General features: G+C 42.8%; 1 protein-coding gene across 4 annotated transcripts; it reads right to left on the bottom strand.

Moving 5' to 3' along the window:
* Positions 1–31678: 31678 nt before the first annotated feature.
* On the bottom strand, positions 31679–134845 carry GDA (guanine deaminase). 4 transcript variants are annotated; one of them, XM_056523095.1, is made up of 15 exons: positions 134156–134170; positions 96806–96894; positions 95858–95934; positions 91979–92150; positions 88158–88245; positions 82205–82310; positions 76297–76324; positions 74536–74643; positions 73835–73942; positions 70203–70300; positions 63521–63588; positions 61461–61706; positions 50540–50658; positions 47013–47040; positions 31679–32063 (listed from the first exon to the last, which is right to left on the bottom strand). In XM_056523095.1, exons 3-15 carry the CDS (start codon positions 95908–95910, stop codon positions 31993–31995), a joined length of 1293 nt encoding a protein of 430 aa, XP_056379070.1. In that variant the 5' UTR covers positions 95911–95934; positions 96806–96894; positions 134156–134170; the 3' UTR covers positions 31679–31992. The 4 variants fall into 4 exon arrangements, with proteins under 4 accessions (XP_056379070.1, XP_056379069.1, XP_056379071.1 ...); XM_056523094.1 differs by lacking the exons at positions 95858–95934; positions 134156–134170 and adding an exon at positions 134632–134845; XM_056523096.1 differs by lacking the exon at positions 95858–95934 and having other exon boundaries at positions 134156–134182.
* Between the last annotated feature and the right edge of the window lie 9334 nt (positions 134846–144179).

Here is a 144179-nt window from a genome sequence, read left to right as displayed (position 1 = left end):
TTTCCTGGCTGACCTGGTGGGGCTTTGTGGTTGTGCGGCTCCCCTCCAGGTACTTGCTCCAGCTTGTGCAGCTCCACGCTTTGCTGCTGGCGCCCGGTTGTTGGCAAAGTCATCTTCTAGTTCTGCTGCTTCCATTGCTGTCTTGGGCTTGCGGTCCAAAATCCACTCTCTGGCTTCAAAGCTCCGTGTTTGGAGAAACTGATCCAGGATCATCAAGTCCTCCAGGGCCTCATAGGTAGTGACTTGTAGGCCCCCAGTCCATTGTCTGAATGCAGTCCTTAGCTGACCTGCATGTTCAGTGCAGCTTTCTGTGGCGCTTTGCTGCAAAGTCCTAAATCTTTTCCGATAAGCCTCTGGAGTCAGATTAAAACTTTTTAGCAGGGCAGATTTTATTGCCTCATAGTCCTGGTCACTTTCAGAGGGAAGCTAAGCAAACACATCCAGAGCTTTCCCTCGCAGCCGTGGGGTTAGATATCATCCCCACTGTTCCTTAGGTAGATGGAACTGCCGGCAAACCTTTTCAAATCCCCTCAGGAACACATATGGATCACCATCTTTCTCCAACATGGGGAAATGTTCCAAGCGGGGTTTGTGGTCTCCTTGATCCTGCACATCACTCCGTGCGGATGAAGCATCCTTTCTCAGCCTCAGAACCTCCAGTTCATGCCTTCGCTGGGCCTCTCTTTCTGCGGCTCGTGCCTGGGCCTCTCTTTCTGCGGCTCGTGCCTGGGCCTCTCTCTCTGCAGTTTGGTACTGGAGAAGCAGTTGGAGTTTCATATTGGCATCCACATTCCCAAGGTGTTGTAAGGCAGTCCGCATATAAGAGTCCAAGGCCTCATGGGGAGTAATGTTATATTCCCCAGGAGATATCAGTCCTTGGATGGCAGTTCCAGCTGTAGGACTTTGACTCATGTCACTCAGCTGTTCTGCACGGGCATCATACTCCACAAGATCAGCAATAAGTTGTTCCTTGTTCTTTCCTGCAGTAGGGATGTCCTTTTCTTGGCACATTAGCTCCAGTGCAGGCTTGGACTACTTGCGATATGCCTCCATATTTCCGAGATGAGACAGAGGAGGTAAAACAGGGAATGGGGAGGACTGAACTGTCTTGCACTCTTTTTGCATGTCTTTTAAACCAGCACTGAGCTCTGTCTTTGGAATTTACACACAAGTATATGTATGCAATTTTTTTTTTAGTGCTAAGATTTCCCTACAGGTAAAATCCAGCAAGCACTAAAAATCTCTAAATATATCCCGACCCTGCCACCAGTTGCCACGATCACACCCTATTGGTCCAGCCAAGACATTAGAGAGAGGATGATAGTGCAAGGGTAAAGGCCACCAGACCTCTGGGTATACACTACTGGTCCCAGCAAGTCACCAAATTAACCCTTAGATAAACATGTTTTACCAGAGCCTCCTGCAGAAAGGTGAGCTCATATATTTAGAGATCAAAGACCAGAGCTGATTAATTAAACATTTAATCTGATAAAATGTATCACAGTGCTAAATATATAAAAATACAGGAACAAATTACATACAGGTACAAAAATATATAAAAGAGTTTTGCAAGACAAGTTCAGAAAACAAAAATGAAGTTCTTACAGCATGATGGTATAGCTGTCCTTTGTGAGTGAGAGTCCAGCTCTTGTCAGCCTTGGGCACAGCCTTGAACACCCTGAGTATAGCATTGTTAAGTATTATATATCTGCCTTTTTGGAGGGACTCCATTCCCCCCTCCCCTCTGATCCCACCAGGGGGGCACCTCTGTTCCTGGCCCTCTTATCTGGTTGATTATATGATGGGACCAGAGTGCCCTTACATCCTGCTGCTTCAAAAGGGGCCTTTGACTTCAAAGGAGATACAAAAAAACAGCCAGACCCCCAATAAAATGCAATACACAAAAAGGATACACCGTCTGAATGACCTCTCACCCATGTCTTGGATAATACATCACACACATATAATATTTACATCACACACACATAATTATAATACACATATAGGATTTTAATAATCAGGCCTTGGGCCTGACAAGCAGTATTATAGATGGCACATAGAAAGTGATGGGGCAACTGCTATGTGGTCAGTGGCAGCTATAGACTTTGTGAGGCCTTAGGCGAAACTCAAACAAGAGGCCCTCACTGACAAGATGCAGTAATGTAGTGAGGGTTGGCAGCACCCGGGGCAAGGCAAAGTATTTGTGCACCTTTCTGAATACAGGTATCACTGGGGCCAAATCACAAAGCAGGTCACTACAGTGCCTCCAGATTTAAAGTTTTTGCTTTATTTTTAACCCCTTTTTGCACCCAATGGAAAACTCTTTTGTAGACTTTTGTACCTGCACATGAAATTTTGCAAAATCCCAGAATCAATTAAATCTTTTATACTGATGACAAATGGCTAAGATGTCACCCTGGTGCAGGGTGCTGTGAGATGCAGCAGAAACAAGATCAAAAGAGACCTCATTGTCACGATTCCGGCTGGCAGGTAGTGGATCCTCTGTGTCAGCGAGGGATAGGCGGGGACCGTGCTAGTGGACCGGTTCTAAGAGGCTACTGGTTTTCACCAGAGCCCGCCGCAAAGCGGGATGGTCTTGCTGCGGCAGTAGCAACCAGGTCGTATCCACTAGCAACGGCTCTACCTCGCTGACTGCTGAGAAGGCGTGGGACAGAAGGACTAGGCAGAGGCAAGGTCAGACGTAGCAGAAGGTCGGGGGCAGGCGGCAAGGTTCGTAGTCAGGATGGGTAGCAGAAGTTCAGGACACAGGCTTTGGACACACTAAACGCTTTCACTGGCACAAGGCAACAAGATCCGGCAAGGGAGTGCAAGGGAGGAGACTAGATATAGCCAGGGAACAGGTGGGAGCCAATTAAGCTAATTGGGCCAGGCACCAATCATTGGTGCACTGGCCCTTTAAGTCTCAGAGAGCTGGCGCGCGCGCGCCCTAGAGAGCGGAGCCGCGCGCGCCAGCACATGACAGCAGGGGACCGGGACGGGTAAGTGACCTGGGATGCGATTCGCGAGCGGGCGCGTCCCGCTGTGCGAATCGCATCCCCAACGGCCATGACAGTGCGGCGCTCCCGGTCAGCGGGACCGACCGGAGCGCTGCAGGGAGAAAGGCGCCGTGAGCGCTCCGGGGAGGAGCGGGGACCCGGAGCGCTAGGCGTAACAGTACCCCCCCCCTTAGGTCTCCCCTTTTCTTTGACCGGCAACTGCCTCCCCTGGGATGAGGACACCGGGAAAAAATGGAGGGTTTCCTCAACGGCAGGCAGTACAGCAGGAGTGGGAATGGGGAGGGAGGGCAGAGGGCGAAGCCTGGCACGGGGCAGTGTGACACCAGGACGGGGGCCATGAGGAGGCACAGAGGTTTGCCTGACGGGACTGGGAGGGGGGGAGAGGCACTTCCTATGGCAGGCAGAGTCCCAGTTCTTTATCTCCCCGGTGGTCCAATCAAGGGTGGGGGAATGAAGCCGGAGCCATGGCAGACCGAGGAGGACCTCAGAGGTACAACTGGGGAGAATGAAGAACTCAATCCTTTCGTGGTGGGGTCCGATAGACATCAGGAGGGGTTCTGTGCGGTAACGCACGGTGCAGTCCAATCTGGCTCCGTTGACCGCGGAAATGTAGAGCGGTTTGGCGAGACGGGACACCGGGATGCTGAATTTATTAACAAAGGACTCCACAATAAAATTCCCGGAGGCACCAGAGTCCAAGCAGGCCACGGCTGAGAGGGAGGAGTTGGCTGTAGGAGAAATCCGCACGGGCACCGTGAGACGTGGAGAAGAAGACTTAGAACCAAGAGATGCCACACCCACGTGAGCTGGGTGTGTGCGTGCGTTTCCCAGGCGTGGAGGACGGATAGGGCAATCCACCAAGAAATGCTCGGTACTGGCACAGTACAGACAGAGATTTTCTTCTCTACGGCGATTCCTCTCTTCCTGGGTCAGGCGAGACCGATCCACTTGCATGGCCTCCTCGGCGGGAGGCCCAGGCATAGACTGCAAAGGATGCTGTGGGAGAGGTGCCCAGAGATCTAAGTCTTTTTCCTGGCGGAGCTCTTGGTGTCGCTCAGAAAAACGCATGTCAATGCGGGTAGCTAGATGGATGAGTTCTTGGAGGTTGGCAGGAACCTCTCGTGCGGCCAGCACATCCTTGATGCGACTGGATAGGCCTTTTTTAAAGGTCGCGCAGAGAGCCTCATTATTCCAGGATAGTTCAGAAGCAAAAGTACGGAATTGTATGGCGTACTCGCCAACGGAAGAATTACCCTGGACCAGGTTCAGCAGGGCAGTCTCGGCAGAAGAAGCTCGGGCAGGTTCCTCAAAGACACTTCGGACTTCAGCAAAGAAGGACTGGACTGTGGCTGTGGCAGGATCATTGCGGTCCCAGAGCGGTGTGGCCCAAGACAAGGCCTTTCCTGAAAGAAGGCTCACTACGAACGCCACCTTAGACCGTTCTGTAGGAAACAAGTCTGACAACATCTCCATATGCAGGGAACACTGAGACAAAAATCCACGGCAGAGTCTGGAGTCCCCATCAAATTTGTCCGGCAGGGACAAGCGGAGGTTAGGAGCGGCCACTCGCTGCGGAGGAGGTGCAGGAGCTGGCGGAGGAGATGGTTGCTGCTGTAGCAGAGGCAGAATTTGCTGTAACATGGCGGTCAACTGCGACAGCTGCTGTCCTTGTTGGGCAATCTGCTGCGATTGCTGAGCGACCACCGTGGGAAGATCAGCGAGACTTGGCAGCGGCACCTCAGCGGGATCCATGGCCGGATCTACTGGCACGATTCCGGCTGGCAGGTAGTGGATCCTCTGTGTCAGCGAGGGATAGGCGGGGACCGTGCTAGTGGACCGGTTCTAAGAGGCTACTGGTTTTCACCAGAGCCCGCCGCAAAGCGGGATGGTCTTGCTGCGGCAGTAGCAACCAGGTCGTATCCACTAGCAACGGCTCTACCTCGCTGACTGCTGAGAAGGCGTGGGACAGAAGGACTAGGCAGAGGCAAGGTCAGACGTAGCAGAAGGTCGGGGGCAGGCGGCAAGGTTCGTAGTCAGGATGGGTAGCAGAAGTTCAGGACACAGGCTTTGGACACACTAAACGCTTTCACTGGCACAAGGCAACAAGATCTGGCAAGGGAGTGCAAGGGAGGAGACTAGATATAGCCAGGGAACAGGTGGGAGCCAATTAAGCTAATTGGGCCAGGCACCAATCATTGGTGCACTGGCCCTTTAAGTCTCAGAGAGCTGGCGCGCGCGCGCCCTAGAGAGCGGAGCCGCGCGCGCCAGCACATGACAGCAGGGGACCGGGACGGGTAAGTGACCTGGGATGCGATTCGCGAGCGGGCGCGTCCCGCTGTGCGAATCGCATCCCCAACGGCCATGACAGTGCGGCGCTCCCGGTCAGCGGGACCGACCGGAGCGCTGCAGGGAGAAAGGCGCCGTGAGCGCTCCGGGGAGGAGCGGGGACCCGGAGCGCTAGGCGTAACACTCATAGTGACAGACAGGGTGCCCCCTAAGGCTCCTTTGCCCTGTTTGTCCTCCCTGACACTCCCCTGAAGAACCTTCCCCTGTCCTGTAGCTCTTCACCTGCGATCTCTCTAAATATTTGGTCACCCACCCACCAGAGAGTTCCCATTCTCCCCTCTGTATGGATGCCTCCTCCTGATCCTCCCCTAATAGGTGCCATCCCTGAACCCATCATAGACTCTCCTTTGCCCCATTATAAATGTGCTCCTCCCCTTCTGCCCCCTCCTCATACACAGTCTTCTTACCTTGTTTTTCCCCTTATAAATGCCCTCCCCCCTCCACTCCTCCTGTTCCCCTAAAAGACCCATCTTCTTCTGTCCCCTTTTAAATACCCCTCCTTTCCTCCTGTATACCCTTATATAGAGCCCTTTGCCCCATTAATTAAATGTCCTCCTCTCCCCACTAATAGACTGCTCATATCCCCCACCCCTTTCCCCTTAGTGACCCTGCTCCCCTTTAATATGCCCCATTGTCTTTTGCTTCCCCGTCTTAATGCCCCACTGTTATTGCTGCCTCCTCCCCTCGTTCTTCTAAAAATAGTCCCCTTGCTCTGTGTTGCCCCATTGCCTGCTGTCTGTCTGTTGCAGCAGCGGTCAGTGTGAGCTCCGGTGTTGCCGCATCTCCTCTTCTCCTCCTCCCGGGCCTGTGTCTGTCCCTCTGGTGCGGCGTGCTGTGCAGGACTTCTGATGCAGGTCGGCCACTTGCACCATAAGTGCCACAGAGCTCTGGTAAAGTACAGGAGCAGGGATTCCTGTTCCCTGTTCCTGTAGAATAATGAGTGGCGATGCATACATTGTACTCATCGCCACTCATTTTACTTCCTTAGGTGCTAGAGTTATGCAGCCACGAAGCCCCCTTGAATGCGAGGCCTTAGGCAGATGCCAAACTCGCCTAATGGTAGAGCCGCCTCTGTATGTGGTGTCTCAGCACCAAGGGCTGTCCTGTGGGCTGCAGATCTCCTTGAGCAGACTTGCGGCACAGGTGTCGGGCCCACTAAGAGACTGTGCACTGTAAAATATTTTATTTATGTGTGATGCACCTTTAAGAGCAGAGGAGCAGTGTAGGCCATGTGACCTTGCCTGCCCAATGGGAACCCCTGAATTCGGTAGTATATAGTGTAGTGGGGGGAGGAGTTGCCCCAGACCTGTTTCTGCTGAGCACAAGTGCAGTAAAGAAGTGAAGTGGCGTGTGGAAAATCCAAGAACAAATCTCTTCTCAAATCCTATCCAGCCATTCTGCAAGTGATCCTGTACAGTGGAAAGTCAAGCCCTGGTGGAGAAAGTAACAGGACCTTGTCAGATCCCTAGTGGCCTGGAAAGTATCAAGTCAGTAATAATTCAGTGGGTGAAAAGCACCATAAGTCCCAGCAAGGCAACTGGGCTCCCAAGGGGTTACACTGCATCCCCTCCACTCTGCACCATACTGTCTGCCTGTATTAACATCTGCAATCTGCTCAGTAAAAGGCATTTATCCGTAACCCGACATCACTGTGTTTCTTTACTCCCTGTGTCTGGCCCAGGAGAAACTGTCTCCAACCTCGTACTGTGTATAGGCTAACGGGGCCCTGGAATCACAAAGTGATCAGGTATTCCTTGCACCCCCATAGCACCATAGCTATGTAAATTTGTTTATTAAAGGAAAACTTTCAGTCTGTTCACCCACACTAAACCCAATACACTGTATTTTAGTGTGGGTGAACAGGAGTCCAACGAAGGGGTTACTTACTTAAATATGTCTAGTAGGTCCTGAGATATGTCCCCCAGAAGATCCTCTGCTAAATTCAGTGAATCGCGCACAGGGGTGGGGATTTGCAGGGGGCGGGGCTTCGTGACTTCACTAGGATGTGGAGTCACAGACAATAAATATGTAAATTGACCAGCTAAGTCCGCTCCCTGCGCACAATTCACTGAATTTAGCAGAGGATCTTCTAGGGGACATATCTCAGACCTACTGGATATATACCGTATTTATCGGGGTATACCACGCATCGGCCTATAACACGCACCCTCATTTTACCAAGGATATTTGGGTAAAAAAAGTTTTTTACCCAAATATCCATGGTAAAATGAGGGTGCGTGTGTGTGCATGTATACCCCGATACACCCCCAGGAAAGGCAGGGGGAGAGAGGCCGTCGCTGCCCGCTTCTCTCCCCCTGCCTTTCCTGGGGTCTAGAGCCCTGCTGCCGGCCCTTCTCTCCCCCTGGCTATCGGCACCGCTGCCCGTTCTGTCCCCCTGACTATCGGTGCCGGGTCGGGTCCGCGCTGCTGCAGGCCTCCGGCGCGTGTCCCCTGCGTCGCTGCTATGCACGGCAGACGTCAGTGCGCCGCGCCGTGCAGCGCATAGCAACGACGCTGGGGACGCACGCCGGAGGCCTGGAGCAGCGCGGACCCGACCCAGGTAATTATGCCACCGGGGATGGGGGGAGGCAACGGGGCAGCGGCGCCGGCAATGGGTGCCGCTGCCCTTTCTCTCCCCCTGGCTGTCGGCGACGCTTCTCTCCCCCTGGCTATCGGCGCCGGCAATGGGGCGCCGGCACCGATAGTAAGGGGGACAGAACGGGCAGCGGCGCCGATAGCCAGGGGGTGAGAAGGGCCGGCAGCAGCGCTCTAGACCCCAGGAAAGGCAGGGGGAGAGAAGCGGGCAGCGACGGCCTCTCTCCCCCTGCCTTTCCTGGGGGTGTATCGGCTTATAACACGCACACAGACTTTAGGCTAAAAATTTTAGCCTAAAAAGTGCGTGTTATACGCCGATAAATACGGTATATATATATATATTTATATGTAAGTGACCCCTCGCTGGACTCCTGTTCACCCACACTATAAGCCAGTGTATTGGGTTTAGTGTGGGTGAACAGGCTGATAGTTTTCCTTTTAGTGTGAAATGTTATACAAGTACTATACAAATGATTTGGAGAATGTTAACATTTTGTTCTTTTTACAATATTATTAACCAGATGATTTTCTGTGTGAAATGTCCACATATTAGACATCACCATATGCGTGACTGTAAGGAAACCTAGAATAAAGCAATATTTCCTTACCAAGCACAGGAACAGGAAGTGTTGTAGTTATGGGTACACGAGTTATGGAGTGTGAGTTACAACACATGATCTAGGAAAAGTGACATTACTATTTATAACTTGCTTTACTTTGTATTAAAAGTAGGTTTTCACGGCTACTGAAAACAGACAACACACTAATATAAATATTTTTTTTTTACTGGAATAAAAGGATTTCTATAATTTATTCTCTATTGCTAGTATGTAAGTCAGGGCCACACTGCTCACTTAGCATATTTTTGAGGGGGGGCAGTGACCCCCTTTAGATAGTAATAGCAGTCCCCTTTAGTAACCCCCCCCCATAGAAAGCAATAGCAGTCCCCTTTAGTAACCCCCTTTAGGTAGTAACAGCAGTGCCCTTTAGTAACCCCCCCATAGAAAGCAAAAGCAGTCCCCTTTAGTAACCCACTTTAGGTAGTAACAGCAGTGCCCTTTAGTAACCCCCCCCATAGAAAGCAATAGCAGTCCCCTTTAGTAACCCCCTTTAGAAAGTGATAGCAGCTCCCTTTAGTGACCCCCTTTAGGTAGTAACAGCAGTCCACTTTAGGTAGTAATAGCACCCCTCATTTAGTGACCCCCTTTAGGTAGTGATATCAGCCCTCTTTAGTAACCCCCTTTAGGAAGTAATAACAGCCCCTTTAGTGTCCCCCTTTAGTTAGTAACAGCAGTCCCTTTTAGTAACCCCTTTTAGGTAGCAATAGCAGTCCCATTAGTAACCCCTTTTAGGAAGTGATAGCAGCCCCTTTAGTGACCCCCCCCCCCTTTGGTAGTAATAGTAGTCCCCTTTTAGAGACCCCCTTTAGGTAGTAATAGGAGTCCCCTTTAGTAACCCCTTTAGGTAGTAATAGCAGTCCTCTTTGGTAACTCCTTTTAGCAACTAATAGTAGCCCCTTTTAGTGATCCTTTTAGATACTAAGGGCAGTTTCTTTTATTGACCCCCTTTAGGTAGTTACAGCAGTGCCCTTTAGTAATCCCCTTTAGGCAGTAATAGCATCCCCCTTTAGTGACCCCCTTTAGGTAGTAATAGCAGACCACATTAGTGACCCTCTTTAAGTAGTAACAGCAGTTTCCGTTAGTGACCACCTTTAGGTAGTAATAACAGTCTCCTTTGTAACCCCCCATTGAAAGTAACAGCAGTCCCCTTTAGTGATCCCCTTTAGGAAGTAATAGCACCCCTCATTTAGTGACCCCCTTTAGGTAGTGATATCAGCCCTCTTTAGTAACCCCCTTTAGGAAGTAATAACAGCCCCTTTAGTGTCCCCCTTTAGTTAGTAACAGCAGTCCCTTTTAGTAACCCCCTTTAGGTAGCAATAGCAGTCCCATTAATAACCCCTTTTAGGAAGTAATAGCAGCCCCTTTAGTGACCCCCCCCTTTGGTAGTAATAGTAGTCCCCTTTTAGAGACCCCCTTTAGGTAGTAATAGCAGTCCCCTTTAGTAACCCCTTTAGATAGTAATAGCAGTCCTCTTTAGTAACTCCTTTTAGCAACTAATCGTAGCCCCTTTTAGTGATCCTTTTAGATACTAAGGGCAGTTCCTTTTAGTGACCCCCTTTAGGTAGTAATAGCAGCCCCCTTCAGTAACCCCATTTAGGCAGTAATAGCAGCCCCCTTTAGTGACCACCTTTAGATAGTAATAGCAGACCACATTAGTGACCCTCTTTAAGTAGTAACAGCAGTTCCCGTTAGTGACCACCTTTAGGTAGTAATAACAGTCCCCTTTGTAACCCCCCATAGAAAGTAATAGCAGTCCCCTTTAGTAACCCCCTTTAGAAAATAATAGCAGTCCCCTTTAGTAACCCCCTTTAGAAAATAATAGCAGTCCCCTTTAGTGACCCCCTTTAGGTAGTTATAGCAGTCCTCTTTAGTAACTCCTTTTAGGAACTAATAGCAGCCCCCTTTAGTGACCCCTTTTAGATACTAAGGGCAGTCCCTTTAGGTAGTAATGGCAGACACATTAGTGACCCTCTTTAAGTAGTAACAGCAGTCCCCTTTAGTGACCACCTTTAGGTAGTAATAGCAGTCCCCTTTCGTAACCCCCCATGGAAAGTAATAGCAGTCCCCTTTAGTAACCCCCTTTAGAAAATAATAGCAGTCCCCTTCAGTGACCCCTTTAGGTAGTAACAGCAGTGCCCTTTAGTAACCCCCCCCCCCATAGAAAGCAATAGTCGTCCCCTTTAGTAACCCCCTTTAGAAAGAAATAGCAGCTCCCTTTAGTGACCCCCTTTAGGTAGTAACAGCAGTCCCCTTTAGGTAGTAATAGCACCCCTCATTTAGTAATCCCCTTTAGGAAGTAATAACAGCCCCTTTAGTGTCCCCCTTTAGTTAGTAACAGCAGTCCCTTTTAGTAACCCCCTTTAGGTAGCAATAGCAGTCCAATTAGTAACCCCTTTTAGGAAGTAATAGCAGCCCCTTTAGTGACCCCCCTTAAGTAGTAATAGTAGTTCCCTTTAGTGACCTTCTTTAGGTAGCAATAGCAGTCCTCTTTAGTACCTCCTTTTAGGAACTAATAGCAGACCCCTTTAGTGACCCCTTTTTGATACTAAGGGCAGTCCCTTTTAGTGACCCCCTTTAGGTAGTTACAGCAGCCCCTTAAGTAACCCCCCTTTAGGTAGTAATAGCAGCCCCCTTTTGTAACCCCTTTAGATAGTAATAGCAGCCCCCTTCAGTGGCCCCCCTTAGGTAGTAACAGCAGTCCCCTTTAGGGACACCCTTTAGGTAGTTACAGCAGTCCCCTTTAGTAACCCCCTTTAGGCAGTAATAGCAGCCCCCTTTAGTGAGACCCCCTTTAGGTAGTAATAGCAGACCACATTAGTGACCCTCTTTAAGTAGTAACAGCAGTCCCCTTTAGTCACCACCTTTAGGAAGTAATAGCAGTCCCCTTTCGTAACTCCCCCCCCATAGAAAGTAATAGCAGTCCCCTTTAGTAACCCCCTTTAGAAAGTAATAGCAGCTCCCTTTAGTGACCCCCTTTAGGTAGTAACAGCAGTCCCCTTTAGTGATTTCCTCTACGAAGTAATAGCACCCCTCATTTAGTGACCCCCTTTAGGTAGTGATATCAGCCCTCTTTAGTAACCCCCTTTAGTGTCCCCCTTTAGTTAGTAACAGCAGTCCCCTTCAGTAACCCCCTTTAGGTAGCAATAGCAGTCCCTTTAGTAACCCCCTTTTAGTAAGTAATAGCAGCCCCTTTAGTGACCCCCTTTAGGTAGTAATAGCAGTCTCCTATAGTGACTGCCTATAGGTAGATATAGCAGTCCCATTAGTAACCCCTTTTAGGAAGTAATAGCAGCCCCTTTAGTGACCCCCCCCCCCTTTGGTAGTAATAGTAGTCCCCTTTTAGAGACCCCCTTTAGGTAGTAATAGCAGTCCCCTTTAGTAACCCCTTTAGGTAGTAATAGCAGTCCTCTTTAGTAACTCCTTTTAGCAACTAATCGTAGCCCCTTTTAGTGATCCTTTTAGATACTAAGGGCAGTTCCTTTTAGTGACCCCCTTTAGGTAGTTACAGCAGTCCCCTTTAGTAACCCCCTTTAGGTAGTAATAGCAGCCCCCTTCAGTAACCCCATTTAGGCAGTAATAGCAGCCCCCTTTAGTGACCACCTTTAGATAGTAAGAGCAGACCACATTAGTGACCCTCTTTAAGTAGTAACAGCAGTTCCCGTTAGTGACCACCTTTAGGTAGTAATAACAGTCCCCTTTGTAACCCCCCATAGAAAGTAATAGCAGTCCCCTTTAGTAACCCCCTTTAGAAAATAATAGCAGTCCCCTTTAGTAACCCCCTTTAGAAAATAATAGCAGTCCCCTTTAGTAACCCCCTTTAGAAAATAATAACAGTCCCCTTTAGTGACCCCCTTTAGGTAGTTATAGCAGTCCTCTTTAGTAACTCCTTTTAGGAACTAATAGCAGCCCCCTTTAGTGACCCCTTTTAGATACTAAGGGCAGTCCCTTTTAGTAACCCCTTTAGGTAGTAATGGCAGACACATTAGTGACCCTCTTTAAGTAGTAACAGCAGTCCCCTTTAGTGACCACCTTTAGGTAGTAATAGCAGTCCCCTTTCGTAACCCCCCATGGAAAGTAATAGCAGTCCCCTTTAGTAACCCCCTTTAGAAAATAATAGCAGTCCCCTTCAGTGACCCCTTTAGGTAGTAACAGCAGTGCCCTTTAGTAACCCCCCCCCCCATAGAAAGCAATAGCCGTCCCCTTTAGTAACCCCCTTTAGAAAGAAATAGCAGCTCCCTTTAGTGACCCCCTTTAGGTAGTAACAGCAGTCCCCTTTAGGTAGTAATAGCACCCCTCATTTAGTAATCCCCTTTAGGAAGTAATAACAGCCCCTTTAGTGTCCCCCTTTAGTTAGTAACAGCAGTCCCTTTTAGTAACCCCCTTTAGGTAGCAATAGCAGTCCCATTAGTAACCCCTTTTAGGAAGTAATAGCAGCCCCTTTAGTGACCCCCCTTAAGTAGTAATAGTAGTTCCCTTTAGTAACCTTCTTTAGGTAGTAATAGCAGTCCTCTTTAGTACCTCCTTTTAGGAACTAATAGCAGACCCCTTTAGTGACCCCTTTTTGATACTAAGGGCAGTCCCTTTTAGTGACCCCCTTTAGGTAGTTACAGCAGCCCCTTAAGTAACCCCCCTTTAGGTAGTAATAGCAGCCCCCTTTTGTAACCCCTTTAGATAGTAATAGCAGCCCCCTTCAGTGGCCCCCCTTAGGTAGTAACAGCAGTCCCCTTTAGGGACACCCTTTAGGTAGTTTCAGCAGTCCTCTTTAGTAACCCCCTTTAGGCAGTAATAGCAGCCCCCTTTAGTGAGACCCCCTTTAGGTAGTAATAGCAGACCACATTAGTGACCCTCTTTAAGTAGTAACAGCAGTCCCCTTTAGTAACCACCTTTAGGAAGTAATAGCAGTCCCCTTTCGTAACTCCCCCCCCCATAGAAAGTAATAGCAGTCCCCTTTAGTAACCCCCTTTAGAAAGTAATAGCAGCTCCCTTTAGTGACCCCCTTTAGGTAGTAACAGCAGTCCCCTTTAGTGATTTCCTTTACGAAGTAATAGCACCCCTCATTTAGTGACCCCCTTTAGGTAGTGATATCAGCCCTCTTTAGTAACCCCCTTTAGTGTCCCCCTTTAGTTAGTAACAGCAGTCCCCTTCAGTAACCCCCTTTAGGTAGCAATAGCAGTCCCTTTAGTAACCCCCTTTTAGTAAGTAATAGCAGCCCCTTTAGTGACCCCCTTTAGGTAGTAATAGCAGTCCCTTTAACTGACCCCCTTTAGGTAGTAATAGCAGTCCCCTTTAGTGACCTCCTTTAGGTAGCAATAGCAGTCCCCTTTAATAACCCCCTTTAGGTAATAATAGCAGTCTCCTATAGTGACTGCCTATAGGTAGATATAGCAGTCCCATTAGTAACCCCTTTTAGGAAGTAATAGCAGCCCCTTTAGTGACCCCCCCCCCCTTTGGTAGTAATAGTAGTCCCCTTTTAGAGACCCCCTTTAGGTAGTAATAGCAGTCCCCTTTAGTAACCCCTTTAGGTAGTAATAGCAGTCCTCTTTAGTAATTCCTTTTAGCAACTAATCGTAGCCCCTTTTAGTGATCCTTTTAGATACTAAGGGCAGTTCCTTTTAGTGACCCCCTTTAGGTAGTTACAGCAGTCCCCTTTAGTAACCCCCTTTAGGTAGTAATAGCAGCCCCCTTCAGTAACCCCATTTAGGCAGTAATAGCAGCCCCCTTTAGTGACCACCTTTAGATAGTAATAGCAGACCACATTAGTGACCCTCTTTAAGTAGTAACAGCAGTTCCCGTTAGTGACCACCTTTAGGTAGTAATAACAGTCCCCTTTGTAACCCCCCATAGAAAGTAATAGCAGTCCCCTTTAGTAACCCCCTTTAGAAAATAATAGCAGTCCCCTTTAGTAACCCCCTTTAGAAAATAATAGCAGTCCCCTTTAGTGACCCCCTTTAGGTAGTTATAGCAGTCCTCTTTAGTAACTCCTTTTAGGAACTAATAGCAGCCCCCTTTAGTGACCCCTTTTAGATACTAAGGGCAGTCCCTTTTAGTAACCCCTTTAGGTAGTAATGGCAGACACATTAGTGACCCTCTTTAACCCCTTAAGGACTCAGGATTTTTCAGTTTTTGCACTTTCGTTTTTTCCTCCTTACCTTTTAAAAATCATAACCCTTTCAATTTTCCACCTAAAAATCCATATTATGGCTTATTTTTTGCGTCGCCAATTCTACTTTGCAGTGACATTAGTCATTTTACCCAAAAATGCACGGCGAAACGGAAAAAAAAATCATTGTGCGACAAAATCGAAAAAAAAACGCCATTTTGTAACTTTTGGGGGCTTTCGTTTCTACGCAGTGCATATTTCGGTAAAAATTACACCTTATCATTATTCTGTAGGTCCATACGGTTAAAATGATACCCTACTTATATAGGTTTGATTTTGTCGCACTTCTGGAAAAAATCATAACTACATGCAGGAAAATTTATACGTTTAAAAATGTCATCTTCTGACCCCTATAACTTTTTTATTTTTCCACGTATGGGGTGGTATGAGGACTCATTTTTTGCGCCGTGATCTGAAGTTTTTATCGGTATGATTTTTGTTTTGATCGGACTTTTTGATCACTTTTTATTAATTTTTTAATGATATAAAAAGTGACCAAAATACGCTTTTTTGGACTTTGGAATTTTTTTGCGCGTACGCCATTGACCGTACGGCTTAATTAATGATATATTTTTATAGTTCGGACATTTACGCACGCGGCGATACCACATATGTTTATTTTTTATTTTTTTTACACTGTTTTATTTTTTTTATGGGAAAAGGGGGGTGATTCAAACTTTTATTAGGGAAGGGGTTAAATGACCTTTATTAACACTTTTTTTTTACATTTTTTTTGCAGTGTTATAGGTCCCATAGGGACCTATAACACTGCACACACTGATCTCTAATGCTGATCACTGGCGTGCATTAACACGCCTGTGATCAGCATTATCGGCGCTTGACTGCTCCTGCCTGGATCTCAGGCACGGAGCAGTCATTCGTCGATCGGACACCGGGGAGGCAGGTAAGAGCCCTCCCGGTGTCCGATCAGCTGTTCGGGACGCCGCAATTTCACCGCGGCGGTCCCGAACAGCCCGACTGAGCAGCCGGGTCACTTTCACTTTCACTTTAGAAGCGGCGGTCAGCTTTGACCGCCGCTTCTAAAGGGTTAATACCGCACATCGCCACGATCGGCGATGTGTGGTATTAGCCGCGGGTCCCGGCCGTTGATTAGCGCCGGGACCGACGCGATATGATGCGGGATCGCGGCGCGATCCCGCTTCATATCCCGGGAGCCGGCGCAGGACGTAAATATACGTCCTGCGTCGTTAAGGGGTTAAGTAGTAACAGCAGTCCCCTTTAGTGACCACCTTTAGGTAGTAATAGCAGTCCCCTTTCGTAACCCCCCATGGAAAGTAATAGCAGTCCCCTTTAGTAACCCCCTTTAGAAAATAATAGCAGTCCCCTTCAGTGACCCCTTTAGGTAGTAACAGCAGTGCCCTTTAGTAACCCCCCCCCCATAGAAAGCAATAGCCGTCCCTTTTAGTAACCCCCTTTAGAAAGAAATAGCAGCTCCCTTTAGTGACCCCCTTTAGGTAGTAACAGCAGTCCCCTTTAGGTAGTAATAGCACCCCTCATTTAGTAATCCCCTTTAGGAAGTAATAACAGCCCCTTTAGTGTCCCCCTTTAGTTAGTAACAGCAGTCCCTTTTAGTAACCCCCTTTAGGTAGCAATAGCAGTCCCATTAGTAACCCCTTTTAGGAAGTAATAGCAGCCCCTTTAGTGACCCCCCTTAAGTAGTTATAGTAGTTCCCTTTAGTGACCTTCTTTAGGTAGTAATAGCAGTCCTCTTTAGTACCTCCTTTTAGGAACTAATAGCAGACCCCTTTAGTGACCCCTTTTTGATACTAAGGGCAGTCCCTTTTAGTGACCCCCTTTAGGTAGTTACAGCAGCCCCTTAAGTAACCCCCCTTTAGGTAGTAATAGCAGCCCCCTTTGGTAACCCCTTTAGATAGTAATAGCAGCCCCCTTCAGTGGCCCCCCTTAGGTAGTAACAGCAGTCCCCTTTAGGGACACCCTTTAGGTAGTTACAGCAGTCCCCTTTAGTAACCCCCTTTAGGCAGTAATAGCAGCCCCCTTTAGTGAGACCCCCTTTAGGTAGTAATAGCAGACCACATTAGTGACCCTCTTTAAGTAGTAACAGCAGTCCCCTTTAGTCACCACTTTTAGGAAGTAATAGCAGTCCCCTTTCGTAACTCCCCCCCCCCATAGAAAGTAATAGCAGTCCCCTTTAGTAACCCCCTTTAGAAAGTAATAGCAGCTCCCTTTAGTGACCCCCTTTAGGTAGTAACAGCAGTCCCCTTTAGTGATTTCCTTTACGAAGTAATAGCACCCCTCATTTAGTGACCCCCTTTAGGTAGTGATATCAGCCCTCTTTAGTAACCCCCTTTAGTGTCCCCCCTTTAGTTAGTAACAGCAGTCCCCTTCAGTAACCCCCTTTAGGTAGCAATAGCAGTCCCTTTAGTAACCCCCTTTTAGGAAGTAATAGCAGCCCCTTTAGTGACCCCCTTTAGGTAGTAATAGCAGTCCCCTTAACTGACCCCCTTTAGGTAGTAATAGCAGTCCCCTTTAGTGACCTCCTTTAGGTAGCAATAGCAGTCTCCTTTAATAACCCCCTTTAGGTAATAATAGCAGTCTCCTATAGTGACTGCCTATAGGTAGATATAGCAGTCACCTTTAGTAAACCCATTTAGATAGTAATCACAGTCCTTTTAAGTAACTCCCTTTAGGTAGTAATAGCAGCCCCCTTTAGGTAATAACAGCAGTCCTCTTTAGTGATCCCCTTTAGGTAAAAATATTTACTAGGCTCCCGCGTAGTGTGTGCTCTCTTCGGCTTGTCTTTCCATCGGTCTGTGCTCCGGCACGTGATGATGTCATTCATCCGCCCGAGCACAGAGGAAGGATGCTAGGGCCTCTAGTGGCTGCCTGCATATTGCAAGGAGCCACAAGAGTCATTGGCAGGGTGAGGAGCCAATAGCTCTTCACTTTGTCAATCAGCCGAGCGATGGCCATTGGAAAAATTTCAGCCGTTGCATTGCCAGTATTTTTAATATAAGAATACTGGCAGGACATCCGAAATACCTTCTGTCCTGGTAAAATACTGGCCAGGTGGCAACCCTAAACACACACACCAGAACTGGAGCATGGGAGTGACTTCATCTTTAGAACCTGAGACACTCCCAAAACCTGGACCCAAACTTAAGTCTTATGTCACTGGGGCAAGAAGCCTCTGTGATACATAACTCCCATCCATCCATCAGATTATCAGCTGCTTGCTTACAATACACTTCTTTATGTGAATTATCCAAGCCAAAGCAGAATATGTGGAACAAACTTCAAGATAGTATTCATCTAAGAACAAGAATATGTGTGTGTGGATAAAATATCAGATAGAATACCTAAAAATCTAATGCCAGCATAAGTGGGTGTAGAGTGGTGCCACTGATCCGAAGGGGGAAAGTTAGTATCTACCCTGACTCACTCAGACACTAGCCCTTAGGAAACCCTGCCTTGCCTGTCCCATCATATATACATGTGTACATTATACTAACCATTTGTGTATTCACCTCACTAAGGTGTTGCTTGTTTTTGCTTTGTGTTGGGCCACTTACTTATATGTTTGCCGAGTACCTTTTCTTTTAACTTATGGAAAAAAACATTAAGTTTTAGCAAACATATCCTCAATAATATCCTGCAATTGTTTGAGTGGCTCCAGCAGATCCTCAGGTGGTCAGCTGCACAAATTTGTTACTACACCAATCACTGCAAAAATGCTGCAGGAAATGTGTCCACTGTCTCCCTTCCCTTAGAGTTAGTATATCCAGAAACAAAAGCTAATGTCCAATGTAGGCTTCTGTAGACAGCATTGTGTGTTCAGAACAAACTCTCAGCACTGCTGCCCTAGCTGCTACCTGACTGTTTTTGGTGACCTCCAGCTCATTCTCCAGCAGTTATAAACTCAGAAACCTGCAACTACAAAGAATCTCACCTGCTCAGACCGAGCATACCAGTGGCTTCTCTGCATATGCTGGGAGGGTACAGTGTGCTTAGGATGGCATCCTGTTGAGCTGAGCTGGTAGTTCTTAGAGACATGAAACTGCAATAAATGTTATCTTAAAGAGTGCCTGTCACCAAATAAAACTTTTAATATAAGGTTCCTTGTGTAATTAGCAGACACTTTCCCATTCACTTGCTTTTAAAATTATCAACATAAATATGTTTTAGATGTAATAAAATTAATATAGTGAGTGCAAACTCAGGAAGTGCTTCTCTGCACTGAGCTTGATTGACAGCTGCACAGAGCCTCATTGAAAGCTGCAAAGAGCCTGAGGTCTTCTATTTATCACAGCACTGCAACGATGTGAGGGCGGAAGTGGTCCCCCAGCAGGCTTCAGTGATGTCATGCCTGTTGGGAAACTCCCACTTTCTCCTGCTGGGAGACTGCACTATGTGAGCAAGAATAAATGTATGATACACAGCTTTTTAAAGCTCTGAAATTTTTTTTAAGGGTGGGAGGAGTGTTAGGAGTAGATAGGGAACATAGCCTGAGTTAGTTTAGAAAAGTTTATTTGGTGACAGGTACTTTTTAAAGTCAGAAACATGTAATGTTACAGGTACAATCTTATCACCAGTGGCTTACTGGGCAGTTTCCATTGTAGGACTGGGTGAAAACTATATTTACGTGAGTGACGTGGTGGGGGAGGGTAAAAGGTGTGGGTGACTCCCAATAATGAGGAAAGCTTGCATGTCTTCATTGAGACTCCAGAATCTGAATCAAACTATTCTGAATAGTTAGCACAGGCAATACTCACTGTTTCTGTGCTAATGTGTAATCCATGAAGCCATCAGTTTTATTGCATCAGTTGTTTATAATTCACTTATAGCTGGTATAACTACTGTTGCAACAGTAGTTACTGAACACATTTGCTCATACATGGATATGTGAATAAAAATAACAATTTGCTGCCTGTCCACTTGTTCAGTAGATGTTAATTGCTAAATGCCACGCCATGTACATACTGATAAACCACTACTTACAGTGCAGTAGGAATATGTTACTCTTGCGTAATCTGGTTTGTTCAAGTTTCTTTGTAAACCAGTGATAACCTGAGTTAACTTTTATCTTTGCTTCTGAAGCCAGAGATCAAAAGTCAGTGTACCTTTTAAGCAACTGTTTCATAAGTTCATTATGCATTTTTTATTTTTTTATTTTTTTATTTATTAGTTTTTTTTTTTTTGCTATTTTCTGCCACTATCTCATTGTTTACAATGAAAGGTCTAATATTCTATTGGAGATCCATTTTTATGGAGACAGAGCTGAAAATTAATCTTCCATGGTAAAAGGATACAATGGCCTGCAGCCTCTACTAGAGGAATGAATATTGTTTTGCTACTAAAGAGGACCCGTGGCCTCTCCTGACCTGTGTAAAATAACAATTTTGGGACATATTTCTAGCTATGCATTGTGCCATTCTTCTGTTATTCTTACTAGAAATATATGACTAATCAGCCAGTGGGTGTTACAAACAAGGGACATGTGCCTGCACTGCCAAAGATGACAGTGCCAGGCAGCTGATTCTTCCCAGATGTTTTGTGTCTAAATAAGGTTAACATGCAATCCCATGACCCCTATTTTGCCAGGCATAGTTTCAGAGATTTTGAGTTAGGTAAATGGGCATGGTTTGTATCACATGGTCTTTTTGGTATAATCAAAGTAAATTTCTACCCAAGATACAAGCTAATTTTAAAGAAATGCATTTCCTCTGATGTCATGACCACAGTGCTCTCTGCTGAGCTCTGCTGTCCATTTTAGGAACTGTCCAGAGCAGGAGAAAATCCCCATAGCAAACATATGCTGCTCTGGACAGTTCCTAAAATGGACAGCAGAGGTCAGCAGAGAGCACTGTGGTCATGACATTAGAGGAAATGCATTTCTATTTTGGATTTCTCTTTCTTATACAGCCCCTAAAACGTACTGGAAGGATTAAGATTTTTTTAATAGAAGTGATTTACAAATCTGTTTAACTTTCTGGCACCAGTTGATTTAAAAAAAAAAAAGTTTTCCAAGGGAGTACCCCTTTAAATTCATATGCTTTATCAACTGTAGTTGAGTAAAGGGCCTGGGTAGAGTCTTAGTACAGTGAGCTCCGAGTGCCTAATGAGAAGAGCCCACTTCTTGGGTACTTGCTATGGCAGCAACCAGGAAATGAAATGTTTTTCTCAGTCATGCAGATTGTATGACTTGGACAAAAGGTGTCATGGCACTCCTCTCCCAATCTTCTGCATAGCACTGCCAGCAGTTTCCAGGGCTTAAATCTGATACCAGATTCCATATAACTGGAGATGAGCAAGCTTTCTGAAAGTTTGGCTCACCAGGCTCGCCAAATTTTCGGAAAGTGTTCAGTTACGCAGCGCAACTTTACTCTTTTGTCGAATACTCTGGTTTACTATAACATCTTGCTGGGCTGAGTGCTATATGTATCAAGTTCCAGGGGTCCGGGCCTCTTCTTCTGTAGTCCCGCCTCTAAGGATGATGTTTCCAGAGGGGGAACTACAGAAGAACAACATCAAGAACAAGGTTGGTAAGTATGGGTCTGTTCACATTATGCGCTTTTAGCGTGCCTTTTAGTTTTAAAAAGGCATATTAAACATGTATAATGTGAACAGGACCTTTCTGCCAGTGCATTCTGAAGCAGGGAGCCTCCAGTTGTTGCTAAAGCACAACCCCCATAATTCCCAGACAGCCAAGGGCTGTCTGGGAAGGATGGGAGTAGTAGTTTAGGAACAGCGAGCCTCCAGCTACAACCCCCATTAATTCCAGAGAGCCAAACACTGTCTGGGATTGATAGGAGTTGTAGTCTACCAACAGTAAACAGGAGAGCGCCCTAAATATACGTATTTTTTTTATTCTCAGTTTAGATCCGTGTATGACTACGTCGATGACCAGCGTTTTTTTTGTGTTTGTTTTTTTAACAAGTGCTTGTGGAGGAGTGTTTTTTTGGAATGAAAATTTTGAACACGTGTTATGTTTTTTGAAAAGTGACTTTACAGGCTTAGTATACATTAGTGTGGTGTGCCACTGTGGTGAGTGGCAGGGCCACGGATGTTGCGGTGATGAGTGTTGGGATCAGTTGTTATTAACCCCGGGGGTTGAATGGTATTAACCCCTACGTGTTTGTGACACCAGTGTGGTTTTCGGGTTCCTGAACACCACATGCCCGGATTCTCTGCTATCCCACTGGCTAGTAGTGAATAAAGAGTCCACATCGAGTTGAGGGTAAACAGAGGCTTTACTGAGTAGAAGATAGGAGTAATTATCTTCACAGCTATGGCCAGAATTCCCAGAGAGATGACCAGTACCCAGAGGACCTCACAGCTTGCTGGACCAATACTTATAATAAACTTGACTTGTAATTAGACTTGACTTGTACTATGTGCAGGACTTGACTAACTTCAATGACAGCAGACATAGACTTGCAAACTTACTGGATAGTTGTAGCTTTTTGGTACTCCAGATGCTGAACACTTGTCTCTAAGGCCTCTGGTAGCTGCTTCAGCAAATACTTTTTCTCAGCAGCAGGTGGTAAAGCTAAGAGAGCTAATTAAAGATGGCAACCCCTTTATATAGTAGGGGCTGGGCTAAAGCCCATTGGTCAAGCTGTGGGTCATAGGTTAAAGCTGGTGCTCTCTGGGAGTACATATTACAAAAAATCATATAACTGCATAATATAACATGGGACAGGCTTACTCACACAGGTCCCTGAGTCCTCCACAGGCCCTGTATACTATCTAGACATAAGAATCCTGTCTATGCTCTTAAAGTTGGTGTATGTACCTTTACAGAATTAACAGGAGAACAAGGGGAGTCCCTGCAGGGGAGCCCCCAGGTCACTGAGGGACTAAACCTGACAGGACTTACAGGTAGTACAGGAACATGTACCTGTACTGGGACATCACATTAGCACTAGCCCCCCAAATAGGTAGCGCTAATTCCCAATTATTACCTCGGTACCCACCACTACAGGGGTACTGGGAAGAGCTGGTACAAACCGGCCTGGAGCATCAAAATGGTGCTCCAGGGCCTAGGCAGTAATAGGTTGATGTTATTTAGGCTGGGGAGGGCCAGTAACAATGGTCCTCGCCCACCCTGCTAACGTCAGAATGTTGCTGCTTGGTTGTTATCTGGCGGAAAAAAAAATACAGGGAACCCCACATGTATTAATATATTTATGAAAAAAATGTGGGGTTCCCTGTATTTTCATACATAACCAAGCTGCATAGCCAGACGTTACCAGGGTGAGCAAGGTCTATAAGACAGTTTTCACTACTAAGCATGTAAAATTGATTAAAAAATAAATAAACACTTGTTAAACCTTGTTAACAATTTTGTTGAAATAAAAAAGAAACGGTGGTCATCCGCGTGGACTTTGAATCGGATGTAGTTCTCTGCATATAAGGATATGAAACGAGAAGAAAAGAAAAACACGAAAAATAGGTTAGAACATTTAGGGAGCTTTCCCTGGGTGACTGGTAGTTTACCTGGAGGTTTGCTGTTCCTAAGCTACAACCCCCAGCCGTGGGCTGTCTGGAAATGATGAGGCTTGTACTTTAGCAATAGCTGGAGGCTCCCTGTTTGGGAAGACATTGCCAGAAAGGGTCTGTTTACATTATACAGTTTGACATGCTTTTAACCCCTTCAGGACGGAGCCCATTTTGGCCTTAAGGACCGGAGCGTTTTTTGCACATCTGACCACTGTCACTTTAAACATTAATAACTCTGGAATGCTTTTAGTTATCATTCCGATTCCGAGATTGTTTTTTCGTGACATATTCTACTTTAACATAGTGGTAAATTTTTGTCGATACTTGCATCCTTTCTTGGTGAAAAATCCGTAAATTTGATGAAAAATTTGAAAATTTTGCATTTTTCTAGCTTTGAAGTGCTCTGCTTGTAAGGAAAATGGATATTACGAATACATTTTTTTTTTGTTCACATATACAATATGTCTACTTTATGTTTGCATCATAAAATTGACGTGTTTTTACTTTTGGAAGACACCAGAGGGCTTCAACGGTCAGCAGCAATTTTCCGATTTTTCACAAAATTTTCAAACTCAGTATTTTTCAGGGACCAGTTCAGGTTTGAAGTGGATTTGAAGGGTCTTCATATTAGAAATACCCCATAAATGACCCCATTATAAAAACTACACCCCCCAAAGTATTCAAAATGACATTCAGTCAGCGTTTTAACCCTTTAGGTGTTTCACAGGAAAAGCAGCAAAGTGAAGGAGAAAATTCACAATCTTCATTTTTTACACTCGCATGTTTTTGTAGACCCAATTTTTGAATTTTTACAAGGGGTAAAAGGACAAAATTTTTACTTGTTTTTGTAGCCCAATTTCTCTCGAGTAAGCACATACCTCATATGTCTATGTAAAGTGTTCGGCGGGCGCAGTAGAGGGCTCAGAAGGGAAGGAGCGACAAGGGGATTTTGGAGAGTACGTTTTTCTGAAATGGTTTTTGGGGGGCATGTTACCTTTAGGAAGCCCTTATGGTGCCAGAACAGCAAAAAAAAAACACATGGCATACCATTTTGGAAACTAGACCCCTCGGGGAATGTAACATGGGATAAAGTGAACCTTAATACCCCACAGGTGTTTCACGACTTTTGCAAATGTAAAAAAAAAAATGCTTGTTTTCCCAAAAAATTTTTATTTTTAAAAAGGGTAATAGCAGAAAATACCCCTAAAAATTTGAAGCCCAATTTCTCCCGATTCAGAAAACACCCCATAGGGGGGGTGAAAAGTGCTCTCCTGGCGCACTACAGGTCTCGGAAGAGAAGGAGTCACATTTCCATAGAGACGGCCCCGAACAGCCAGTAATTCCGGGTCATCGGGTCACTGGAGACCCGATTGACCCCGAATCGCCACAGATCGCTGGACTGAATTGTCCAGCGATCTGCGGTGATCGCCGACATGGGGGGGCATAATGACCCCCCTGGGCGATATGCCGGGATGCCTGCTGAACGATTTCAGCAGGCATCCGGCTCCGGTCCCCAACCGGCTAGCGGTGGGGGCCGGAATTCCCACGGGCGTATGGATACACCCTATGTCCTGAAGAGGTTAAATAAAAAAATAAAATAAAAAGCATGCTAACATGCACAATGTGAAAATGTGATGGTCTTCTAGTGAACATGTGATGGTGGACCTGAAGAAACGTCTGTCAGTGTGAAACTGTGCAGTCGTCCAGGTGAATAGCTCCTGCCGCTCCAGCTCTGTTTGGTCTAGGGGTGTCGGGATGTTCGATCAGAATCTACTGAAATAAACCACTTCAAGCAAGTCAAACAGGTGTGCGCTCAAATTTTTTCTTGTTTTTTTTCTGCACATTTGAAGATTACTGCAATTGCTATATGTGAGCACCACGCTGTACCCTGCTTCATGTTTCATCCCACCGCCATATATACACCTGTGTTGGCTATATCCACTTACCTTCCTTACCTGCAGTGCCCAGCCGCTTCTTATGTCTAGTTCTACATAAGAAGAGGCCTGTACCCCAGGAAGGAGGTTGGTAAGTAGATACCTGTCAGGCCTGGAAACAGAGCTCTTGCTGCTGCGAAGATCCTGACAAAAAGAATAGAGAGTAGCTGTAATCTCTGGGACACTCACGTCCCTATTGAAATCGATAGGTTGATTGTAATGAAGGGACTTGCCAGGTCCTCCAAAGCAGGAGCCAATTAGGCTCTGACTAATGGATGAAGATCCTGAAAAGGGAATCTTTCTTTATTAACTCAGAATTTTGTATTTACATATAGGTTTTCTGAACCACCCCTTTTGAAACAGAGGATCATCTGAATCAACAGTCTCCTCTGATTCCATATGGGGAAATGTATTTAAAGGGGTACCCTGGTGGAATTTTTTTTTTTAAATCAACTGGTGCCAGAAAGTTAAACAGATTTGTAAAATACTTCTGTTTCAAAATCTTAATCCTTCCAGTACTTATCATCTGCTGTATGCTACAGAGGAAGTTCTTTTATTTTTTAATTTCTTTTCTTTCTGACCACAGTGCTCTCTGCTGACACCTCGGTCCATGTCAGGAACAGTCCAGAGTAGGAGCAAATCCCCATAGCAAACCTGGACAGTTCCTGACATGGACAGAGGTGTCAGCAGTGAGCACTGACAGAAAAAAATAAATAAATAAAGGACATCCTGTGGAGCATACAGCTACTGATAAGTACTGGAGATTAAGATTTTAAATTTACAAATCTGTTTAACTTTCTGGCACCAGTTGATTCAAAATTGTTTTCCACCGGAGTACACAATAGATGTGCATCATACTGGAAGCAACGTAACAAGATGGCATTATATCCCCCTTAAACTATCTTTTATCCATCCAAATTTGTCTCTTCTTTGCTCATCAACGGCCGGGACCCGCGGCTAATACCACTCATCGCCGATCGCGGCGATGTGCGGTATTAACCCTTTAGAAGCGGCGGTCAAAGCTGACCGCCACTTTTAAAGTGAAAGTGAAAGTATCCCGGCTAGTCAGTCGGGCTGTTCGGGATCGCCGCAGTGAAATCGCGGCATCCCGAACAGCTTACAGGACACCGGGAGGGCCCTTACCTGCCTCCTTGGTGTCCGATCGACGAATGACTGCTCTGTGCCTGAGATCCAGGCAGTAGCAATCAAGCGCCGATAACGCTGATCACAGGCGTGTTAATACACGCCAGTGATCAGCATAGGAGATCAGTGTGTGCAGTGTTAAAGGTTCCTATGGGACCTATAACACTGCAAAAAAAAAAAGTAAAAAAAAGTGTTAATAAAGGTCATTTAACCTTTTCCCATAAAAAAAAATAAAACAGTGTAAATAAAAATAAACATATGTGGTATCGCCGTGTGCATAAATGTCCAAACTATAAAAATATATCATTAATTAAACCGCACGGTCAATGGCGTTCGCGCAAAAAAATTCCGAAGTCCAAAAAAGCGTATTTTGGTCACTTTTTATACCATTAAAAAATTTATAAAAAGTGATCAAAAAGTCTGATCAAAACAAAAATCATACCGATAAAAACTTCAGATTACGGTGCAAAAAATATGCCCTCATACCGCCCTGTACGTGGAAGAGTAAAAAAGTTATAGGGGTCAGAAGAGGACATTTTTAAATGTATACATTTTCCTGCATGTAATTATGATTTTTTCCAGAAGTACGACAAAATCAAACCTATATAAGTAGGGTACCATTTTAATCGTATGGACCTACAGAATAATGATAAGGTGTCATTTTTACCTAAATATGCACTGCGTAGAAACGGAAGCCCCCAAAATTTACAAAATGGCGTTTTTCTTCAATTTTGTCGCACAATGATTTTTTTTCCATTTCGTCGTGAATTTTTGGGTAAAATGACTGATGTCACTGCAAAGTAAAATTGGTGGCGCAAAAAATAAGCCATAATATGGATTTTTAGGTGGAAAATTGAAAGGGTTATGATTTTTAAAAGGTAAGGAGGAAAAAACGAAAGTGCAAAAAAGGAAAAACCCTGAGTCCTTAAGGGGTTAACTCATTCTTACCATCTTTTTGTACTTTGAACCCAGCTTTTGCTTTATCTTTTATAGACATAGATGGTTTTCTTCTATCCATCAAAATCCCACCATGTCACATTTTACACATTGCAAAGCTACTGATTGGTAAATCATGGAAAACCAAAGAATGGCCAAAATATGAAAAATGTAGTTGCAAACTTTCAAAAACCTTTTTCTTTAAACAATCATTAGCCAATTAGGTTGGTAAAGGAGATGATTGCAGGAAAAATAGCACAGCTGACACAAAGGTTTCCTATGGATTAAATTGTTTAACAATGCTCTTAGCTTTTGTTGCAGCCTTTTACAAAATATTTGCATGACAGGTATTTTTTTTTAGTATACGTGCCACCCCGATATGAGACCTCAAGTTATCCTAATTGCCCCCCCATCTGTCCCTGATTCTTCCTGACTCCAATACTACTTTTTTTTCTAAAACCCTGTTTCTTACCTTTATTAGCCCCTTCTTCCTTACTCATTTCCTTGGCGTCTGTTGGAGAGGAAGGGGGAGTGGCCTGGCAGGCGGGACATCTGCTGAAGCCTACCTGGGCTCACTTCTTCCGTCCTTCTTCCACACTGCGGGCTGGCTTCTAATCAGGTAATTGGGGTGCCGTAGGAAGCTGCAATGTAATGTAATGTAATTTAATCACTGGGGTGCTGCGGGCCGGCATGTAATGTAATCACTGGGGCACTGCGGGCCGGCATGTAATGTAATCACTGGGGCACTGCGGGTCAGCATGTAATGTAATCACTGGGGTGCTGCAGGCCGGCATGTAATGTAATCATTGGGGCGCTGCGGACCAGCATGTAATGCAATCACTGGGGTGCTGTGGGCCGGCATGTAATGTAATCACTGGGGTGCTGCGGGCCGGCATGTAACCACAGGGGCCTTTTAACGATGGGGGGAGGTGGGGAGCTGTGGGCTGACATGTAATCACTGGGTCACTGCGGGCAGGCTTGTAATTTGCGGTGGCCTGCCGCGCACATCTCTTGCTGTCTGATTGACAGGCAGGGAGCTGCGTTGTTCTTTTCAGTGTCATGGCTGTTCTGAGAGTTCGGGCTCATGCTGCCAGCCCGGCATGAGTTTGAATTCAATGAGCCAGGACATGTAGGGAATGTACAAAAAAGAAAGTTGCAACAGCACTCTTTAGCTGTGCACCCCGCCCCTCTCAGACTGGAGGTGGTTTAGTCAATGGCTGATCCAACATGTCACACAGTCAGAGGCTATATGCACAGCAGAGGTGAGTTATCATGTTAGGGTCCCATCCGATATGAGGCCACCTCCGCGTGGTGGATGGGGGGGGACACATTTTGATCAAAAAGTGCGCTAAGAGCCTCAATTTTTTGACCTAGAGTGCTGTTGCAACTTTCTTTTTTGTACATTTTGTATTTGCCACAGCAGTGGGCACCTGTGTATTAGGTTGTTGTGCTGGCTATTTTTCCCTTTTTTTTACTTTGTAAGTTGGGGGGTGTGGCACCCTCTTTAGCCATGCACCCCACCCCTCTCAGACTGGAGGTGGTTTAGTCAATGGCTGATCCAACATGTCACACAGTCAGAGGCTATATGCACAGCAGAGGTGAGTTATCATGTTAGGCCCCCATCCGATATGAGGCCACCTCCGTGTGGTGGATGGGGGGGACACATTTTGAGCCTCCTTTTTTTGACCTAGAGTGCTGTTGCAACTTTCTTTTTTGTACATTTTGTATTTGCCACAGCAGCGGGCACCTGTGTATTAGGTTGTTGTGCTGGCTATTTTTGGTGGCTAGTGGTCAGTTTGTAAAAGTAAAAAAAAAATAATATATATATATATATATATATATATAAAGATACATTTTTGGTAATCACATGTTATTAGAAAGTTTTTTCTAAGACATTGATTAACAAAATATAAAAAAGTTTTTTTGGGTGACAGGCACTCTTTAAATTGATAGTGGATCCTGCATGTCACTCAGTCAAAGGCCATATGCCCAGCAGAGGCGAGTGAAATGAGTGTTAGGGTCCCATCCGAAGTGAGGCCACCTCCGCGTGGTGGATGGGGGACACTTTTTGATCAAAAAATGCGCTGAAAGCCTCCATTTTTTAACCAAGAGTGCTGCTGTAACCTTCTTTTTCATATAATAAGTTCTTTAAGGGGATACGTTTGGCTTTTTCATCTAATCATATATATTATTAAATCCTTCTTGTATTTTTCTTTATTTCTCTGATTGACATTTTAATACAAATTATTAAAAAGAAAAAGGAGGACTTATTCAATCTGCACTGAAACAGAGAGGAGTTTCCCATATCCACAAATAGACACATATACAATTAATAAAGCACAGAAACACAAATAATATCATAATTTAAATTTATTTAGAATTTGCACATTGTTGACATGGTTTCTGGTGGAAAGATTATAACATGTTTTAATAAAAAAAATAAAAATATTTAAACTTTGTTACTATTTTAATTCAAAACATTACATCAGACAGTTGGGAATTTTTGCATGCTCCCAATTTAGGCACAGAATGTATAGGAACTGAGGGAACCCAGCCCTCAGTATAACTCACTAGCATACAAAGTAAGGCAGAATGAATGTCCTCTTGGCCATCATATTATTTGAGCAGGATGGAGATGATATAAATGTGGAAAAACTGAGATTTCCTATTGTGAGATATAATAACTTCATATCTTGGTGGCTTCTGCCTGCCCCAGTTTTGACTTATAGACCTCTCCCTAAACCCAATCATGGTTGGTGGTGAGGAAGAGAAAAGGAGGAGAAAAGTCGAAATACAGAGTGTTTTTTGTAGCATTTTTGGGTTCAGTTGCCCTGGGTTTGACAGTTTTACTGGCATTTTATTATATATGACTTCAGAAATACCAGAAAAAAAGAATATACAATATGTTACAAGCCCTAAAGAGGGGTTATGTAAACAAAAACACATGCCTGCTTTCTTCCAAAAACAGATACCACTCTTGCCCATGGGTTGTGTCTGGTATGGCAGCTCAGCACCATTCACTTGAAATCAGCCTTGTTTCAGAAGCCTTTAAAGGGGTATTCCTTTGTATAGGGGATAAGATGTCTTTGGCCGTAATACTTATTTAATAACTAATGACTAAGAATGCAATCTGAATATACAGGGTGGGCCATTTATATGGATACACCTTAATAAAATGGGAATGGTTGGTGATATTAACTTCCTGTTTGTGGCACATTAGTATATGTAAGGGGGGGAACTTTTCAAGATGGGTGGTGACCATGGCGGCCATTTTCAAGTCGGCCATTTTGAATCCAACTTTTGTTTTTTTCAATAGGAAGAGGGTCATGTGACACATCAAACTTATTGGGAATTTCACAAGAAAAACAATGATGTGCTTGGTTTTAACGTAACTTTATTCTTTCATGAGTTATTTACAAGTTTCTGACCACTTATAAAATGGGTTCAATGTGCTGCCCATTGTGTTGGATTGTCAATGCAACCCTCTTCTCCCACTCTTCACACACTGATAGCAACACCGCAGGAGAAATGCTAGCACAGGCTTCCAGTATCCGTAGTTTCAGGTGCTGCAGAATGGGCAAAACAAAAATTGGAACAGGACCCTCAGTTTACGCAGAAGATTTTGTTCAGTGATGAGGCAAACTTTCATGTGAATGGTGAAGTTAACAAACAAAACCACCACTATTGGTCTGACACTAACCCACATTGGATAGATCCCTCCAAGACTGTTGGTACACAAAAATTGATGATATGGTGTGGTATATGGGGTACAAAGATAGTGGGGCCATTCTTCATCAATGGAAATGATGATGTGTTTCCCTCGTTATGCACTGAAGCTGGCACTTTCCCTGAGTTTTTCCAGCAAGATGGTGCACCACCACATTATGGGTGCCAGGTCCGAGCATTCCTAGATGAACAGTTTCCTGGAAAGTGGATTGGTCGTCCTGGGCCAGTTGAATGGCCCGCAAGGTCTCCCGATCTGACCCCTTTAGACTTTTATCTTTGGGGTTATCTGAAGGCAATTGTCTATGCTGTGAAAATAAATATGAGATGTGCAGCACCTGAAACTACGGATACTGGAAGCCTGTGCTAGCATTTCTCCTGCGGTGTTGCTATCAGTGTGCGAAGAGTGGGAGAAGAGGGCGGCATTGACAATCCAACACAATGGGCAGCACATTGAACACATTTAATAAGTGGTCAGAAACTTGGAAATAACTCACGAAAGAATAAAGTTACGTTAAAACCAAGCACATCATTGTTTTTCTTGTGAAATTCCCAATAAGCTTGATGTGTCACATGACCCTCTTCCTATTGAAAAAAAAAAGTTGGATTCAAAATGGCTGACTTCAAAATGGCCGCCATGGTCACCACCCATCTTGAAAAGTTTCCTCCCTCACATATACTAATGTGCCACAAACAGGAAGTTAATATCACCAACCATTCCCATTTTATTAAGGTGTATCCATATAAATTGCCCACCCTGTACTTTTAATGCTGGTACTGTTTTTATTGACAAAAAGTCTATATTCTATCTATATGTTAAAATATTAAAATAGTTCTTAGAATTTACCAGCCAAAAATATATCATAAAACTCTAATCTGTAACTAGTTCCTTTTATAAATGTATTCATAAGTAGATATGTATTTATAAGTAGATATCTAATCAAGTGTAATGTTGTTAACTTAGTTAGTAATGCCTATGTTAAAAGTAAATGTACATTCAAGTACATGTATATGTAAAATATCAGTTACTAACTAGCTTAGGCATTGCTAGGGAATGGAACCACACATCTTCCAGCCACATAAACAGCTCTGATGTTCCTGTCGTCACCTAAAGTATTTTAAAGACAGACAATTGATGAGAAAAATAGTGCATTCAACATATATCAGTCATAGGATCAATGGCATTACTGTAGTGGACCATGTTTAAAGTTAAATAGCATTCACCTGCCATCCATAACATCAATTCTGATACTAAAAGAAAGGGACAGAAGAACTAAGCTAGTTGAGACAGGGGTGTACAGACTCCATAGACTGTCTACGAGTAATCACAAAGCATAGCGCTCAGCTGAATTGGTTTGCCCCTTCTCGTTCTAATGACCGGTGGGGGTCTGAATACCCAGACCCTGACGCATCTTTGTGACAAGTCAACAGTTGTTTTTTATGACAGTAAGGATTTCATTTATCTACAACATATGTGGATGGAGTTATTAAAACCTGTCCACATATAAAGAATCTACACCTATTTATTCAATTTTTATAGATATTGTTTTTAGTGCAGGCTTGTTTTTAACCGTTTGCAATCTATATGGTGAAATCCGTGGAAAGCCCATAGCACAATTGGCAATTTAGATTACACCAAGGAATTATCACAGATCTGTGATGAAACTTGTAGCTAAAAAAAAAAACACCACTAGTAGTAACTGTATATTACGATATCATAGCGGTTTAAGACTATGTTCCTGTTAGTGTTGTGGCTTCTATTCAGATTGAAAGCCACAATCTTATACCAGATCCAGATCAGATTGTATGACTGGCCTCCATTAGCCTAATAATGGGGTCTATCAGGCAAGGTGTCTGTCATTCTTTAATACAAATGTGAATGAAGCCTGTGCATAAAGTAATAAATGCAGGACTGGGCCAGTGAGGTATGTATTTACCTTCAGGCAGCGATCATCTTTGCCTGACGGTAGAATGGTGGGGGTGGAGTATTGTACTCCCTAAACTGGCCTGGTGAAAATAAAGTATGCAGCAATGCATGATGCTCTCACATCCAGCCTGTTGAATGTGAAGTCAATGCAGTGATCCTTACACTGTCCCTGTTCAATTTAAATGGGCACTGTCAGATACAAAAACATTTAATATGTTACCAAACCTACAAATCCTAGCAGTTACACAACCCAAAACATAAGTGTCGGTAAAAATGCAATGCTAAACCTATAATCCAACACTATAGTAATGAAAAAAATACCAGGACATCAATAATGTCTAAAGAATACAAAACCTTTATTATGATCACATATATACAAAAACGACAGGACCCACCCACTAAAAACAACCCAACTATAAAATACACACAACCCACAAAAAAGGTGAGGAACAGCCGACCATTACAGTCCTAGCCAGATTCACAGTGTCAATAGGTATGCATACAGTATGATCACAAATAACTTGGTCACATGATATTACCTAAAGTAGTCATGGTTAGCTGCCCCCCACCACGGCCTCGACACTTGTTTCGCTGTCTTCCTCAGGAGGTCAAGACAACGAAACACGTGTCGAGGCAGTGGTGGGGAGCAGTCCTGCATGACTACTTCAGTTAATGTCATGTGACCAAATTTTTGTGATCATGCTGTATGTATACCTATTGGCACTGTGAATCTGGCTAGGACTGTAATGGTTAGCTGTTCCTCACCTTTTTAGTGGGCTGTGTGTATTTTATAGTTGGGTTGTTTTTAGTGGGTGGGTCCTGTCGTTTTTGTATATATGTGATCATAATAAAGGTATTGTCCTGTTGTCCTGGTATTTTTTGATTACTATATAGTTGGATTATAGGTTTAACATTTAATATGTTTTACATCTTGGCAAAACATTAACCTTTCTTATATACTGTACTTCATAAGAAAAATGTATTTTCATTTTATAGAAATCATGGCTTATAAATTCAAGGTTTCGTCCAAGCTGAAGCACAGGCATGGACAAAGTCCAGTAAGTGAGGGTGGGCTAGCACTCCTCTGTGCTCTCTCCTGTCTGATAGTACTCCTCTGTGCTCTCTCCTGTCTGATAGTACTCCTCTGTGCTCTCTCCTGTCTGATAGTACTCCTCTGTGCTCTCTTCTGTCTGATGGCACTCCTCTGTGCTCTCTCCTGTCTGACAGCACTCCTCTGTGCTCTCTCCTGTCTAATAGTACTCCTCTGTGCTCTTTGCTGTCTAAAAGCACTCCTCTGTGCTCTCTCCTGTCTGACAGTACTCATCTGTACTCTCTCCTGTCTGATAGAACTCCTCTGTCCTATCTCCTGTCTGATAGTACTCCTCTGTGCTCTCTCCTGTCTGATAGCACTCCTCTGTGCTCTCTCCTGTCTGACAGTACTTGTCAGGCCCAAGGCCTGATTATTAACCCCTTAAGGACACATGACGTTCTCATACGTCTCCATTTCCGAGTCCTTAAGGACACATGACGTATGAGAACGTCATGTGTTTTACCGGCCCCCCGCAACCATCTGGAGCGGAGCCGGTCCCCGATGCCTGCTGAAATCGTTCAGCAGGCATTGGGGCATATCGCCCAGGGGGGTCATTATGACCCCCCATGTCGGCGATGGCCGCAGATCGCTGGACAATTCAGTCCAGTGATCTGCGGCGGATTCCGGGTCAATCGGGTCTCCAGTCTCCGGGAATTATTGGCTGATCGGGGCCGTCAGAGACGGCCCCGAACAGCCAGAGCCAGCAGGGGTACCTCACCACTGGGGTACCTCACCACAGGGCCACCTCGGCACTGGTGCCACCTCACGATCGCCCTGATTCGTCGGCCGGATTACCGGCCGACCAATCAGGGCGCCTGCTGCGGGTGTCACTCCCGCAACCCGCTCCGCCCCTCTTCCGGTGGACGTGAGCGGGTGCGGGACGTGCACCCCGGGTGCTGGGGACCCCGATCCCCGGCGCCCCTGTTGGGATCGGGGCCCCAGGAGCAGCGGCGGCGGCGGAGACGACGAGGGACTGACCTGGTGCAGCGAGGATCGTTGGAGGTGAGTGACAGCCTCCTGCTGTTGCTTAGCAACAGCTCCCAGCATGCAAAAAGGGCATGCTGGGAGCTGTAGTTATGCAACAGCAGGAGGCAGACCACCACAACTCCCAGCATGCCCTTATGGGCATGCTGGGACTTGTAGTTTTGCAACAGCTGGAGGCACATTCTTTCTATGGAAAAGTGTACCTTCAGCTGTTGTGTAACTACAACTCCCAGCTTGCACAATCAGCTAAAGTGCATGCTGGGAGTTGTAGTGGTGCATCTGGTGGTTGCATAACTACAACTCCCAGCATGCCCGTTGGCTGTCGGTGACTGCTGAGAGTTGTAGTTTTGCAACAGCTGAAGGCACACTGAGTTAAGTAGCAAACCAGTGTGTCTCCAGCTGTTGCATAACTACAATCCCCAGCATCCCCAGCCAAAGTAGTATGCCTCCAGCTGTTGCATAACTACAAGACCCAGCATGCCCTTCCACTGTCCGTACATGCTGGGGGTTGTAGCTTTTGCAACAGCTGAAGGCACACTGGTTGCAAAACACTGAGTTTGTTACCAAACTCGGTGTTTCACAACCAGTGTGCCTCCAGCTGTTGCAAAACTACAACTCCCAGCATGCACTAATAGACCGTACATGCTGGGAGTTGTAGTTTAGCAACAGCTGGATGTTCCCCCCCCCCAATGTGAACGTACAGGGTACACTCACATGGGCGGAGAATTACAGTAAGTATCCGGCTGCAAGTTTGAGGTGCGGCAAAATTTCTGCCGCAGCTCAAACTGCCAGCGAGAAACTACTGTGAACCCCCACCCGTGCGACTGTACCCTAAAAACACTACACTACACTAACACGCAATAAAATAAAAAGTAAAAAACACTACATATACACATACCCCTACACAGCCCCCCTCCCCTCCCCAATAAAAATTAAAAACGTCTGGTACGCCACTGTTTCCAAAACGGAGCCTCCAGCGGTTGCAAAACTACAACTCCCAGCATGCACTGATAGACCGTACATGCTGGGAGTTGTAGTTTTGCAACAGCTGGATTTCCCCCCCCCCCCCAATGTGAACGTACAGGGTACACTCACATGGGCGGAGGATTACAGTAAGTATCCGGCTGCAAGTTTGAGCTGCGTCAAATTTTCTGCCGTAGCTCAAACTGCCAGCGAGAAACTACTGTGAACCCCCGCCCGTGCGACTGTACCCTAAAAACACTACACTACACTAACACAAAATAAAATAAAAAGTAAAAAACACTACATATACACATACCCCTATACAACCCCCCTCCCCAATAAAAATGAAAAACGTCTGGTACGCCACTGTTTCCAAAACGGAGCCTCCAGCTGTTGCAAAACAACTACTCCCAGTATTGCCAGATAGCCGTTGACTGTCCAGGCATGCTGGGAGTTTTATAACAGCTGGAGGCACCCTGTTTGGGAATCACTGGCAAAGAATACCCCTATGTCCACCCCTATGCAAGTCCCTAATTTAGGCCTCAAATGCGCATGGCGCTCTCACTTTGGAGCCCTGTCGTATTTCAAGGCAACAGTTTAGGGCCACATATGGGGTATCGCCGTACTCGGGAGAAATTGTGCTTCAAATTTTGGGGGGTATTTTCTGCTATTACCCTTTTAAAAAATGTAAAATTTTTGGGAAAACAAGCATTTTAGGTAAAAAAAATATATATTTTTTTACATATGCAAAAGTCGTGAAACACCTGTAGGGTATTAAGGTTCAAATTACCCCTTGTTACGTTCCCCGAGGGGTCTAGTTTCCAAAATGGTATGCCATGTGTTTTTTTTTTTGCTGTCCTGGCACCATAGGGGCTTCCTAAATGCGGCATGCCCCCAGAGCAAAATTCGCTTTCAAAAAGCCAAATGTGACTCCTTCTCTTCTGAGACCTGTAGTGCGCCAGCAGAGCGCTTTTCACACCCATATGGGGTGTTTTCTGAATCGGGAGAAATTGGGCTTCAAATTTTGGGGGGTATTTTCTGCAATTACCCTTTTTAAAATTGTAAAAATTTTGGGAAACCAAGCATTTTAGGTAAAAAAAAATATATATTTTTTTACATATGCAAAAGTCGTGAAACACCTGTAGGGTATTAAGGTTCACATTACCCCTTGTTACGTTCCCCGAGGGGTCTAGTTTCCAAAATGGTATGCCATGTGTTTTTTTTTTTTTTTGCTGTTCTGGCACCATAGGGGCTTCCTAAATGCGGCATGCCCCCCAGAGCAAAATTTGCTTTCAAAAAGCCAAATGTTACTCCTTCTCTTCTGAGACCTGTAGTGCGCCAGCAGAGCACTTTTCACCCCCATATGGGGTGTTTTCTGAATCGGGAGAAATTGGGCTTCAAATTTTGGGGGGTATTTTCTGCTATTACCCTTTTAAAAAATGTAAACATTTTGGGAAAACAAGCATTTTAGGTAAAAAAATATATATTTTTTTACATATGCAAAAGTCGTGAAACACCTGTAGGGCATTAAGGTTCACGTTACCCCTTGTTACGTTCCCCGAGGGGTCTAGTTTCCAAAATGGTATGCCATGTGGTTTTTTTTGCTGTTCTGGCACCATAGGGGCTTCCTAAATGCGGCATGCCCCCAGAGCAAAATTTGCTTTCAAAAAGCCAAATGTGACTCCTTCTCTTCTGAGACCTGTAGTGCACCAGCAGAGCACTTTTCACCCCCATGCGAGGTGTTTTCTGTATCGGGAGAAATTGGGCTTCAAATTTTGGGGGGTATTTTCTGCTATTACCCTTTTTAAAAATGTAAAATTTTTGGGAAACCAAGCATTTTAGGTAAAAAAAATATATATTTTTTTTACATATGCAAAAGTCGTGAATCACCTGTAGGGTATTAAGGTTCACTTTACCCCTTGTTACGTTCCCTGAGGGGTCTAGTTTCCAAAATGGTATGCCATGTGTTTTCTTTTTGCTGTCCTGGCACCATAGGGGCTTCCTAAATGCGGCATGCCCCCCAAAAACCATTTGTCGCTCCTTCCCTTCTGAGCCATCTACTGCGCCCGCCGAACAATTAACATAGACATATGAGGTATGTGCTTACTCAAGAGAAATTGGGTTTCAAATACAAGTAAAAATTTTCTCCTTTTTATCCCTTGCAAAAATTCAAAAATTGGGTCTACAAGAACATGCGAGTGTAAAAAATGAAGATTTTGAATTTTCTCCTTCACTTTGCTGCTATTCCTGTGAAACACCTAAAGGGTTAATACACTTACTGAATGTTTTTTTGAATACTTTAGGGGGTGTAGTTTTTATAATGGGGTATTTTATGGGGTATTTCTAATATGAAGACCCTTCAAATCCACTTCAAAACTGAACTGGTCCCTGAAAAATAGTGAGTTTGAAAATTTTGTGAAAAATTTCAAAATTGCTACTGAACTTTGAAGCCCTATGGTGTCTTCCAAAAGTAAAAACTCATAAATTTTATGATGCAAACATAAAGTAGACATATTGTATATGTGAACCCAAAAAAAAAATATTTTGAATATCCATTTTCCTTACAAGCAGAGAGCTTCAAAGTTAGAAAAATGCAAAATTTTCATTTTTTTCATAAAATTTTGGGATTTTTCACCAAGAAAGGATGCAAGTTACCATAAAATCTTACCACTAAGTTAAAGTAGAATATGTCACGAAAAAACAATCTCGGAATCAGAATGATAACTAAAAGCATTCCAGAGTTATTAATGTTTAAAGTGACAGTGGTCAGAATTGCAAAAAACGCTCCGGTCCTTAAGGTATAAAATGGCCTGGTCCTTAAGGGGTTAAAATCCTATAGGTGTATTATAATTATAACTGTGTGATGTATTATCCAAGCCATGGGTGAGAGGTAATTCAGACTGTGGGTTTGTGTATTGCATTTTATTGGGGGTCTGGCTGTTTGTTTACATCTCCTTTGAAGTCAAAGGCTTTTTTGAAGCAGCAGGATGTAAGGTGTACTCTGGTCCCATCATATAATCACACAGATAAGGGGAACAGGGAGAGAGAAGACCCCCTGGTGGGATCAGAGGGGAGGGGGGGGGATGGAGTCTCCCTCCCAAGAAAGCAGATATGATATTTAAACAATGCTAGACTAAAAGTTGGTTGTTCAATGCTGTGCAACAAGCTGACAAGACCATCCTAAGAACAACTGGAACTCGCTCTCATGGACTGCTATATCATCATGCTGTAAGAACTTCATCTTTTGTTTTCTGAACTTTTCTTGCAAAACTCTTTTATATATTTTTGTACCTGTATGTCATTTGTTTCTGTATTTTTATATAGTCAGCACTGTGATACCTTTTATCAGATTAAATGTTTAATTAATCAGCTCTGGTCTTTGATCTCTAAATATATGAGCTCACCTTTCTGAAGGTAGCTCTGGTGGAAACACGTTTATCTAAGGGTTAATTTGGTGACTTGCTGGGACTAGTAGTGTATACCCAGAGGTCTAGTGGCCTTAACCCTTGCACCATCACACTCTCTCTAATGTCTTGGCTGGACCAATAGGGTGTGATCGTGACAACTGGTGGCAGCGTCGGGATATATTTAGAGATTTTTAGTGCTTGCTGGATTTTACTCGTAAGGAAATCTTAGCACTAAAAAGAAATTGCATACATATTCTTGTGTGTAAATTCCAAAGACAGAGCTCAGTGCTGGTTTAAAAGACATACAAAAAGAGTGCAAGACAGTTCTGTCCTCCCCATCTCCTGTTTTACCTACTCTGTCTCATCTCGGAAATATGGAGGCATATCGCAAGCAGTCCAAGCCTGCACTGGAGCTAATGTGCCAAGAAAAGGACATCCCTACTGCAGGAAAGAACAAGGAACAACTTATTGCTGATCTTGTGGAGTATGATGCCCGTGCAGAACAGCTGAGTGACATGAGGCAAAGTCCTACAGCTGGAACTGCCATCCAAGGACTGATATCTCCTGGGGAATATAACATTACTCCCCATCAGGACAGTACTACACATGAGGCCTTGGACTCTTATATGCGGACTGCCTTACAACACCTTGGGAATGTGGATGCCAATATGAAACTCCAACTGCTTCTCCAGTACCAAACTGCTGAGAGAGAGGCTCAGGCACGAGCCGCAGAAAGAGAGGCCCAGGCACGAGCCGCAGAAAGAGAGGCCCAGGCACGAGCCACAGAAAGAGAGGCCCAGGCACAAGCCGCAGAAAGAGAGGCCCAGCGAAGGCATGAACTGGAGGTTCTGAGGCTTAGAGGGGATGCTTTATCTGCACGCAGTGATGTGCAGGATCAAGGAGACCACAAACCCCGCTTGGAACATTTCCCCATATTGGAGAAAGATGGTGATCTGGATGTGTTCCCGAAGGGATTTGAAAAGGTTTGCCGGCAGTTCCATCTACCTAAGGAACAGTGGGGACGATTTCTAACCCCACGGCTGCGAGGGAAAGCTCTGGATGTGTTTGCTTTGCTTCCCTCTGAGAGTAACCAGGACTATGAGGCAATAAAATCTGCCCTGCTAAAAAGTTTTTATCTGACTCCAGAGACTTATCAGAAAAAGTTTCGGACTTTGCAACAAAGTGCCACAGAAAGCTGCACTCAACATGCAGGTCAGCTAAGGATTGCATTCAGGCTATGGACTGGGGGCCTACAAGTCACTACCTATGAGGCCCTGGAGGACTTGATGGTCCTGGATCAGTTTCTCCAAACACGGAGCTTTGAAGCCAGAGAGTGGATTTTGGACCACAAGCCCAAGACAGCCATGGAAGCAGCAGAACTAGGAGATGACTTTGCCAACAACCGGGCGCCAGCAGCAAAGCGTGGATCTGCACAAACTGGAGCAAGTACCTGGAGGGGAGCCACACAACCACAAAGCACCACCAGGTCAGCCGGGAAATTCTTGCCATCATTCCCAAAAGCAACAGGAGCCACATTGGGTCAGGGGGACACCCGCCGATGTTACAGATGCAACAATATTGGGCACCTGAGTGCCACTTGCCCCAACAAAAAGAATTCTCCACCAGTAGCTGGAGGACACACAGCCGTTCTTCTGGTGTCCGGAGCGGTGGAGAAAAGAGCGGATAACCTGCAGAGTGTAACTGTGGGTGACCGGGTGACATTGGGTTTGCGAGATTCTGGAGCCTCCTTTACCTTGGTGCGGCCTGAAGTGGTGGATACAGAGGACATCATCCCTGGAAGAACCATGGCTTTAAAAGGAATTGGAGGTGTGCGGCCTGTTGTGCCCATGGCCCGTGTGTACCTGGATTGGGGTACAGGCAAGGATTTGCGGGAGGTGGGGGTCTCTGAGGACATCCCCGTTAATGTTCTGCTGGGGAATGATTTGGGTCGGATGCTCTGTCATTATGCTCCAGAGGACACTACCTGCACACCGGATGGGCTAGGAGAGAGCCCTGTTCATTCTGAGGTACTGTGCAAGACTTTGGGAGACACTGCGAGATGTGGAAACTGGGAGGGAGTGCAGGGGATTGATAATTGTTTACCTGTGACTGAACCAGTAATGTTTTCCAAAAGTGGAATGGGGTGTATTGTAAAATGTGGTGACAATGAATTGCCAATGCCAAAACCTAGTGGAGATGGGCTAGGGGGAGGGGTTGGTGTGCCCCTGGTGACATGTAAGGATGAGGGACCAGCAGTGAGTGATATGTCCCAATCCTGTGAGCCTAAGGAGGAGGAGGGAAGGAGTAAGAGCCCTGTGTATGATGCCTGTAACATTGTTATGTCTGGAACTGAGGGAGAGGAAGGTGCAGATGCTAGTTCACCTGGGGGAAATGTGCTCCCTGATGCCCAAAGATGGGGGGAGGGAAATGAGCATTTCCGGGAAGCTCTGCGCCATGACCCTTCCCTTGAAGGACTGAGACAACGTGCTGAACATACAGGTGTTGACACAGATGGGCATCGGGTATATTGGGAAAATTATATCTTGTACTGGGAGTCCCTTTCCAAAAGCATGCTAGGGGCCCAGGAGGGAGAAAGGCAGTTAGTGGTTCCTAGGCAGTACAGGAAAGAGCTGCTGAGGTTGGCCAATGAGACCCTCCTGGCAGGACATTTGGGAGTGGCCTATGCGGTCATAGAGAAGGAATGTCTAGCTGTGGTCTGGGCTTTGCAAAAATTACAGCCATACCTGTATGGCAGGGATTTTACTGTCATAACTGATCACAACCCTCTACTTTGGTTGGACAGAGTGTCCGGTAACAATGGCACCTTGAAACAAATGCTAAAAACATATGTAGAATCGGAGGGTAGAGACTGGGAAAAGTATTTACCCCATCTGTTATTTGCTTACAGGGAGGTACCCCAAGAGCCTACAGGTTTCTCGCCCTTTGAGTTATTATATGGTCACAAAGTGCGGGGACCCCGAGATTTAGTTAGGGAAGAATGGGAAGGGGGGCTACCTGCCCCTGAGACTTCTGTGGTGAAGTATGTTCTGAGATTCAGGGACAGGATGCAGGCATTGACTGGGCTGGTACAGGACAACCTCATAGCAGCACAGTCCAGGCATAAGTACTGGTATGATCACAATGCAAGGGACCGGGTCTATGAAGTGGGACAGAAGGTAATGGTTCTGAACCCCATCAGGCAGAATAAGTTGCAGGGTGCCTGGGAGGGTCCCTTCCCCATTTTGCAGTGCCTGGAACCCACCACATATGTAGTTGCCCTTGATGAGAAAGGTCAGAGGCAGAGACAGTACCACATTAATATGGCATACTATGACCCTGAGAAGGTGGTACTCAGTGTATGCAGTGCACCAGAGGAAGGGCTGGGTAGTGATCCCCTACTAGACCTAGTGGAGGAAGCTAAGAGCCAGGGATTCCTTCAGGATGTGGAGATCAATCCACAGCTCTCAGATGAAAGGAGGAGGCAGCTTAATCAGGTACTAGGCCCCTTCAGTGCCATCTTTGCCTGGGAATGCAGGGCCTGTGGTGTCAAGAAAAGAAATAGATGGTTAAGGGAGACAGATCTATCAGCCTGGACAGGCAAGATCTCTCTGTCCCCATCTTAAGAGGGAGGTGTCAGGTCCAAGGCCTAATTATTAAAATCCTATAGGTGTATTATAATTATAACTGTGTGATGTATTATCCAAGCCATGGATGAGAGGTCATTCAGACTGTGGGTTTGGGTATTGCATTTTATTGGGGGTCTGGCTGTTTGTTTACATCTCCTTTGAAGTCAAAGGCTTTTTTGAAGCAGCAGAATGTAAGGTGCACTCTGGTCCCATCATATAATCACACAGAAAAGGGGGCCAGGAAGAGAGAAGACCCCCTGTTGGGATCAGAGGGGAGGGGGGAATGGAGTCTCCCTCCCAAGAAAGCAGATATGATATTTAAACAACGCTAGACTAAAAGTTGGTTGTTCAATGCTGTGCAACAAGCTGACAAGACCATCCTAAGAACAGCTGGAACTCGCTCTCATGGACTGCTATATCATCATGCTGTAAGAACTTCATCTTTTGTTTTCTGAACTTTTCTTGCAAAACTCTTTTATATATTTTTGTACCTGTATGTCATTTGTTTCTGTATTTTTATATAGTCAGCACTGTGATACCTTTTATCAGATTAAATGTTTAATTAATCAGCTCTGGTCTTTGATCTCTAAATATATGAGCTCACCTTTCTGAAGGTAGCTCTGGTGGAAACACGTTTATCTAAGGGTTAATTTGGTGACTTGCTGGGACTAGTAGTGTATACCCAGAGGTCTAGTGGCCTTAACCCTTGCACCATCACACTCTCTCTAATGTCTTGGCTGGACCGATAGGATGTGATTATGACAGTACTCCTCTGTATTCTATCCTGTCTGACAGTACTCCTCTGTATTCTCTCCTGTCTGATAGTACTCCTCTGTGCCCTCTCCTGTCTGATAGTACTCCTCTGTGCTCTCTCCTGTCTGATAGCACTTCTCTGTGCTCTTTCCTGTCTCATCGCATTCCTCTGTGCTCTCTCCTGTCTGATAGTACTCCTCTGTACTCTCCCCTCTCCGATAGTACTCCTCTGTGCTCTCTCCTGTCTGATAGTATTCCTCTGTGCTCTCTCATGTCTGATAGGACTCCTCTGCGCTCTCTCCTGTCTGATAGTACTCCTCTGTGCTCTCTTCTGTCTGATAGTACTCCTCTGGGCTCTTTCCTGTCTGATAGTATTCCTCTGTCCTCTCTCCTGTCTGATAGGACTCCTCTGTACTCTCTCCTGTCTGATAGCACTCCTCTGTGCTCTCTCCTGTCTGATAGTACTCCTCTGTGCTCTCTGTCTGATAGTACTCCTCTGTGCTCTTTCCTTTATGATAGCACTCCTCTGTTCTATCTCCTGTCTGACAGTACTCCTCTGAGCTCTCTCCTGTCTGATAGTACTCCTCTGTACTCTCTGCTGTCTGATAATACTCCTCTGTGCTCTCTTCTGTCTGATAGCACCCCGCTGTGCTCTCTCCTGTCTGATAGTACTCCTCTGTGCTCTCTCATGTCTGATAGCACTCCTCTGTGCTCTCTCCTGTCTGATGAGAGGACTTGATTCTGTTGAAGGGCTCACCGGAGGAGAAAGAATGGGTTTTGATGGGCGTACAACGCTACGGTACAGGTAAACAACCGCAGACACCATATAAAATACGGTGTCTGCGGTTGTTTACCTGTACTGTAGTGTTATGCGCCCATCAAACCCGTTCGTTCTCCTCCGGTGAGCTTTTCAACTGAATCAAGTCCTCTCTGCAACCTCCGTGTTCTGACGGATCCGGGTGTCTTCTGCTGTGCAAATTTCAACTAAAACATGCGTTAATAGGTGTTGAGCTCTAAGCCGAACACATTCAGGTACGTGGGCATTTAGCAAAGTAAAAGAACCTACTTGTGTTGCCCGTGGTAATGGCACAAGGCGGTGCCACCACTGTCTGTTTTTCTCTCCTTATCTGCTCTCCTGTCTGATAGCACTCCTTTGTGCTCTCTCTTGTCTGAAAGTACTCCTCTGTGCTCTTTCCCGTCTGATAGTACTCCTCTGTGCTCTCTCCTGTCTGATAGGACTCCTCTGTGCTCTCTCCTGTCTGATAGTACTGCTCTGTGCTCTCCCCTGTCTGATAGCACTCCTCTGTGCTCTCTCCTGTCTGATAGTACTCCTCCGTGCTCTCTCCTGTCTGATAGTACTCCTCTGTGCTCTCTCGTGTCTGATACTACTCCTCTGTGCTCTCTCCTGTCTGATAGTACTCCTCTGTGATGTCTCCTGTCTGATAGTACTCCTCTGTGCTCTCTCCTGTCTGATAGTATTCCTCTGTGCTCTTTCCTGTCTGATAGTACTCCTCTGTGCTCTCTCTTGTCTGATAGTACTCCTCGGTGCCCTCTCCTGTCCTATCAGACACACAGAGGAGTGCTAGCCCACCCTCACTTACTGGACTCAGTCCATGACTGTGCGTCAGCTTGGACAAAGCCATGATTTTATAAGCCAAGATTTCTATAAAAAGGAAATAACATTTTCTTATACAGTATATTAGAAAGGCTAATGTTTTGCCGGGATATACAGCATATAAAAAGTTTTTGAATCAGACAGTGCCCATTTAAGAATAAAATTGGTGATGTTTACTTTACTCTGTTTCCATGGTGCATTACTATTAGATGGAGTGGCCGCCAAACATTACTGGTATTATGCTAATCTGTTTCTGTAACCCGCCAAACTATTGATGTAGTATGTCACGGAATGTACATACAGGAGAAGACACCCCCTCTATTACTGGACTCCTTGCTCATGTACAGTACTGAGCATCACACTGTATGCATAACCGCTTACTTCACATTCATTGGGCAATGCGTGCATGGCCCTGGGCACTGGCAAGCCATTCTATGCTTTATGATATCCCTTTATGTAATAAGTATAAATATTTAATAAATAAAAATTTAAAGGGAATTTGTATGCTCTTTACCAGGTACAAAGTTACAGACATGGACAGATGGGCCATATGGCTATAAAGCCAACCATACTTTTTTTTCTTCAGTAAAGCCATAAAATCCCTGTTATCCTTTTGTAGCTGAAGTGTCATAGAGCTGGAACCATACCCCTCCTCCACCCCCCTCTCACCCTGCTTTCACTGATTGAAGCACAGCAGTGAAGGGTGAGAGGGGTAGGGGAGTGAGGAGACATGCCTCCTGTGGCTTAGTGCCACCTCTATGTAACTTCATCTGAAGGAAATAATGATTTTATAACTTTACAAAGGGTCAACAGAACAAAGAAAAAAGAATATGGTTAGTTTTATCTCCCTGTGACCTTTCTGTCAGGATCTGGAACTCAATATATCTGTCACGATGCCGGCTGGCAGGTAGTGGATCCTCTGTGCCAGAGAGGGATTGGCGTGGACCGTGCTAGTGGATCGGTTCTAAGTCACTACTGGTTTTCACCAGAGCCCGCCGCAAAGCGGGATGGTCTTGCTGCGGCGGTAGTGACCAGGTCGTATCCACTAGCAACGGCTCAACCTCTCTGGCTGCTGAAGATAGGCGCGGTACAAGGGAGTAGACAGAAGCAAGGTCGGACGTAGCAGAAGGTCGGGGCAGGCAGCAAGGATCGTAGTCAGGGGCAACGGCAGGAGGTCTGGAACACAGGCTAGGAACACACAAGGAAACGCTTTCACTGGCACGATGGCAACAAGATCCGGCGAGGGAGTGAAGGGGAAGTGAGGTGATATAGGGAAGTGCACAGGTGATAACACTAATTGGAACCACTGCGCCAATCAGCGGCGCAGTGGCCCTTTAAATCGCAAAGACCCGGCGCGCGCGCGCCCTAGGGAGCGGGGCCGCGCGCGCCGGGACAGGACTGACGGAGAGCGAGTCAGGTACGGGAGCCGGGGTGCGCATCGCGAGCGGGCGCTACCCGCATCGCGAATCGCATCCCGGCTGGAGGCGGTATCGCAGCGCCCCGGGTCAGTGGATCTGACCGGAGCGCTGCAGTGAGGAGAGTGCAGCGAGCGCTCCGGGGAGGAGCGGGGACCCGGAGCGCTCGGCGTAACAATATCCTTACGCAGCTGACAGAATCCCTTTAAAATTAAGTATGAAGTATTTTCGGTTATATTTTACGTAAGTTGAGTGGAAAATATATTTACATACTTACCAAGATAAAGGAACCTCTGCAGCAATTCCTGAACAAAAAGAGTGAAAAATTAAAAGAAAATCCCACAGTTGTAAAGTTTTTGGTACCTTTTAGAAAAATGTATTTTACTTATACTGACTTTGTGATACATTATTTTATCTGTTCACATTTAAAGGCTATGGACACCCATGAATTTAAAACATTCGTTAGTGGTTAGCTTATACATTTTCTAAAATGATAACCAATTTAAAGGTGTAGGATAGGGGATAAGATGTCTGATCACGGTGGTCCCGCCGCTGGGACCCCCTGCGATCTCCAAGCAGTACCTATTTAGAACGCTGGATTCGTGACGTCACACAACGCCCCTCCCATGACATGAATGGACGGGGTGTGGTGTGATGTCACGAGTATGTGTGGTGTGACACCACAACCCTTGCCGCGCGGACCCAGCATTCTAAACATGCTGTTTAGAATATTGGGTGCTGCATGTAGATTGCGGGGAGTCCCAGTGGCAGGACCCACATGATCAGACATCTTATCCCTTAGGGATATCTAGGGGCAGAGTACCCCTTTAAGTCTCCTTTAAACTACTAAGAAAGAAATTTACTCCATTTTTTTTTTCATCTCTTGAGGACACAGCGATTTTTTCCTTTTTGTGCTTTCATTTTCCCTCCCTGCCTTTTTTTCCACCTACAGACCCACATGAGGGCATGTTTTAGGCTGGTATTCCACTGAGGAATTTTTTGCAAAAATGCCGTAAAAAATGCCAATTTTCCCACACAGCGTTTTTTCAGTGAAAAAATGCTGCGTCCAGATGTTAGCTGCAAGTCAATAGTAAACTGCAAAATGCCAGATTCACTTGCCGTTTTTCAGTTTGGCGTTTTTTTTTTATCCTTTTGGCATTTTTCAGCAATTTTGGGCTCAGAGGCTGGATTTTCAAAACGCCCAACAAAACCTAGTTTCGCGTTTTTTGCCCTGAAATCGTGGTGTTTTCCTCCTATAGAAGTCTATGGGAGAGCAAAAACGCTAAGAAAAACGCCATGTTGGTTTTAAATTTTGCGTTTTTGCAAGCGGTTTTTATTATTTTTTGGACTTTAGAGATCCCAAAAAATTATGGAGATACCTTTTTTATAAAAATTTCACAGGGTACCATAAAAAAAAAAAATTAAGAAAAAAAGATACAGTAGTGATGGAAAAAATTGTATCTAACGAAATTTATCTTTTTTATTACGAAATGTTTATTAATTTTAGCAAAAACGCTAAGAAAAACGCCATGTTGGTTTTAAATTTTGCGTTTTTGCAAGCGGTTTTTATTATTTTTTGGACTTTAGAGATCCCAAAAAATTATGGAGATACCTTTTTTATTAAAATTTCGCAGGGTACCATAAAAAAAAAATTAAGAAAAAAAGATACAGTAGTGATTGAAAAAATTGTATCTAACGAAATTTATCTTTTTTATTACGAAATGTTTATTAATTTTTAAACAGGGATCAATTTATGTGGGCAGGTAAAGCACTAAAAATGTAGCCGACAATAATAAAAATGTAGAGTGTGTGTGTGTTCCATGATGGGAGTAGCAGTACCTGTACTAATTGACAGATCGCCTGTTGTGATCCTCTTGCATAATGTATAGATGCTGCGGCCGCTCTTCTATGGTCCCCTGCACTGACGTATATATACACATATTCATTAAAAGAGCAAACAAAGAACAAAATCACACCTGCACTCCCCGCATATTACACATATACACATATTCATATTTCCCACAGAGAGCTGTGATTGGCCAGATGGTTCCAGCCAATCACAGCTCTCTGTGAGAAATCGGAATGTGTATATATACGTCAGTGCAGGGGACCATAGGAGAGCGCCGGCCGCATCCATACATTATACCGGAGGATCACAGTGGGTGTCAGGAGTGATACCTGCTGTGATCTTTCCTACTACTACTCCCAACATGGAGGACACTCTGCTCCATGCTGGGAGCTGTAGTACCTGCATTAATAGACAGATCGCAGCAGGTGTCAGAAATTACACTCGCTGCGATCTGTCTATTAATGCTGGTACTACAGCTCCCAGCATGGAGCAGAGTGTGCTCCATGTTGGGAGTAGTAGTACCTGCAGTTAAGGACACATCACAGCGGGTGTCACTACTGACACACGCTGTGATTGTCCTGTCTATAGCAGAGATGGAGCTGCTGTATACATTGCTCACATCCCTGGTCTGCTCTGTACTCCGGGCCGGCCACTCATTCATTCATATTTTCCTCAGAGCTGTGATTGGCTGCAACCATCCGGCCAATCACAGCTCTGGGCGGAAAATATGAACGGCCAGTGATGAGAGCGCTGTATAGAGCCGGTCCATCTCTGCTATATAATGGATGATCGCATCGGGTGTCAGACTGACTATAGTCTATAGTATAGGTACTACTATTCCCAGCATGGAACAGTGTGTTACATGCTGGGAGTAGTAGTACTACATAAAAAATGTAAAAAAAAAAAAGTCAAACACACACACTTTATAAAAAATGTTATAAAAATGTTGCTATAAAAAATAAACATTTAGTTAAATACATTTTTAAAAACGCCAAAGTGGCCAAAAACGGCAAATTCCACACAAAAGTAGAAACGCAAGAAAAAAACGTCAGAAAAAACGCAGGGAAAAACTGTGGCAGTTTTTTTGGCGTTTTTAAGCAAAAAAGAATCGCAGGGCAAAAATCTCTGTGGAATTCTAGCCTTATGCGGCAATTGTACTTTGTAATCACATTACTCATTTTACCACATCATTTAGTGCAGTGTACTTTAAAGTTAACATTACATATTATATTTATTATTTTGGTCAATAAGATACCCAATTGATATAGGGTTTGTGTTTTTGTACTACTTTTAAAAAATTATATCTTTTTGTAAGAAAGTTAGTATGCTTAAAATTGTCTTTTGACCGCTGTAACACTTTTATTTTTCTTATACAGAGCTGTATGAGGGCTAATTTTTTGCACAGTAATTTTTAGTTTTCATTGTTACCTTTTTATTTTGGAGGGACATATTGAGCATTTTTATTCAATTTTTCTGGTATATGAAGTGACCAAAAAGAGTCAATTCCAAACTTTGGTATTGACGCTCTGCTTCTCTAGCCTGCCGAAGTAAAAAATAGACAGGAGGCAGGTGAGGACCCTCCGGCCATCAGATCAGCTGATCGGGACCATGTGATCACACCACGGTCCTGATCAGCTCCCCAAACCCAGCAGCAATTGTAAATTACTGTTATTTCATAACCACTAAGTCTTTGGATCCTTCGATCAAATTCAATTGCTGGATCTAAAGGGTTAATACTAGATATTGGTATGATTGTCGATGTCCAGCATTAGGGGTGAGTCCTGGCTGCTGATAGCAGCCATTTCCCACTGGCATTAAAGCAAGCCCAGCTCCTGTGTCCTTTGGGGGTTATAAAGATTTCAATTATGTTAATGAAAGGTCAAATATGTGGCAAAAGGTCCTGTCAGCACTTTCTTCTTCTTATATTAGACATAGACATTTCAAATGAATACTACCTCTTTAGAGATATCAGAAAAAACTTCAAAAGGGCTGTCAATGGCGTCAGGGTTAATCAGCAATGCATCAAATTCTTTTCCAACTTCAAAGTTCCCAGTTAAGTGGTCAATGCTCAAAGCTGTGAAAAAATAGGAGACATATATAAGATAAGATATAATAAATCTATTTAAATATGCTGACAGGAAACATCCAAGTTTTAAGATATTCTTTTCAAAGCAATACCGGAGTGCAACACATCTAGTGCACTGTGCTCCGATTTGCCTCATGGGAAAAGTACTGACAGAATGGGGTTTCTATGGATGTTTATATATTTAACTATATAAACAGCAACACTGTTCAATCTAACTATGATGTATAGCATGTCTGCACATTTGCTAGCCACTGATTTACTTATTAGAGAATATCTTCCCTTGAACACCACTAGTGAATGCCCACCTTTAAATCCCCTTAGTGAATTTCCACTCTTGAATACCATAAGTGAATGTCCACTCCTGAATACCATTAGTGAATGTTCACGCTTGAACACCGCTAGTGAATGCCACTCTTGAATGTCATTAGTGAATGTCCACCCTTGAATACCACTAGTGAAATGTCAACTCTAGAATAGCACTAGTGAATGTCCACTGTAGAATACAATAAGTTAATGTCCACCCTTGAATACCACTAGTGAATGTCTACTCTAGAATACCATTAGTAAATGTCCACCCTTGAATACCACTAGTGAATGTCCACCCTTGAATACCACTAGTGAATGTCTACTCTAGAATACCATTAGTAACATGTCCACCCTTGAATACCACTAGTGAATGTCTACTCTAGAATACAATAAGTTAATGTCCCCCCTTGAATACCCCTAGTGAATGTCTACTCTAGAATACCATTAGTAACATGTCCACCCTTGAATACCACTAGTGAATGTCCACCCTTGAATACCCCTAGTAAATGTCTACTCTAGAATACCATTGTTACGCCGAGCGCTCCGGGTCCCCGCTCCTCCCCGGAGCGCTCGCAGCATCCTCGAATTTGCAGCGCCCCGGTCAGACCTGCTGACCGGGTGCGCTGCAATATCCCTCTCAGCCGGGATGCGATTCGTGATGCGGGAGGCGCCCGCTCGCGATGCGCATCCCGGCTCCCGTACCTGACTCGTTCCCCGTCTGTCTTGTCCCGGCGCGCGCGGCCACGCTCCTTAGGGCGCGCGCGCGCCGGGTCTCTGCAATTTAAAGGGCCACTGCGCCACTGATTGGCGCAGCAGGCTTAATCAGTGTGTTCACCTGTGCACTCCCTACTTATACCTCACTTCCCCTGCACTCCCTCGCCGGATCTTGTTGCCATTGTGCCAGTGAAAGCGTTTCCTTGTGTGTTCCTAGCCTGTGTTCCAGACCTCCTGCCGTTGCCCCTGACTACGATCCTTGCTGCCTGCCCTGACCTTCTGCTACGTCCGACCTTGCTCTTGTCTACTCCCTTGTACCGCGCCTATCTTCAGCAGTCAGAGAGGTTGAGCCGTTGCTGGTGGATACGACCTGGTTGCTACCGCCGCTGCAAGACCATCCCGCTTTGCGGCGGGCTCTGGTGAATACCAGTAGCTACTTAGAACCGGTCCACCAACACGGTCCACGCCAATCCCTCTCTGGCACAGAGGATCCAACTCCAGCCAGCCGAATCGTGACAACCATTAGTAACATGTCCACCCTTGAATACCACTAGTGAATGTCTACTCTAGAATACAATAAGTTAATGTCCCCCCTTGAATACCCCTAGTGAATGTCTACTCTAGAATACCATTAGTATATGTCCACCCTTGAATACCACTAGTGAATGTCTACTCTAGAATACCATTAATATATGTCCACCCTTGAATACCACTAGTGAATGTCTACTCTAGAATACCATTAGTATATGTCCACCCTTGAATACCACCAGTGAATGTCTACTCTAGAATACAATAAGTTAATGTCCCCCCTTGAATACCCCTAGTGAATGTCTACTCTAGAATACCATTAGTAACATGTCCACCCTTGAATACCATGTTACATTTTTTAATAGATTCAGAATTCTAGATTGATTTACTTCTTCATATATCTTCATAACAATAAAGATCCTATTTGCTGATACAAAAGCCCAATTCTCCTGCATAGATGGATGACACAATTGTAGCTGCCTGCAACCACCACTAGAGGAAATTTCAGTATTTACTACTTAGCAAATGAATATTAAAGGGATACTCTGGGGGAAAACTTTTTTTTTTTTAAACCAACTGGCGCCAGAAAGTTAAACAGATTTGTAAATTACTTCTATTAAAATTTTTTTTAATTCTTCTAGTACTTATTAGCTGCTGAATACTGCAGTGGAAATTCTTTTTTTTATAGAACACAGAGCTCCCTGCTGACATCTCTGTCCATTTTAGGAACTGTCCAGAGCAGCATATGTTTGCTATGGGGATTTTCTCCTACTCTGGACAGTTCTTAAAATGGACAGAGATGTCAGCAGAGAGCACTGTGGTCCTGATGTCAGCAGAGCTCTTTGTTCCAAAAAAAAAAATTCCTCTGTAGTATTCAGCAGCTAATAAGTACTAGAAGGATTAAGATTTTTTTAATAGAAGTAATTTACAAATCTGTATAACTTTCTGGCACCAGTTGATTTAAAAAAAAAAAAAAAAAAAGTTTTCCACCGGAGTACTCCTTTAAGCCAGAAGACAGTCATTTCCTAAATCTCTCTTAGTGAAATTGGAACTTTATATTAAAAAAATGCTACTTCCTTTATAAAGTTATGCTGTATTGATAAATCATTCATTTTTCACAAATCTTAGCTTTGCATTAGGCAAGTCAAATTTATTCCTAAAAAATTGGCCAGTCCATCTTGACTAAATGGCATAAGGGAATTTTCCATTTTATCAATGGAGAGAAAAACACAGCTTGGTATATACTTTTCTTTATGCCACCTTTTGGTTGACTTACTTTATGCTAATGTTTTATGGCAAAATTTTCACCAGAGAATGTTTGATAAGTTTTCAGGAACAGAAATCTCTGATCAGTGCCAATAGCAACTGAATATTCTAGTTCTTTTTATTGTGGACTTCACTAGACATCTCCTTTATAAAGATCGGTCACTAGGTGTGCACTGTAAAACAACATTTATGACACTGGAGCACCTCTTCACTCTTAAAACAGTGCCCAGAGGTTTATGTTTTGGTCCTTTTCAGGCCCTATATCCAAACAACAGCATAAATGTAAAGTTGCCGTCATATCTGTCTCACAGGCTTGTTATGCACCATTTTTATAACTCCCATTGACTTCACGTAATGTAATGCAATCTCAATGTAGGGAAGACATGAAACACAATTACGAAAGATAAAATGTTGTTTCATCCCTGTGGTTATTTTCCTATAAAAAAAAAAATTACTTGAGGGAAAACTGACAGCGGGTTCACCCTTAAATAAACCCAATACACAGTGCCAGTGAACTGGATTAAAATGATGTACCACATACCTGGATTGGTGCCATCGCTTAATGTAAATTGCCTGCTTTGTACGATAGAGGCAAGACTCAGCATACCCAGCATCCCTGTGTCCCAGCATACCCAGGGATTGCGCAAAGCAGGCCATTTACATATTAGTAATAGAGGCTAATACAACGTGTATCCCAAACCAGCAGCAAAGATGTGGGAAACTGATACATTATTTTAATCTGGTTCATCGGCACTATAACCCTGTGTATTGGGTTTATTATTACCAGCTGTCAGTTATCCTTTAAGGACATCTTATTGTAGGTATATGCAAATGTGTATAGGATGTATATATATATATATATATATATATATATATATATATACTGTGTGGAATGATGGACCGCAGTATGCTGTGGTGTCATTATGCACTTGAGGAGTCGCAGGTTAGCACAAATGGTAGTATTGTAGGCTACGAGACTACAACCGTAGAGGCCAGTGTGAGCATAGACGAGCCTGATGCTGCATATGTGTTGGTATTATGTCACTAAGACACTGCAACACAACACTGCATTGCAATTAGCAAACTAGGAGGGGGCTACAGTTTGACTAATTAGTTCAATGGCTTGTTATCTGAAGAGGAATGTGCAGCCTGTATAGTGAAAAAAGAGTGGTAGAGAGGCTCCTATTGACCTGGCAACCTGAGACTCGTTCTGCCCAAATAACACCTATACCCACAGTGCCAAAAAATGTGAAATATAATACAGAAATTGGGGCTCAGAGTCGTGAATATTAAGATAACGTATGTTTATTTTAGTATATAATGTATAAAGTTAGTATACTTGTGAACTGAGAAAAAGAATAGAGGATAGGATCCGGCTCCTGGGTAGAAGTATCCAATAAAACTTAACCTTTAATGGCAAATAAAAATACCAGTATATAGGAAGGAATATTATGACCATAATATTACCATTATACTGTCACTGACCAAATCCTGTATAATGAACAATATTTCCAATAATACTGGTATACAAGGAGGAATATTATCACTATACATATTACCATCATACTATTACTGATCAAATCCTTCATACTAAGACCAATGTTATCAATAATACCAGTAGGTATTGATAATAACCTCTTTAGGTGGTGATAGTAGCCTCTCTTTAGGTAGTGATAGTAGCCTCTCTTTAGGTATTGATAGTAGCCTCTCTTCTGCTTTTTTCTCCTCTGGTCTGTGCTCAGGCGCGTGATGACGTCACTCATGTGCTGGAGCACAAACTGGATCACAGAGGAAGAATGCTCAGGCCTCATGTAGCCCCTGCATATTGCGGGTGCACACAAGAATGATTAACAGGGCAAGGAGCCAATGGCTTTTCGCTCTGTCAATCAGCTGAGCACTGCATTTAACTCTAGGTGCATCTAAGTCATGCTTAAAGTTAAATGAGGTCCTGAAAGCAGGTGAAGCAGGACTTCTTCTGTGCTGGGGCTGCTGCAGGGGGGTGCAGCGGGGGCCCAGACCGCTTGGGAGACCGGGCCTCTTACTGGGGTATAGGCTGTTCTCCCCTGATGGCGGCCCTGAAGTTGGGTATGGATTGTCAATATCGAGCTGGAGTGTCATGACCATAGTGGCACTGTGGAACAGTCAAAACGTTTCTGACTCTCAGTGGACAAGTGAAGCATCCTCTTTTCCCAATCTTACCAAGAACCACTGATGAAAAGAATTGTTAATTTGAGTATGGTTATACTTAAGTTCCTGTGCCACGTTTTGTGTTTGTACCTAGAGATGAGCGAATTTTTAGAAAAATTCGATTCAGCTGATTTGCCGAATTTTCCGAAAAAATTTGGTTCAGTCCGAATTTATTTGCAGCAAATCGCTATTAAAAACGGCTATTTCTGGCCTACAGAGAGGCTCAATAGGGGTGTAGAACACTTTGCCTTGTCGTAAGACGCATAGGGAGTGAAATAATACTGTTATTCAGTATTACATGCAGATTATAGACATCCAATTAGAACCACTGCCGCAGAGTGTCTGAATGTGGCAGCAGGGTCGGGAGACCATATGGCGTCACAATTGAAGGGATTAACCCCTTAAGGAGCGCGGGGTTTTCTGTTTTTGCATTTTCGTTTTTTGCTCCTTGCTTTTAAAAAATCATAACTCTTTCAATTTTGCACCTAAAAATCCATATGATGGCTTATTTTGTGCGCCACTAATTCTACTTTGTAATGATGTCAGTCATTGTGCCCAAAAATCTACGGTGAAACGGAAAAAAAAAATCATTGTGAGACAAAATTGAAAAAAAAACGCAGTTTTGTAACTTTTGGGGGCTTCCGTAGTACTTTTTTCGGTAAAAATGACACCTGATATTTATTCTGTAGGGCGATACGGTTAAAATGATTTCATAATTATATAGGTTTGATTTTGTCGTACTTCTGGAAAAAATCATAACTTCATGCAGGAAAATTAATAAGTTTAAAATTGTCATTTCTGACCCCTATAACTTTTTTATTTTTCCGTGTACAGGGCGGTATGAGGGCTAATTTTTTGCGCCGTGATCTGAAGTTTTTAACGGTATAATTTTTGCACAAAAGTGACCAAAAATGCACTGTTTTGGACTTTGGAATTTTTTTGCGCGCACGCCATTGACCGTGCGGTTTAATTAATGATATATTTTTATAATTTGGACATTTCCGCACGCGGAGATACCATATATGTTTATTTTTATTTACACTGTGTTTTTTATGGGAAAAGGGGGGTGATTCAAACTTTTAATAGGGAAGGGGTTAAATGATATTTATTCACTTTTTTTTTCCACTTTTATTTTGCAGTGTTATAGGTCCCATAGGGACCTATAACACTGCACACACTGATCTTCATCATTGATCACTGGTTTCTCATAGGAAACGAGTGATCGATGATTCTGCCGCTTGACTGCTCATGCCTGGATCTCAGGCACTGAGCAGTCATTCGGCGATCGGACAGCGACGAAGCAGGTAGGGACCCTCCCGCTGTCCTGTAAGCTGTTCAGGATGCCGCGATTTCGCTGCGGCTATCCCGAACAGCACACTGAGCTAACCGGCATGGTTTCAGTTTCACTTTAGAAGCGGCATTCAACTTTGAACGCCGCGTCTAAAAGGTTAATAGCGCGCGGCACAGCGATCAATGCCGCGCTCTCTTAGCCACGGGTCCCGGGCCCGACCTGCTATGACGCGGGGCCACGCTGTGGCCCCGCGTTATAGATCGGGGGCGGACACATGACGTTTTTAATACTTTTTATTTTATTCAATTTTAATTTATTTTCATTTTTTAAAATCCTTTTTGAGGACCCATTCTGGTAAGCATCGAGCTGGCGGTCGTCCACAAGGCGAGCTACCACCTGTTCCAGCCCCTGCCTCTCAGCATCCAAAGACTGTGAAACTGCAAATGTTTAATTTAATCAGTTATGGTTCATTGTTATTGCTCTAACATAGGGGTCCTCAAACTTTTTAAACAGGGGGCCAGTTCACTGTCCCTCAGACCATTAGAGGGCCGGACTATAGTTAAAAAAAAAAAAAAACTATGAACAAATTCCTATGCACACTTAAAATATCTAATTAGTGGACTACCCCTTTAAGTATGTAAGTACGCAGCACAGTTCCCTTCACATTAGGTAGGCAGCATAGTTCCCCCCACATTAGGTTGTCAGTATAGATCCCCCCCACATTAGGTTGTAGTTCCCCCACATTAGGTTGGCAGTATAGTTCCCCCACATTAGGTTGGCAGTATAGTTCCCTCCAAATTAAGTTGGCAGTATAGTTCCCCCCACATTAGGTTGGCAGTATAATTTCCCCCACATTAGGTTGTAGTTCCCCCACATAAGGTTGGCAGTATAGTTCCCCCACATTAGTTTGTAGTTCCCCCACATTAGGATGGCAGTATAGTTCCCCCCACATAAGGTTGGCAGTATAGTTCCCCCCACATTTGGTTGGCAGTATAGTTCCCCCCACATTTAGTTGGCAGTATAGTTTCCCCACATTAGGTGCAGTATAGTTCCCCCACATTAGGTGCAGTATAGTTCCCCCACATTAGGTGCAGTATAGTTCCCCCACATTAGGTGCAGTATAGTTCCCCACATTAGGTGCAGTATAGTTCCCCACATTAAGTGCAATATAGTTCCCCACATTAAGTGCAATATAGTTCCCCACATTAGGTGCAGTATAGTTCCCCACATTAGGTGCAGTATAGTGCCCACATTAGGTTGGCAGCATAGTTCCCCACATTAGGTTGGCAGCATAGTTCTCCACATTAGGTGCAGTATAGTTCGCCCACATTAGGTTGGCAGTATAGTTCCCCCATATCAGGTTGGCAGTATAGTTCTCCACATTAGGTACAGTATAGTTCCCCCACATTAGGTGCTGTATAGTTCCCCCACATTAGGTGCAGTATAATCCTCACATTAGGTTGGCAGCATAGTTCCCCACATTAGGTGCAGTATAGTTCCCCCCACATTAGGTGCAGTATAGTTCCCCCCAAATTAGGTGCAGTACAGTTCCCCCCACATTAGGTGCAGTATAGTTCCCCACATTAGGTGCAGCATAGTTCCCCACATTAGGTGCAGCATAGTTCCCCATATTAGGTGCAGTACAGTTCCCCCCACATTAGGTGCAGTATAGTTCCCGACATTAGGTGCAGTATAGTTCCCCATATTAGGTGCAGTACAGTTCCCCCCCACATTAGGTGCATTATAGTTCCCCACATTAGGTGCAGTATGTTCCCCCACAGACATACAGCCTCCAGCCATATAGTGTATGGCTGGAGGCTGTATGCCTGTGTACTGCCCCACTTCAGTGCTCCGTCCACCACTCCTCCGGAGCGGTAGTCGGAGCACCAAAGCTGACGTGCCGCTGGTAACACCTACCAAGCTGGCCATCGCTGGTCCTGCTCACTGCTCCGCGCGTTGCTATGGGCGCATACATGGGAAGTCAGTGACGTCCCTGCGTGCGCTACCTCCCGGCGGCCCCTGCGTTTTTAAAGTAAATGCGGGGCCGCAGAGAAGTAAACGGGGCATCACTGTGTCCCAAAAACATATTTCGGGACACAGGGATGTCCTTATGCAGCGGCGGCAGTCGGGCCGGATAAATGTCCTCGGCGGGTCGCATGTGGCCCCGCAGGCCGTAGTTTGAGGACCCCTGTTCTAACCCGTTTCATTGGATTCTTGTGGTCATTCCAGAGGTAATATATGACGATGACCATAGGGCCTCAGTCTTGAAAAGATTACATAGATTTTTCTTTTCATTTAAATTGAACATTTTTAAGACATTCACAAGTTTAATGTCCCGGGTGCCCGAAGCGTTTACTTTGAACTAAAACTGTATGACCACAAAACCCAATATAACAAGGAGTCACAAAGCGGCACAATGACAGAACCTAGAGGTGTCAGCAGCCTGACGAGACCCTAGGGCCTCACAATTGAAGAATTGTAAAATTTAAGAGTTTATATAGATTAAAATTTAAAAATTTTAATGTGCCTAGAGCATGAGGAGACCATATGGTGGCACAATGACACAGCCACGAGGTGGCAGCAGCTTGAGGAGACCATACTGTGGCAGAATGACACAGCCTGGAATTGGTGGCAGCAAGAGGAGACCATATAGTGGCAGAATGACCCAGCCTGGAGGTGGCAACAGCCTGACGAGACCATAGGGCCTTACAATTGAAAAGATTAAAGATATATTTTTTTTATTTAAATTGAAGATTTCAAATAGATGAACCTAAAAAGTTTCATTCAATGCAGCAGCATGAGGAGACCATATGGCGGCACAATGACAGAGCCTGGAGGTGACAGCAGCAGCATGAGGGCCATGCCAACTGAAGGTTGAGTCTAAGGAACCCACCCACTGTTGACTGGGGGTGTCGGATGTCACTTGGGATGAAGTGGATGACCGAGTGAACCAATCAATCATGGCTGCTGGGTTGCTGGTCGAGACACGACTGCTAGCTGACACCGGGAGCTCAGACCTCTCGCTGCGACTCCTGCTGCCACATGCCCCTACTCTGCTGCGACCTCTGCCTGCACCTGATGAGTTTAGGCCTCTGCCACTCCTCTGTGCACGTCCTGGCACTTCTCTCCCTGACATACTTATACACCAGCTGAGTGTGTATATGTTACACTTATGAGAGGGGGACAATGCGCTCCACTACGCTTAAAACTGTATTAGACTACAGAAACAAGTGTGTAGCTTTGGCTGGCCTTTCACAGTAACTAGGCCCAAATTAGTTTTACAGGAAAAAAAAAAAGTACACCACCTATGTATGCACTCGTTACACATATGAGAGGACAATACGTTCCGCTCCACAGCCTGTATTAGGCACTGTAATCAGGTAACTATGGCTTTTCATGCTCACCCTAACTGTCCCCTGTTAGCTTTAGAGTTGTTGTACACCCAAGTTCAGCAGTACAGAATCGCTGTGTAGTAGAACCCAGTACAGTATTATTAAGCACTAATGACAGGTGACAATGGTTTTTAGTGCTCAGCCTAACTGGCTCCTATAAGCTTTAGAGTTGCTGTACACCCCACTGCAGCAGTACAGAGTCGCTGTATAGTAGAGCCCAGTACAGTATTATTATGCACTAATGGCAGGTGACAATGACTTTTCGTGCTCAGCCTAATTGGCCCCTATAAGCTTTAGAGTTGCTGTACACCCCACTGCAGCAGTAGAGAATCACTGCGTAGTACAGCCCAGTACAGTATTATTATGCACTAATGGCAGGTGACAATGGATTTTCGTGCTCAGCCTAACTGGCCCCTGTTAGCTTTAGAGTTGCTGTACACCACACTGCAGCAGTAGAGTTGCTGTGTATTGCACCCAAAAGTGTACTTTCTTTCTCTCGCAGTGCTTTTATGCAGTGAAGCTGTTTTTCTGTGCAATGCACAAACTGCTCTATCTCTCCCTGCAATGAAACGCTGTCTCTGAAATAAAATGCTGGAATGGCTGGCAGCAAGATGGCTGCCGATTATATAGGGCTGTGACATCACGGTGGTGACTGGCTGCTGATGCTGCATGTGGTTCAGGGTCATCCCAACAACCTGCCTTCCCAGAGTTCCTTGCCCCATGTCTTCACATGTGGATCCGCCATTTTAGATGCCCTGGTGTCGGGACCGCACTAAATTAAGTTTAATAAAACGATTCGTTTAATCCATTCGTGGCGATATTCGGATTCATTATGAATCAAATTTTTCCTGAAATTTGTAACGAATTTGGATTCATCAGATTAGATTCGTTCATCCCTATTTGTACCCACTAAGCATGCTATGCCTTTGAGATTATTATGCCTATGTAACGGTCAATCTTAATGTGCCAATCTTTGCTAATGCGACCATCAAAAATTTGGACTACTCTTTTATGTAAAAGAAAAATTAATAAAGTAATTTGTTCGGTTATCTGGTCTGCGAATCATTTCCAATGCAAGACACTGTAACCACATCTAACAAACTTACCTTCACTTCCTCCCATGGTTGCTAGTCGGAATGCCTCCTTGTAACTTAATACTTTTTTTTCAAATTGTAGTATTCCATTTTGATCATCTGCATTTATTCCCTCTGGCATCACATTTTTTTTCTGTTCCTTTTCTGTTTCATTATTGTACCGTTCACTTTTTGATCTTTCCATGAAAATAATTTTTGAAGCTTCTATCGCTTTCCGGATAGTATCAAGTAATGACATGGAATATCCACCAGCAACATCTAATGAAAATATTATATTATTTTATGTATGCGTTACTAAAATATATATAGATTACAGTATCAGTCTGTGACCATGTAACTATCACCTACATCATCTAGAGGCCTAGATCAGCGGTACTCAACTGGGGGATCTCGTTCCAGATCTGGATCGCAGCCGCCAGTCATCCGGACCCCCAGCCGCTTCTCCCCTCATTCATTTGTATCGGTGTCTCTAAGACACCGATACAAATGAATAGCCGTGGCCCGGAGCAAGGGAACATTTTGCTCCCTGCCCGGGGCTTCTGTGATGCAGGCGGTGCGATTAACATTGCCTGCATCATCTGCTCTGGCCAGGCCTGATTAGAAGAGGCCAGAGCAGCGGAAGGAACTGGGACGGGGCTCTCAGGAAAATATTTGTGCTCCGCCACCTGTGACTCTCCAGTTGTTACAGAACTACAACTCCCAACATGACTGTGTGTGCATGATGGGAGTTGTAGTTTGCAGCAGCTGAAGAGTCACAGTAGCACAGTTTATGTGGTGGCACAGTGGCATGAAAAATTGTGGTGGCACGGTGGCATCAATAATTGTGGGGGCACAGTGGCATTGATAATTGTGGGGGCACGGTGGCATAAATAATTGTGGGGGCAAGGGGGCATCAATAATTGTGGGAGCACGGTGGTATCAATAATTGTGGGGGCACGTGGCATCAATCATTGTGGGGGCACGTGGCATCAATAATTGTGGGGGCATGGTGGCATCAGTAATTGTGGGGGCACGGTGGCATCATTCATTGTCGGGGGCACTTTGGAATCATTCATTGTGGGGGCACGGTGGCATCATTCATTGTGGAGGAACGGTGGCATCATTCATTGTGGGGGCACAGTGGAATCATTCATTGTGGGGGCACAGTGGCATCATTCATTGTGGTGGCACGGTGGAATCATTCATTGTGGGGATACAGTGGAATCATTCATTGTGGGGGCACGGTGGCATCATTCATTGTGGGGGGCACGGTGGCATCATTCATTGTGGGGGCACGGTGGCATCATTTATTGTGGGGGCACAGTAGCATCATTCATTGTCAAGGCACAGTGGCATAATTTATTGTTTGGGCACGGTGGCATCATTCAATGTTTTATGGTACAGTAGTGTTTGTCAGAATTATATTTGGGGACACATTGTGTGGCAGTAATATACCAGGGATATAGCGTGCGGCAGTAATATATTCAGGGGTATAGCATGTGGCAGTAATGTACAAGGGGCACAGCGTGTGGCAGTATTATATTCAGGGGCACAGCGTGTGGCAGTATTATATTCAGGGGCATAGCGTGTGGCAGTAATATACCAGGTGCACAGCTTTTGGGAGTATCATATTCAGGGGCATAGTGTGTGGCAGCAATATACCAGGGGCACAGCGTTTGGCAGTATTATATTAAGGAGTACAGCATGTGGCAGTATTGTGTATCCCCGAATATAATACTGCCACATGCTCTGCTGCTGAATATAAATTCAGCAGCAGAGCATGTGGCAGTATTATATTCGGGGATACACAATGCGGCAGTATTATTTTCAGGGGTACACTCTCTGGCAGTATTCAGAAAATACAGGTAACTGTAGGTTTACATCCTCCAGACTTTAGTCATTTTGCCTATTACCTTTACGGCACTGCAGCCACTAGGTGTGAACCAGGCCTCAGCGTTTTGCTTGGACCTTTACCAGTGGCGTACCCCTGGCCTAGATGATGTGGGTCATAGTTTTATTTACTACCAGTAACCCCCCCCCCCCCCCCCCCCAACAAGTCAGCCTCCCCGAAAGATCTATATAAAATAGCTTACCAGTCCCAAGCCCCATTTTAACTCTGTGATTTAGAGCATTTTGTACATCAAGGTGCCCACTGCACAATCTGAAAGTAAATGAATGGATACATCAATTATATTTTAAAGTGTACCTGTCAGATCCCACAAAAAAAATTCTTACCTTGTAGATCTAATTATTTGCCTCCATCACCTATATGTATTATTATATTTATTATTATCTTTTTATTAGCTCACAGTTGTATAAATTCTCTCAGGGGAAGGGGGCATGTCCCTCCCTTGTGGTGGTGGGAGGTGATTGACGCATCTGCTCATGTAGCCTTATCCTTGAGCCATTTCTTGTCCATGATTCATGGACAAGCCAGATGCTGCTGCAGGACTGGTTAGTGTCCCAGTAGGTATGGGGACCCCTAGTGGGGAGATTTTCAGGATCCTTTTTCTTTATCAAATATTCAAAAATGTTTAAATAGTAATATTACAAAAGTTCTTTAACTTTTATCAGAAACAACATATAAAAAGTTTTTGGATATGACAGTGCCCATTTAAATGATCAAACAGCTTCCCTTAATTTGCTAGCCTATGTGATACCTAGCATATTTGTAAAGCACTTCATTAACCAAAAATAAACCCTTACCCCAGAAAAGCTTTTCTTGTACTTTTCTGCAATCTGCTGCCCACTGCCTGCTGTCAGGGAATTTCACCCCTAGTAACTAGACACAGCTAGAATAGGACAAAACAACAAAATACAGGAAGTGGCGACAGGGCATAGTATGTGTGTGCTTTGTGCAGCAGAGAGAGAAAGCCTAGGCTGTGTACCTACAATCTGAGCCAGTCTGCCTGCGGAAAATGATTAACACTGTATCTTAAACGTAAATCAAATTGTAATTGCCGATACCGATAATCACGATTTTGGGCATTATCGGTATCGGCAATTACCTTGCCGACAATGCCCCGTCCCCCCCACCGCACCGAGACCGCCTCCGACCCACCGCACCGCGACCGCCCCCCCGACCCACTGCACCGCGTCGCACCCCCCACCGTAGTGCTGGGCGGTATACCGGTATGGATTTTTGCCCATACCGCTATACCAGTCGGGCCCCTCCCCCACCCTCCGAGTCAATAAAAAAATGTAAACTTACACGTAATGGGGGTGCTCCGGGCCATCCATCCTTCCTGTAGTGTCCGGCGGCATTACAGGTGGAGGGTGAACCAGTCCGGGCTGTCCTTCTCCGGGGGTCATCTTCTCCACTCCGGGCAGGCTCCGGCCTAGTACGCTGCATAGACGCCGCTACGCCGTAACGTCAGGTGTGTCGCTGCGCACGGGCGTCACTGCGCAGCGGCGTCTATGCTGCGTTACTAGGCCAGAGCCTGCCCGGAGTGGAGAAGATAACCCCCGGAGAAGAAGGACAGCCCGGACCGGTTCACCCTCCACCCGGAATGCCGCCGGACAGTGCAGGAAGGAAGGATGGCCCGGACCACCCTGACAGGTAGGGGGAGAGAAGCGGGTGGTGGCGGCGGCGGCCTATGGCACCGCAAAAGCCACTGCAGTGCATTGATTTAAAGCGCCCGCTTTAAATCAATGATCTGCAGCGGTGTCGCGGGGGGATAAGTAGCTGATAACTTAAACCGGAATATCGGTATAAGTTATCGGCTATGTGCCCTAACCTCCCCCGATTATCGGTATCGGCCCTAAAAAAACGATATCGGTCGATCCCTAGTAAATACCATTGTATCTACTGCTAAGTGTCCACAGTGTTAGTGCTGCAGTGTACCTGTTGTGGTGGTAGGGTGTGTGGTGCAGGGCAGATGTTGTTACCCTAGGGGCAGATAGCATTAAACCCTTGTATTCATGATGCCAGGGCGGGGTTTAGCCTAAAACTACCTGAAGGTATACCGCTGGATCCTGGGCTAGGCTGATGGTGACCACCATTTGCACTGCAGTAGCTTGTGCCACTGAAGGAACAACGCTTGGTGCCTGTTGGTGCACTTCAGTTAGTGCCCGCTGGTTAGGCCAAACCTCCTCGACCACAGGAGTAGGCCTGGGAACATTCACAGATGACTGTGGTAGATACTTTGGTGCCATGATAGGCATTTCGGGCATGTAGACCTCCTCCTCCCAGACGGTACCTCTGACTTTAGGCGGCAGCAACCGAAAGGGATCGGCGTCCCAGTCGTCCAATGGGAAGTAGGCCAACGAAATCTGGGTTGGATTCTTCGGATGGGTCACTGCAGCCACCCACTCTCCTCTCAAGCTCTGTACAGGAGTATACTCCATGATCTGCCTGCTCTCTAGAGAATGCATGGACGGGGGAAGATAGTCTCTTTGCACTGCCCGACGATTGACCAGGATGGTCCATCCATGACAACAGTCCATGAGGTTGCCAAACCCCTGAACTTTGTCGAATTTCACCCCCGTAGCGCTGTGGCGTTCCAGAGGTGGCTCTCCCTCTCGGGGATGTTCCAATTTTCTGATGTACAGGGCCTCTAATGCTTTGGTGTCCTGTTGCTGTGCCTGTTGCACCTCATATGGCAGCAGCTTCTGCCCATATCTCTCCACTCTCTGTTCCCTCAGTCCCTCTACAATCTCAGCCACCTGAACTTCTCTTCTGGCACTCTCGGACTCGGCCGGAGGGACTGGGGGATGGGATTTTCCTGGCAGGGGAAGAACGTGCTCCCTCATGTATCGAATCAGTCCGGGCTCATCACCAAACAACCACTTACGTAATGGTGGTGACTGGGGACGGGTGACAGACTTCTGGGCCTGGGGGGTTTGCTCTGGGTTAGGGGTAGAAAGAGGGGTAGAGAACGTGGCCTCAGCCGGGGTACTCACTTCTGACTCCTTGGTGTGAATTTCGGCCCAGGACCCCCAGGTCCGGTGGTGAGGGGACACTGGCAATGAGGCCTCACTGGCAATGATGCACTAGAAGATGCTGGTGTTCCCTCCTCCAGGGTTGGTGGCCAGTCTCCATTGTCCTTGGGCATCTCCTGAAACATTTGCGCTGCAGCAACTTTTCAGGCCACCGGCACCATCTTTGGACTCTCTGCACGTGTGCTTGCCTGTTCCGCCATGCTGCTCCTCTTACTGACTTCCGGCAAACTGAGAGGTTCAGGCGGCGCTGCTCCTTTAATGCAGTTCTTTGGGAAGATGGCCGCCGGCTGGAAGTGCGTCAGCGGCGCAGCGCAGGAAACAAGGGGCAGATCTTCAAAGTTCCACTTAGGCATTGATACAGGAGCGTGGGACATTTTTGTGCGCTTCTCCTCCACATCTTAAGCCCTTGCAGGTACAGGCAATACTTGGCAACATAACAGTTTCTGATCTGATCTTGCACATGGTTTTCTTGACTTCCATACTGTTCCAAATAGCAGGCAACAAAGTTTTCTTCACCTCCCCCTCTATTTAACAAGTGCCTCGGGTAAAACACATTTCATAGACAAAGTCCCGTACAGTTTTTTGCGCAGACTGAAATCTCATCGGCATGCGGTTTTTGCAGACAATATTGGACACAGTTCAGACTAGGGGGGAGGATTAGTGGGGAGGCCGTATCCTGTTTGTGACGCAAAAAGTTGTGGTGGCAGGGTGTGTGGCGCTGGGCAGATGGTGTTACCTTAAGGGCAGGTTGCAATAATCCCCTTGTATTCATGATGCCAGGGTGTGGTTAAGCCTATAACCACCCAAAGGTATACCGTTGGATCCTGGGCTAGGCACGGGGTAAATAAAGACTCCAACAGTCGGTTACAGACAATGGTAGCTTTACTGAGGGTACACAGTTGGAAAAGTCTATACAGTTCAGCCAGGGCCCAAGGAGGTAACCAGTGACACAGAGACCTTAAGAGCTTGCTGGGACTTGTAGTAGGACTGGACAATTGAATGCAGACCACGCTGACTTGACAGATAACAGCGACTGACTTGACTCATAAAGCTGTGACTTTAGCTTACTTGAATTGATGGTGACTGGAGGACTTGACTTTGAGGCCTCCTATACTCTCGACACACACACTAGGCACGACTGCACTGGTCTTCAGCTTGGCAGAAGAGCAGAGCTGAAAGAGAAAGAAGCTAGCTTCCTCCAGGGCTTATATGGGGGAGATTAGCAGGGAGCCCATAGGTCACTCTTGGGATCACCTGGTCACTGGTACCTCCTGGGTAACAATCACATGACATATAACATGGTATAACTCTTAAAGCAACATTACATTTTATGACATTTCACATGGTAAAACATATTTTACAGGGGGCCTTGGGGACACTGAAGGAGGCGGCCTGACAGGGCAGCAGGAGCACGGGGTAACACCTCCCGTTCAGGGCCACCACACTGTCAACAGGGAGCCTGGTTTGAAGTACCAAGAAAGGGAACCTGTCATCAGTTTAATGCTGCCAAACCGGTGGGCAGCATACAACTGGGGCAGGAATCACAATTCCAGGACACTATGAATTACTCTAATACACATGGGTGTTTCAGAGTACTCATAGTTTAAAAATGCTGCCAGGACCCGTGTAACTAGTCATGGGAGCGGGTCCTGGCTCTCCACCCAGCCAGTATACACAAATAGCCAGAGACGTGTCATTCAGGCCGACCAGGCAGAAAGCAGCCACTGGGACCCACCCCCGTGACTAGTTAGCCAGGTCCAAACAGCATTTTTAAAGTATGATAACACAAAATGGCCTGAGCATATGAAAGTATTTTATAGTGTCCCAGTATTGTGCTGCCTGCAGTTTGGCCAGCATGCAACTGATGATAGGTGCCCTTTAACCCAGACCGCTTACAGATTTACCAGAGTTTGCAATTAGCATGAGACACTTTAATAATTTTGTCACATGTGACGTCTGACCATCAAAGTTTGCACTGTGAAAAGGATGAGACAGTTTTAGAAAACCAGGACCTTTATGTTTTCCAGCTAATGTTGGTAGGATACCAAATCTGAGCTCTTCATATACCTTCCCTAACAGAATAGAAAAAAGCTGGGACCAACAAATGATAAACATGTGCAGTGCATTTGGAATGTTTTCAGACTCTTTCACTTTTTTCACATTTTGTTATGATGTGTATTTGTGCTAAAAAATAAATAAAAAAGTTTTTCCCACTTAATTCTGCACTCAATACCCCATGACGACAAAGTGAAAACAGAATGTTAGAAATCTTTGTTAATTTATTAAAAAGGAAAAGCTAAAATATTACATTGACATAAGTATTCAGACCCTTTACTCAGTACTTAGTTGAAGCACCTTTGACAGTGATAACAGCATCTAGTTTTCTTGGGTTTGATGCCACAAGTTGTTTGACTGGGTTTAAGTGAGGGCTCTGGCTGGACCACTCAAGGACATTCACAGTTATCCCTAAGCCATTCCTGTGTTGTCTCAGCTGTGTGCTTAGGGTCACTGTCTCGTTAAAAGGTCAACCTGGGTCAGGTTTTCATTAAGAATATTTTTGTACTTTTTTTTTAGCTTTCCCTTAACCCTGACAATTCTTCTTGTCCCTGCCACTAAAAACACCCCACAGCATGATGCTGCCACCACCATGCTTTACTGTAGGGATGGTATTGTGCAGGTGATCAGCAGTGCTTTGTTTTTGCCAGATTTTAAACAAGATTCTCTAGTATGAAACAAAGATTGAATTTTCTGGCCTCAATTCTCAGTTTTGAGTTTTCAGATGTTTGTTTGTTTTTTACAATCTCTAGATGGGCTTCCATGTGCCATGTTACTAAAAAGAGGCTTCTTTCTGGCCACTCTGCAATAAAGCAAAGATTGGTAGGGTGCTGCATTGATGGTTACTGCACACAGAACCTATGGCGTTCCGCTAGAGTGACCATTGGGTCCTTGGTCACCTTTTTTTTACCTTTCTTAATCTTTAAATTCCATTGTTAGAATTACAGAAGCCTTTAAAAAAAAAAAATAGGGTGTGCTCTGACAGCTAACTTTTTATTTTTCATTTTGAACATTATAAGATTTAAATTTAGACCTTTTTTATTTCTATTTTACAGATGTATTTTGCTATTCATTTTTATGATGTGTGAACAACTTGACGATTTTACAATAAAGGGGTATTCCAGGAATTTTTTTATTTGACTATGCTAAAGGGGCTGTAAAATTAGTTAAGTTCATAATATAGTGTCTGTACCTGTGTGTGATGATTTTCTTCCAATTCTTCTGTGATTTTCACTCCAATATTTATTTTTACCAGCATACAAAATGACTGTCTCAGATTTTTCCCAGGTTGCAATGCGGCCGAGACCTGACTCACTAGTCAGCTGATGACAGGGAGCCTGTCTGTTTCAATGGTTGGAGGGATTAATCTGCAACTAATGCAACAGCCTACAGCCTACAGCTGATTGAAAACCACAGGTCTTTTGAATGGATGCAGCACATTTATGTTTCAATGGGTGGGGTGGCTGATGGGTGGGAGGGAGGAAAATGGGATTTGTAGTCAAAAATAGAAAAGTCAAGCAGGAAATACCAGTTCACAAAAAGCTAGCCACCGTGTTATGGTAATCTCACAACATCGCCATTTAGCCGACAAGCACAGATCCTTCCTAAGCATGTCCATTACTGTCTGCCAGGTATGTACTAAAATCCCCTTATGGTGGATAACCCCTTTAAGTTCTAAGCTGCTATATCCTGGCAGTCCTCCCAAAGAAAAAAACCTGGTCATAATAAACTTTTAGTTCATATGTTGCATGTCATTTCCATATACTTAATTTAACTTACGATATATTAGAATTAGGACAATGTGATATTGCAGCACCCCTTTCTCTGAATACATGTAGTTCCTCATTAGTTAGGTAACATCCATGAGCCATCACTGTCTAAAATAACAAATGAAAAAGCAAATGTATCATTAAAATATTGAAAAACTAATACGCTATTTCAATAGAACAGAACAACATTACCCAACAGGGAAAAACATTTAACAAAGCATTTAGCTTTCAACATTTTAAATAAAGCAAAACCACAATGGCCTACATTTCCAAAGACATTTTGACATTTAGACTGGCAGGTCTAAATTTGCATCTTTTAAATTTTATTAATTTACTAAATTACTTTTCTGATCAATTTTCAAATCTAACAAGTTACAAAAGAGGAACACATTTTAATGCAAATTTGTCATTCATTACATTTGTATCTTTTTTTGGTGTAATTTAAAGCAAAAGCTGGTGTAAACTGTTTACTAAATGCCTGCACCCTTGCTCAAGCGTCTGCATAAGCACCATATGATGTTTTGCACCTATTGAAGGGGAACTCCGGTGCTTAAAGGGGTACTCTGGTGGAAAACATTTTTTTTTAAATCAACTTGTGCCAGAAAGTCAAAGAGATTTGTAAATGAATGAATGTGCAAAGAGTGAGCTAGCTAGGCTACTGCAGATGTAAGCGGATAGTCAGCACTGATGGGGAGTGACTCCTACGATCCTAACCAAGGTGGTGCTAAACGTCTAGAGTCTTTCAGGTAATGTGTACAATTTCTATAGAAGAAAAGACGTAGCAACTCACCGATCGCTTGAATGTCTTTATTGTGGTAACTTCAGGTAAATCACAACAGACAGCGGGATCGTGTGGGTGCTGGTGTGGGTGAGGGAGCGGGTGGGTGTGGCTAGATGACAGCTCTGTTTCACGTCAATTGACGCTTCATCCGGTCACGGACCGGATGAAACGTCAGTTGACGTGAAACAGAGCTGTTGTCTAGCCACACCCACCCGCTCCCTCACCCACGCCAGCACCCCCACGATCCCGCTGTCTGTTGTGATTTACCTGAAGTTACCACAATAAAGACATTCAAGCGATCGGTGAGTTGCTACATCTTTTCTTCTATAGAAATTGTACAAATTTGTAAATGACTTCTATTAAATAATCTTTACCCTTTCAGTACTTTTTAGCAACTGTATGCTACAGAGGAAATTCTTTTCTTTTTTAATTTATTTTTGCCTTGTCCACAGTGCTCTCTGCTGACACCTGATGCCCATATCAGGAACTGTCCAGAGCAGGAGAAAATCCCCATTGCAAACCTATGCTGCTCTGGACAGTTGCTGACATGGACAGAGGTGTCAGCAGAGAGCAATGTAGACAGGACAAAAAAATTCAAAAAGAAAAGAATTTCCTCTGTAGCATAAAGCTGCTAAAAAGTACTGGAAAGGTGAAGATTTTTTTTTTATAGAAGTCATTCACAAATCTGTTTAACTTTCTGGCACCGGTTGAATAAAAAAAAAATGTTTTCCACCAGAGTAACTCTTTAACAACTTTTCCCCTTTCCATTGTGCTCGGACTCCCCGCAATCTGCCGTGCGCGCCCCAGTTCTCCTCATGCAGAGAGCAACAACGGCTCCAATCACAGAGCTGTGTCAACCACCGCACGAACTGTGGCAAACAAGCCCCCTCCTTGCATCTCCATGGGAGAGCTAGAGATACTCGAGTGCTGTATCTCCGGCTCTCTTGTAGAGATAAATGAAGGGGGGTTGTCAACCATTACTTTGTGCGGTGGTCAACACAGCTCTGTCCATGGAGCGTTGGCCACTTAGTGCATGAGGAAAGTCGGAGCCCCGCGATCAGACACTTATCCCCGATCTTGTGGATAGAGGATAAGTTGCTAAGTATGGGAGCTCACAGTATGATCCAGCAGTAAAAGCTTAGATATGCATATAGCCAGGGCCATGTTTGAATATACTGTATGGGCAAATAAGGGCAAATAAGGCTCATAAACCTCAATCTTTTACCCTATATGTATATTTGGTGGGAATCTGTGGAAGACTGTTAGGCTAGGTTTAAACTACAGAATTTCCAAGCAAAGTTCTGCTTAGGAATTTTGGCCAGAAATTCTGGTGCAGCAGAATCTCTGGTGCACAGCGCACACTACGGAATTTTAGAAAAAAGAATCGTCTTGTCCATTCTTTAGGCGGAATCCGCGCCGCAGACATTGCCATCTATGAGGATGGCAATGTCCACACGGTCCTAGTGGAAATGCTGCCTTAGGCTAAGTTTCCACTTGTTTGTTTTTTTGGGGCAAAAATGGCCATTCTGCTGCATGGTGTTTTTTTTTGTTTAAAAAAACGCTGCGGCCAGATGTTAGCTGTAGGTCAGCTATTTTGGGCTTCCTGGGCGCTTTTCAAAAACAACCTCTTGTTGAAACTTTGGCATTATTTCAGGAAAAACACCATGTAGGTTATAACTTTGGTGTTTTTTGCAGGCGGTTTTTATACTTTTTTGGACTTTAGCGATCCAAAAAAGGGATAGAGATACCTTTTTAATTCAATTTTGTAGGGTATCATAAAATATATATATATATATATATATATATATATATATATATATATATATATATATATATATCCATACAGTAGGGATGGAAAATTTGTATTTAACAAAATTTATAATTTTAAAGAATCAAATGTTTATATATTTTTAACCAATTTATGTAGGCAGGCAGGGATATAAAAATGTAGCCAGCAATATTAAAAATGTATAAAGGGGCCATATTAAAAATGTATGAAGGGGCCATTTAATTGTAAAAATAATATACTTTTTATACTTAATTTTGTCAAACTTTTTATTAGTAATGTGTTTTAATTATGTGTTTAATTATGTGTTTTAGTGTGTGTGTGTGTGTGTGTGTGTTTTTCACTTTTTTTTCTTATTTTTTTCCACACATTTTTTAGGTACTACTACTACTCCCAGCATGGAACAGACTGTTCCATGCTGGGAGTAGTAGTACCTGGACTAATAGACAGATCGCCCCGGGTGTCACTTCTGACACCCTTTGCGATCCTCCTGTATAATCTATAGAAGCGCACTTCTCCGATGCCCTGCCCAGCACTATACTTCTCTGTGATGTGAAATTTTAGAGGAAGTTCTTTTATTTTTTAATTTATTTTCTGTCTGCCCATAGTGCTCTCTGCTGCCAAATCTGTCTTTGTCAGGAACTGTCAAGAGCAGGAGCAAATCCCCATAGCAAACATCCTGCTCTGGACAGTTCCTGACATGGACAGAGGTGTCAGCAGAGAGCACTGTGGACAGAAAGAAAATAAATAATAAAATAAAATAGCTTCCTCTGGAGCATACAGCAGCTGGTAAGTACTGGAAGGATTAAGATTTTTTAATAGAAGTAATTTACAAATCTGTATATCTTTCTGGCACCATTTGATTTTAAAAAATAGTTTTCCACCGGAGAAACCTTTAACATATGAGTTTTATTAAGGGCAAATGACACCCAATTTTGTCCCCAGTGGATTGATAAATGTGGGTCATTGGTTTGTTTACATGTTATTGAATGTTGCACAACTAAATCTGAAAATCCACAACCAGGCCAGTAAGAATGGCAAAGAGGAGACTCTAGACGATAATATTACCACTCACCTTGTTTGTTAGAAGTTTGTTTCTATTATATACTTCAGTATAATTTTTGTAACCTGGAAACAATCTTAAGACTTCTTTGATTTCTGCAGGCGATTCACTGATGTGACTCTAAAAAATGGAATTAAGAAATGACTCATTTATTAATTTAGCAAAAGTATTCTAAATCTGTTAAACTAGATACAAAAGCATACATAATTTAATATTATTTATGGTATACATTATCATGTACGGTATTGTCTAGGTACGTCTACCAGTTTCTCTAATTTCCTTTGACCTTACAAAGAATGAGTTATCTTGAAAAGATAAATAGTTAGAAGCAATCATATGGTTAAAGAGGTTGTCCTAAGATCAGTGCTAAGCAATTGTAGGAAGCCCCACTGAAAATACATGGAGCATTGGCCATGCATGCACACTCCCGATCCTTTCCTGTTGGGAAACATTGACTGTTCCAGCTTTGATGGCCGATCCCGAGCCCTACCAATAGTAAGTCATAAAAGTTAGTAATAATAACTTTTAATCTTGGGATTTTTAAGGTGTGAAAAGTAAGACATGTGGAATTGTCTTCACACACATTCATATGAAACTTCCGAGAATTCCATCTAGAATTCCATCCAAACCAGGAAACCAATTAATAATATTTTACTATGATCACATTCTCCTACTATTCATTTATAATATCATGTGGTATACCATACTCATACCTGTATATGTAGGTCATGCTCATTAGCAAGTTTGCCTAGCTCATTCAGCAACCGCTCACTGCAGGATATTGCAAACCGAGGAGTTATAATGGGCTTTACTCTGTCATACTAAAAAAGTTACAAAGGTAACATTATTGAAATGGTCACATGAGGTAAGTTAATCAGAAAGAACATCACAATCATATCATAAAGTCATGTCTACTACTTAACCCCTTAAGGACCAGGCCGATTTTTTGTTGTTGCATTTTTGCATTTTTATTTTTTCCTCCTCTCCTTTTAAAATCTATAACTTGTTTATTTTTCACCTACAGACCCTAATGACATCTTTTATTTTACCATATGATGTTCCATGAAACCAAAAAATAATATAAGAAAACTGCAATTTTGCAACTTTTGGTGGTTTCGTTTATTACGCTTTTTACGGTAAAAATTATACATTATTTTTATTCTGTAGGTCAATTCGATTAAAACGATGCCCAATTTATATAGTTTTTCTATTATTGTACTATTTTTAACTTTTTTTTAAACAAAAATCATATGCATAAAATTGTCCTTTTCCGACCCTATAACTTTTTAATTTTTTCATATACGGGGATGTATGAGGGCTCCATGAGCTGTATTTTTGCACCATGAGCTGTAGTTTTTATCGGTACCATTTTTGCTTTAATGGGATTTTTACCCATCAGGCTGTCAGGCCCCCTACCATACACTTGCATGGAGGGGGTGGGGCGTGGCGTCAGGATACTCCTGTCCCATGGAGAGCTCGCAAAGGTGGGTGCTGAATGACAGATTTCGGGGATAGGGGATAAAATGCATTAGGGCCGGAGTACCCCTTTAAAGCCGCTTAAAGATTCAGGGCATGCAAGCACACCCTTGGTCCTTAAGTACCTTATAAGTTTAAGCTGCCAGGAGAGATCTGATAGGTGATGATGTAGTTCACATGAAGTCTGGTAACAAAGAACAGAACACTTCCTCTGATATATTAAGCACTCTAAATTTCTGGTTGTTAGACTGTTCATCACATGACCCATCTGCAATACTGAAATATATGGCTAAAGCAGAGCTGCGAGGAAACAGATGCCATTACAAGAATACTGGTGGTGAGTGTGCATTTTATGGGCAAGAAAAAAAACCTGACTGCTTCTTTAAAGGGGTATTCCGCCCCTAGACATCTTATCCCCTATCCAAAGGATAGGGGATAAGATGTCAGATCGCCGCGGTCCCGCTGCTGGGGACCCCTGGGATCCCCGCTGCGGCACCGCGCTATCATTACAGCACAGAGCGAGTTCGCTCTGCACGTAATGATGGGCGGTACAGGGGCCGGAGCATCGGTACGTCACGGCTCCGCCCCTCGTGATGTCACGGCCCGCCCCTTTCAATACAAGTCTATGGGAGGGGGCCTGGCGGTCGTCACGCCCCCTCCCATAGACTTGCATTAAGGGGACGGACCGTGATGTCACGAGGGGCGGCGCCATGACGTCACGCTGCTCCGTCCCCCGTATCGCCCGTCATTACGCACAGAGCGAACTCGCTCTGTGCTGTAATGATAGCGCGGTGCCGCAGCGGGGATCCCAGGGGTCCCCAGCAGCGGGACCGTGGCGATCTGACATCTTTTCCCCTATCCTTTGGATAGGGGATAAGATGTCTAGGGGCGGAATACCCCTTTAAGTGTAGAATTTAGACAAGATAAATTAAGAAAACTGCTGAATACATCAAACAGTAGTCAATATTATTCAAATATGCTTTAGGTTGTATACTTACTTTTTTCTTTTTTAGAGCCTCAACAAACCTGGTAAAAATAGAACATAATATATTGACTTAGAATTCATATAGTAATCATGAAAATGATCCCTGATTATAATTCTGTCCAAAACATACGAGGCTATGAATACCTTTTGGGTATTTTTTTTTTTTTTTTTTACTAAAATACATTTATTATACAAAATCATTTTTGCTAGTTTTTTTTTATATATATATTTTTGGGGTTCTACAACTTCATTACTGTACCCAGGAAGTGGCTGAATCCTGCTCATTGTGAAATCTGTCAAAGATCTCATCTAAGCTCAGGCTGGGTCCACACTACGTTTTGTCCCATACGGGAGCGCATACGGCAGGAGGGAGCTAAAAGCTCGCGCTCCCGTATGTGACCGTATGTCATTCATTTCAATGAGCCGACCGGAGTGAAACGTTCGGTCCGGTCGGCTCATTTTTGCGCCGTATGCGCTTTTACAACCGGACCTAAAACCGTGGTTGACCACGGTTTTAGGTCCGGTTGTAAAAGCGCATACGGCGCAAAAATGAGCCGACCGGACCGAACGTTTCACTCCGGTCGGCTCATTGAAGTGAATGACATACGGGAGCGCATACGGTCACATACGGGAGCGCGAGGTTTTTGCTCCCTCCTGCCGTATGCGCTCCCGTATGGGACAAAACGTAGTGTGGACCCAGCCTCAGTCATGAAGAGGACTTGTTGGATTCTAAGCCAGTAGACAAAGATCAAACAGATTCCACTTTGAACAGGATTCTGCAGCTTGCTATGTACAGTAATACATTAGGATTGCAAAAGGGGAATAATTGAATTATGACATCAAGAGAGCATACCAGGTGGGACAAGTATTCAGCTACATAAAAGGATAATGTATGCTATAAATTATAGTAAAATGGAAGAAGTAAACACGTAAACTGATTAAATCTCTTAACCACCACTATACAGCTGCTGACCATAGGTGGCAGAAGTTCACTCCATTCTGACCAGCACAAATTGGGATTATTTTGATACACAAGTGACATACAGTTTCAAAGTGATGGAATACATCCCTAAATTTTACAGAGCAATAGCAAAACTTTTTATGATCACATTCATTCCTTTCAAGTAAACTATCTGTACAGTTTGCAGCTTTCATGTTTGTGATCATGTTTGTCTATAATTTCTCCAAATTGGTGGCTTTAATAAATATATTAGATGCTGTTTGTCATGAAAATTAATTGTAGAACCATGAGAATCCTATGTAGTCAGGTGGTCAATAGAAATGTTAAAGGGGTACTCCACTGGAAAAAAAAATTAATCAACTGGTGCCAGAAAGTTAAACAGATTTGTAAATTACTTCTATTAAAAAAATCTTAATCCATCCAGTGCTTATCAACTGCTGTAATGATCCACAGGAAGTTCTTTTCTTTTTGAATTTTCGTTCTGCCTGACCACAGTGCTCTCTGCTGACACCTCTGTCCATGTCAGGAACTGTCCAGAGCAGGAGAGGTTTGCTATGGGGATTTGTTCCTGCTCTGGACAGTTCCTGACACAGGCAGAGGTGTCAGCAGAGAGCACTGTGGTCAGACAGAAAATACATTTTAAAAAGAAAAGAACTTCCTGTGGAGCATACGGCAGCTGATAAGTACTGTAAGGATTAAGATTATTTAATAGAAGTAATTTACAAATATGTTTAACTTTCTGTCACCAGTAGATTTAAAAAAAAAATGTTTTCCAGTGGAGTACCCCTTTAATCTAAACTATAGCAGTGTATATGATCAACTATAGTTGTCTAAATTTTAGATATTGACTATTGGCATTAGAGGATGTATGAAGTAGTGATCCATGGAAAACATGTAATGCATTTAAAGGGATTATCCACCATAAGGTGATTTTAGTACGTACCTGCCAGGCAGTAATGGACATGCTTAGGAAGGATCCGTGCTTGTCTTGAAGCTAAAGAGCTATGTTGTGAGATTATCTTTTTGTGAACTGGCTATTTCCTGTTGGAGTTCATTCCCTTAAAATACAAGTCCCATGATTCCTTGTTTGTAAGTGTGAGGTCACTTTTCTTCCTCTCACACATTAGCCACCCCACCCATTAAAACACACCTGTGCTCCCTTCAACGCAATAGATCAGTAGTTTATAACCAGTAGAGATATATAGAAAGAGAAAAAAAAGGGGACAAGCAGGCGCACCCTGTGCCAAGTTGCCCGGTGGAAGAAGGAAGTTATAGTATAACTAAACTTGCTCACCTTAAGGTGTTGCGCTCACCTCGTATGTGGGCATGCAATGGAATCCAGCCGCAGCCCGTGTCAATCCGTCCCCAGAGCCCTGGGGTTATGTGTAGCAGTGCTGGTTCTCACATGGTCCGTGTGAGGAAGAGAAAGAAGACACTCCTGTGGCACTTGCTGGAGAGTAGTGGTAGGAAGTATCAGTTAACCGACAGACAGACAGTAAAATAATAAAGAATATTGGCTTTATTGACCAAAATAAGGACAACGCGTTTCGAGGGGACCTGCTCCCCTCTTCCTCAGGTCCATGGTGTGTACATACAAGAAGTGGTCTATTTATATCCAAAAAGACCGCAAAACACACAATGACCCAGCCCAGGTGACGTCACAATTCCACATGGCTATGTAAACAAATCTCACACAACATAAACACATGTTCAAAATCATAAATGCAGTGATATATAGTGCATATTAATCATTTTTAATAATTTTATTTATATAGCGCCTACAGATTCCGCAGCGCTTATATTGATATTGGGATATATGCACTGTTTATAAAGTTCAAATATTTGGGAGACACAGTCAGGCAGCGTTTGTGCTAGTGCACGGCTCGTGTAGTTCAGTTCGGTGGTGGTTATATGAGTTCTCCGGGGTTGCACAGGGCTCCGGGTCTACGTATGCACAGCACTAACGGTTAGTGCGTACTGCTGCCTGTCATTCCCTGAAGTAGGCACGCACACACAGCAACAAGCTCTTGCGCTCGGCCGACTACTATACAAGCACCGTCCCGGCTCTGCTGGAATGGGGAGCTGGAGCATACAAAGTACATTAGGTTTCTGAGTAAGAGCAATATTAAGAGTAAAATGGCATTTTGTTATAAGTATCAGATCTAAAAACCCTGGTTATAATGGAAGTGCTAAAAGATATTGATCCCAAGTGGAAAGTAATGTAATATATGGTCCTACCAAGATGGAGCTAAACCAGAGAAATATGTATTAGTTCTTAACATGTACTGAACTACAGGATAATGTACATAGGGATAGGTGTAACCTATGTATACATATCGTACATAATAATTTATATGTGAGGGTAGAGTTCTTTTCTTATTTGCCCTCAACGTAAGAAAGTATGTGGGGGAGGGGGCCTAAGGGCTGGTATTGGGCATGGGGCATTCCTAGTCTACACTTATTCATACTATGGCAAGGCAGCACAGAAAACATAGATCTACTGGTGACAGAAATTAACAGCAATAATTGGGGCATCACCCTTACCTCCAATTACTCCATAGACAAGACCGAATTCCTGGACCTGGAAATCTCACATTCGGGGAAAGAGATACAGACGGACACTTTTTTCAAAACTGAACAGCTATATCCCCTTTTCAAGTGGCCATTACAAGAAATAGCGTGAGAACATACCATTCGGACAATATAAAAGGGTGAGAAAAAATTGTACGGATCAGAAAACCTTCATCAAGCAGGCTAAGACCCTTGAAGAGCGGTTTACCACCAAAGGATGCCCCAAAACTCTGATAAACAATGCATATTCAAGAAAAAAAATCTCACCCAAGAAGAGTGTTTGGACAAAGAATGCGAAGTAAGACAAGAGGAAAAACAAGTAGCACCACCATACAAGAAAACAGAAGACAAATTCGGCCTAAACTTCATAACCACCTACTAAGCCGGCCAAAGAAAAGTAAAGACCATTCTACAAAAACACTGGCATATATTACTGTCAGATCCTTACCTGAGGGAAGTTCTCCTGAAGGTCCCCCGGATGACCTTCCGACGTGCACCTAATCTTCGGGGGATGATTGCCCCAAGCAGATAGAAAAGACACACCTTAAGACGAGGAACACATGACAAAAAAAGGGGGCCTAGATGTAATAAATCTAGGTACCTCTGCTGCAACACCATCCAACACAGGAAAACATCTTTCATGAGCATGAAGACAGGTGACATATTCCTAATTAAAAAAACATCTGACCTGCCAGTCAAGCTATGTGATATACCTGATTGAATGCGGAGGTAGGAAACAATGCATTGGACATTCAACCCAACCACTTCACAACAGGCTAAACCAGCATCGCATGAATATAAGAAGACAATACCAACTACATGGGCTATCACGCCATTGCAGTAAACAACATCAGGGACATGCGGACCCTATCTCTATCATCCCGATTGATCAGATAACAGTCTATGCAAGCAACAGATTCGAGTCACTTGCAAAGAAAGAGATGTTTTGGATCTACAGTTTAGAATCCTTACAATCTCATGGACTGAATGAGATTACAAAATTAATCTATTAATGATATCAGGAGGTCAATTCCTTACATGAACAATTACCCCTACATTCCACAAACTAGGAATGCCCCATGCCCAATACCAGCCCTTAGGCCCCCTCCCCACATACTTTCTTATGTTGAGGGCAAATAATAAAAGGACTCTACCCTCATATATACATTTTTATGTACCATATACAGTATGTATACATAGGTTACACCTATCCCTATGTACATTATCCTGTAGTTAAGTATATGTTAAGAACTAATACATATTCCTCTGGTTTAGCTCCATCTCGGTTGGACCTTATATTACATTACTTGCCGCTTGGGATCAATATCTTTTACCACTACCATTATAACCAGGGTTTTTAGACCTGATAACAAAATGCCATTTTACTCTTAATATTGCCCTTACTCAGAAATCTAATGTACTTTGTGTGCTCCAGCTACCCATTCCAGCCGAGCCAGGACGATGCCTGTATAGACTTCAGCAGAACGCAAGAGCTTGTTGCTCTATGTGCACGCCTACTTCGGGGAATGACAGGAAGCAGTACGCACTGACCCTTAGTGCTGTGCACGCGCAGACCCGAAGCCCTGCGCAACCTCAGAGAACTCATCACCGCCCCAAACTGAACTAAGCAAGCCGTCCACTAGCACAAATGCTGCCAGACTATGTCACCCAAATATTTGAACTTTATAAGCCGTGCATATATCCTAATATCAATAAACTCAGGCTACATCACTGCATTTATGATTTTGAACATGTGTTTATGTTATGTGAGGTTTGTTTACATAACGAGGTGGAGTTGTGATGTCACCTGACCATCAGTATTTATTTCCCGGTCTTTTTGGATATAAATACACCACTTCTTGTATGTACACAACACGGACCTGAGGAAGAGGGGAGCAGGTCCCCTCGAAATGCATTGTCCTTATTTTGGTCAATAAAGCCAATATTCTTTAATATTTTACTGTCCATCTGTCAGTTAATTGATACTTCCTACCAAACTCTCCAGCAAGTGGCACATGAGTGTCTTCTTTCTATTCCTCACATGGACCATGTGAGAACCAGCACTAGTTTCTAACCAGGGTGCCTTCAGCTGTTGCAAAACTACAATTCTTGCAGAATGATCTCCCACCCATCGGTCACCCATTGAAGAAAAAACAGGCTCCCTCTGAACACCTGACTATTGATGTATTGTCTCGGGCCGCACCGCAACCTCCAAAACCTGAGACAACACTCATTTTGTCTGCTGTTAAAAATAAACACTAAAATAACAGACTTGCAAGACCACCATGAAACACAGGTACAGACACCATATAATGAACTACACTAATTTTACAGCCCTTGTAGCATAGTCAAATAAAAAAAAAAAACTGGAATACCACTTTAATAGTACCTTTCGGTTTCCCTAATAGATTCTTCAGAAGTTTCACAATACTTTTCATATACATCATTATGATCCATGCAAACTTTTCCAATAAATGCTCTTTGACCATACTGACCTGTGGGAAAACAGAGATACAATGATTAACTTGTTTTTCAAAAATCACAGCACTGTTTGGCTAGAAGGACCTCCCACCCTTGCATGACTCTCTATACTGTAAACTATGGGTGGCACGATGATTTGGTGAGGTACTGCAAAATCCCCTGACAATCCTCCAAGTATCACAAAACCCACCTCACTAGGCCACCAGGGATTACAAGGCTTCTACTGGACCATTAATGTATGTCAAAATGATGACCAGTTAAAGGTTGTGAAATCTACATTTGGTCTTTTCTGAATAGTGAATATTCTAAGAACTATTATGTATATGGATGACAATTATACAAATAATCACCAAGTACTAGATAATATCACTAAACATCCGGTGGTTAGTAAATGATTGGTAAATGCCTGTACCATTAAAGGGGTGTTTCAGCATTCTAAACGCTCAGAGCCCGAGGCTGTGATCATGACATCACAACCACACCCCTCGTGACGTCACCCCACACCCCCTCCATTCACGTCTATGGAAGGAGGGGTGTTGGCTGACACGCCCCCTCCCTTAGACATGAATGGAGGGGCGTGGCATGACATCATGAGAGGGCATAGCTATGATGTCATAACCACTGCCACAGGAACCCGGCGTTTGTTTAGAACATTGGGTGCTGCGGGAGATCGCAGGGGGCCCCAGCAGTGGGACTTCCACGATCAGACATCTTATCTCCTAACCTTTGGATAGGGGATAAGATGTCTAGCAGTGAAGTACCCCTTTAACCTCCCCAAGCCAAAACCTAAACTGTAAATGACCAGGAGGTATCAGATTTTGACTGTTCCTAAATGTCCTGTGGCAGCCATTGACTACATGCTCCCTATTCATCTAAATAAAAAAGGTGCCAAAGTTGCTCACACTCACTACCACCTGGGAAGATGTATAGTAAGTTAAAGCACCTAGCAACCCAACTATTAGTTAATATTCACATGACACTTTATACAAACATACAAGACACTAAGCCATACATATTATGCTAGAACATTTCCACGACACCTACCATGTCTAGTCTATGTGATGTTGTGGAGCTATTGGCCAATGCGGTGTGCTTTCTCCCAAATGCAATGATTGCGAGAAACTGAGGAAGAGTGGGTTGCTCAGGAGCATAGAAAGATGATATCTTTACTGCTCTTTGATAAGCCCTCAACCTCAAAATAAATTCAGTCTTCAGGTTCATTACCTTTCATTTTTCTATACTGAGCATTCATAATTTGTCTCTTCTATAGCCAATACATTATACATCCTGGTCTGTGTTTATACTTACAATGCTTATTGTGTGTTCAGCTATAAATGTTATGATGTCATACTATTCAGCATGTCTACAAGATTATTTAAAAAATATGAAATAACAGGCCCAGTACTTTTTTGTGTGATCTCATTACTCTTTTATGTTGTGCATCACTTTGTCTATAATAGCCTTAAAGGGGTACTCCGATGGGAAGAAAAAAAATGTAAATCAACTGGTGCCAGAAAGTTAAACAGATTTGTAAATTACTTCTATTTAAAATTCTTAATCCTTTCAGTACTTACCAGCTGCTGTATACTACAGAGGAAGTTCATTGTGAATTTCTTTTCTGTCTGACCACAGTGCTCTCTGCTGACACCTCTGTCCATGTCAGGAACTGTCCAGAGCAGGATAGGTTTGCTATGGGGATTTGCTCCTGCTCTGGACAGTTCCTGACACGGACAGAGGTGTCAGCAGAGAGCACTGTGGCCAGACAGAAAAGAAATTAAAAAAGAAAAGAACAAATCTGTTTAACTTTCTGGCACCAGTTGATTTAAAAAAAAATGTTTACCAGCGAAGAGTGCCCTTTTAAAGGAATACTGTAGTGGAATATAACTTATCCCCTATTCGAAGGATAAGGGATAAGCTATAGCTCGCGGGGGGTCCGAGTGTACGGGACCACGGCATTTCGTAGGAAAGGGGCGTTCCGTCCCTACATCACACGACATGGCCCCTCCATATGTCCCATAAAGATACATCGAGGGGGCGTGTCTGCTGCAGCTTCCTGCTGGGGATGGCATGATGCTTCCTGCGGACCCATACAGGAGATTGGGAGGGGGGGGGCAGCAGTCGCCCCCCCCCCCCCCTGCGCGATCTGTAACTTATCCCCTGTAATGTCCTTATAAATAAAAACTGTCTGATTTGCCCAAAGCAACCAATCACAGCTCAGCTTATATATTCCCTGAACTCTTGGGAAATTAAAGCTGAGCTCTGATTGGTAAGTGTAGGCAAATCAGACAATTTTGTGTCTCAGACAGGGGCATCGAGGGGCTACTGAGGCTAAAGCCCAGGTCTGGATTCATAGCACTGGGTGTGATTGGCTCAAGGGATGCGGCTGCCACTCTAAGCATGTCTTTGTTGCTCATTCACTTACTTTCTGTTTCAGTGTAGTGCAGCAGCTCCTAGTGTAATGCTGCTTGATGTATTGTATTACTGACCTCTTATGTTAATTATTTTCCTGTTTTGGTGTGTCTTTTTATATACTTTATCGCTTTATATACTACTATGAGGTGGTTACATTCAACATGGAAGGAGGGGGTAGGTGGAACTCTTAAGATTTTTTATGCCTACAGGCACCTGAGATGTAAATCTGTCCCTGGGTCCAACATCTGCCTGGTGCCTGCCAAATATGTGCAAATATGTGCAGAGAATACATGGGGGCCTACTACTGTTGTATGGGGACCTACTACTGCTATATGGAAGCCTACTGATATATGGGGGAATAGAGAAAGATTAAAGGACAACTGTAGTGCAAGACTTTTATATATTACTGTGCCCGGGCTGCAAAAATAAACAAAATAAACTTTAACATACCTTCCTACGTGTCCACATCGGTCCGGTACCGGCCTCACGGTCCAGCGTTGCGAACCTCATTCAGCTTCCTGGGGATGGAGGCGTCACAGAGCCGTCGGCGTATCACCAGCCGCAGCGATGTTCCGCCCAGCCGGTGATAGGCTGAGCCCACTGTCATGTAAGGAGCTCTAGCCAGCTTCTCACATGACAGTGCGCTCAGCCTATCACCGGCCGTGGCGGGACATCGCAGCGGCCGGTGATATGCCGATGGCTCGTGACGTCTCTGTCCCCAGGAAGTTGAATGAGGTTCGCACCGCTGGACCGTGAAGCCAGTACCGGACCGTCGGGGACACTTAGGAAGGTATGTTAAAGTTTATTTTGTTTATTTTTGAAGCCCGGCCACAACAATATATAAAAGTCTTGCACTACAGTTGTCCTTTAAGTAGTATATGGGGGCACAAAGTGGGCACTATTACTGTCTGGCAGATTTTGTGGAGTCATGGCTGGGAGAAGTCTTTATGGAGGTCTGGGTACTAACGATTAAAGTTTGAAGCATATCATTATCCTTTATTCAAATAAACATTTCATGCAACTCGCCAGATACATCTACTTATTTGAACTCAATGTGGGTCTCAATATATAGGATTTGGTAAGTACCAGTTTGGTGGCAATATGTATGGTCATAATATTCCTCCCTATATACTGGTATTATTGTTAATACTGGTCTCTTTAACCCCTTAAGGACTCAGCGTTTTTCCGTTTTTGCATTTTCATTTTTTCCTCATCACCATCCAAAAAACACTTTCAATTTTGCACCTAAAAATCCATGTTGTGGCTTATTTTTTGCGCCACCAATTGTACTTTGCAGTGACATTAGTCATTTTACAAAAAAATCCACGGCGAAATGGGAAAAAAAATCATTGTGCGACAAAATTGAAGAAAAAATTTCATTTTGTAACTTTTGGGTGCTCCCGTTTCTACGCAGTGCATTTTTCGGTAAAAATAACACCTTATCTTTATTCTGTAGGTCCATACGGTTAAAATGATACCCTACTTATATAGGTTGGATATTGTCATACTTCAGAAAAAAATCATAATTACATGCAGGAAAATTTATATGTTAAAAATTCTCATCTTCTAACCCCTATACCTTTTTTTTTTTTAATGGGAAAAGGGGGGCGATTCAAACTTTTAATAGGGAAGGGGTTAAATGACCTTTGTTAACTTTTTTTTCACTTTTTTTTTTGCAGTGTTATAGCTCCCATAGGGAGCTATAGCACTGCACACACTGATCTCTTATGCTGATCCCTGCAAAGCCATAGCTTTGCAGGGATCAGTCAGATAGGCGGTCGATTGCTCAAGCCTGTAGCTCAGGCTTGGAGCAATCGACAATCGGACGCCGCGGAGAGAGGTAAGGAGACCTCCGCCTGCGTCCCAGCTGATCGGAACATCGCGATTTTATCACGATGTTCCGATCAGCCCGACTGAGCTGCTGGGAACGGTTTACTTTCGTTTTCAGACTCGGCGATCAACTTTGATCGCTGCGTCTGAAGGGTTAATAGCGCGCCGCACTGTGATCAGTGCCGCGCGCTATTAGCCACGGGTCCCGGCCCGACCTGCTATGACGTGGGGCCACGCCGTGGCCCAGCGTTATAGATTGGGAGCGGACTCATGACGTAGCAGTGCGTCATGAGTCCTTAAGGAGTTAAACTGGGTTGGTCAGTAACAGTATGATGGTTACATATATGGTGAAAATATGGTGAAAATATGGTGAAAATATTCCTCCTTGTATACTGGTATCATGGGTAATATTGGTCTCAGTATGAAGGATTTGGTCAGTGACCGTATGATGGTAATATGAATGGTGAGAATATTCCTCCTTGTATACTGGTATTTTTGATAATACTGGTCTTAGTATGCAGGAATTGGTCAGTAACAGTATAATGGTAATATGTATGGTGATAATATTCTTCCTTGTTTACTGGTATTATTGGTAATATTTTATTATTATTTAATATTTTGTATGACTATCTTTTAGAGGTACTATGTCATGAATCGGCGTTACATATATTACACTATCTTAAAGTTACATATATATTGTAACTTTTCTTTTCACTTAGAAGGGAAACTTTTGTTTTGTAAACTGTCTTTGATATTTAGGCATGTACAGGCTGCCTTAATGAGATGGAAGTATGGTTGCAGCAATCCACTCCTGTCAGTCGGAGAAAGTGTGTACATGCTGAGATCTAAGGGTGATATGAGTGATTGTTGCAACTACACTCCTGAGTATGTACAAGTTGCATGAGGGTAATAGGAGTGTGGGTGTAGCAATTACACTCCTTTCTCTCTTAGGGTACGTTCACACGTGCAGATTTTTGCAGCGTATTTAGCTGCAGATCCACCGCTAAAGGACCTCCTGTATGCTGCCTTTATATGTGCCTGCTCGGAGCGGCAATACGCCGCTATGAGCAGACACACTGCGATGTGCAAGTCGCCATGCGCAGCTCTTGGCCTAGCTCATTGAGCAGGGGAAGCGGCTTCGAAGTGTGCGAGTACACCGCGCATGCGCGGCGACTCGCACATCGCAGTATCTATGCTCGGAGCGGAGTACTGCCGCTCCGAGCAGGCATATTTAAGGGCCTTCAGAGGTCCTTCAGCGACGGATCTGCAGCGTAAAATGCGCTATAAATCCACACGTGTGAACGTACCCTTAAGCCGTGTATACATGCTGAAATACGAGGGCGATAGGAGCCGGATTGCTGAAACCACACTCCTATGTATGTACAGGTTGCAAGAGACTGATAAGAGTGTGATTGCTTCAACCACACTGTACGGCTCCTCATTGGTATTAGTTAGAATATTGTAGAAGGAGGATGGGTGTTCTTGGGCATGGCTGTGGTACGGTGGGACAGTTTTTATTTATTTCCCCAGCTGTGTCTTCTGTATTTCCCACAGTATGTGAACCAGGATAAACTTTAAAAAACATAAAACTCCAAACATGCAACTAATGTTACTCTTACTTGCAGTGTCAGCCAGCACAATGGAAGCATCTGTATGTATTGTAGCAAAGTAACAAGCTGTTGTTGTACCAAATTTTAATGTTCTTCTCTGTAAAAACATCCACACAAACAATACATTAACTTTTTAAATTCATATTTTTAGAAAAGTTAACAGCTATGTCCATTTACAGAGTCACTGTCATCAGGAAAAAATGTATTTTATTTGTTTACATTCAATACCGCCTTAAGCATTCTCTTGCTCGAGTTAAAACAAAATTGAAGCTCCTAAGCGCTGATCAAATGAAGTGGGTAGATGCGGACACAGAAATATTGTCCAAAAAATGGATTTATTAGCACGAAACAGCGCGTTTCCAGTCCGTAATGGACCCTTCATCAGCTGACGAAGGGTCCATTACAGACCGGAAATGCGTTGTTTCTTACTAATAAATCTGTTTTTTGGACAATATTTCTGTGTCCGCATCTACCCACTTCATTTGATCAGCGCCTAGGAGCTTCATTTTTGTTTAAACTCGAGCATCTTTCCACTGGACCAGCATTGCTGATTCCAGATAAAGCCGCAGCTTCAGATCCAAGCATCACATTTAACCAGATGTCTACTGAGGTGTTGTGCTCTTAGCACAACCCCATATGGTGAGTGTAAACCCGCTTATCATTTCATTATTATTGTTTGACATATTACACTAGGGGCGCGTATCCATTTTTCCCTTTTTCTTGTGTGCTTAAGCATTTTCTTAACAGATATATATATATATTTTTTTTTATTCTATAGATGTGAAAAACTGCCACTAGGGGTCTCTGTCTCATTAGTTTTGTTATCAGACCCTTGTCTCCTAGGCTGCTGCGTCCTAACTACTCCATCCTGTCAAATATGGACAGATTTGCTGACCGGGTGGGGGTATGGGAACATGGTTATCTCCCTGCTCTGCTCACTACCGTGCCTTATTGAACTTAGCAGTGGCAGCTGAAGCATGTGAAGGAGAGTCAGACATCTGCAGCATTTACAGAGGATGACACTGATTTCCAGGCACACTGACTTCAATACAAGGTCCTTCATTAATTAATTGTTTATATGCATACACTTATATGTTTCTCTATCCTTTGAACTTTAAGCGCTTGATGGCCAAAATGATACGGCATGTCCAATACACCAAACATGCAGCATATCCAGAATAAGAATATCCACTCCTTACTCTTACAATTACAATCAGCCAGAACCAACTCTGCTAGGATAAACAAAAATGGTGGTACGCATAGCCTCTCTGGAAGCTAAAAAAAAAAAAAAGAGATTGCGTACTCATCTTTGGCAGACCAAGGTTAATCTGGTCCACATGAGTGAAAAACTAGGGGGGAGATTTATCAATGTTGTATTTTGAAAGTGTGTTTTAAAGTGATTTATTTTTGCTTTGGTTTCGCTTATGTGCAACCAATTTTTTTTTTCATACACTCAAGGGGGGTTGATACATTTGGCCCACGTAAGCAAAAAACAATAAATCAATTCAAAACACTGTTTTGTATGATTCCTCGTTTCCTCTGCGACTTTTTGCTTAAAACGTTGTAGTTGCGGCAAAAATGTATGCCTTTTTGAAAATGCTTTTCAAAGACAGTTTTGTAAGGCAGGACTGGGCTGGTGTAGATTTGCATTGTTTTGAAGGGGTTTGTGACTTTTTGTGTAACATTTGCACTTGATAAATTCATTACCACTACCACCCCCTCTTTCGTTTTCAATTAGGCTATGTTTACACGTCAGAATATCTGCACAGAATACTGCAGACTGGGGGCCACATGGGAATGCACCATCTCATAAAAGGCAATGCACTCCGTGCGAAGTCCAGCGAAAGAATGGACATGTTCATTCTTTCTGCGGACACCGGAATCATAATTTCAGTGCCAGAAACAGAAAATGTTGCTGGCGCGGAAATTCCGAGGTGTGCACAGCACAGCAGAATCCTGTTGAATTTAATGGAACTCTGTTACTGTGAAATCTTGGTGCAGAATTCCAATGAGAAATTCTGCATGAAAATTCCGATGTGTGAACATGGCCTTATTGTTACTTGGTGTTGCTGATGGTTATTAGTAGAGATGAGGGAATTGAATCAGACGAAGTCGAATTCATTCTGAATTTCATGAAAAATTTTTTTTTCTAGTTTTCGTTCTAAATCACAATTTTTTTTAATTTTCACTTTACTTTTTTAGCCCCATTTTTTGCCCCGAAAACTAAAAAAAAAAATATTATATGCACTCCTCATCCTCATTCATTTTTAATATTGAGTGCTGAATTTTCTGGTCCCTGCCCACTCCCGAAAATTTAAAGACCAAAAAAAAAAAAATGTTAATGTTAATTTTTAAACAGGGATCAATTTATGTGGGCAGGCAGGGACCTAAAAATGTAGCCAACAATAAAAAAAAATTCACAGGTACTGGTGGATAGTGCGGGAGACGCTGATTAAACTGAGCCCTAACTTGTCCGGATCTGCGCCGCCGCTCTCCCGCAATCGTAGTTTTATTATCTGTTGAAATCTTCCTGTAACTGGCATGGGCGGGGCTTCAGCGCTTAACTGGCACTGACGTCAGCGCCGCTTATGAATATTCATCCCCCTCCCCCCCAGTTAGGAGTAGCAAAGAGAGGGAGAACTGGAGGGAGGGGGATGAATATTCATAAGCGGCACTGACGTCAGTGCCAGTTAAGCGCCGAAGCCCCGCCCGCCAGTTACAGGAAGATTTCAACAGATAATAAAACTACAATTGCGGGAGAACGGCAGCGCAGATCCGGACAAGGTAGGGCTCGTTTTAATCAGCGTTTTCCGCACTATCCACGAGTACCTGTGGATAGTGGGGGAGAAAACAAGTGACAGTTTTCCTTTAATAAAGTGTGTGTATGTGTATTTCAATTTTTTCTCTATGGAACAGACTGTTCCATGATGGGATCTGTAGTGCCTATACTAATAAACAGATCACCCCGGGTGTCATCCCTGGTACCCGATGTGTTTGTCCTTTCTATTGCAGAGATGGAGCGGCTTTCTCCTGCACTCACATCTCGGCACTATACTCAGGCTGGCCAGTGATGTGAATAGAATTCACATCACTTATTCATATTTCCCACAGAGAGCTGTGATTGGTCAGATGGCTGGAACCAATCACAGCTCTCTGCGGGAAATATGAATAGGTATATATACGGCATATACTCATACTACAGTGGGACCAGAGAAGAGCGGCCGGCCGCCCGCATCTATACATTATACAGGACAATCGCATCGGGTGTCAGAAGTGACACCCACTGCGATCTGTCTATTAATGCTGGTACTACAGCTCCCAGCATGGTGCAGAGTGTGCTCCATATTGGGAGCAGTAGTACCTGCAGTTGAGGACAGATCACAGCAGGTGTCACTCCTGACACCCGATGTGATCGTCCTATCTAGATGCGAGAAAGCCGCCCGCATCTATACATTATACAGGACGATTGCAGCGCGTGTCAGGAGTGACACCCAGGGCGATCTGTCTATTAGCACAGGTACTACTACTCCCATCATGGAACAGTTTGTTCCATGCTGGGAGTAGTCGTACTACCTAAAAAATAAAAAAAAATTGAGAAAAAAGTGAAACATACACACTTTATTAAACACATTAAAATACATTACTAATAAAAATTTGTCGAAAATTTATTTGGATCGAATCGATTTTTTTATTTTTTAAATCGCCGAATCGGCCGAATCGAATTTTTCAAAAATTTGCTCATCTCTAGTTATAAGCGAAAAATAGATAAATAAAAAAATTATTAAAAGAGAAACAAAACATAGGAAAATGCATAACTTCTGTAGACTTACCACAACTGTTCTGTAAATGTTGCTAGCAATTTCTACATCTGAGAATGTATCTTCGATTGGGAACGTGGTGTATTCCAACCACTCCAAAAGAGGCCTTTCCATTCCTGTTCCAATAAAGGTGTACTGGGGTGCGTGGATATGGGTATCAATCATTCCTGGCATAAAGAATTCACTAAAATCATAAAGATTGATACATTAATAAACCAAGACATCATCATCACCCTAATAAATATGTAAAGCTGGTCATAAACATCTATGGTCAGACAGACATGTTCAAATCCCATTTCTATAAGCAAAAGGTCAATGAGGATTTTTCTTGGAAAAAGGAATTAAAAACTTCCAATATGATCTTTGAATTTTGACCAGATTATCTTTAAATTTAGACAATGGCAGGTTGCACTAGGTAAGGATTTATATTAAACACCCCAACTCCCAATGTAATATGAGAGAGGGTGCTGGGGGGGGGGGTGATATTTCTGTATCTGCCTAGTTATAAAGCAACATTGTGAAATTGTGCATATACTGTATAGACACAGCTAGGTAATTTGCTTTAGTTATCAAAGTTTGAATGACAATCCCTGTGAGTGTGGCCATATTGGTTGTCATTATTATGTTTTATATAGTCAAGCTCTTTTTTAAATCTAGTGCTCTATTTGCACAGTATTTCACATAAGTGAGTCCACCCTTCACATTTTGTAAATATCTTATTATATCTTTTCACATGGCAACACTAAAAAAAAGACACTGTCAAGTAGTGAGCGCACAGCCTCTAGCTGTTAAAGGGGTACTCTGGTGGAAAATAAATTATTCTTTTTATTAACTGGTGGCAGAAAGTTAAACAGATTTGTAAATTACTTCTATTCAAAAATCTTAACCCTTTCAGTACTTATCAGCTGCTGTATATTACAAAGGAAACTGAGTTGTTCTTTTCTGTCTGACCACGGGGATCTCTGCTGACACCTCTGTACATGTCAGGAACTGTCCAGAGCAAGATCGGTTTGCTGGGGATTTGCTCCTACTCTGAACAGTTCCTGCCATGGACAGAGGTGTTAGCAGAGAGCACTGTGGTCAGACTGAAAAGAACTACACAGCTCTGTAGTATACAGCTGTTTATAAGTACTGGAAGGACTAAGATATTTAACCCCTTAATGACCAAGGACGTCTATTTACGTCCTTGGCCGGCTCCCGCGATATAACGCGGGGTCACGCGGTGACCCCGCATCATATCGGGACGGTCCCGGCATGTATCTGATGCCGGGACCCGGGGCTAATAGTGCGCGGCAGCGATCGCGGTGCCGCGCGCTATTAACCCTTTAGACGTGGCGTTCAAAGTTGAACACCGCGTCTAAACCGAAAGTGAAAGCTGCCCGGCTGCTCAGCGGGGCTGATCGGGACTACCGCAGTGAAAATGCGGTGTCCCGATCAGCTGAGACACGAGCAGAGATTCTCTTACCTGCCTCCGGCGTGTTCCCTCAGCGATTGATTGCTCCAAGCCTGACATGCAGGCTTGAGCAATCGACTGCCAATAACGCTGATCATTGCAAAGCTATTGCTTTGCAGTGAACAGTGCTGGCAATCAGTGTGTGCAGTGTTATAGGTCCCTATGGGGGCTATTATACTGCAAAAAAAAAAGTTTTAAAAAAAGTTAATGAATTGTGATTTAACCCTTTCCTTAATAAAAGTTCAAATCACCCCCCTTTTCCCATTAAAAAAAACACCATGTAAATAAAAATAAATATAAACATATGTGTATCACCGCGTGTGTAAATGTCTGAAGTATGAAAATATATCATTAATTAAACCGCACGGTCAATGGCGTACGCTCAAAAAAAATCGAAAGTCCAAAATAACGTCTTTTTGGTCGCTTTTTATATCATGAAAAAATAAATAAAAAGTCCGATCAATACAGAAATGGTACCGCTAAAAACTTCAGATCACCGCGCAAAAAATGACTCCTCATACCGCCCCATATGCGGAAAAATAAAAAAGTTATAGGGTTCAGAAGATGACAATTTTAAACGTATACATTTTTCTGCATATATCATGTAGATTTTTTACAGAAGTACGACAACATCAAACCTATATAAGTAGGGTATCATTTTAATCGTATGGACCTACAGACTAAAGATAAGGTGACAGTTTTACCGAAAAATGTACTGCGTAGAAACGGAAGCCCCAAAAATTTACAAAAGGGCATTTTTTCTTCAATTTCGTCGCACAATAATTTTTTTTTCCGTTTAGCCGTAGATTTTTGGGTAAAATGACTGATGTCACTGCAAAGTAGAATTGGTGGCACAAAAAAATAAGCCATCATATGGATTTTTAGATGTAAAATTTAAAGGGTTATGAGGAAAAAAATCATATAAAAGCACAAATTATAGGTGGAAAAATTGTGAAAAATTTAAACATAAAAACACAAACAAAACACCGATGCGTTTCGACTTATCAATAAGTCTTAGTCATGGCCATGACTAAGACTTATTGATAAGTCTAAACGTGTCAGCGTTTCGATTGTGTTTTTATGTTTTAATTTTTCACTATTTTTCCATCTATATTTTGTGCTTTTATATGATTTTTCATTAAAGTTGGATTTTTAACTATTTTTTCTTGGGAGCTGGATATCCTGTTTTTCCCTGGTATTGCTACACCTGGAGACCCAGCTCTAGTGATTTCCTCCGAGCTTCCAGACGCATACAACGCTGATGCTGCCTCAAACACCATCCGTATAGGAAGGGTGAGCTGATCTATATATCTACTGTGTACTTCTAGGTACTGGGTCCGCTTTTGTTTAACTTATTTATATTTATTAATGATACAGAAGTTGGGATTAACAGCTCTGTTTCTATCTTTGCAGATGACACCAAGTGTTGTAGCACAGTACAGTCTTTAGGAGATGTGCATAAGTTACAAGCTGACTTGGACACACTGGGGGACATGTATCATTATTTCTGTATGGTAGAAGCAGTTTACCCCTTTTGGCAAATTCTAAATTATGCGCAGAAGCGCAAAATTTATCAATCAAGCGCAGAGTTTCATAAATAGCGGGCAAATATAGTAATCTCATCAATCCATTCTTTGAAAAATGAAATCGATGATTTAGAGCATCTTGCCACGAGCAGTCCAAGATGGCTTATATTTGCGTTAAAAATATGGTCATTGCGCAAGATTTCTGTGGGTAAACGAAATGTACGCAGTTAATAAATTCATGTGTACTAAATATGTCACTCCAAGGTACACCGAAACCTACGTATCTGGAGGAAATGCTCCACCGGAATGTATGCAAAAAAAGGTGCTAAAATTTTAACACAAAACAGGGGTAAAAACTTTGATACATGACCCCCACTGAGTGTCTGGGCATCCACTTGGCAAATGAGGTTCTATGTGGATAAATGTAAAGTTATGCATCTGGGTACTAATAACATGCATGTCTTGGGTGATGTAAAACTGGGAGAGTCACTGGTAGAGAAGGATCTGGTTGTACTTGTAGATCATAGATTACAGAATAGCATGCAATGTCAGGCAGCTGCTTCTAAAGCCAGCAGGATATTGTCAGGGACATAATACTACTGCTTTATAAAGCATTGGCACGCCCTCACCTGCAGTATGCTGTTTAGTTTTGGGAAAAAATTTATAAATGGGATGCTATAGAGCAGGAAAGGTGCAGAGACGTGCAACTAAACTAATAAGGGGCATGGAACATCTTAGCAATTTATTTAAGTATATAAATAGCCCATATAATAAAAATGAGAAAAACAGTTCCATGTAAAACCTCCTCAAAAGACAAGGGGCACTCCCTCCATCTGGAGAAGAAAAGGTTTAGTCTTCAGGGTCAACAATCTTTCTTTACCATGAGAACTGTAAATGTATGGAACAGTCTACCTCAGGAACTGGTCCAAGCAGGAACAGTTGAGTTTAGCTACATTCATAGTCATTCCTTAACAGGGTAAGCTACATTCCTAGAAAAAAAATAACATTAAAGGGGTATTCCAGGAAAAAACTTTTTTATAAATCAACTGGCTCCAGAAAGTTAAACAGATTTGTAAATTACTTCTATTAAAAAATCTTAATCCTTTCAGTACTTATGAGCTTCTGAAGTTAAGGTTGTTCTTTTCTGTCTAAATCCCCTCTGATGACACCTGTCTCAGGAAATGCCCAGTTTAGAAGAGGTTTGCTATGGGGATTTGCTTCTAAACTGGGCGTTTCCTGAGACAGGTGTCATCAGAGAGGATTTAGACAGAGAAGAACAACCTTAACTTTAGAAGCTCATAAGTACTGAAAGGATTAAGATTTTTTTTAATAGAAGTAATTTACAAATCTGTTTAACTTTCTGGAGCCAGTTGATATATAAAAAAAAGTTTTTTCCTGGAATACCCCTTTAATGCATAAATATAGAATCCCCTCCCCTTCATCCACCCATATGCCTTCCCTTCACTCCTTGGTTACACTTGATGGGCAGGTCTCTTTTTAAACCGTACTAACTATGTAACTATGTAATGGCTGTTGAGTTATTTTGAGAGTTATTTTATTATGGTATATTATTACGTGTTGAGTTATTCTGAGGGGACACAACATTAAACACTGTTATACAGGCTGTGCACTCACTACTTTGCATTGTAGCAGAGGGTCATTTCTTCAGTGTTATCACATGAAAATATATAATAAAATATTTACAAAAAAGTGAGGGGTGTATTGACTTGTGTGAGATACTGTAAATATCAGTGTTTACGGGATGAGGCGCACTAACATCTGATTAAGGTGTCCATTGCTAATTGGGATCCCCATTGCAAAATTGTTACCACAGCCTATTAAATTATAATAGATATTTACTTCTTGCCAAGTTCTTGAATGTCGCTTTCATCAAACTTCCACTTCTGAGCCAGCTTTGATTGTTTCTGGGCATCTTCAAAGAACACAATCTAAAATATGAAAAAAATAAAATAAAATGAAGAACAAGAAAAAATATGTTGAGTTTATGAAATTGTTGCATTAGTTTTAAAGAATCTTCACCTTTTTGTGTCAACATAGCCATTGGAAGAGACATTTTTCTATCCAATCCCAATTTTGGATAAAACAACCCATACAAAACAACTGCACCAAAGCTGCAACAAAACCTTTCTGCGATAGAACTGATTCACTGCTTCAAATCTCCGTTTCACTGTTAAATATTTCAATACATATACATTTATTTATGTTGTTTCTTTTTTATTTTGACTTATAACAAAAGATTTATAGGAGGATTGAAAGCTATTTTTTTTCGTAACAATTTTTAAAAATGAGGGCAAATGAATGTGTCAGCAGCGTAACAACAATTCTATCTACAGGTGACTCATTCATGTCTTGTGTGCCATGTCTTGTGAGGAATGCTTCACTTTCACCAACACATCTGCTGCGTTCTAGAAAGGACAAACTATAGTCATGGGACTTCCTTGAATCATCTATTGAAAACCTTAACAGTATTTTGAGACAAAGTCTTCTTATGACACAAATATAGACTTGATATTTATCAGCTAAATTATTTAGAATTATTTGCAACTTTACAAAAACATACTACAGTGTTATTTAGAGAGCAATACAAGGAACGTTGTTAGTAAAAGAAAAATATTTTTGAGAAAATTCAGTGAAGAGAGGCAGGATACTAAAATTGTCAGGGAGGGGCGCTCAGGGGGTTTTAATTGGAAATTTCAATCTTTACCCAAAGAATGTAGGTGAAAGCTGGATAAAGGACACTAAACAAATACCTGGGTTCTCGTTTGGGATTTGCGCTAACAAAGGGGTCTAATTACCGTATTTTTCGTCCTATAGGACGCACCGGCGTATAAGACGCACCCAATTTTTAGGGGCAAAATCTAAAAAAATAAAGATTTTGAACCCAATAGTGGTCTTCAACCTGCGGACCTCCAGATGTTGCAAAACTACAACTCCCAGCATGACCGGACAGCCAACGGCTGTCCGGGCATGCTGGGAGTTGTAGTTTTGCAACATCTGGAGGTCTGCAGATTGAAGACCACTGCAGGAGGAGGTAATACTCACGTGTACCTGCCGCTCCGGACCCGTCACCGCTGCCCTGGATGTCGGTCCATCGCTGTTGCTGTGTTCCCGTCGCTCCAGAACGTCTCTGCTGTCGGACGGGTATCCTCGCTCTCCGTCGCCGCCATCACGTCGTTACGCACGCCGACGCACATACGCGACGACGTGATGACGAGGAAGGAGAGCACCGGCCATACAGCGGATCCCTGAACGGAGAAGACACCGAGGAGGCAGGTAAGGTCCCCCCCGGTGTCCTGTAAGCACTAACCCGGCTATTCAGTCGGGCTGTTTGGGACCGCCGCCCGACTGAACAGCCGGGTTAGTGTCACTTTCCCTTCAGACGCGGCGGTCAGCTTTGATCGCCACGTCTGAAGGGTTAATACAGGGCATCACCGCGATCGGTGATGTCCTGTATTACCCGCGGGTCCCGGCCGTTGATGGCCGCAGGGACCGCCGCGATAGGGGTATATTCGCCGTATAAGACGCACCGACTTTTCCCCCCCAGTTTTGGGGAAGAAAAAGTGCGTCTTATACGGCGAAAAATACGGTAACCCCTTAAGGACGAACCCATTTTTATCCTAATGACCAGGCTCTTTTTTTTTTTTTTTATTTGACATGAGCCACTTTAAATTGTAATAACTTTAGAACGCTTTTTCTGAATGGAGTGATTTTGATATAGTTTTTTTCCTGACATATTTTACTTTATATAGGTGGGGCATTTTTGTTGACACATGCAGCATTTTTTGTGAAAAACTCCCAAATATTGTGAAAAATGGGAAAAATTCTGGCATTTTTACATTTTTTTTTATGGTGTACAATGTTCAGTAAAAGTGATGTTATATTTATTCTGTGGGTCAGTACCATTATTGCGATACCCATTTTATATAGCTTTCTATGTTCTTTTTCCTTTTCTGAGCAAAATTCTTTTTCTGCCATTCATTTTCCAACAGCTTTAACTTTTTATTTTTCGTCCAACGCCATTGAGTAAGGGCTTATTTTTTGCTGGATGAGCTGTACTTTTTATTGGCATCATTTTTGCGATACGTGCTACCTTTTGATCTTTTTTATTCTGCCATTTGTACCAAAATTGGCGAATATTGCGCTTTTTTATTGTTTTTTTTTACGGGACATCGCATGGGATAATTTACATTATAGTTTTATAGTACATGTCATTATGGATGTGGCAATACCTATTATGCATATGATTTGTGCTTTTCATCTTTTTTGGTGATAATACAGGGCTTTTATTGGGAAAGGGGCATTTTTTTATTTCATTTTTACGTTTCATACTTTTATTTAAGAACTTTTTATTAAATTTTTTACACTTTTTACAGGTTATACTATGTAATTTTTACTAAACAGTATTGCATACAAAGCTCATAAACAAGATAATACACACCAATATAGTACCAATGAGCATGATAATACAATATCAGTTAAAATTTGTATCCCCTTATCCCACCCACCCCCAGTGCTGCAGGGGAAGAAGAAAAGAAGAAGAAGAAAAAACATTGGAAGATTATTTATATGTTCAGCAATCAAAATTTTCAATCCATTGTACCCACATGTTTTTGTAAGTAGAAATGTTATTCCTATTGAGATATATATATATACACATATATATATATATATATATATATATATATATATATATATATATATATATATAGCGCTTTCCAAACTTAAAGAACATTTTATCTTGGAAATGAGTTGAGTCAATGTTGGAGGAACACTGGACTTCCAGAGCCGTTTCCTTGCTGCATATAAAATACGGCCCAATGGAATCTTATAATTAGAACTAATAGACAAGTCATCTAAATATCAAAGGACACAGATTCCTGGGTCCTTTGGTATTTCAATATTATATTGATTTTTAATAAATCCACAGATTGAGTTCCAGTACTCCTCAAAACAGGTACTGCTTCATAGCATATGCATTAAATCGGCATAAGACAAAAAACATCAAGATTTGAGTCTTGTTTTAGACCAATTTTACAAAGGAAAGATGGTGTTTGATATGTTCTATCTAAAGTATATATTTGTGTCAACGATCCACTCTTAGCTAAACTTTGATTGGGAACTGCTTTTAAAACTGAGTATCACTGTTCAGAAGTTACAACATTATCTTTTAAAAAACATTTCTCAAATGGCGTAACGTTACATTTTACCAGATATTTGTCAAACAAAAAAGTATACAATCTTGAAATAAAACCCAAAGATCTGGTTGTTGTAGTTATTACATTTAACCCCTTAAGGACTCAGCCCATTTTGGCCTTAAGGACAATTTAATTTTTACGTTTTCATTTTTTCCTCCTCACCTTCTAAAAATCATAACTCTTTTATATTTTCAGCCACAGACTAGTATGAGGGCTTGTTTTTTGCACGACCAGTTGCCCTTTGTAATGACCTAACTCATTATATCATAAAATGTATGGCGCAACCAAAAAACACTATTTTTGTGTGGAAATTAAAACGAAAAACGAAATTTTGCTAATTTTGGAAGGTTTTGTTTTCACGCCGTACAATTTATGGTAAAAATGACGTGTGTTCTTTATTCTGAGGGTCAATATGATTAAAATGATACCCATTATTACATACTTTTATATTATTGTTGCGCTTAAAAAAAATCACAAACTTTTTAACCAAATTAGTACGTTTATAATCCCTTTATTTTGATGACCTATAACTTTTTTATTTTTCCGTATAAGCGGCGGTATAGGGGCTCATTTTTTGTGCCATGATCTGTACTTTTTTTTGATACCACATTTGCATATAAAAAACTTTTAATACATTTTTTATATTTTTTTTTAATAAAATGTATTAAAAAAGTAGGAATTTTGGACTTTTTTTTTTTTTCGTTCACGCCGTTAACCGTACGGGATCATTAACATTTTATTTTAATAGTTCGGACATTTACGCACGCGGCGATACCAAATATGTCTATAAAAAAAAAATTACGCTTTTTGGGGGTAAAATAGGAAAAAACTGACGTTTTACTTTTTTATTGGGGGAGGGGATTTTTCACTTTTTTTTTACTTTTACTTTTACATTTTTTTTTACACTTGAATAGTCCCCATAGGGGACTATTCATAGCAATACCATGATTGCTAATACTGATCTGTTCTATGTATAGGACATAGAACAGATCAGTGTTTTCAGTCATCTTCTGCTCTGGTCTGCTCGATCACAGACCAGAGCAGGAGACGCCGGGAGCCGCACGGAGGAAGGAGAGGGGACCTCCGTGCGGCGTTATGAATGATCGGATCCCCGCAGCAGCGCTGCGGGCGATCCGATCATTCATTCAAATCGCACACTGCCGCAGATGCCGCTTTCTGTATTGATCCCGGCACCTGAGGGGTTAATGGCGGACGCCCGCAAGATCGCGGGCGTCGGCCATTGCCAGCGGGTCCCTGGCTGCGATCAGCAGCAGAGATCAGCCGCGCATGACACGGGCATCGCTCCGATGCCCGCGGTTATGCTTAGGACGTAAATGTACGTCCTGGTGCGTTAAGTACCACCGCACCAGGACGTACATTTACGCCCTGCGTCCTTAAGGGGTTAATGCTAGATTATTTTGGTATATTAACGGAGATTTTGTTTGTTCAGCATCAATAGCATGTCTCAGTTGAATATATTGAAAAAAAAAAGGTTTGTGGAAGAGAAAACTCCTCTTGGAGTTTGGTAAAAGACTTCAAGATTCCAAATCTAAACAAATTTTTCAACTATAATATACCTGCTTTTTCCAACAATTCAAAACCAAAGGGATTACTTCATAAAGGAGTTAATTGACAAAATTACCTATCCCTCTTATTTGTTTTCTTCTACTCCACACTTTATGTAGTAATTTTGAAGTAGGATATACATGTTTTTGCAGTAAAAATTGCGGCCAAGACCTGACTCACTTCTCAGCTGAGGACAGGGAGCCTGTCTGCTTCAATGGGGGGAGCAATCGCTTGGTGGGAGAAAGCTCAATCTGCAACAGCTGTAGGCACCCTGATTGAAAACCACAGGTCTTTGAATGGATGCAGCTCATTTATGTTTCAATGGGTGGGGTGGCTGATGTGTGGGAGGGAGGAAAATGGAATTGTGGGATTTGTAGTAAAAAAAAGAAAAGTCAAACCGGAAATAGCAGTTCCCAAACAGCTAGCCACAGTGTTATGGTAATCCCAAGAAAAGTGCAGATCCTTCCTAAGCATGTTCATTACTGTCTGCCAGGTACGTACTTAAATCACCTTATGGTGGATAACCCCTTTAATGTCTGTCCATCCTCTTAGATGTTGTCCCTGGGAGGAGATAAAGTAAAGTCAGGGGTTAGGGAGGGCCAGACCACCTCCATCCTTTGGTCTTTGTAAATTAACTATTTTAAGTTTAAGCTTTCTGCGATTCCAGATTAATTCCCTAAATTGACAATCAATTCTTTGAAACAAACCTATAGGAAGCCAAACTGGGGAATTATGAAGTAGATATAATAATTGTGTTTTTTTTTTATTTTTTGTTGTTTTTTTTTTTTTATTCTTTTTTTTCCTAGCCTCAGGGATAGGGAAGGGAAAGGAAGAGGAGGGATTAATGATAGAAGTAAATGAATATATGTGGGTTGGGTGGGTTGGACAGGGCACTGAACCCAGATATGAGAATTGTAAGGGGGGGGGGGTTCTTTTTTAGAAAATTTTTATAATATGTGAAGATATTGAAGGTGAAATTTTATAAAGAATTTATAATTATTGCAATTGAAATATTTTTATTGAAAAAAATAATAATAATAATTGCAGCATTTACACCATTTTAAGAAGATTAATTCTACCGATTACAGAGATGGGAAGTTTGCACCATGCCATCAATTTACGTTTAAATTTGTTTAAAAAGGGAGATATTTCAATACCCAGATATTTAATGATGATGTACACACTTTATTGAGATTTTTTCATTGACCTTAACAATGGAGGCCTCTCCATCCAACAACATAAGAAAAGATTTATTCCAATTAATACATATACCAGACAGGAGGCTATCCACACTGGGAGCTCAAAGCGGATGAGTCTCTGCCTGCCTCCGTCCCATCCGATCAGTGCTACTTTGCTGCAGGCAGCCTCAGCATCCTGTCGTAATGGAGCGCTGATAACACTAATCAATGCTATGACGCAGCATTGCTCAGTGTATGCAATAGCAAGATTGCAACTAATAGTCCTCTATGGGGACTTAAAAAAAAGTGCATTAAATGTAAATGTAAAAAAAAATGAATGAGCACCTTCACAAAAAAGTTTAAATCACCTTTTTCCTATTTTTTAGGAACAAAAAATAAATAAACATGTGGTATCACTGCTTACATGAGTAAGTGAGTTAGTCATTAAAAAGCAAAATTGGTGACTCAAAAAACAAGCCCCATATGGGTCTGTAGGTGGAAAATTTAAAAGCGTTATGGCTTTTAGAAGGTGAGGAGAAAAAAACGAAAGTGCAAAACTGAAAAAATTTTGAAAAAAGGTTGCGCTACAACATTAGATGGATGGCTATATGAGAACTGGTATACAGTTAAGGATGTGTTCCCTAAACACCCTGAAAAATGGCAGAAGACGTGTATGTATATATATATATATATATATATATATATATATTTATGTATATATAAAATATATCTACAGCTCAGTGAAAATATAATAGTTGAATATATGGCAGAGTCTTTTGTGTTGCTAAATAATAGAAGTATTGCTATTAGATATAATAAAATCTAAATAAAATGAATTAAAATGAGATAAGAAATACTCAGAGATACATTGTATTATAAGCAATAGCTAAAATAGATTAGTCTATTAACTGCTATATAAAAACAATAATTGTAACACATTGTAAATGTATGTAGCAATGTGAAATTTCTATGAAGCAAGCTTATTGCCGCACTGTATTGTAACTTCTCTAGAGAGAACATTTCTAACAGCATTTGTTTGTATATATATGTCTTCTGTGAAGGTTACTTATAGTCCATTCCTGTTGGAAGAAGATATACAGTATAGTTCTTGAGGGTTATAATGGTAGCGCTTTGCACTGATGTTTTTGTAGATAGAGATCGCTGTAAAAGAAAATGGTATCCTATGAGGCGATCGTTACGTCCATTCCTGTAGGGGAGAAAGGTGCAGTTCTTATAAAACGTACTGAAAGCGCAATGTGATGCAAGTTCATATACTGAAAGCAAACAGTAAGTAAAATGTGCCTTCTGTGAAGGCTCTATCAGTCTTTATAAGATAGATAAAAATTCATGCGGATTTGTAGTGCTATGTGTTCTCACCAATTCTGAAGTGGTCCCTGGGCGCTCTTGCAATTGCCCAGTAGGCTCCAACAAACACACCCGGGTTAGGGCTGGTTCACATCACGTTTTCTCCCATACGGGAGCGCATACGGCAGGGGGGAGCTAAAACCTCGCGCTCCCGTATGCCTTGTATGTGCTCCCTTATGTAATTCATTTCAATGAGCCGGCCAGAGTGAAACGTTTGGTCCGGTCGGCTCATTTTTGCACTGTATGCGCTTTTTCCCCGGACCTAAAACTGTGGTCAACCACGGTTTTAGGTCCGTTTGTAAAAGCGCAAAATTGTAAATTGTAAAAGCACAAATTTGAGCTGATCGGACCGAACGTTTCACTCCGGCCGGCTCATTGAAATGAATTACATACGGGAGCGCATACCAAGGCATACGGGAGCGTGAGGTTTTAGCTCCCCCCTGCCGTATGCGCTCCCGTATGGGAGAAAACGTGATGTGAACCCAGCCTTAATGGGTCATTGAGAGAGAGAAGTATATTGCTGTAGTGTGCTGGCCAAAGGTTTGTAGTAATGATGGCGCCATCCTCGTGCACCGAAAGCGTGAACTACTGATACTGTTAGATATTATAGATATTCTCCGGTGGAGTATAAGTGCTTAATTAGCATCATATTTACAATACTTCTGTCTATAATACTTCTATTATTAAGCAACACAAAAGATTCGGCCATATATGCAACTATTTTATTTTCACTAAGCTATAGTTTTAATAAAAGGGGTATACCAGGGAAAAACTTTTTTTTTTTTTTTTTATATCAACTGATAAAACATATTTGTAAATTACTTCTATTAAAGAAATCTTAATCCTTCCAGTAGTTATCAGCTGCTGAAGTTGAGTTGTTCTTTTTATGCTGACAACAGTGCTCTCTGCTGACACCTCTGCTTGTCTCAGGAACTGTCGGAAACATTAGATTTGCTATGGGGATTTGCCCCTACTCCGGACAGTTCATGAGACAAGCAGAGGTGTCAGCAGAGAGCACTGTTGTCAGAATGAAAAGAACAACTCAACTTCAGCAGCTGATAACTACTGGAAGGATTAAGATTTTTTTAATAGAAGTAATTTACAAATCTGTTGCCAGTTGATATAAAAAAAGATTATCCTGGAATATCTCTTTAATTAATATATTGGTGCGTGGGAGCAGCTGCAAGGGCCCTGCTGCTGAATACTCATACACCATATATATATATATATATATATATATATATATATATATATATATACATATACAGTATATGTTTTACTATCGTTTTCATCTATTGAAATAAACAAGTTTTTACTCATTAAATATTAATTGGACTGGACATACCCATTTATATCAGGAACCTAATTAGTTTTTAGACAGGACTAACCCCCCCCCCCCTTTATCCTAGCAATATAACAATTTATCAACATATATAGTGTGGCAGTGTGGCAAGTAAAGGGTGTATTTCCCTTGCTAACTCTGGAGAATGCTCCACCTGTGGCCTGATTAATGAGGTATCAGGAAGGGAAAGTGTGTTTAAAAGGAAAGGAAACAGAATAGTTGGGGCTCTCCCTGGGAAACAGCATGTCGCTGTAACGAGACACTCGGGCCCTGTTGAGGAAGCACACAGCTGAAGTTGTGAGTGGTCCAAGGAGTGGTGTGAACTGTGAGTAACAGGTTGCAGGAGTCATATGTTTCACTAGCTCACCAGTGGTCTGCTGTGCTATTGTGAGGAACGTGTCCCGTGGCAAGTGACCAGGACGATCCGAGAGCTTATCCCCAAGACGGGTCGTCACATTTTGGTGGAGGATGCGGACACGCCGTTGCTAAGGGCAATCTGTTGCCAAGGGCAACCAACGGGCGAGTTGGAGAGGAGCCATTGCTAGGAGCAACCCCCTGCAAGATTGCAAGTCTGAGGAGCCCAGCAGAGGAGTTCGAGCACAGGATGGTGTCTGTGGAGGAGCGTTGCTAGGGGCAACCGATCGAGATTTTTTTTCTGGAAAAATGACATCGGCAGGCCGTTGCTGGGGGCAACCGACGTGGGCCACAACCGGTGGTCGCCAGGATGAAGCCGAGGTCCCGTGAGTTGTTGGTGGGCGGAATCCCACTGTGAGTGGACTTGGATTGTTGCCAGACTGTATCTCAGATTATGCCAGAAATAATTATCTTTGTGAAGTCCCGCCCGGAGCCCGGTAAGACTGTTCAAATTACCTTTGATACATGTTTTGGGGCATGTGATGGAGGTATGTGCAGAACTTACAGTGGAAATTGTACTGGGCAGAGACTTTCCGTATTTCTGGCAGCTGTGGGATGCTGAGAGTGCACCTGAGAGTTTGCAGCCAAAGGTTCCGGAAGTAGTGAGGACTGAGGTGTCTCTACTGGACTGTGTGAATGGTGCTGTATATTGTGAACCCATGCAGGCTGATAATGCTTATCTTGAAACACTTATGTTAATGTGTTCTGATGTAAAGAGTTCTATTCCCACCTCTCACAGGACAAAAGAAAACCTGTGTGAGCTGGAAATAGAAGGTAAAAAGATGATGGTTTTGTTAGATCCAAAATGTGTAATAAGTCTGGTAAAGACCAGCTGCAGAAAGCCAGACCCTGCTGTAATGTCTATACAAGCCGGTATTTGGGGTTATAAAACAGTAAATGTGTGTATTTCTACTCCCAATGGTACCATAAGTCATAAGGTTGCAATTGAGCCTAGCTTAGAGTATGAAGTAGTACTGGGGAAGGATTTTCAGTTTTTTCAGCAGTTGTGGGAAGATAGTCAGGTGACTAGAGCAGGAACACCTGATAGGCTCACAACACTTGATTTGCACCACATAGCAGGAGACAATAACTCAGCAGAGGATGAGGTTGGGGAGTGTCAGCAGACCCTAGGTATATGTCAGGTGGGAGTGTGCCAGGCCACTAGGGGAGCTAAAGAACAGTCCACGAGTCAAGTTAAAGAGGTGACTGGAATAGAAGCAACAGAAATGGCTGTGAAAAAACAAAACTCCAGAAGAGAGTACCAGTGGAGCTGGGGGCTGCGCTTACGGTCACAGACAGAGTCCTAAGTGAAGGAGATGTGGCGTCTGGACCAGAGAGGGGTTGTAACCAGGAAGACCAGATATTGTTGCAGACCCAGGACCCAGAGCCCCAGGAGTCGTTTTAGCCAGGCCGTGGAGAGACTGTGACAAGACAAAAGAAAAGTCTGCCAAGGAGCCGAGAGACAGTTCAGAGGAACTGTTCGGGAATCACCCTGACTCGCTGGTGCCCAGAGCCATTGAAGTTTTTGCTAGGGGCAACAAACTTAACGCCAAGGGATTGCCGGTCCAACGGGAGGGTTTAGCAAGAGTCTCCAGAGTTGCCAATGTGGTGGGAGAGGAAGAGTGCCAGGTGTCGGTGGCACCTGTTGTTGAGGATGATGACGAGGCAAAAGTGTCCGCAACCCTGAAAAAATGGGGAGACTTCATCTAGAGATGGAGAAAAACTGGGTCGAGTGTCTGACAGAGGACCAGAGGATGTCTCAAGGTCTAACAGCGAGAGTGAGGAGACCTCTGTCAGTAAAAGGTCTCGGAAAAGAAGAGCTGGCCTTGGGAAAAAACTGGAGCAGATCCAGAATCTGGAAGAATCCCTGCAGATGGTTTCTGTGAAGTTGACGGAGAAAGAAAAAGAGGTACATCGCTTGACAGAGGAGAAGGACCAATCGCTTGCTGACTTTAAGAAAGAGCAAGAAGCGAGGCTTAGGCTGGAAAAAGTCATGGAGCACCACAGAAGTGAGTTCGTGGCTCTGCAGGATGAACTGTCCCGCTCCCAGGGTCTTGCAACCAGCAAGGAGAGTGAAGTACAGAGTCTGGCCAAGCGGATGTAATTCCAGGAGGAAGAAGTGAGTCTTCTATATGGTGCATATCAGGCTTTGCGGAGTGATCACAATGCTAGGCTGGTAGCCATGGAAAAAATAGAAAAAGAGAAGAATGAAATGAAGATGGAAGTTGAGGCTCTTGCCAGCAATCTGGAGAGTGTCTCTAAAGCTAAGAGACAACTTGAGGAGGAAGTCAAGGCGGAGAGTGTCCTTGCACATGCTTTTCAATCTGCTCGTCATGACAACGAGCAGTATGAGGAGGCTCTGGAACAAGTTGAGACTCTGAAACATGAAAACAAGATAGATCTGAGATCTCTGTTCAGATAGATCTGAGATCTCCTGTTCTCAGATTGGTGAGAGTGGAAAATTTATCAATGAGTTAGAGAAGACCAAGAAACAGTTGCTGGACAGTGAGAAGATGATCTTCGCAAAGCTCAAGAGTGAGCAGCTGAAATATATAAAGCTGAAAGATGACATGAAGATCTTAAAAGAGAGCCTGGAAGCGCAGAACGAAACGTGCCGTAGGTCCCACGTAGCTGCCTTGGTTTTGCTGGGAGCGCAACTCTACGAGCAGGTGGCTGTGCTGGCGGACAATGAACAGTTGTGGAAACAATTGCTGTCTTCGGATGATACTGTCAGGGACTTGACAGAATTATTGACAGTGAGAGGATGAAGTCCGCTAAGCTCCAGTGTAAGCAGCGAAAATGTGAGAAAAAGGAAGAGGACCAGGAAGTTCTAAAAGAGAGCAGAGACCAAGCTATGGTGGAATTGGCTCAAGAAAGGCTTCTGGGGCAGAAGTTACGGGATACAGGGATGCTTTCTCTGAAGCCCGGTAAAAAGTCCTCTAATTCTAAGATTAAGGTGAAGCCCTGTAAGAAGTCCTCTGAAGCAGAAGCTAAACCAGAGTCAACCTCAAAAGCTATGAGTAAAGAGAATGGCACAACTGAAGCTACAGGTGATGAGAAGAGTAAGCCTGAAGAAGCTGCAGAGAAGAGCCAAACAGAAGTAGAAGCTGATTCTACACAAGAATCTGAAGGAGCCAAAGACTCTGAAGCCAAACCTGAGGAAGCTGATGCCCCTAAAGAGAAAGCTGGAAGGGATGAGGTGAAACCATGTGAGAAATCCACTGAAGTCAAAACTGTGGTGAAACCAGGTGGGAAGCCCTCTAAAGTTGAAACTGAGATGGACCCGTGTCGGAGGTCCTCTGAAGCTACAGAGAACAAGACAGTGGTTGGTGAAGCCACTGAGGCCGAAAGATTCTCTGAAGCAGAGGCAGAGGTCTGGCAAGCCAGAAGAAGACAAAGGTTAGAAGCATCGGTCCTCTCTGTCCTTAATTTCAAGAACCCTGCCCACACCAGGGTGAAGAACCTGGTACTGGAGAGGTGTGACCGAGAGACTTGCAATTGGTGGCTGGTAAATGTCCGGAAGAAAAAAGTCAAGGACTTCAGAGACTGTGGGACAAAAGTTGTCCAAGAGAAAGGAAAGGCGGATGGTTTCTGCCTTTCAAACATATGTGCTCCTTCCCGGTGGTCTGAGCAAAGGGGGGGGGGGGATATGTGGCAGTGTGGCAAGTAAAGGCTGTATTTCCCTTGCTAACTCTGGAGAATGCTCCACCTGTGGCCTGATTAATGAGGTATCAGGAAGGGAAAGTGTGTTTAAAAGGAAAGGAAACAAAATAGTTGGGGCTCTCCCTGGGAAACATCATGCTGCTGTAGGGAGAGACACTCGGACCCTGTTGAGGAAGTACACAGCTGAAGTTATGAGTGGTCCAAGGAGTGGTGTGAACTGTGAGTAACAGGTTGCAGGAGTCATATGTTTGACTGGCTGAGGGTAGCTCACCAGATAGTAATCAGGGCATGCTGAAATGTGTAGTCAGTGACCAGACGGTCTAGGATTTTATTTTGTTCCAGTGTTATGTTTGTTTTCCCCTGCAACCTGTGGAAATAAAGCTGGCAAGGAGCCAGACTTGTATGCGAACTGTGGTCTGCTCTGTTATTGTGAGGAACATGTCCCGTGGCAAGTGACCAGGACGATCCGAGAGCTAATCCCCTAGACGGGTTGTCACAATAGTTATAGATATATGACTAATAAGTGATACAACTGAAAAATTGCTGTGTCCCTAAGAAATTAAAGCAGTATAGCACTGAGGGTATAGAAGGGGCAAGTAGGCTCCTTTCCTTTTACTATTACCTGCTGTGACTGTAAACATAAATTTTGTAAAAGTAATTTTTAAGCAATTTTTTTAATCTTGTGTTATCATTTATTGGTTTTATGTAACTTTTTACAACTGGTGTTTTTATTTAACCACTTTAGATGTTATTGTAACAATTTAGTTAAATGCTCTAAAAGAAAATAACAATTTGAAGGTTTTTAGCAAGGAATGATTTACTAGATTCTGAACTTATGACGTATTTGAGATAAAAGAATTTTGAACTATAAAGCTTGTTTGTCTGTACTTTGCACCAAGTAAAAAAAAAAAAAAAACTTGTGAAATAAACATTTCATCTTCATGTTCAAGAAAATGAGTACAATAGTATGATGCAAACCATAGTCACCATGTAGTCGAGTTGACATTGTGTGGTGAGTTATATAACTTCTTAAATTTCAGAATACATTTTCTTTCTTAAGGCTGGATTCACACATACAGTGCTTTGTTATGTTTTTTATATATATATATTTTTTTATATAATGCTGTGGCTCGATGTTTAAAGTCTATAGTGATATCCTGAAAAAGTTTGCATATAAAAAGCCTTCTTTTGCGGCTTTTTTTATGTGAATAGTTTTTTTTATAAAATTCATTATGCTCTATACCGTTTTTTGTGCTTTTCTCTCAAGGCTTCGCCATAGGATTGAAAAACCCTAGAAGGAAATAAAAAACGGCACCAAAATAGTTTGAAGAAAAATACCATGAAAAACTCAATACTTGGTATTGTTACAAGCATTTAAAATCACTAAAAGAATTGTGTGTGTGAAAGAGGCCTAAACATTATCAAAGTTAGTGTTTTAGGTCTATATGGATACTAAATACATTAACTGCTAATATTTAATGTTGACTCATGGAAAATACACGAATATAGATTATGATAAGGAGATAATAAGGTATAGAAAATAATATAATATGAATATATATGTGATTAATTGATTCTAATCAAAATTAAACCTAGATAAAACGCAATAATATTTTTAAAGAGATAATTCAGTGTTTGACACCTTGTTCACTATCCACCGGATATAGAAAAGGTGTCTGATGGCAGGGGGTTCGACTACTGTGTGCCCCCATATTCTTCAGAGCAGGGTCCAAATGTCCCTGTGCACAAAGCATAGAACCAAAATGCTCCACTCCATGCATCTCTATGGGAGTGCAGAAGGGCTATACTTATGTATCTCCAATGCTCCCTGTAATAGGGGATAAGGTGTCAAATGCTGGAGTACCCCTTTAATAACAAGACCCAAATACTTAGGGAGGTCAGCTCACACCTCCTGCCACTCGCACTTCCGAGTACGGAGGGGCAGGCAGTGTCTCCTTAATCCAGCAAGTTCATGTGTACAGAAAGGAAATCCAGCTCCTGGAGTGCGGTATAAAATGAAAACTTTATTCAAAACTCTGCAGCAACACATAGGTAACAGACAGCATACGCGACGCATTTTGAGTCTCACGAAGCCTTAACCAATAGGGGTCACATGATTGTAGCGTCATGAGAGGCTGGAACTGGAACTGGATTCAGCCAATATCGATGTATAATAGCCATTAAAGTATATAAAACAGGAATGCATCAATACATATTTGAAATTAATTCAATGTGAGTATCTAGAATTAAGTACAAACATCCAATAGGGTTCTCTGTTGAGTAACTTAAAGGGGTACTCCACTGGAAAAAAAATTTTATTTATTTTTTATAAACTGGTACCAGAAAGTTAAACAGATTTGTAAATGACTTCTATTAAACAATCTTAATCCTTCCAGTACTTATCAGCTGCTGTTATGATCCACAGGAAGTTCTTTTCTTTTTGAATTTTCTTTCTGCCTGACCACAGTGCTCTCTGCTGACACCGCTATCCATTTTAGGAACTCTCCAGAGTAGGATAGGTTTTCTATGGGGATTTGCTCCTACTCTGGACAGTTCCTAAAATGGACAGAGGTGTCAGCAGAGAGCACTGTGGTCAGGCAGAAAGGAAAGAACTTCCTATGGATCATAACAGCAGCTGATAAGTACTGGAAGGATTAGGATTTTTTTAATAGAAGTAATTTACAAATCTGTTTAACTTTCTGGCACCAGTTTATGTAAAAAAAAAAAGTTTTCCAGTGGAGTACCCCTTTAACCTTCTTAGCGGTTATCCCGAGTGTGACTTGTTGTTAATTTTCCCTGGCAGGAGCAGTAACCCCAAGTCACGCTCAGGGTAGCATTACAGAGTTGCGAGCGGAGCCCACTTACCTTCCACTGGCGATCCAGCGATGTTCTCTGGTGTGCGCTGCGATCGCCCGCTGTGATCGCCAGCCTCCGTCTTACTTACTGGTTCCGTTCTCTGCATTCAGCAGCAGCGGAACTGGGTGGTAAACACACACATATATAAAAAGAGGTCATACATTGTAATCTGAGGGGATTACACTGTATTACTTCACATCTAACACTTGATCACTGTATAGTGCCCCTTGCCTGACATATTACTGTCATTTGTGCCACCAAAAATATTTATAAAATGGCATCAAAAAAGCGCCACTTTACTGCAAAGTTGCTTTTGGACCAGTTGAGTGACAGCGGCAGCGAAAAGGAGGAGCTCGCAGAACTGAGCTATAGTGAGTCGTGGGTAGATTTGTCATCTGACACCGACACTGATCTGGCCAGTGACAACGGCGATGATTCTGCACCTGACCTCAGCGATGTGCGCACTTGGTACTCTATCGACTGCGATACGGACCAGGTAGCGCCCCCAAGATTCCCGTTCACTGGATCACCTGGGATGAAGGTAGATGTTGAGCGTGACAACCCTCTGGCATACCTGCAATTATTCCTCACTGAGGAAGTAATTGAAATAATTGTTACAGAGACAAATCGTACCAAGAGCAGCAATCCGCTACGCTGCATGCCAGGTTTTCCAGAAGCAGAAAGTGGGAACCGGTGACCAAAGAGGACATCTGGCATTTTCTGGGACTCATCATTCTTCAGGGGCTGGTGGGGAAACCGTTCCAGAAATGGTACTGGACCACCAACGAGCTACTGGCCACTCCATTTTTGGCCGGATGATGTCGGAATACCGGTTTTCCCTCATCATGAAGTATTTCCACTTCACAAATGATGAAGAGTTTGATGAGGCCACACATCCTGTGCCCAAACTAAAAAAGATCTGGGAGGTATGGCAAATTATTGTGACCAATTATCAGCGGACCTACGTGCCAGAAAGGGACGTCAGTGTGGATGAAAGTTTTATGGCCTACAAGGGACGCCTAAGCTGGATACAATACATTGCATCCAAAAGAGCGCGGATTGGTATAAAATCGTACATGCTCTGCGAGTCATCCACTGAGTGCATCTGGAATTCGGTCATTTACACCGGTAAAGGCACGAAGTTCAACCCCAGGTACAGCGGCTATGGAATGGCCACATCATCTGTCCTTACACTGCTGGAGCCATTGCTGAACCAGGAGTATTGTGTGACCATGGACAATTTCTACACATCTCCAGAACTGTATGAGGTTTTGCTACAAAACAAGACTGACGCATATGGTACCATGAGGCCTAACCGACATGACATGTCATCTACGTTTGCCACAAAAAAAACTAAAAACTGGAGAAATGGTTGCCTGGCAGAAGGGTAAGATGATGGCAATGCGATGGCGAGACAAGAAGGACGTTTGTCTCATGAGCACTGTGCACAATACCTCCACTGCCATGGTCCACACAAAGGGTGGGAAAGATGTGCTGAAGCCGCAAGTTGTGATAGACTATAACAAAACCAAGGGAGGTATCGACAGAGCCGATCAGGCAATGACATTTTATCCGGCTATGCGCACACAGCAAAAAAAAATATTATAAGAAGATCTTCAGATATCTTCTGGAACAATGCCTTTGGAATGCATATTTCCTGCACAGAGCAAAGAGTGAGAAGCCTCTTGTTCATTCCAAGTTCATCTGGAAGGTGGCTGAGAAGATTTTGTCAACCACCAGACGCCGTCTGTAGTTGTGAACAGACCTGGACGTCGTGCTGTTGACGTTGTCAACCCAGAACGCCTGACTGGTCGTCACTTTATGGACCACATCCCGCCAACCGCAAAAAAGGCAGCACCTACCAGGATGTGCGTAGTTTGCTGCTCAAAGAGAGATGGCAATGGAATGAAAGTCAGAAAAGAAACCAGGTTTCATTGTCCTGATTGTGACGTCGGACTTTGTGCAATCCGATGTTTTAAAATTTATCACACTCAGGATGTTTATTGAATTTACATTGTTGAATAAATTTATATTATTTATTACATTAAAATTCATGATTTTGTGTTTCAAACTTTATCACATCTGGGATGTCTACTAGAGTCTTGGTTGGTCAGGTTTAAGTAAGTAATTGCTAAGAATTGTAGGCCTACAATACATAACGCCAAATTTCCATGCAAAAAAATTTACCACTTTTGGTAAAAAATTTCCTGACACAATCATATGCCAGGGAGGTTAACCTCTTAACCCCTTAAGGACCAGGCCCATTTTGGCCTTAAGGACCAGAGTGTTTTTTACACATCTGACCACTCACTTTAAAGGAGTATTCCAGGCAAAAACTTTTTTTTATATATCAACTGGCTCCAGAAAGTTAAGCAGATTTGTAAATTACTTCTATTAAAAAATCTTAATCCTTCCAATAGTTATTAGCTTCTGAAGTTGAGTTGCTGTTTTCTGTCTAACTACTTTCTGATGACTCACGTCCCAGGATATTCTCCCATCATGCAAGGGATATTCTCCCATCATGCACAGCTCCCGTGACGTGACATCATCATTGAGCAGTTAGACAGAAAACTTCAGAAGCTAATAACTATTGGAAGGATTAAGATTTTTTAATAGAAGTAATTTACAAATCTGTTTAACTTTCTGGAGCCAGTTGATATATAAAAAAAAGTTTTTGCCTTGAATACCCCTTTAAGCATTAATAACTCTGGGATGCTTTTACTTTTCATTCAGATTCCGAGAATTTTTTTTCGTGACATATTCTACTTTATGTTAATGGTAACATTTTGTCGATACTTGCATCATTTCTTGGTGCAACATTTGATGAAAAAATAGAAAATTTAGCATTTTTCCAAATTTGAAGCTCTCTGCTTGTAAGGAAAATAGACATTCCAAATAAATTATATTTTGATTCACAAATACAATATGTCTACTTTATGTTTGCATCATAAAGTTGACATGTTTTTACTTTTGGAAGACATCAGAGGGCTTCAAAGTTCAGCAGTAATTTTTCAATTTTTCACAAAAATTTCAAAATCGGAATTTTTCATGGACCAGTTTAGGTTTGAAGTGGATTTGAAGGGCCTTCATTTTAGAAATACGCCATAAATGACCCCATTATAAAAACTGCACCCCTCAAAGTATTCAAAATGACATTCAGTAAGTGTGTTTACCCTTTAGGTGTTTCACAGGAATAGCAGCAAAGTGAAGGAGAAAATTCTAAATCTTCATTTTTTCACTCGCATGTTCTTGTAGACCCAGTTTTTGAATTTTTGCAAGGGGTAACAGGAGAAAAATCCTCTCAAAATCTGTAACCCAATTTCTCTCGGGTAAGGAAATACCTCATATGTGTATGTCAAGTGTTCGGTGGGTGCAGTAGAGGGCTCAGAAGGCAAGAACAATGAGAGAGATTTTGGAGAGTGAGTTTTTCTGAAGTGGTTTTTGGGGTTCATGTCACATTTAAGAAGCCTCTATGGTGCCAGGACAGCAAAAAAAAAAAAATAAATAAATAAAAAAACACATGGCATACTATTTTGGAAACTACACCCCTCAAGAAACGTAACAAGGGGTACAGTGCGCCTTACAGTGAGCCTTAACACCCCACAGGTGCTTGACAAATTTCCACTAAAGTTGGATGTGAAAATGAAATTTTTTTCACTAAAATGCTGGTGTAAACCCCAAATCTTTCATTTTCACAAGGGGTAATTGGAGAAAATGCCCCCCAAAATTTGTAACCCCATCTCTTCTCTCCCCATGTGTTGATGTCAAGTGCATTGCGGGAGTCACATTTGGCTTTTGGAAAGCAAATTTGCTGAAATGGTTTTTGGGGGGTATGTCGCATTTAACAAGCCTCTATGGTGCCAGGACAGCAAAAAAAAAAACACATGGCATACTATTTTGGAAACTACACCCCTCAAGGAACGTAACAAGGGGTACAGTGAGCCTTAACACACAGGTGCTTGACAAATTTCCACTAAAGTTGGATGTGAAAATTGATTTTTTTTCACTAAAATGCTGGTGTAAACCCCAAATCTTTCATTTTCACAAAGGGTAATTGGAGAAAAAGCCTCCCAAAATTTGTAACCCCATTTCTTCTGAGTATGGAAATACCCCATATGTGGATGTAACGTGCTCTGCGGGTGAACTATAATGCTCAGAAGAGAAGGAGTACCATTGAGCTTTTGGTGAGAGAATTTGGTTGGAATAGAAGTGGGAGGCCATGTGCGTTTACATAGCCCCCTGTGCTGCCAGAACAGTGGACACCCCCCCCACATGTGACCCCATTTTGGAAACTACACCCCCCACAGAATTTAATAAGAGGTGCAGTGAACATTTACACCCCACTGGCGTTTGACAGATCTTTGGAACAGTGGGCTGTGCAAATGAAAAATTGCATTTCTCACTGTACCCCTTATTACATTCCGTGAGGGGTGCAGTTTCCAAAATGGGGTCACATGTAGGGGGGGTCCACTGTTATGGCACTATGGGGGCTTTGTAAACACATATGGCCTTCAATTTCGGACACATTGGCCCTCATTTACTAAGAGTGGAGTGTAGGTTTCTTTGTGGGTTTTAATTCCCTACAATTTATTTTCCACAGTATTTAAGGTTTCCAGCATTTTACACATGCTCTGATCTGTCTGGTTTTTCTCAGCTCAAATCCACCACATTTTATTTGGAAACCTTAGTAAATATGTTGGGTTTTCGTGAAAATGTCAGGAACACGCCCCCTTTCTGAGACCACACCTCCTTTCCCCGATGGTCACGGAGAGTTGTTTTTTTTTTTTTATTCTGGCGCAAATTCTGACGTAACATCTGGCACAGACAGAATTTCTGGCGCAATGCGACAGAATCTGGCACACAACCCAACAAAACATGTCGGGTTTGCAATAGTAAATGAGGGCCATTCTCTCTCCTAAAGCCCAATGGCGCTCCTTCTCTTCTGAGCATTGTAGTGCGCCCACAGAGCACTTTACATCCACATATGGGGTATGTTCTTACTCAGAAGAAATGGGGTTACAAATTTTGGGGGGCTTTTTTTCTTATTCTCCCTTGTGAAAGTGAAAAATGTAGGGTATCACCAGTATTTTAGTGAAAAAAAATATTTTTTTTCATTTTCACATCCAACTTTAACGAAAATTCGTCAAACACCTGTTACGGCTCACTATATCCCTTATTAAATTCCGTGAGGGGTGTAGTTTCCGAAATGGGGTTACATTTGGGTATTTATTGTTTTGCGTTTATGTCAGAACCGCTGTAAAATCAGCCACCCCTGTGCAAATCACCAGACCTCAAATGTACATGGCAAGCTCTCACTTCTGAGCCATGTTGTGCGCCCGTAGAGCACTTTACGCCCACATATGGGATAGTTATGTACTTAGGAGAAATTGTGTTACTAATTTTGGGGGTCTTTTTTTCCTTTTACCGCTTGTGAAAATTAAAAGTATGGGGCAACACCAGCATGTTAGTGTAAAAAATTCTATTTACACTAACATGCTGGTGTAGACCCCAACGTTACCTTTTCATAAGGGGTAAAAGGAGAAAAAGGCCGCCAAAATTTGTAACGCAATTTCTACCTAGTACGGAGATACCCCATATGTGGCCCTAAACTGTTTCCTTGAAATACAACAGAGCTCCAAAGCGAGGAAGCGCCATGCACATTCTAGGCCTAAATTGGGGATTTGAATCTGCCACCAAAATACCCTATGGTAGTGTTTCCCAAATGGGGTGTCTCAAGCTGTTGCAAAACTCCCAGCAATCCTGGACAGTCAGTGGCTGTCCGGCAATACTGGGAATTGTTGTTTTTCAACAGCTGGAGGCTCCGTTTTGATAACAGTGCCGTACAAGAAATTTTTTTTGGGGGGTGGGGGACTGTGTAGGGGTATGTGTATATGTAGTGTTTTACTTTTTATTTTGTGTAGGTGTAGTGTAGTGTTTTTAGGGTACTTTCACATGGGCGGGTTTACAGTGAGTTTCTCGCTGGGAGTTTGAGCTGTGGCGGAATATTTTCCACATCTCAAACTTGCAGCAGAAAACATGCTGTAAACCTGCCCTTGTGAATGTACCCTGTACATTCACATAAGTGGGGGGGTGGGGGGGGGCACACCTCCAGCTGTTGCAAAACTACAACTCCCAGCATGCACTGACAGACCATACATGCTGGGAGTTGTAGTTATGCAACAGCTGGAGGCACATTGGTTGCAAAACACTGAGAGTTTGTTTTCTCCACAGGGCCTCTCTTGAAACATATGTATGTGTTCTCTTACAGGTTCTGGCTGAGGAGTCCTGCTTATTCAGTTCACCTGACGATGTATAAGAATATAACCTTGTACCTGCACCTGTAGGGATGGTGAATTTGCTGCTCTAATACACTAGTGTGTATATGTGATTATTATCTCCCCTGAGAAATCACTATATCTAACCCCTATTATATTTAGGGCACTCCCCTGATGACATTGCCACCACAAGCGACAGAAACACATAGGGAGATACCTATTTTTATGTGCTTATAATATGGGGATCTGTGAGGTTCATGTCTAAATTATTGCACTCCGAATTGCACTTTGTATCATTTTTAACAGCTATTGTACGGTTTGCTTTACCATATATTTATTCAGCACGTTATAGAGCACATTATTTGTGTTTTAGAAAGATTTATTAAATGTTATGTTTTAAACACTTCCTTACACCAGTGTGGTCAGCTGGTGTTGAATCTCTGCACCAGTGTACAAGAAGGATATAGTGGAGCTGGAGAGGGTTCAAAGACGTGCAACCAGGGTAATACGGGGAATGGGAGGACTACAGTACCCAGAAAGATTATCAGAATTAGGGTTATTTAGTTTAGAAAAAAGAAAGCGTAGGGGCTACCTAATAACTATGTATAAATATATCAGGGGACATTACAGAGATCTCTCCTGTGACCTATTTATACCCAGGACTGTATCTATAACAAGGGTGCATCCTCTACATTTAGAGGAAAGAAGGTTTCTAGACCAGCACAGACGGGGGTTCTTTACTGTAAAAGCAGTGAGACTGTGGAATTATCTGCCAGAGGAGGTGGTCATGGTGGTCTGTAAAAGAGTTCAAAAGGGTCTGGATGCATTATTGGAGAATAATGTGATTACAGGTTATGGATTCTAGATCCATAGGGGCAGAAGGTTGATCCAGGGATTTATTCTGATGCCATATTTGGAGTCAGGAAGGAATTTTTACCTCTAGTATGAGGGTTTTTTGCCTTCCTCTGGATAAACTCAGTAGGGACTCATTAGGGTTATAGGTTGAACTTGATGGACTCTGGTCTTTTTTCAACCTTATGAACTATGTTACTATATGTTACTAATGCAAATAACTATTACTATCAATGTTTTTGAAAAATGGTTTTAGTATTCAGTTTTTTGTCTTTGTAGTTAAAAACAGCCACACATTATTTTCACATTATTTTGATATGTGAAGTAAGTCAAATTAAGGGAGTTATCCAGGAATAGAAAAACAGAGCTAATTTCACCCAAAACAGCACCACCCTTGTCCTCAGTTTGTGTGTGGTATTACAACTTGGCTCTATTCACTTCAATGGAACCAAGCTGCAATTCCACACACAACCTGAGAACAGCTGTGCTGTATTTTAAATGAATCTGCTCTGTCTTTCTAATCATGGATAACCCCTTTAAGACCCCATGAATTATTAAAGGAGATGTCCGGTGCTCACTTTTCTTATTTTATCCGTTCCGGGCTGAAAAATAAAAGAAAACTAATTTTCTCTTACCTGCCTAGGCTCCCCCGGTGCTTCAGTACAGGTGTTCGGTCCCCGGGCTGTATTCTTCTTACTTCCTGTTAGCCCGGCACGTCACACGGAGCTTCAACCTATCACTGGCCGCAGCGATGTCTCGCCTCGGCCAGTGATAGGCTGAAGCTCCGTGTGACGTGTCGGGCTAACAGGAAGTAAGAAGAAAGCTTATTTTCTTTTTTTTTGCAGCCTGGAACGGATACAATAAGAAAAGTGAGCACCGGACATCTCCTTTAAGATGATTAACAAATTATTCCTGTTTTAGTTGAATACCTGGCTATTTACAAAAATCTCTCTATATGAATGTATGTATTTATATATGTATTTAAGTATGTTGCAGCATACCTTCAAAATGGCTGGAGAAATTTTATAAACACGTTACTTATATGTCAACTAAAATATAGAGTTAAATAAACCCTAACCCACCCCCATTTGCGAGTGTGGGAGTTTTTGTATGAAGTCTTTGGGACTTCCGATAAACCTCCTGATCGCATTACTCCCAGGCTGCAGAGATTGCATTTAAAGGAGTACTCCAATGGAAAAAAAAAAGAAATATTTAAATCAACTGATGCCAAAAAGTTTAACAGATTTGTAAATGATTTCTATTAAAAAATCTTAATCCTTCCAGTACTTATCAGATTCTGTATGTTCCACAGGAAGTTATTTTCTTTTAGAATTTCCTTTCTGTCTGACCACAGTGCTCTCTGGTTACACCTCTATCAATTTTAGGAACTGTCCAGAGAAGGATAGGTTTTCTATGGGGATTTGCTCCTGCTCTGGACAGTTCCTAAAATGGACAGATGTCACTAGAGAGCACTGTGGTCAGACAGAAAGGAAATTCAAAAATAAAAGAACTTCCTGTGGATCATACAGCAGCTGATAAGTACTGGAAGGATTTTTTAATAGTAGTAATTTACAAATCTGTTTAACTTTCTGGCACCAGCTTATTTAACCCCTTCCTGACCTATGACATACCTGTACGTCATGGGTGGCAAGGTGTTCCCGACCCATGACATACAGGTACGTCATGAACATTACTGCCGCTACTCGCGGCACCCCGCAGCGCCCGGAAAGATGGTGGCTATCACTGATAGCCAGCCATCTTACCGTGCGACCACGGGGGGGGTTTCATCCCCCACACCCCCCAGCGATCGCTGCTATCAGCTGATCAAATCTGACTAGCTAATAGCAGCGTTTCGCTATGAAAATACTTAGCAGCGCGGTGTGTGAGTGCCGATCACGGGGATCGGGACACACACTGCTCTGCTAAGTGTCCCTGACCCGTCCCCCGGCGTCACTTACCCGTCCGAGGGGTGTCCCGAGCGGTCCCGGCGTCCTCCATGCGGTCCTGGCTGCGCTGCGTCCCGGAGGTGAGTTTCCGGCAGCAGTGTGGCATCTTCATTGGCAGCAGTGAGATCGCCGTAAAGCGATCTCACTGCTGCCTCTGAGAGTTTCAAAACTGCAACTCCCAGCATGCCCAGACAGCCTTTGGCTTTCTGGGCATGCTGGGAGTTGTAGTTCTCTAACATCTGGAAGAGCACAGATTGGAGACCATTATACAGTGGTCTCCAAACTGTGGACCTCCAGATGTTGCAAAACTACAACTCCCAGCATGCCCAGACTGCCCAAGCATGCTGGAAGTTGTAGTTCGGCAACATCTGATCCTTCAGATATTGCCGAACTACAACTTCCAGCATGCCTGGGCAGTCTGGGCATGCTGGGAGTTGTAGTTTTGCAACAACTGGAGGCACACTAGTTGGGAAACATTGTCCGTTTCCTACCTCAGTGCCTCCAGCTGTTGCAATTGTTGCAAAACTATAACTCCCAGCATGCACTGGCAGACCATGCATGCTGGGAGTTGTAGTTTTGCAACAGCTGGAGGCACACTGGTTTGGAAACACTAAGTTTGGTTGCAAAACACTTGAAAGTTTATTACTTAACTTAGTGTTTCCAAACCAGCGTTCCTCCAGCTGTTGCAAAACTACAACTCCCAGCATGCACGGACAGCCAAAGGGCATGCTCGGAGTTTGCAACAGCTGGATGTTTGCCCCCCCCCCCAATGTGAATGTACAGGGTACACTCACATGGGCGGAGGTTTACAGTGAGTGCCGCAAGTTTGAGATGGCGCAAATTTTGCGCTGCAGCTCAAACTTCCAGCGGCAAACTTGCTGTGAACCTCTGCCCATGTGACTGTATCCTAAAAACACTACACTACACTACACTAACACTAACCTAAAATAAAAAGTAAAAAACACTACATATACACATACCCCTACACAGCCCCCCTCCCCCCAAAAAATGAAAAACGTCTGGTACGCTACTGTTTCCAAAACGGAGCCTCCAGCTGTTGCAAAATAATAACTCCCAGTATTGCCGGACAGCCATTGACTGTCCAGGCATGCTGGGAGTTTTGCAACAGCTGGAGGCACCCTGTTTGGAAATTATTGGCATAGAATACCCCTATGCAAATCCCTAAATCAGGCCTCAAATGCGCATGGCGCTCTCTCACTTTGGAGCCCTGTCGTATTTCAGGGCAACAGTTTTGGGACACATATGGGGTATCGCCGTACTCGGGAGAAATTGCCTTACAAATTTTGGGGGACTTTTTCTTCTTTAACCCCTTATGAAAAGGTGAAGTTGGGGTCTACACCAGCATGTTAGTGTAAAAAAATAAATTTTTTACACTGACATGCTGGTGTTGCCCTATACTTTTCATTTTCACAAGAGGTAAAAGGGAAAAAAGACCCCCAAAATTTGTAACGCAATTTCTCCCGACTACGGAGATACCCCATATGTGGGCGCAAAGTGCTCTGGGGGCGCACAGCAAGGCCCAGAAGGGAGAGTGCACCATGTACATTTGAGGTGATTTGCACAGGGGTGGCTGATTGTTACAGCAGTTCTGACAAACGCAAAACAATAAATATCCATATGTGACCCCATTTTGGAAACTACACCCCTCACGGAATGTAATAAGGGGTGCAGTGAGCATTTACACCCCACTGGTGTATGACAGATTTTTGGAACAGTGGTCTGTGAAAATGAAAAATAAAATTTTTGATTTGCACAGTCCACTGTTTCAAATATCTGTCAAACGCCAGTGGGGTGTAAATGCTCACTGCACCCCTTATTAAATTCCATGAGGGGTATAGTTTCCAAAATGGGGTCACATGTGGGGGGGGGTCCACTGTTCTGGCACCATAAGAGCTTCCTAAATGGGACATGCCCCCCAAAAACCCTTTCAGAAAAACTCACTCTCCAAAATCCCATTGTCGCTCCTTCCCTTCTGAGCCCTCTACTGCGCCCGTCGAACACTTTACATACGCATATGAGGTATTTCCTTACTCGAGAGAAATTGGGTTACAAATTTTAGGGTGATTTCTCTCCTTTTACCCCTTATAAAAATTAAAAAATTGGGTCTACAAGAAAATGCGAGTGTAAAAAATGAAGATTTAGAATTTTCTACTTCACTTTGCTGCTATTCCTGTGAAACACCTAAAGGGTTAAAACACTTACTGAATGTCATTTTGAATACTTTTGGGGGTGCAGTTTTTATAATGGGGTCATTTATGGGGTATTTCTAATATGAAGACCCTTAAAATCCACTTCCAACCTGAACTGGGCCCTGAAAAATTACGATTTTGAAAATCTTGAGAAAAATTGGAAAATTGCTGCGGAACTTTGAAGCCCTCTGATGTCTTCCAAAAGTAAAAACTTGTCAATTTTTTTATGCAAACACAAAGTAAACATATTGTATATGTGAATCAATATGTAATTTATTTGGAATATCCATTTTCCTTTCAAGCTGAGACTTTCAAAGTTAGAAAAATGCTAAATTTTCAAAATTTTCATGAAATTTTTAGATTTTTTACCAAGAAAGGATACAAATATCAGTGAAATTTTACCAATAACATAAAGTAGAATATGTCACGAAAAAACAATCTTGGAATCAGAATGATAAGTAAAAGCATTCCAGAGTTATTAATGTTTAAAGTGACAGTGGTCAGATTTTCAAAAAATGCCCAGGTCATGAAGGTGAAAATGGGCTGGGTCATGAAGGGGTTAAAAAAAATGTTTTCCAGTGGAGTACTACTTTAACCATGCTGCCTACTGGCCATCAGGCAGGTGCAGGAAATAGTTAGTTCAAGGAGCAGCATATGTGGACAGGATATGAGGTCAGGATATAAGGATGGGATATGTGGGCAAGAATGTGTTGCTTTTTCTCTCCCACAAGGTTTAGTTAAGAAGATCAGGCAACTCCAAGTATTCTGCTAGTATTAGCAATATATCTTCTGTACAACAAACAGTGATAAAAAAAAGGGGGGGGTGAGTATATACACATTTTTCTTCTTTTCTAGTAGCAACTAGAGTTAGGCGGCATAGGCTATAATCGAATTTGCGATATTTCGCGAATATACGGACGAATATGCGTCATATATTCGCTAAATTCACATATTCGTAATATTCGCGTCTTATTTTGGCACATGTGAAAACTTGCATATGCGAAAATTTGCATATGGAAAAATTTGCATATGCAAAAATTAGCATATTCTAAAATTAGCATATACAAAAACTTCGCAAAAAATTTGCATATGCGAAAATTCGCACGCCAGTCTCACACAGTAGTATTAGAGCCTTCTTTACACCACACAAGCTGGAAGCAGAGAGGGATGATCACTGTGATGTGTACTGTGGAAAAAAACAAAAAAAAACGAATATTCGTAATTGCGAATATATAGTGCTTTATTCTCGAATGTCCCCGAATTCGCGAATATGCGATATTCGCTAATAAAATTTGCATTGCGAATATTTGCCAGCAACACTAGTAGCAACCTACTTTCCATCATATATTATATTACTCTGTTTACACATACTTACCTTTTGCCTGTTTAGTGTTTCCTTTTACCTAGTAATGAATTGGCTTGATTTCTCTGATAAGTCCACATTCATAGTCTGTTACAAACACTACGGCCAGTGTTTGCATATAGCTGCATCTCCATAACCACCTAGGCGCTCCTTTTCTTCTCTATCCTCATAGTCAGTTATAGGCACTTTAGCCAGTGTTTACATGTGGCTGCGCCTCCATAACTACCAAAACACTTCTTCTTCTCTTCCCATTTGACAGAGACCTCCTTTTAACTAGCGTCCGTTTCACTTAGACAGGTCTCATTACATTCAAGCCTCTCTTTAAATTAATGTTATGCAATCTTCTTTCTTAGATAATATTAGTATTACATTATTCTCAGGATAAGATTTGTCATATTCTACTATAATTATTATGAATTTGTCATATTACATAAGTAAATGTTTATGTTTCCGTATGACAATTTTCGGCACAGCTCTGCCAGTGGCGCCACAGTTGGCGTCATTTGTTTTGAAATAAATGCTATGTACAGTTGTACAGTTGTAACCTTGTTGAAGGAGGTTGTCCCTCCGAAACACTTAATTGATGTTTTAAACCCTTATGAATAACTGGACCTACTACTACCTGCCTCATAACCTCTATTTTTGGAGTGAAGTGCCAATTGAGGTGATTTTTTACTACACAAATCAAATCTAATATCTATTTAATGGAACTCTCGTAAACAAAAGGAGAAATATAGAAAAGAATCCATGAATAGCATTGTATCTCTTCTTGCTATTGTACAGATAAGTTAGATGCACAATATAAACAGGACTCAGCGGCTCTATCCTCTTGATACATCCAGGAATTCAAATGTAGATACAGTTTAAAAATATGTACAACTGTTAGGTTGCCACGATGGCACTCCAAAAATATATAAAGAAACATATTGGTTTCATAGATTGCTCACTCCACTGGTGGGAGTGTGTTAAAGTGGTATTCCGGCTTTATATAGCTCATCCCTTATCCAAAGGATAGGGGATAAGATGTATGAGGGCAGGGGTCCTGCCGCTTTGGATAGTGGATAAGATGTATAATGCCAGAATACACCTTTAAGATATATCTACCTTCACCCCCTCCAGGTGTGTTCCTCAAACACTTCTCACGTACAGAGATTGATCACAGGTTTCCAATTTTGTTGATATACCGTTAAACAGGAAGACTTTATTATATTCAATAAGAAATCAATGTAGTTTAGGGGTCTGCTGTGTCATCCCCTTTCTCAGGACGTACAAAATTTTAATAAGGAACATGTATATATCAACTTACCCTTCTTAGGTATTGCTGTCACCATTGGGTTACAGACTTAAAATTGTTCTATGGAAGGAGCAAAATGTGTTCCACTGGGTCTGGGGCCCAGAAAGTACCGTTGATATGCTTTACTTGCGGTCACGTAATCGCTTGCAGTCATGTGATTCATAGTCTCATGACCTACAGTCATGTGGTTTGGATTCATTCCATAGACAAACACCTACCTCTCGAGCTCACCAATTTACTTCCCTAAATTACGTGGGGTACATTCACTAGGGGAACAAATAGTTGTTTACCTCTTGTGATGCAGTACAGACACATGTATGTAAATATAAAAGTATATTTAAAAAAATAAATAAGTACTGTCTTGTGATGACTTTGAAAGTGTGTTCCTTACTATGTACAATGTAAGACACAAGGAAATTGTTAACATTCTAACAGAAAGTTGGAATGTTCTAAAACTAGATCCAGCTTTCTAGGGAATGATAGGAGAGAAATCTAGAGTAATCTTTAAAAGGTCTAAAACCCTAAAAAATTTGGTAGCACCATTGTGCCATAAATCTAAGGGGAAATAAAGGAAACTATTCATGGATTCTCTGCATGTTACAAAAGTAGGTGTAAGTGTTGCAGGGAAATCAAAAAAAGGCACTAGGGAAATCAAAGTTAAAGGGGTTCTCTGGTGCTTACACATCTTATCCCCTATCCAAAGGATAGGGGATAAGATGCCTGATCGCGGGAGTCCCGCAGCTGGGGACGCCCGCGATCATGCACGCGGCACCCGTTTGTGATCAGTCCCCGGAGCGTGTTCGCTCCAGGTCTGATTACGGGCGATTACAGGGCCGGCGGCGTGTGACATCACACCTCCGCCCCCGTGTGACTTCACGCTCCGCCCCTCAATGCAAGCCTACGAGAGGGGGCGTGATAGCTGTGGAACAACATGTATATTATACCTTTTGACGTGAAACTGCTGCCTTGAATATGTAGGTTGCCCTACTAGGTACCTACTTGAAAGAATAAATAAACAAACGGCCAATATACCTAAAGCTATCTAAAACACAGTGTGTCACACCACTTTGCTGAGGTCCACAAATGGGACACAAAATACCTTAAAAGTAATCCTGATTAAAAAAAATACATAATAACAACTATAAAAGACTTTGTAAAAAGTTTGGTTGGATACATTAATGCCAGGAGGCTTGAATAAAACAAAAACAGTATATTGACTAACATAGTTTTTTTCATATATGACGTGGATATTTTATATATGCCTACACAAAAAGACATTCCCTCTTTTAGAAAGAGGAAATTCTTTATATTATTATATATGCATTATGTATTTGATGTAATTTTTTATGTACGTTTTTTTTAATCAAAATCTGCACCGTCATGAGTATGAACTATTAATTCTTAATTTTCCAATATTATTTATTTTTTATTGAGATAGGCTATCACCATGGAGTTTATCATATTTGCTGTAGTTAATTCCATATATATATATATACATATATATATATATATATATATATATATATATATATACACACACACACACTGTGGCACTGTGACAATGTGGCAAGGGAAGGGTGTATTTCCCTAGCTAACCCTGGAGAAACCTCCACCTGTGGCCTAATTAATGAGATAGCAGAAAGGGGAAGTGTGTTTAAAAAGAAGACAGACACAAAAGTTGGGGCTCTCCCTAGAAGAAAGCAAGGTGGCTGTAGGGAGAGGCAGGGGTCCTGCTGAGGAATACACAGCCCGAGCTGTGAGTGGCCCCAAAGAGTGGTGTGGACGAGACACACAGCAAGAGGTTGCAAACGCTGTGTGTGAACAGTGAGTAGAAGGTTGCAGGAGGCATAAGTTTAACTGGCCGGGAAAAGCCCACCAGTTGATAGACAGGGCATGCTGCATTGTTTAGTTAGTGACTGGACGGTCCAGGATTTTGTTATGTTCCTGTGTGATTTTTATTTATTTATCCTGCAACCTTTTTAATAAAGCTGGTGAGGGGCCGGACTTGCATAAAGACCTGTTGTTTGCCTGTGATTGAAATGGAAACATGTCCTGTGGCAGTGTCAAGGATGATCCAAGAGCTATCCCCAGGGTGAAATCCTTACTAGATATAATATATATATCTCAACTGAAATAGCAACAGGATACTCCAAGATATAGGTCTCCCTGATTATTAGCAATATGAAACGGTTGGGCACCTTTTAAGACGTCACTTTTAATCAATTCTGTTAAAAAATATTAATATAGAAAAATGCACCATAGGGCTCACTCTCCCTGTCTCCCCCAGTCGGTCCTGAGACATTCTAAGGAAGCGGGTGACACATGCAGACCCCCAATACACGTTGATGTCTTATTGGATACAATTAGACTTTCCTGCTCAGCGTTGTATCGTCAAAAAAATTTTGGCCCAAAATCTGTGAGCGATCTTTGTACCTGGGTGGTGTTTGAGGAGTGAACCGGAGGCGGTGAATGTAGCTATATCTCTACATTACCCCACCAGTGGAGTGAGCAGTCTATGACACCTATATGTTTCCTTGTATATATCTGAAGCATTCTCCCGGTAACCTAACGGTTGTTGTACCTATTTTTTCCCTGTATCTGCGTCACTGGGACTTTCCGCACCTGTAACCACCTGCCAACAACTATCTCCTGAGGTAATCTATAACGCCAAATGAAAGGGGAAATATGTGTATTATATTACACTCCAAGGTAAGCAGCTAGTTATAAAAGATTTCTCAAACAGAGGGTTATCCCAAGAGTAATACACAAACAGCATGCTGCCTTCTGTTTTCTTTTTTTCTTCTCTACAGCTTTGCATAGTAAAATATGGAACAATTGTGCAGCAAAATTGATCATGCTGTAGATTTTAAAATTCACAACAGATAATGAATAATTGGTTGACATTTTTTTTTTTAGCCTAGTTCTTGTTTGCATACTTTCTGTGCAGAACCTGCTCCTAAATTCTTCAAAAAAAAATTTGTCAGGTATGAATATGGCCTTTGAGCCTTGCCAAGGTCCCTGTTGTATGACTAAGCATTTGTTTAACTTATAGTTCAAGTTAAGAGAATATTTATTTAGTTTTGGACTGCTCTGTAAGCAGGGGCACACATGGGATTCAGGTGGCTCCAATGTCTTTGAGACCCCTCACCCTTTCGAGAGGTATGGAGTTCGGGAGGTGTTTGGGAGGTGGGGAAACAGGGGGGAGGGGCATCTTGCAGTTGCACATAATACATCCAGAGGGGCCTATAGAGACAGACCACACAACCGCAGTTAGGGCCCCCTGTCCCTTGGGCCCCATTGCAGTTGCATGATTTGCGGCTAAGCCTTTTGTTATAGGTTATTAAAGGGGTACTCCGCCCCTGGCATCTTATCCCCTATTCAAAGGATAGGGGATAAGATGTTAGATCGCCGCGGTCCCGCTGCTGGGGACCCCTGGGATCGCCGCTGCGGCACCCCGCCATAATTACTGCACAGAGCGAGTGCGCTCTGTGCGTAATGACGGGCGATACAGGGGCCGGAGCAGCGTGACGTCATGGCTCCGCCCCTCATGACATCACGGCTGGTCCCCTTAATGCAAGTCTATGGCAGGGGGCGTGACGACCGCCACGCCCCCTTCACATAGACTTGTATTGACAGGGGCGGACCATGACGTCACGCGGGGCGGAGCCGTGACGTAACGATGCTCCAGCCCCTGTATTGCGATCTCGCTCTGCGCAGTAATGATAGCGGGGTTAAGCAGCAGCGATCCCCGGGGTCCCCAGCAGCAGGACCCCGGCGATCGGGGATAAGATGTCTAGGGGCGGAGTACCCCTTTAAGGGTGAGTGCAAAGTGGCTAGAAAACGCACTGGCATACATTTTTATTGCAGATCCGTGTTGTTTTTATTATTGATGCCTGTATGGTTTTGTAGGTAACTGGCCTCTTTTGCAGTAAAAAACACACATTGGATGCATTATGACCACACTATGGCTGCTACGTGTGAATTTATATCCCAAAAATGTGATAACCTCCTTGACAGAACATTAGAATTTAATGACCTAGTGTTAGCTAAAGCCAGGAGCTGCATGTCATATCTTTTTAAAATATAATGTTCTGGCTTGGCATAAATCCCAATCAGTTCTGAGACTTCTTAACTGGAGCCTGAGCTGTTTTGCAGGACACATTACCTGTGAAGGTGGTGTGGTGAGCTAAGTTGCATATTTTTTTTTACCCAGGAGCCCTATGGGTGCTATATGGCCTCCTTAAATCTCCGTCCCACACCAGAAGTGGTGTCCTCTTCCTGAGGAAAATACTGACCCCGTTTAAAATACAATGACAAATAGTTGACATACAGTCAACATACATACAAGTGCACGTAGAATATACTAGCGTTAGATTATTTGTGCACCCTAATAGTGGTGAAAAAACACTATTTTGATAAAGCTGCTATTGGACTAGTGGTTTCCCTACATACCACTCATAAATGAACAATTTCAAAAATGTTATATATAGCCTACAGTACAAGGTGGGGGAGAGTGAGAGTATAAAACATGTGGTATGTAGAGGTTAAAGAAATCAAGTTATCGAGCCTATAATGTGGAAGGTCACTAGTATGTGTAAAAAGCACCTATCCTGAATGTGGGTAGTGTTCCCAGATGGAGGGAAAGGTACCTGCTAAATGGTTCATTTCTTGATCTGATGACACACGACACACGGATAGCAGGTACTTTTTACACAGACCAGTGACCTTTTACATTAAAGCTCCTAAACTTGATTGCTTTAACCTCTACATACCACACAGATGATATATACAATCCTAGTTTTAATAATATAAATCCCTATAAATCAATAAATGTCTTCTTAGTATTCATTATTATTATTACATAGGGCTGGGTTCTAAATACCATTTAGTAATTAACCAATTTAATACGTAGATGTAGAGAATATGACTGGTTTTGTGCATTATTGCTAAAACATTGACCCTTATTCACACTATATATTACTTACACTCTTTACCTCTTACCATGATTACATATTACTGCCAACACTAATAAATCAGAAAATCTTCTGCCAAGTCCTGGTGACAGTGCACATATCTTACAACATACTGCGTCTTTCTCCACCCATAGGCCAAAAACACCTTGCCTGTTCCAGAGTACCAGATATTGCAATTATAAGAATAATATCTTAATGACACATCACTTCACTAAGGCTAGGATTCCACTTGGTTTTTTTTCTGGCAGTTTTTGGAGATCTGCCACTGCAGTCTTTGAGCCAAAGTCAGAAGTGGATCCATAAGGAAGGAGAAGTACAAGTCCTTTCTTTATATTTCCTATTCCTTTTGAATACGCTTCTGGCTTTGGCTCAAAAACTGCAGTGGCAGATATCCAAAAACTGCCAGAAAAAAAACCAAGTGGAATCCTAGCCTCAGGGTCCAGTGTTAACATTCCCTGATACACAGTGAGTCATACGTTCCACCCACAAACGAACAGAAGCGCAGTAAATTAAAATTATTAATCTTTTTTTTTTTTTATCAACTGGTGCCAGAAAGATAAACAGATTTGTAAATTACTTTTATTAATAAATCTTAATCCTTCCAGTACTCATCAGCTGCTGAATAATACAGAGGAAAATATTTTCTCTTTTGAACACAGTGCTCTCTGCTGACATCACGAGAACAGTACTCTCTGCTGACATCTCAGTCCATTTTAAGAACTGTCCAGAGTAGGATCCCCATAGAAAACATATGCTACTCTGGACTGTTCTTAAAATGGGCAGAGATGTCAGCAGAGAGCACTGTGCTCCTGATGTCAGCAGAGAGCTCTGTGTTTCAAAAAAGAAAAGAATTTCCTCTGGAGTATTCAGCAGCTAAGAAGTACTGGAAGGATTAAGATTTTTTAATAGAAGTCATTTACAAATCTGTAACTTTCTTGCACCAGTTGATAAAAAAAAAGAGTTTTCCACCGAAGTACCCCTTTAAACTCTTAAGGACCCATGACGTATGCGTACGTCATGAGTCCCGGTCCTGCGATATAACGCGGGGTCACACGGTGACCCCGCATCATATCGCGGCGGGCCCGGCGTCATAGTGAAGCCCGGACCCGCCTCTAATAGCGCGCGGCACTGATCGCTGTGCCGCGCGCTATTAACCCTTTAGCCGCGTGCTCAAAGCTGAGCCGCGCGGCTAAAAACTAAAGTAAAAGTGCCCGACTAGCTCAGGGAGCTGTTCGGGATCGCCGCGGTATAATCGCGGCATCCCGAACAGCTGTAGCACAGGAGGAGGTCTTCTTACCTTCTCCTGTGCTGTCCGATCGCCGAATGAATGCTTCAAGCCTGAGATCCAGGCTTGAGCATTCAATTGCCGAAAACACTGATTGATCCCTTCCTATGGAGATGGATCAATCAGTGTAAAAGATCAGTACATGCAATGTTATAGCCCCCTATAGGAGCTATAAAATTGCATAAGAAAAGTGTAAAAAAATCATTAACCCTTTCAATTATCCCTTCCCCTAATAAAAGTTTGAATCACCTGGCATTTCCAAAAATAAAAAAACATTATGTAAATAATAATAAAAATAAACATATGTGGTATCGCCGCGTGCGGAAATGTCCGAATTATAAAAATATACCGCTTTTTAAACCGCTCGTTCAATGGCGTACGCACAAAAAAATTCCAAAGTCCAAAATAGCGCATTTTTGATCACTTTTTATACCACAAAAAAGTGAATAAAAAGTGATCAAAAAGTCTGATCAGAACAAAAATGGTACAGCTAAAAACTTCAGATGACGGCGCAAAAAATGATTCCTCAAAGCGCCCTGAACACAGAAAAATAAAAAGTTATAGGGGTCAGAAGATGACCATTTTGAACGTATACATTTTCCTTCATGTATTCATGATTTTTTCGGAAGTGATACAAAATCAAACCTATACAAGTAGGGTATCATTTTAACCGTATGGACCTACAGAATAAAGATAAGGTATCATTTTTGACAAAAAATGTACTGCGTAAAAACAGAAGCCCCCAAAACTTACAAAATAGTGTTTTTTCATCAATTTTGTCGCACATTGATTTTTTTTCCCGTTTCACCGTAGATTTTTTGGTAAAATGACTAATGTCATTACAAAGTAGAATTAGTGACGCAAAAATTAAGCCATTATATATAATTTTAGGTGAAAATTTTTAAGAGTTATGATTTTTTAAAGTTAAGGAGGAAAAATTGAAAATGAAAAAATGGAAAAAGCCCGGGTCCTTAAGGGGTTAAGGTAAAAATGGACTTGGTCCTTAAGGGGTCAATGACACATCACTCCACTAAGGGTCCAGTATGTTAACATTCCCTGATACACAATGAGTCACATGTTCCACCCACAAACGAACAGAAGCGCAGTAAATTAATCGTATATATGGCCACATATCTTCCTATAATGTCTAAAAAATTGTCTCCCTAAAGCTTTCCCATCTTATACTTTTACTTGGAGACAGTGCACTAATAACCCCAAGAAAAAAAAATCTGATTTTGATGAGTCAGTTTGAGTACAAAATATATAAACATATAAAAAATAATATTACACATAGTTACAAAATAACATTTAGATTTCATAAACATAAGTTTAAATTGAATACATATAAGATAACATGTACTGTATACAGTCACTAAAGTAGTGTAACACTAAAGTAGTGTATACGCACTTACGGGGAGATTTATAAAACCAGTGCAAAGGAAAAGTTGCCCAGTTGCCCATAGCAACCAATCAGATTGCTTCTTTCATTTTGCAGAGGCCTTGTTAAAAATGAAAGAAGGGAGCTGATTGGTTGCTATGGGAAACTGGGCAACTTTTCCTCTGGACAGTTTTTGATAAATCTCCCCCCATAAAACCGGGGACGGGCACAGACATTTTGGGCACTTATAGGAAGAATGTCAAAAGGGCAGGGGCTCAAGCCCCCTTTCTAGTCAACCTGTGCATGTCCCTGCATATGACTATTAGTATACGGCAGTGTTTCCCTACCAGTGTGCCCCCAGCTGTTGCAAAACTACAACTCCCAGCATGCCCGGACAGCCAAAGGCTGTCCGGGCATGCTGGGAGATGTAGTTTTGCAACAGCTGGAGGCACACTGGTTGGGAAACACTGGTATACAGGCATATATGTAAATAATAAAGATTATACCTACCTTCCCAGCAGTGTCTACACCAAGGATGTGGTCCTCCAGTATCTCACAGTCACATCTAGGAGTTGAATGTATAAAAGTGCCCTTGAAGACATGTTGCACTGCATCCATCTCAGCAGGTGTCTCTGAGCAGTCTAGGTCCAGGTTCTGCAGCACTATGAAGTCTAATGCCTATTAACAATCTTGCTGTATCAGCATTCATACTAGAGGAGGCTGAGCTCCCTGCTCTGCACCAATAACTTCTCTAGTTTCATAGCTGCCACTGTGATATCTTCCATTAGTCACCAAGAATTGTATTCCTTAATAATTACTCGGCAAAGGAATAGAAGCCTTTATATATATATATATATATATATATATATATATATATATATATATATCCTCTACTATTCTTCCCTCAGCAAGGTGCTCGTATAGAGGAAAGATATATTGACCATGTCATTTCAGGCATGCATTGCTGGAAAGTATACTTATCTGTACATCTAAAAAAAAAAAGGAAAAGGTAATATAGTTATATGGAAGCACAATAAAACTGACATTCTCTGAAGTTCAAAGAGCAGTGTGTCTCTGTATTGGCTTAGCTAGGCTACTGTACATTACCACGCTTCCATTCCAGGTTAGTCAAATACATAGTTTACAGTATCATAACTACAGTGGTCCCTCTAGTTACAATATAAATTGGTTCCAGGACGACCATTGTATGTTGAAACCATTGTATGTTGAGACCATAACTCTATGGAAACCTGGTAATTGGTTCTGAAGGCCCCAAAATGTCATCCAAAAATAGGGAAAAGTATAATAATAATAATTCTGAGGATAAAAGAAAAATAAGTAGATAACTAATACAGATATAGCAAGTCCTTACATATAAAAGTGAGAAAGAGCTGCTGGTGCTGTAATCACTGTCTATGTAGAGGACAGGAGCTTCTTCAGGGTCCTGTACAGTACACACAATCTCCTAAAAAAGTAACATAGAGCCACCCTCACCTGGAGCAGCTATCCCTGGCACTGGTAAAGAGTAGTATGGAACATGTAATACCTCCCTGTACTGTAGGGGGTGCTACCAGACACCAGTCAGTGCATGCACTTCAGGAATACAGGGGCTTTAACCAGTAAAATGTCCATTCTAATTACCAGATCTGGACTGTCTGTAGCATTGTATGTTGAATCTGGTTTCAAGTTACAAATGTCCAGAAAAGACCATTGTATGTTGAAAATATTGTATGTTGAGGCCATTGTGAGTTTAGGGATCACTGTAAGGGTATGTTCACACTGAGGAATTGGGGCGGAGATCAAGCAGAAATTTTCTGCCTCAAAATATTGTTACTTTTCCACAAGAACTCACAAAGATTTTGCGCAGAATTTCGCGCAGAATTGGAACGGAATTGGAGCGGAATTGGTGCGGAATTGGCACGGAATTCGAGCGGAATTCCACACGCGGAAATGAAAATTTCAAGCGGAGGAGGAGAAGAGTATAATATATATATACTATCCTCTCTTTTTTTTCATGCGGAAATACCGCACCAATTCCACTCCAATTCCGCGCAGAAATGATTCTGACTGAAAAAAAATAATTAACATTGATCTCTATGGGAGTAAGACGCTGATTCCGCCTGAAAGAAAGAACATGTTCTTTCTTCAAGCGGAACATACTTCCTCGTCAGAATTCTGCTTGAGGAAATTCCTCAGTGTGAACTGAGGGGCAGAAATTCTGTACAACTCTATGGGGTTTTCACTGCTGAATGATTTGGAGAGCAAAAAGCGAGCAGAATTACCCTTGGAAATTCCTCTCCAATTCCTCAGTGTGAACATACTCTAAGGCCCCGTTCACACTACGGAATTCTCGCGGATGAATTCCACGAGCGGAGATTCCGCCTGGCGGCCGGCGCCGGAGTTGCTTCGGCAATAGGGCCGCGGGGCACTGAGCCGTCACCATTGACAGCTATGGTCCGCTCGCGGAATCCGCGCAAAGAATGAACATGTTCTTTCTTTGCACGGAACACTTTCAGCGGCAGAAATGTCCGCCGCTGAAATTCCGCAGTGTGAACGGGTCTCGCGGAGACCCGTCCACACTAATGTTAAAGTTCACACCGCGGAATTCCGCCCACGGAATTCCGCCCGGAAATTCCGCGGCAATTCCGTAGTGTGAACGGGGCCTAAGGCTAAGTTCCCAATTGGTTTTTTTCTGGCAGTTTTTGAAATACTGCCACTGCAGTTTTCGAGCCAAAGCCAGAAATGTATTCAAAAGGAATAGGACAAATAAAGGAAGGACTTATACTTCTCCTTCCTTATGGATCCACTTCTGACTTTGGCTCAAAAACTGCAGTGGCAGATATCCAAAAACTGCCAGGAAAAAAAACCAAGTGGAAACTTAGCCTATAAAGGCACAGGAGAGTATCAAGTAAATCGACGGTCAATTGTAGAATCTGCCCAGTTTTAGGGTGCAATGACAATTGATCAACAGGAAAAAAAATCAACTCCTTCCCTTGACATGCATTGTCATTCAATAAATATTGAGTTATACATCATTTTGCAACCCTAGGTGCCCTGATTCCAACAGTATTATTATTATTATTATTTTTTTTGCTATGCCTACCAGGTTCCCTATATATAGGGGTTTGATTATTTGGTTGACTATCTGTACTTTTCACTGAATTGTCAAATGGGCAGGACTAAAAGTTCACACCCCTCAGCCTCCTATTCTCCCCTGTTTACAAAGCCAAATTAATTTACAATCATTTGCAATGCCTTAGAGTGCCTCTATTAACAAAGGTAAATATACTAATCCTCCAAGAAGTCAGGTCAGGTAGTGCTGATGTGAAACGGCAGTACCTGTAAGTTCTTCTTCTTCATAGACAATAAAATGGCAGGAGAAAGGGTAAAGGGAAAAGGAGACCATAACCTGTAGCTTACCTAGACTGACACCTTTCCCTACTGGTGAAATCGTGAATACTGAACTGCCTACAGTTTTAAACAAAAGATTGACCCATTCTCCATGCACTGGTGGATCACAAATGACCAGTTGCCAACTAGAGCTTGTGAAGTGCACTCAGAAGTTCAATGCAATGGTTCCAATCAGTTAAGATGGCAGCCAAAGGACTTCTATTTACCTCTATGCCTCTGAAAAAAGTGTTTACCTAGTGCTTGGTGGCGGCAGGGGGTGCAGAAGTCGGGGGGGGGGGGGGGTCCTACCACTCAGCTCAGAACAGTGGATGGTGGCACATACACAGACCCCCACACAAAAAATAGTAATAAAATAAAAAGAAGCTAAAATCCGGGGAAAAAAAGCACCTGCCTGAACCCGAAAAAAACGCTGATCAGTGGTAAATCACTGTCAGCGGTGAAGGCAGGCCACACACACAGGTACGGTCCGTCCACACAGCACTGGCATGCTGCTGGTGGCACAGACCGCCTAACTGGTGCAAAAGAGAAAATAAAAAAGCCACTTAGAATCACTAAAAAAGGGCCTGCACCACAAAAAATGCTGATCAGTATTATGAAACTGCCACTCTTTTCTACGGAAGACAGTCGGCCACACAATTAGCCCCCCCCCCCCCCCAAAAAAAAAAGTCTGCACCCAAAAAAGACTCTGGGGGCAGACCGCAGCGACCCTGTAAGGCCTGAGTCACACAGCTAAAGGTGCTGCAGGCTCACGGACACCTACAGATGGTGGTGCACTGAAAAAAAACCAACAACAATTATTTATTTATTTTTTTACCCCTAGTAACTGTCCCTGCCTGACTAAAGCTGTCCCTGATCTCTAATGTGCCGGATGGCACAAATTACTGCCAGATGGCAACGGATTGACTTTGGGAGGGAAGATGGGGTGCCTGGGGCTCCGTCCTGGTCACCAGCAATAAAATGGTGGTGATCAGAATGGGGCAGCAAGGCTTAACCCCCTCCTCCCTGTCCCTCACTGCCATGATTGGTACGGTCGCTCCGACAGGCCAATCTCGACTATTCACCTCCCAAGTACAGTACTGAAGTTGATAGGTGGTTTATATTACACCCCCGATCACCTTCTTTTTCCGGGTCATCGGGTCACCTGAGACCTGAATGACCCGGAATCGCCAGTCTAAATTGACCAGCAATTTGCGGTGATCGCCAACAGAGGGGGGGGGGCTCCCCTCGGCAATGTCATGGGATGCCTGCTGAATGGTCCAGTCCATGCCCGGCGAGCATCGGGGACCGGTAAACTGCAGAGCATCCTTAAGGACTCTGGAATGGGGGAATACAGTTACGCCCCCTATGTCCTTGTGGTTAACCTGTTGAGGACGCAGGGCATACAGGTACACCCTTTCGTCCCAGTCCTTAAAGGGGTATTCCAGGCCAAAACTTTTTTTTATATATCAACTGGCTCCGGAAAGTTAAACAGATTTGTAAATTACTTCTATTAAAAAATCTCAATCTTCTGAAGTTGAGTTGTTGTTTTCTGTCTAACTGCTCTCTGATTACTCACGTCCCGGGAGCTGTGCAGTTCCTATGGGGATATTCTCCCATCATGCACAGCTCTTGGGACGTGACATCATCATTGAGCAGTTAGACAGAAAACTTCAGAAGCTAATAACTATTGGAAGGATTAAGATTTTTTAATAGAAGTAATTTACAAATCTGTTTAACTTTCCAGAGCCAGTTGATATATATAAAAAAAGGTTTTGCCTGGAATACCCCTTTAATGACACAGGCATACCTGTACGCCCTGGTCCCATTACCGGCGTTCAAAGCGTGCTCACGAGCTGAGCACACTTCAAACCTGGTGGGTCCTGACTGCAATCAGCAGCCAGGACCCAGGGTTAATGTCGGGCATCACAGATCGGGCCGATGCCCGGCATTAACACTTTAAACACCACAATCAACTTTTTTAAATGAAGGTGACACCATCCCAGCAACTCAGCCATCATCGCGATGTTCCGATCAGCTGAGAGGATTGTGGGAGGGCCCTTACCTGTCTCATTGCCGTCCGATCGGTACTCTGCTGATCGTGGAAGCTTCAGCAGGCTATAAAAATAATCATATTTGGTACTGCCACATGCATAAATGTCTGAACTATTTAAATATAAGGGTAGCTAAACCGCATGGTTGATGGCATACACGTAAAAAAATACCAAAGTCCAAAACTGTGCATTTTTGGGCACTTAATTTACCATAAAAAATGTATAAAAAGCATTTAAAAAGTCCCATCAAAACAATGGCACTGATAAAAACTACAGGCCACAGAGCAAAAAATTTGCCTTCATATAGCCCCGTATGCGTAAAAATAAAAACATTATAGTGATCAGAAGAGGACAATTTTAAACGTACTTATTTTGGTGCATGTAGTTATCATTTTTAAGTAAAAAAATGTAATAAAACCTGCATAAATTGGGTATCCTTGTAACTGTATGGACAACAGAATAAAGATAAAGGGTCATTTTTACCAAAAAGTGCACTGCGCAGAAACGGAAGCCCTAAAATTTTACAAACTGACGTTTTTTTATTCTTTTTTATTTCACCAAATAAGTTGTTTTTTTGTTTCGTCGCAGATTATATTATAAAATTAGTGATGTCATTAAAAATGACAAATGGTGACACAAAAAACAAGCCCTTATATGAGTCTGTAGGTGCAAAATTGAAAACGTTATGATTTTTAGAAGGAGAGGAGGAAAAAACTAAAGTGCAAAAATTAAAATTGGCCTTAAGGTAAAAATGGGCTGAGTCCGCAGTGGGGTTAAGGGGAGTCCGCCCCTGATATGTTGTGTCCTGACTTCTGCTATGCACTATATTGCAATTGTCCTGAAAATATTTTATGCCTTATGATGTGAACAATCTCCAAACAAAATGAACAGAAGAAACACAAATATTTCTTTTTTGGTTTTGCGGAAGATTTTGTGGTAAAATGAGTGATATCATTATAAAGTACAATGGATACAATTGCATAAAACAAGTCCTCATATGGCCCTGTAGATGAAAAGTTATTTTCCAACTACATGTGTATATATATATGGCATATATATGGCATATATATATGGCATATTTATGGCAGTGGAGGAACACAGAGGGGGGATGGATTTGTGGCAGTGAAGGGTGACAGGGGGGTGGATTTGTGGCAGTGGAGGATTACAGGAGGAGGAAGGATTTATGGCAGTGGAGGAACACAGAGGGGGGGATGGATTTGTGGCAGTGGAAGATGACAGGGGTTTGGGGAGGATGGCTGTGGAGTGTTGATGATGACAGTATAGCAGATGGCATTCTTCTTTCAAAGTCTTTTTTTTATTCTGTTAGAAATGGTTCTGAATACTTCTAAGCCTGGACCAAAACAAAAATGAGGGTCATACGCAGCTGGTTTCAAACTTAAGGTTGTGTCAAGAGCAAAAGAAAGCAATGACAGTATTGCACATAGGGAATTTTCTGTTCACGAAAAACAAGTGAGGGAGTGGCGGAAAATAAAAGCTGACTTAGAAATGATTCCAAAGGCAAAAAAAAGCTTGACGTGGTTTAACAACTTCATATGGAGCTCTAGACTGAATTGCATAAATGGGTTATGGAGTGTCGTTAAAATGGTTACTGCCTAACACGGATGGGAATTTGCTTATGTACCCTTTAAATGGCTAAAGACGACAAATTGAAAATGTTGTTGTGTCAGCAGGATGGTGTACTCGCTTCATGAGTAGGTTTGCACTATGTTTGCGGCAAAGGACAAAGAATTTACAGAAGTTGCCAAAAGACCTTGATGAAAAAGGGATGTCATTCCATTCATTCATCATAAAACAAAGAAGGATCCATATCTATGACTTGGAAGATATTGGGAATATGAATGAAACACCTATGACATTTGATCTTCCTAGCAACAGAACTGTGGTAAGTTTGGGAGAGAAAACTATTTTACTCAGAACCACAGGAAATGAAAGAAAAAAAACCTTTTCACAGTCATTTTGTCATGTTTGGCTAATGGAACTAAGCTGCAGCCTGTGATTATTTTTAAAAGAAAGACCTTGCCTAAAAAGGTCAAATCCCATCCGAATTACCATGCGCACACATATTAAAGGCTGGATGGATGAAGACGGAACAAAAAAAATGGCTGGAAGAAATCTGGAACGGACGGCCAGGAGCAGCCTTAACCCCTTACAGGGGTACTCCGCCCCTAGCATCTTATCCCCTATCCAAAGTATAGGGCAAAAGATGTTAGATTGCGGGGGAGCCCCTGGATCTCCGCTCCAGCACCCCGCTATCATTTCTGCAAAGAGCAAACTTGCTCTGTGCTTAATGACCGGTGATACAGGAGCCGGAGCATCGAGACGTCATGGCTCTGCCCCCTCATGACATCACAGCCCACCCCCTCAAAACAAGTCTATGGGAGGGGGCGTGATGGCCGCCACGCCCCCTCCCACAGACTTGTATTGAGGGGACGGGCCGTGATGTCACAATGCTCCGGCCCGTGTATGGCCGGTCATTACGCACAGAGCGACTTTGCTCTGTGCAGTAGTGATAGTGGGGCACTGCAGCGGAGATCCACAGTGGCGGGACCCCCGTGATCTAACATCTTATCCCCCATAATTTGGATAGGGGATAAGATGCTAGGGGCGGAGTACCCCTTTAAGGACCCAGCCCATTTTCACCTTAAGGACCCGGCCATTTTTTGCACATCTGACCACTGTCATTTTAAGCATTAATAACTCTGGGATGCTTTTACCTTTCAACCTGATTCCGAGAATGTATTTTCGTGACATATTCTACTTTATGTTAGTGGTAAATTTCCGTCGATACTTGCATAATTCCTTGGTGAAAAATTCCAAAATTTGATGAAAAAAATTTGAAGCTCTCTGCTTGTAAGGAAAAAGGACATCTCAATTAAATTGTATTTTGATTCCCATATACGATATGTCTACTTTATGATTGCATCATTAAGTTGGCATGTTTTTACTTTTGGAAGACATCAGAGGGCTTCAAATTTAAGCAGCAATTTTCAAATTTTTCACAAAATTTTCAAAATCGAATTTTTCAGGGACCAGTTCAGATTTGAAGTGGATTTGACGGGCCATCATATTAAAAATACCCCATACATGACCCCATTATAAAAACTGCACCCCTCAAAGTATTCAAAACAACATTCAGAAAGGGTGTTAACCCTTTAGGTGTTTCACATGAAAAACCCAAAGTGAAGGAGAAAATTCAAAATCTTAATTTTTTACACTTGCATGTTCTTGTAGACCCAGTTTTAGAATTTTTGCAAGGGGTAAAAGGAGAGAAATCACCCTAAAATTTGTAACCCAATTTCTCTCGAGTAAGGAAATATCTCATATGCTTATGTCAAGTGCTCTGTGGGTGTACTAGAGGGCTCAGAAGGGAAGGAGCGACAATGGGATTTTGGAGAGTGAGTTTTTCTGAAATGTTTTTTTTGGGGGCATGTCACATTTAGGAAGCCCCTATGGTGCCAGAACAGCAAAAAAAAAAAAACCACATGGCATACTATTTTGGAAACTATACCACTCAGGGAGCATAACAAGGTTTTTGACGACTTTTTGCTAAAGTTGAATGTGTAAAATATTTTTTTTTTTACTAAAATGCAGTTTTTTTTTTCCAAATTTTACATTTTTACAAGGGGTAATAGGAGAAAATGTCCACCCAAATTTGTAACCCCATCTCTTCTGAGTATGGAAATACCCCATGTGTGGATGTCAAGTGCACTGCGGAGTGCACTTGAAATCCACATTTGGCTTTTGGAAATCAAATTTAGCTGAAATGGTTTTTGAGGGGCATGTCACATTTAGGAAGCCCGGATGGTGCCAGAACAGCAAAAAAAACCTCCACATGGCTCTATTTTCGAAACTGCACCCCTCAAGGAATGTAGCAAGGGGTACAGTGAGCCTTAACACCCCACAGGTGTTTGACGATCTTTCGTTAAAGTTGGATGTGTAAATAAAAAAATAAAAAAATTTCACTAAAATGCTATTTTCAAGGGGTAATAAGAGAAAATGCCCCCCCCAAAAAAAAAAATTGTAACCCCACTTCTGCTGAGTATGGAAATACACCATGTGTGGACATCAAGTGCTCTGCTGGCGCACTACAATGCTCAGAAGGGAGGAAGCGTCATTGATCTTTTGGAAAGAGAATTTGGTTGGAATAGAAGTCGGGGCCTTGTGCGTTTACAAAGCCCCCCGTGGTGCCAAAACAGTGGACCCCCACATGTGAACCCATTTTGGAAACTACACCCCTCACAGAATTTAATAAGGGGTGAAGTGAGCATTTACACCCCACTGGCGTTTGACAGGTCTTTTTTAATAAAATTTTTCATTTTCACGGACCACTGTTCCAAAAATCTGTCAGACACCTGTGGGGTGTAAATGGTCACTGTACCCCTTATAACATTCTGTGAGTGGTGTAGTTTCCAAAATGGGTTCACATGTAGGGGGGTCCATTGTTCTGGCACTATGGGGGCTTTGTAAACACATGTGGCCTTCAATTCCGGACAAATTTTCTCGCCAAAAGCCCAATGGCGTTCCCTCTCTTCTGAGCATTGTAGTTCGCCCGCAGAGCACTTTACATCCACATATGGGGTATGTTCTTACTCAGAA

This window comes from Hyla sarda, chromosome 1, assembly GCF_029499605.1.
Source record: "Hyla sarda isolate aHylSar1 chromosome 1, aHylSar1.hap1, whole genome shotgun sequence".
Lineage (NCBI taxonomy): Eukaryota > Metazoa > Chordata > Amphibia > Anura > Hylidae > Hyla > Hyla sarda.
The sequence above is the reverse complement of the archived record's forward strand: the minus strand, read 5'-3'. Positions and strand labels throughout refer to the sequence as shown.

Excerpts from the sequence above, each read along its gene's own strand:
- GDA (XM_056523094.1), bottom strand. The coding sequence starts at position 134,739 with ATGGATGCAGTGCAACATGTCTTCAAGGGCACTTTTATACATTCAACT. Across the intron at positions 82,311-88,157 it reads TGTGCTGGCTGACACTGCAA|GTCAGTATGGTCAAAGAGCA; the intron begins GTAAGAGTAACA and ends GTTTTCCCACAG. Across the intron at positions 70,301-73,834 it reads ACAAACTTCTAACAAACAAG|ACAGTGATGGCTCATGGATG; the intron begins GTGAGTGGTAAT and ends TTGTTATTTTAG.